The sequence below is a fragment of the Oncorhynchus clarkii genome, chromosome 20, assembly GCF_045791955.1.
Source record: "Oncorhynchus clarkii lewisi isolate Uvic-CL-2024 chromosome 20, UVic_Ocla_1.0, whole genome shotgun sequence".
Lineage (NCBI taxonomy): Eukaryota > Metazoa > Chordata > Actinopteri > Salmoniformes > Salmonidae > Oncorhynchus > Oncorhynchus clarkii.
The window spans coordinates 7,867,196-8,011,374 of NC_092166.1; the positions used below are offsets into that span (position 1 = coordinate 7,867,196).

The following is a 144,179-nucleotide window of genomic DNA, read 5'->3' on the forward strand; positions in this document are numbered from 1 at the left end:
TAGTGGATTCGGCTATATCAAATGTTATTTGTCACATGCCGTTCAAGAATGCAGTTCAAGAAATAGAGTTAAGAAAATATTGACAAAATAAACTAAAACAAAATTAAACACAATAAAATAACTATACAGGCAGTACCGGTACCGAGTCAATGTGCGGGGGTACAGTTTAGACTAAGTAATTTGTACATGTAGGTAGGGGTAAAATGACTATACATAGATGATTAACAGCGATTAGCAGCAGTGTAAAAACAAAGGGGGGGGGGGGGGGGGCGGGGGTTATGAATTTAAATAGTCTGGGTGGCCATTTGATTAATTGTTCAGCAATCTTATGGCTTGGGGGTAGAAGCTGTTAAGGAGCCTTTTGGACCTATACGAAGATAGTTTGTTGACGATGTGGAACCCAAGGAACTTGAAACTCTCGACCCGTTCCACTACCGCCCCATCGATGTGAGTGGGTAATGTTCGGCCCTCCTTTCCCTGTAGTCCACAAACAGCTCCTTTGTCTTGCTCATGTTGTTGTCATGGTACCACATTGCCAGATCTCTGATCTCCTCCCTATAGGCCGTCTTATCGTTGTTGGTGATCAGGCCTACCACTGTTGTGTCGTCACCAGACTTAATGATGGTGTTGGAGTCGTACTTGGCCACGCAGTCGTGGGTGAACAGGGAGTACAGGAGGGGACTAAGCATGCACCCCTGAGGGGCCCATGTGTTGAGGATCGGCGTGGCAGGTGTGTTGTTACCTACCCTTACCACCTGGGGGCAGCCTGTCATGAAGTCCAGAACCGGAAAAAAAATTCTACGTTTGTCCTAGCGCTAACTGAGGAAAGATTGACATGACACAAGTGGTAATATTTTTATAACTCTCGGCTGACATAAGCTACAATATGAATTAGCTAATAGCAATTACTATTATAATGAATCACATCTCGGGTGAGCTCACCATTGATCTAAATAATTTAGTAAAGCACTTTCTAGGAATCGAAAGTAATCCGACGATGGGATGTTTCTGCGCACCGCCATGTTTGTTTTTTCACAGACACCAAAGATAATAAGACGAGACAAGATGAGTTTGGTCTGTTTATAGTATGCATGTTGAAGGGGGTGTGACGTCTACCATCGTTCACATCCCACCATTCACTTTCGGAAGTTCTAGAAAAATGAGTGAACCCTTACTCACTTCATTTTGTTATAACATCTTTGGTCGACAGACAAATACGTGAAACGCAGAATGCATTGTATGTCAACAAACATGGCTCCACACATAGCTGGAATTAGCTTAGCTCATCATAATCAGTACAACCTTCAAAAAAGTATTTTACACACTGTGTCCATTACAATCTACACAAGAATCGGAACGCATGATGTTGAAAACATGTGAATAAAACAGTAAATTTATAAATAATTACCACACAAAACATTTTCTGATAGTGATTTATTGATACAAGTGGCGCGTGCCGGCAGTCAATCACGTCACCTCCCACTCTGAGCCATTCAGTGTTGTTGTTTATGTATGTAGCTAGTGAGCTAAGCTGTAGCATTAACAATGTCTTTCAAAAGGAGACGACTCACAAATGCGGAAATTCTGGAAATTCAATTTTTTTTTCCTGGTTGAACGACGACACAGATAATATACAGTTAGCTGGGTTTTCCGTGCTTCGGCAGGACAGAACAGCTATGTCTGGTAAGACGAGGGCTGGTGGTGTGTGTCTCTATTTGTCAATAACAGCTGGTGTGCGATGTCTAATATTAAGGAAGTCTCGAGGTATTGCTCGCCTGAGGTAGAGTACCTCATGATAAGCTAGACCACACTATCTACCAAGAGTTTTCATCAATATTTTTCATAGCCGTCTATTTACCACCACAAACCAATGCTGGCACTAAGACCGCTCTTAACAAACTGTATAAGGCCAATAAGCAAACAAGAAACTGCTCACCCAGAAGTGGCGCTCCTAGTGGCCCTTAGACTTGAATCTTTTCATACGTGAGTTCAAATATCTCCAACGATCGCCTTATTGGGAGTTTTGTTTTTGCACGTGATGTTTATTTTATATTTTTTTTAATTGAATTTTCAAAACATACAATCGGCAGTGAAGCCGCTCAACAACTACAACACACCAGTCATCCAACAGATTCCCATTCAGTGACACACAGAAGCATCCAGGGTCAATGCCCTGCTCAAGGGGGCATGTTGACCGATCTCCCACCAGGCCAAAAAACGTGAACCCGAACCCTGTAAGATCCCCCCCACAGTTCCCCAATAGCTGTCCCTCAACCATTCGAGACCCCTCCCACAGCCCCCGCACCAAGAATAAAAAATAAAAATACAATTAATTCCATTCCCCACCCCCTAGAACCCCCCAATGCACCAACAACGAATGAACTAAAGAGAGAAAAATACAGAAGAAAACAGCAAACAACCATGCAAAAAATAAATAACTAAACCATAAAAAAATAAAAAAATGTTAACAAAGGACAAAAATCATAACAGCGATGCCAACTGTATATGTTTGTGTGCATGTCTGGCACTATTACATGCATCTGTGTGTTCTTGTATGTGTTTATTTGAATGAGAGTGTGTGTATATATATGCATGTGTACAAACATCAGCCTCAGGCAAACCGGCATTAGCTGTAAAAACACTGCCCCTCTGTCATTCAAACATACTTTGTATTATGTTTTATTTTGACTTAAAAGTTTTAAAAAATTATCTTTGACCATCATTCTATCTCCCACACAGCAACTCCACTCCCATTTATCTCCAATTCCACATCCCAGCCCTCAGCTTCCCTCAGCCCATCCCATCTATCTCTGCTGGTCACCCTCAGCCCATCCCATCTATCTCTGTTGGCCACCCTCAGCCCATCCCATCTATCTGTGCTGGTCACCCTCAGCCCATCCCATCTATCTCTGTTGGCCACCCTCAGCCCATCCCATCTATCTCTGTTGGCCACCCTCAGCCCATCTCATCTATCTCTGCTGGCCACCCTCAGCCCATCCCATCTATCTCTGCTGGTCACCCTCAGCCCATCCCATCTATCTATGTTGGCCCCCCTCAGCCCATCCCATCTATCTCTGCTGGCCACCCTCAGCCCATCCCATCTATCTCTGCTGGCCACCCTCAGCCCATCCCATCTATCTCTGCTGGCCACCCTCAGCCCATCCCATCTATCTCTGCTGGTCACCCTCAGCCCATCCCGTCTATCTCTGTTGGCCACCCTCAGCCCATCCCATCTATCTCTGCTGGTCACCCTCAGCCCATCCCATCTATCTCTGTTGGCCACCCTCAGCCCATCCCATCTATCTCTGCTGGTCACCCTCAGCCCACCCCATCTATCTCTGTTGGCCCCCCTCAGCCCATCCCATCTATCTCTGCTGGTCACCCTCAGCCCATCCCATCTATCTCTGTTGGCCACCCTCAGCCCATCCCATCTATCTCTGTTGGCCACCCTCAGCCCATCCCATCTATCTCTGTTGGCCACCCTCAGCCCATCCCATCTATCTCTGCTGGTCACCCTCAGCCCACCCCATCTATCTCTGTTGGCCCCCCTCAGCTCATCCCATCTATCTCTGCTGGTCACCCTCAGCCCATCCCATCTATCTCTGCTGGTCACCCTCAGCCCATCCCATCTATCTCTGTTGGCCACCCTCAGCCCATCCCATCTATCTCTGCTGGTCACCCTCAGCCCATCCCATCTATCTCTGCTGGTCACCCTCAGCCCATCCCATCTATCTCTGTTGGCCACCCTCTTCGGGTTTCTATGCAACACATATCTTTCAACTATACTGTGATGTTTAATGTACAACTTCAGTCTATCTAATCGAATAGAATCCACAGATTGCGAATTGAAAATAAATACTTTTACTAAGATTATTAGTATATTAGTAATTGACTGACCTGGTCTCTCCAGATCTCCTAACAGTACTATTTCTAGGGTCAATTTTAGATCAATGTTATGCATTTTCAGCCATTCCTGAAAAGAAACAGGCTACCTGAGGGCAACACCAAAATAAATGGTCTATTGATTCTGTATCCTCACAGATTCTGTATCCCTAACAAAATCTGTAGAGCTTCGATGATTTTATGCCCCAAATATTAAACATTTTGTTGGTGGCAAGAATTCTATCTAATAATTGAATCTTGAATCTTGCGTTGTTTAATATATCAACTATATCAATATACCATGGAATCGGTACGTCCAACATCTCTTCCCAACATTTAGGAATACACTCCCTATTCCAAAATGTGATTGTTACGCAACAGGACATTTCATCTGAGCTGCCCTCACACTGAATTCAGCTGCTGAGAGGGGGTGGGCGCTAGACTACCACACTGCAGGGACAGGACAACAAAGCCTCTTGTTCAGGAAAAGGTAAGAGAAGGAGAGGAAGTCACGTAGCAAGGGGTGAAGAGTCGGCAGGTTGTCGTTCTTAACTGTGTGTCTTTAGCCTTCATTCTGGACCTGGTTGGACCTGCTTTCTTTACCTTGACAAACAACTTGTGGAATAAATTCCTGTTTGTTATTTTTAAGTTGTAATTGATTATATATCGACCCCCAGATCCTACATGAAGGGGTTGATTTGAAATTGGGGCATTCCTCTAGTCCCAAGTCTGTAACACTGTGTTGTTGTGTGAATCGTTTTAGAATCGTTTCGCCTAGATTTATTCTTAAACAGACAAAGCCCCAAGCATCATTAAATGGTAGGGAAATCAATGAATCATCGTCATTTTGCCCAAGAATTTGATTTTATTTGTATCACAAGAAAACGCAACAGCAATAATAAGTCGAAGGTCACAGGAGCAGAGGCCACTGCCATGTAGGTGTGTGTGTGTGTGTGTGTGTGTGTGTGTGTGTGTGTGTGTGTGTGTGTGTGTGTGTGTCTGTGTGTGTGTGTGTGTGTGTGTGTCTCTGTGTGTGTGTGTGTGTGTGTGTGTGTGTGTCTCTGTGTGTGTGTGTGTGTCTCTGTGTGTGTGTGTGTGTGTGTGTGTGTGTGTCTGTGTGTGTGTCTCTGTGTGTGTGTGTGTGTGTGTGTGTCTCTGTGTGTGTGTGTGTGTGTGTCTCTGTGTGTGTGTGTGTCTCTGTGTGTGTGTGTGTGTCTCTGTGTGTGTGTCTCTGTGTCTGTGTGTGTGTGTGTGTGTGTCTGTGCCCGCTGTGCAGGGCCAGGAGGGAACAGATTTAGCAGTGGAGGTGGAGAAGGGATGAGAGCATTAAGCCTGATAAGCGGGTTGCGAATAACAGGCCCCAGGAACGGGACTGCACTAGACCGGCCAAAACCGTTAAGAGACAGAGAGAGAGATGGAGAGAGAAAGATAGAGTTAACAACCTCAGTGCTACCGTTATTGAGATCAAATGCTAATGCCTTGGTCAGTACCATCGAGACCATGACTCTATTGTCATGGTTAGATTGTGGACAGAGAATCAGGAGGCCGGCAGATTAAACAGTTTCTGCCTCTCTTGTTCTGTCGTTTATTCGTTCGTTCTCTCTCTCTACTCCCCCTTTCATCCAGATGTCAGCTCAGCTAGCCTCCAGATGGGGGGGGGCATCCCCTCCCATAGCAGAGTGGTGCTTTCTACACACACACACACACACACACACACACACACACACAAACACACGCACACCGCCCAGCGTGGCTGTGTTTTTCTCCCTCCTATATGGCAGGATTAGTGATCCACATTAATGCCTGTCTCCGCCCCTGTCGGCCTCCTGCCACGTCATTGGCTGCTCCTCTCAGGACCACCGCTGATTGTAGATCCCCGTGGCGACGACCGGGGAGGGGGGGTTCCACTCTCGCTGTGGCAATGGGGAGGCGACCACTCATCAAATCGCCGACCAGCTGGAGCAAAATAATAATAATTGGGAGAAAAATAAGCATTGTGATGGAAAGAGACGACAACAACAACAACAACAAGGGATTAACCGTGGGCTCCAACTGAGCAATCAGGAAGTCTGTTTAAAACTGCACCAAAAAACACACACCCAGTTTCTCTCTCCCTCTCCTCAGTGCTAAGCTGCTGGTCAGAGTGGACAGCTGTTCAAAAACTAGGAGGATGGAGATGCATACAAAATGAAAAATAGCCCTCGGGACTCGGGTGAAAGACGCATTCTACATCCTCTTGTTTTTCAATGCCGCCTTCCTGTATTTGTTTTGAAGATGAGGCAATAAGGTAAGCCGGACATAGGGATGCTGTGAAAATAGAACGACTGAGCGAGAAGAGGGAGAACTAGTGCAGCATGCGTCAGCTCTGAGGCATTGACCAATGAACAAGCAGCGTGCGACAGAAAGAGAGAGGGAGACGGACGGTGACAGCCTGTGATGCGAGGAGGAAAGCGAGAGAGCGAAGAGCAGGACTGGAAGGTCATTTAGAAGAGATGGAAATAAACGAGGATCCGCCACCCTTTGACGACACCTGTCTACAAGGCTATCCTCAACACCAATCAACAACATAGCTGGACTCCTGCTACATCCACATATAGGGGAAACCCTCCACAGAACCTGACTCAACCTGCCAACCAGCCAATACATTCCCAGAGGAATGTTCATTGTGAAGAGGACAATCCTACCGCTCCTGTCCTTTTCTTAGTGTACCTAATCAAAAAAACTTGGTCACTTGTTATGGCTGGCTGACCACAACATCCCCTTTTTGAATGAAACCCAAGAACTGTCTACAGAAAAGAAGAAGGGGATATCTTTGACTGCTACGACGAGGAATAGCCTGTCTGTTGTTCGCCAGAACACACACTGGATTGGTGATTCTCAGCCCAAGGTGGACCAGGAAACCACTGGACTGAGGCTATTGGAGAGATGGCTGACTGACGGTGTTGGACTTTGCCATGGGAGAGATGGCTGACTGACTGACTGACTGACTGACTGACTGACTGACTGACTGACGGTGTTGGACTTTGCCATGGGAGAGATGACTGACTGACGGTGTTGGACTTTGCCATGGGAGAGATGGCTGAGTACCAGCGACTGGATGAGACATCGGACTACCAGCGACTGCCCAGCGTTGACGAGGAGGTAGTTCACTTCACACCCACACTGATCATGGAGCGATGGTCACTTTGTTTTCTGACAGCACTGCTGCCTAATTACTCATCAGTAGAGAACATGAGGCCTTCATTATGACATGGCAGGAAGTGTGTGTGTGTTTTCAAGTCCTGTATTCTATTACTTATGAGTCATTATTTGGATTGTAGGTGAAGTATTTCAAGTCGACTGATTTTAAAGAAATGCTTTCAGATCTCTGTTCTTGTGATAGTATCTTGTTGAAGTCTAGTGCTTTTGTATTTAACCCTGAATATAAAGAACACCACCAGGCTAATGTATCGTGTGTGTGTGTGTGTGTGTTCCAGGTACCCATCTGGCAGTATAGTTGTTGTCATCTACCATTCATTCAACAGATGCAGTGATTATGGCTAGGCTAGGCTAGGCTATGCATAGCTATATTTTTGCGTCTATCTGTTATGGTCTGTGTGTCTGCTCAACCCTTCAGATCATGACTGTCACTTTTTCTCTGTCTCGCACACACACACACACACACACACACACACACACAGCCCACGTTATTGAATGCGGAACCATGAGGTCATTGATGAAGTGCTGCTGAATGACTTTTGTGTTGGGACGCACCCACACCCTCCTCTGTCCCCTCTCTCTCCATCCATCCCTCTCTCCTTTTCTTTCCCTCCTTTCTCACTAGTGTGATATGCAGTCATTAGAGGGTTGTCTGTCTCTCTGAGGAGGTAGCCATGTCTCTGTGCTGACAGAGTAGCCTGTTCTGTTAGGTCAGGGGAGGTGGTAGCCATGTCTCTGTGCTGACAGAGTAGCCTGTTCTGTTAGATCAGGGAAGGTGGTAGCCATGTCTCTGTGCTGACAGAGTAGTCTGTTCTGTTAGGTCAGGGGAGGAGGTAGCCATGTCTCTGTGCTGACAGAGTAGCCTGTTCTGTTAGGTCAGGGGAGGAGGTAGCCATGTCTCTGTGCTGACAGAGTAGTCTGTTCTGTTAGGTCAGGGGAGGAGGTAGCCATGTCTCTGTGCTGACAGAGTAGTCTGTTCTGTTAGGTCAGGGGAGGAGGTAGCCATGTCTCTGTGCTGACAGAGTAGCCTGTTCTGTTAGGTCAGGGGAGGAGGTAGCCATGTCTCTGTGCTGACAGAGTAGCCTGTTCTGTTAGGTCAGGGGAGGAGGTAGCCATGTCTCTGTGCTGACAGAGTAGTCTGTTCTGTTAGGTCAGGGGAGGAGGTAGCCATGTCTCTGTGCTGACAGAGTAGTCTGTTCTGTTAGGTCAGGGGAGGAGGTAGCCATGTCTCTGTGCTGACAGAGTAGCCTGTTCTGTTAGGTCAGGGGAGGAGGTAGCCATGTCTCTGTGCTGACAGAGTAGCCTGTTCTGTTAGGTCAGGGAGGAGGTAGCCATGTCTCTGTGCTGACAGAGTCAGGTTTTTCATCTCCTGTACATTACCCAGCGTGTGTTTTGTCTTTATTCTTCTCTTTCTTGTAGGTATGTCCAGTCCTGTAGTGTACAGTCCAGTCCTGTAGTGTACAGTCCAGTCCATTATACTACAGTCCAGTCCAGTCCACTACAGTCCAGTCCACTACACTACACTACAGTCCACTACACTACAGTGCACTACAGTCCAGTCCACTATACTACAGTCCACTACACTACACTACAGTCCACTACAGTCCACTACACTACAGTGCACTACAGTCCAGTCCACTATACTACAGTCTAGTCCACTATACTACAGTCCAGTCCACTATACTACAGTCCACTACACTACAGTGCACTACAGTCCAGTCCACCATACTACAGTCCAGTCCACTATACTACAGTCCAGTCCACTATACTACAGTCCACTACACTACAGTGCACTACAGTCCAGTCCACCATACTACAGTCCAGTCCACTATACTTCAGTCCAGTCCACTATTCTACAGTCCAGTCCACTATACTACAGTCCAGTCCACTATACTACAGTCCAGTCCACTATACTACAGTCCACTACAGTCCAGTCCACTATACTACAGTCCAGTCCACTATACTACAGTCCAGTACACTACACTCCAGTACACTACACTTCAGTCCAGTATACTACACTACAGTCCACTACACTAGGTCCACTACACTACACTACAGTCCACTACACTATATTCCAGTCCATTCCACTACACTACATTCCAGTCCACTACAGTCCAGTCCACTACATTTCAGTCCAGTCCACGACATACTTTGCAAAGAAGCCAGGTGTGTGTGTATGTTCTGTGACCAGTATGTTGGTCCTCTGGTGTGTATGAATGTGTGTGGCCTTGGGTTGACGTTGCAGTTTTCTGAGCAGCGAAGGTGATTCGGGGGATGCAGGGCTGCTCACACAGTTGCAGCTTTCTGCTTTCTGCAGCATTTCTCTCCCCTTACACAGCAGGCTGCTGTTACCTCATGAACTGGAGAGGGAGAGAGGGAGGGAGAGAGGGATGGAGTGGGAGAGAGGGATATAGAGAGAGGGGAGGGTGGAGAGGGGGAGAGAGAGGAGGTTGGGGAGAGAGATGAGGTTGGGGAGAGAGAGAGGGGAAGGTGGGTGGGAAGAGGTAGGGAGGGGAGGGTGGATGGGAAGAGGGAGGGAGGGGAGGGTGGATGGGAAGAGGGAGGGAGGGGAGGGTGGATGGGAAGAGGGAGGGAGGGGAGGGTGGATGGGAAGAGGGAGGGAGGGAGGGAGGGAGGGAGGGAGGGTGGATGATGGGAAGAGGGAGGGAGGGGAGGGTAGATGGGAAGAGGGAGGGAGGGAGGGAGGGTGGGTGAGAAGAGGGAGGGTGGGAAGAGTGAGGGAGAGAGGGGAGGGTGGGAGAGAGAGGGGAGGGTGAGAAGAGGAAGGGAGGGAGGGAGAGAGCGAGGGATGTAGGGAGAGAGCGAGGGATGTAGGGGGAGAGAGGGTGAAGGATGTAGGGTGAGGGAAGGATGGAGAGATGGGAAGGATGGAGAGATGGAGAGAGAGCGATGGAGAGGGAGAGAGAGAGAGGGAAAGAGAGAGATGGAGAGAGAGACATGGAAAGAGAGAGATGGAGAGAGAGAGATGGAAAGACAGCGATGGAGAGAGAGCGATGGAGAGAGAGAGGTGGAGAGAGAGCGATGGAGAGAGAGAGGTGGAGAGAGAGAGAGGGAAAGAGAGAGATGGAGAGAGAGACATGGAAAGAGAGAGATGGAGAGAGAGAGATGGAGAGAGAGACATGGAAAGAGAGAGATGGAGAGAGAGAGATGGAAAGAGAGCGATGGAGAGAGAGAGGTGGAGAGAGAGAGAGAGGGAAAGAGAGAGATGGAGAGAGAGTTGTTTTCTTTTGAACAGGTACTGTATATGAATGAACCTAGCTATAAATAATGAATCACTGAAGCTCTCAGCTTTTCTCCCCCAGGAGGGTTGTGTGGAGATCACTTGGCTGGCTGGTTGACTGGCTGGTTGGCTGGGTATTATTTGCAGCCTACTGTTTTGTCCTCCAAGCCCCAACAACTATGTCTTGTTTACACCAGTGATCCCTCTCTCCAGCATACTGCGCTATGTGCGACATTCGTTTTCCTCTGGCTAAAAAAAACATTGAATTATGGAAAAAATACTGTCAAACTCTCAATACTCTGCAGCACAATTTTTCTCTGACTTTGTTTATGCGAAGGCGGTGATTGATTGGGCTAAGTAACATTTTTGCAACATTGTTTCTTATTGGACAAGGTCAGTTGTTTCACCATTTTTTTATTTCATTTTGTGCCAACTGAACATTACCCAGTTCTCTGCCACAGTGCTGGTCAGGGATGGAAGGACAGGAGGGGGGAGGGGGGGTGATTATGCAGTAAGTCAAGCCCCTTGCTTAAAGTGGCATTGAAAAAGGGGACTCATAGGCGCTGTGATGTGTGGCATTAGGTTGGGAGTCCCACTCTCTGCCAAAGCTCCATCAATCCCCTTGTGCTCTTGTGCCCCCCCCCAGAAAAAATCCTGTGTTTCATGAGCTGAAATAAAAGATCCCAGAAATGATCCATATACACAAACCACTTATTTCTCTCAAATCTTGTGCACAAATGTGTTTACATCCCTTCTTTGCCAAGATAATCCATCCACCTGACAGGTGTGGCATATCAAGAAGTTGATTAAACAGCATGATCATTACACAGGTGCACCTTGTGCTGGGGACAGTAAAAGGCCACAGTTTTGTCACAATACAACACAGGTTTTGAGGGAGCATGCACTTGGCATGCTGACTGCAGGAATGTCCACCAGAGCTGTAGCCAGATAATTGAATGTTGATTTCACTACCATAAGCCGCCTCCAACGTTGTTTTAGAGAATTTGGCAGTACGTCCAACCGGCCTCACAACCACAGACCACTTGAATGGCGTTGTGTGGGCGAGCAGTTTGCTGATGTCAGCGTTATGAACAGGGTGCCCCATGGTGACAGTGGGGTTCTGAAATGGGCAGGCATAAGCTACGGACAATGAACACACAGTAGTGCATGGGTAAAATCACCGGGGAAACCAATCAAAAAATGTTGCTCTACGACCCCCCCACAAGCTTTATGGGACTCGTCTGAATTTGCTACCGCCGATGTGCCAACTTCTGTCTGTAGTGTTTGAACTCGTGATGTGCTCTTCGCAAACTATCCGTTCTTTTTCAAACGACTCATTTTACTAACTCGAGAGTTATGATTCGTTTTTCTGAGTGACTTGTTAATTTTAGTTGTTTGTTTGACCTGCTTGTGCTGGCCGCAATGAGTCCTGCAGCAGGACTAATACACTCTCCTCCGGCTCAGCGGCTCCAGAGAAGTGCTCTGACCACCAACTGTCTGTCATATGTTCCCACCATGCACCAACTGTCTGTCATATGTTCCCACCATGCACCAACTGTCTGTCATATGTTCCCACCATGCACCAACTGTCTGTCATATGTTCCCACCATGCACCAACTGTCTGTCATATGTTCCCACCATGCACCAACCGTCTGTCATATGTTCCCACCATGCACCAACTGTCTGTCATATGTTCCCACCATGCACCAACTGTCTGTCATATGATCCCACCATGCACCAACTGTCTGTCATATGTTCCCACCATGCACCAACTGTCTGTCATATGTTCCCACCATGCACCAACTGTCTGTCATATCTGACATAAGGTAAATAGATCAGGTTCATAGAGAAGAAAACTCCATGTTTAGGACTGATGATTGATCACATGGTGGAAGAATAAATTCAATGAATTGATTATTGAATGTTATGATTAAAAGAGCTTTGTAGAACTAAAACATGCACAGTCTCTGGTCAACAAACTCAAACTGGAGAAAGAATCGTTTGAGACGGTGCAGTTCACGAACGATATTGTGCTTTTCACCCTTACAGCAGTCAAGCACCTCAAATGCCACACCTAGACCTCGTTTCGAATGTATCAAGAAATAATCGTATTTATATGTTTAGCAATTAAACAAAATTTACATTTTTAAAGCACACGTCTACAAGACTGAGTCACAAATGGCAGCTCCAATAAGCCTCCTATGGTGAACAAGAGGCTTGTAGAATCATGACTCTTGAGTTTTCAGTTCATCGCTAGGGGGTCCTGCATGCTCTGGTATTACTGAATCAAATTAATGGAATCAGTCGAAAGATTCGTTCTTTTAACTGAACGAGTCAAAAAAGATCTGAGTCAGTAAAAAGACTTCCCATCACTAGTCAGAAACGGTCTGGCCTACACACTAATATGACCCCACCAGAGTCAAAAAAGATCTGAGTCAGTAAAAAGACTTCCCATCTCTTGTCAGAAACGGTCTGGCCTACAAACTAATATGACCCCACCAGAGTCAAAAAAGATCTGAGTCAGTAAAAAGACTTCCCATCACTAGTCAGAAACGGTCTGGCCTACAAACTAATATGACCCCACCAGAGTCAAAAAGATCTGAGTCAGTAAAAAGACTTCCCATCACTAGTCAGAAACGGTCTGGCCTACAAACTAATATGACCCCACCAGAGTCAAAAAAGATCTGAGTCAGTAAAAAGACTTCCCATCACTAGTCAGAAACGGTCTGGCCTACAAACTAATATGACCCCACCAGAGTCAAAAAGATCTGAGTCAGTAAAAAGACTTCCCATCACTAGTCAGAAACGGTCTGGCCTACAAACTAATATGACCCCACCAGAGTCAAAAAAGATCTGAGTCAGTAAAAAGACTTCCCATCACTAGTCAGAAACGGTCTGGCCTACAAACTAATATGACCCCACCAGAGTCAAAAAAGATCTGAGTCAGTAAAAAGACTTCCCATCACTAGTCGAAACGGTCTGGCCTACAAACTAATATGACCCCACCAGAGTCAAAAAAGATCTGAGTCAGTAAAAAGACTTCCCATCACTAGTCGAAACGGTCTGGCCTACAAACTAATATGACCCCACCAGAGTCAAAAAGATCTGAGTCAGTAAAAAGACTTCCCATCACTAGTCAGAAACGGTCTGGCCTACAAACTAATATGACCCCACCAGAGTCAAAAAGATCTGAGTCAGTAAAAAGACTTCCCATCACTAGTCGAAACGGTCTGGCCTACAAACTAATATGACCCCACCAGAGTCAAAAAAGATCTGAGTCAGTAAAAAGACTTCCCATCACTAGTCAGAAACGGTCTGGCCTACAAACTAATATGACCCCACCAGAGTCAAAAAAGATCTGAGTCAGTAAAAAGACTTCCCATCACTAGTCAGAAACGGTCTGGCCTACAAACTAATATGACCCCACCAGAGTCAAAAAAGATCTGAGTCAGTAAAAAGACTTCCCATCACTAGTCAGAAACGGTCTGGCCTACAAACTAATATGACCCCACCAGAGTCAAAAAGATCTGAGTCAGTAAAAAGACTTCCCATCACTAGTCAGAAACGGTCTGGCCTACAAACTAATATGACCCCACCAGAGTCAAAAAGATCTGAGTCAGTAAAAAGACTTCCCATCACTAGTCAGAAACAATCTGGCCTACAAACTAATATGACCCCACCAGAGTCAAAAAGATCTGAGTCAGTAAAAAGACTTCCCATCACTAGTCAGAAACGGTCTGGCCTACAAACTAATATGACCCCACCAGAGTCAAAAAAGATCTGAGTCAGTAAAAAGACTTCCCATCACTAGTCAGAAACGGTCTGGCCTACAAACTAATATGACCCCACCAGAGTCAAAAAGATCTGAGTCAGTAAAAAGACTTCCCATCACTAGTCAGAAACGGTCTGGCCTACACACTAATATGACCCCACCAGAGTCAAAAAGATCTGAGTCAGTAAAAAGACTTCCCATCACTAGTCAGAAACGGTCTGGCCTACAAACTAATATGACCCCACCATTGGGGAAGGAAAGCTCTCTTTGTCCTGTCATGATGATCAGGAGCCAGATGCAGGACATCCACTCGCTCTCTTACGAGCTGTGAATCCACAACACAAAGAATTCCATCTATTTTAATGAACACAACAAGGACATGTCACTTTCAGTGTGAGTACCAGTTTGGAATGAAAACTTATTGAAAATATATGAGACCAACTAACCAACAAGAACTATCAAGGAAACATCACGGGATGTTTTGGCTCCCCTGTTGTGTTTCTTCGACCCAGAGAAGATGGAGAAAAGTGTAGACGGAGTCTGACCCTCCTCTCCAACGGCTGTCATCACCCCAATGTTCCAGAAACATTGCAAAAACATTCCATTCGCGTTAGCCGAGCAGTATCGCTAAACGGCACCGGCTGGATCCTCCTCGGACATTCCTCCTTTAACTAGTGCTGGTGAAAAAGCAAACAGCCTGCCGTTGAAGGGGAGAAAAGCAGCTGGTTTGGATTTATTTATAGTCTGCACAGATAAACATTTTTGAGGGTTAGCAGGCAGGAAATACAGCCCACATCAAATAAAGAACATACTGTCGGCCCGAAAGCCGTGAGGGAATGGAGAGACTGTAGGGAGGAATGAATGAGAGAGGAAGAGAGAGGCAGAGGAAGAGAGCAGAAGAGAGAGGGAGATGGGTGCTGGGTTAGACAGACAGGGTGTAAATGTGGTGGGGACAGCAAACAAGTGGGGGGAGAGAGGCAAGAGAAGGGCTGACTGAGTCAGAGGGAGAGCGGGGAGGAGAGAGTCATTGAGCGAGTGGGTGAGAGATTCAGTCAGAGAGCTGTAAGAGTTATTAAAGTAGATGGTAACAAGAGAGAGTAGCAGCAGTGTAAAAGACGGGGGGGGGGGGGGGGGGGGGGGCGTGGCAATCCAAATAGTCTGTGTAGCCATTTGATTACATGTTCAGGAGTCTTATGGCTTGGGGATAGAAACTGTTTTAGAAGCCTCTTGGACCTAGACTTGGCGCTCCGGTACCGCTTGCCGTGCAGTAGCAGAGAGAACAGTCTATGACTAGGGTGGCTGGGGTCTTTGACAATTTTTAGGGACTTCCTGATATAGAGGTCCTGGATGGCAGGAGGCTCAGCCCCAGTGATGTACAGGTGCCTAGAGCCTTGCGGTCGGAGGCCAAGCAGTTGCCATACCAGGCAGTGATGGTGCAGCTGTAGAACCTTTTGAGGATCTGAGGACCCATGCCAAATCTTTTCATTCTCCTGAGGGGGAATAGGTTTTGTCGTGCCCTCTTCACGATTGCCTTGGTGTGCTTGGACCATGTTAGTTTGTTGGTGATGTGGACACCAAGGAACTTGAAGCTCTCAACCTGCTCCACTGCAGCCCCGTTGATGGGAATGGAGGTGTGCTCGGTCCTCCTTTTCCTGTAGTCAACAATCATCTCCTTTGTCTTGATCAAGTTGAGGGAGAGGTTGTTGTCATTGCACCACACGGCCAGGCCTCTGACCTCTTCCCTATAGGCTGCCTCATCGTTGTCTGTGATCAGGCCAACCACTGTTGTGTCATCGGCACAATCGTGCCTGGCCGTGTTGGAATCGTGCCTGGCCGTGCAGTCCTGAGTGAACAGGGAGTACAGGAGGGGACTGAGCACGCACCCCTGAGGGGCCCCTGTGTTGAGGACCAGCATAGAGGATGTGTTGTTACCTACCCTTACCACCTGGGGGCGGCCCGTCAGGAAGTCCAGGATCCAGTTGCAGAGGGAGGTGTTTAGTCCCAGGGTCCTTAGCTTATTGATGAGATTTGAGAGCACTATGGTGTTAAACACTGAGCTGTACTCAATGAACAGCATTCTCACATAGGTGTTCCTTTTGTCCAGGTGTGAAAGGGCATTGTGGAGTGCAATAAAGATGACATCATCTGTGGATCTGTTGGGGCAGTATGCAAAATGGGAATGGGTCTAGGGAGGTTACCTTGGTGTTCTTGGGCACAGGCACTATGGTGGTCTGCTTAAAACATGTAGGTATTACAGACTCGGACAGGGAGATGTTGAAAATGTCAGCGAAGACACTTGCCAGTTGGTCCGCTCATGCTCTGAGTACACGTCCTCGTAATCCGTCTGGCCCCGGTTCCTTGTGAATGTTGACCTGTTAATGGAGGTGTGTTCTAGTGGGTCTGGGCAGGTGTGATGTAGTTCATGGAGATGGGGGTGTGTTCTAGTTGGTCTGGGCAGGTGTGATGTAGTTCATGGAGATGGGGGTGTGTTCTAGTTGGTCTGGGCAGGTGTGATGTAGTTCATGGAGATGGGGGTGTGTTCTAGTTGGTCTGGGCAGGTGTGATGTAGTTAATGGAGATGGAGGTGTGTTCTAGTGGGTCTGGGCAGGTGTGATGTAGTTAATGGAGATGGGGGTGTGTTCTAGTGGGTCTGGGCAGGTGTGATGTAGTTAATGGAGATGGAGGTGTGTTCTAGTGGGTCTGGGCAGGTGTGATGTAGTTCATGGAGATGAGCTGTGTTCTAGTGGGTCTGGGCAGGTGTGATGTAGTTAATGGAGATGGGGGTGTGTTCTAGTGGGTCTGGGCAGGTGTGATGTAGTTAATGGAGATGGAGGTGTGTTCTAGTGGGTCTGGGCAGGTGTGATGTAGTTAATGGAGATGGAGGTGTGTTCTAGTGGGTCTGGGCAGGTGTGATGTAGTTAATGGAGATGGAGGTGTGTTCTAGTGGGTCTGGACAGGTGTGATGTAGTTAATGGAGATGGAGGTGTGTTCTAGTGGGTCTGGGCAGGTGTGATGTAGTTAATGGAGATGGAGGTGTGTTCTAGTGGGTCTGGGCAGGTGTGATGTAGTTAATGGAGATGGAGGTGTGTTCTAGTGGGTCTGGGCAGGTGTGATGTAGTTCATGGAGATGGAGGTGTGTTCTAGTGGGTCTGGGCAGGTGTGATGTAGTTCATGGAGATGAGCTGTGTTCTAGTGGGTCTGGGCAGGTGTGATGTAGTTAATGGAGATGGAGGTGTGTTCTAGTGGGTCTGGGCAGGTGTGATGTAGTTAATGGAGATGGGGGTGTGTTCTAGTGGGTCTGGGCAGGTGTGATGTAGTTAATGGAGATGGAGGTGTGTTCTAGTGGGTCTGGGCAGGTGTGATGTAGTTAATGGAGATGGAGGTGTGTTCTAGTGGGTCTGGGCAGGTGTGATGTAGTTAATGGAGATGGAGGTGTGTTCTAGTGGGTCTGGGCAGGTGTGATGTAGTTAATGGAGATGGGGGTGTGTTCTAGTGGGTCTGGGCAGGTGTGATGTAGTTAATGGAGATGGGGGTGTGTTCTAGTGGGTCTGGGCAGGTGTGATGAGTTAATGGAGATGGGGGTGTGTTCTAGTGGGTCTGGGCAGGTGTGATGTAGTTAATGGAGATGGAGGTGTGTTCTAGTGGGTCTGGGCAGGTGTGATGTAGTTAATGGAGATGGGGGTGTGTTCTAGTGGGTCTGGACAGGTGTGATGTAGTTAATGGAGATGGGGGTGTGTTCTAGTGGGTCTGGGCAGGTGTGTTATAGTTGATGTTTGTATGTGTATGTTTTGTATTGTTTATAACATATCAAACTAAATAGAAAGGAATGCAGTATGGTAACATGCTGTACATGACGTCAGACTTTCACAGCACCTTACTGGTTTTGGCTGACAGACGTTCGGTAGTTGCCCTATCCCTCCCTGCCAATTGGGAAAATGTAGAAAATGTTTTTCTGACTAAATGAGGTAAATATAAGTGGACTTTATGTATTTTGATAGATGAGACGTTAAGGATTATGATTTCATACAAGACAGCAAACAACACCCGGGAGTCCAAATGTGCACGTCACATTTCCATATCATTAAACTCCTGTCATTTACATTGCCAATGTTCCTGATCACTATGTTTGATGTACAGTTACAAGATGACATGGCGTCATACCCTGGGTCATTCTACACATAGCAGAATATACTCAGGTCTCCTTTCTATCCGCACCAAAATTACAATCTGTTTCCATTGAATTGTGAAAAACCTAACACTGTAAGATCATATTTTTTTATAACTTAGCTAGTCTTGTTGGCAATAGAAAAAAGCTTTCAAATGATACCCGGCTGACCCAGAGTGTGATTTTATAATGGACTGTTTTTTGGATTGCGTAAACAACAGTAATTGTGTGACGGCGGTGGATGCAGGTTTGTGTTCTTAACTAAACAACTACAAGTGTGCTTGCTCTAGTTCCTTAACTTAGCTAGGAAAGAGCGCTCAAAAAAGCACCTTTATAGTTGAAGACTCTTCTTTGAGTCATAAAAGTGCATTGCACACTTTGGACAGGTGTGTGTGTGTGTGTGTGTGTGTGTGTGTGTGTGGCCACTTGGAGACACCAGTTAGTCCTCTGCCTCAAACCCTTGTCATTCTCTTATGTTGCACCTACAACACATTGTCCAGGAATATTGTCATCATGTTACTCAAAGTATCCAGAGGATTTTCAGATGTCGTTAATGTGGCAGTGAATGTAAAATACAGATCAAATCAACAGTGTTATGTTTGGATTCAGTCTCGTGTAATGTTTGGATTCAGTCTTGTCAGGTGAACTCTTGTCCTCAAATTTGGTCTAATAATTTTCCCATAATTGCCATGTACTTTTCATATTCCTTCTGTAAGAAACATTTCAATGTATCCCTATCCATATAGTTATAGGGCAATTCCCACCAGTTTAACGGGTTGAGATCCTAACATACTGTAAGTAGGGGGTGCACAGGAAACGAGTTCTCCATCCTGCAGTTCAATCTGACCTCAAATCTGAACTCAAATGTTCCTTCAGCCGAATACCATGGAGCCTCTGTCCTCGACACGGAGCACTTCCTTGTCCGTCTTCGAGAGGGAGGGAGGGAGGACAGGGAGAGAACATGGGGTAGAGGGAGGTAGGAAAGGGAGAGAACATGGGGTAGAGGGAGGGAGGACAGGGAGAGAACATGGGGTAGAGGGAGGGAGGACAGGGAGAGAACATGGGGTAGAGGGAGGGAGGACAGGGAGAGAACATGGGGTAGAGGGAGGGAGGTAGGAAAGGGAGAGAACATGGGGTAGAGGGAGGGAGGTAGGAAAGGGAGAGAACATGGGGTAGAGGGAGGGAGGTAGGAAAGGGAGAGAACATGGGGTAGAGGGAGGTAGGAAAGGGAGAGAACATGGGGTAGAGGGAGGGAGGGAGGACAGGGAGAGAACATGGGGTAGAGGGAGGGAGGGAGGTAGGAAAGGGAGAGAACATGGGGTAGAGGGAGGGAGGAAAGGGAGAGAACATGGGGTAGAGGGAGGGAGGGAGGACAGGGAGAGAACATGGGGTAGAGGGAGGGAGGGAGGTAGGAAAGGGAGAGAACATGGGGTAGAGGGAGGGAGGAAAGGGAGAGAACATGGGGTAGAGGGAGGGAGGTAGGACAGGGAGATAACATGGGGTAGAGGGAGGGAGGTAGGAAAGGGAGAGAACATGGGGTAGAGGGAGGGAGGTAGGACAGGGAGAGAACATGGGGTAGAGGGAGGGAGGTAGGACAGGGAGAGAACATGGGGTAGAGGGAGGGAGGACAGGGAGAGAACATGGGGTAGAGGGAGGGAGGTAGGACAGGGAGAGAACATGGGGTAGAGGGAGGGAGGACAGGGAGAGAACATGGGGTAGAGGGAGGGAGGTAGGACAGGGAGAGAACATGGGGTAGAGGGAGGGAGGTAGGAAAGGGAGAGAACATGGGGTAGAGGGAGATGGAAAGGAGAGAAAAAGAGGGTGGAAGAAAAGTGAAACAGGCAGAGAGACTGAAAGGGAGAAAGAAGAACGAGGGTTAAACGAGGCAGAGGGGGAATACCAGGAATCACCAAGCTGACTGAGCCAAGCCATCCAGCAAGTGAGAAAGAGGGGAGGAGAGAGAGGCAGGAGAGAGAGGCAGGAGAGCGAGGCAGGAGAGAGAGAGAGGAGAGAGAGGCAGGAGAGAGAGGGAGGAGAGAGAGCCCGAGACAGAATTATTTGCCAGCTTTGCTCAAAACAGAAGGAATAGATTGTCCTTCCAGTGCACACACTGATGTGCACCACAAGCAAATACACAAACTCACTCACTAAAATACCATACCACACATACAGATACACTCTGTGAGTCATCACGCCGCCGTCCTCCACTTTTCTCTCTGCCCGACCTGGCAGCTCTGAGTGAATCTAGGCGAAAACCAAGTCGCTGCTATTTTTAGCCCCACGATGGTGGGGATGGATAAACGAATGGACAGGAGCTGGGCACACGGAGGAGGGTAGAGAAGAGGGCAGGAACTGGGCAGCATTGGGCTATACCTCAGCCAACTTCGCAAAGCTGCTAGAGAAACTGACACTGTAACAATTCCTCTGGATTTATCCTTCTCACAAATTAACAGTTCCTCTGGATTTATCCTTCTCACAAATTAACAGTTCCTCTGGATTTATCCTTCTCACAAATTAACAGTTCCTCTGGATTTATCCTTCTCACAAATTAACAGTTCCTCTGGATTTATCCTTCTCACAAATTAACAGTTCCTCTGGATTTATCCTTCTCACAAATTAACAGTTCCTCTGGATTTATCCTTCTCACAAATTAACAGTTCCTCTGGATTTATCCTTCTCACAAATTAACAGTTCCTCTGGATTTATCCTTCTCACAAATTAACAGTTCCTCTGGATTTATCCTTCTCACAAATTAACAGTTCCTCTGGATTTATCCTTCTCACAAATTAACAGTTCCTCTGGATTTATCCTTCTCATTTGACCATTTGTTAGGTTTCTTTAGATTGTTCCTGTGTTATGCCCCGTGATGGAATGTAGCCTGGCTACAAGAGCTCTTGGAAGTTTTCCTTTTCCCGGGATTGGGAACGGGATCGTTGGAGCGCTCTCTCAGCGTTCCCTCTCCGGGGAATCTTGTTGCTCTGATACTGTCAAGCCACAGAAGCAGGTGTCTCTGAAGATTTAAAAAAAAATACTCTCTCTCACACAGAATTCGGGATGCGGCGTTTCGACATGCTCATAATGTCGTTCCCTTTCCTGGCACACTTCCATGTGTACAGAGTAAGCCTACTCGTTTCGTCTCGTTGACAAGTTGTTACGGTGATGTCATTGAATGAATAGGTATGATGGTGTCTGGTCTGGCAATAACACCATAAGTAAAGTACTTCTGTCAAGGTGGAGGAATTTCGGTGAAGATTAGGTTCTTCAAATGAAAGACTTGTGGGTCGCCTATGCTTGAATGGATCTATCCTATGTCCAAAGTGTACACATCTCACATGTTGCTCAACCTGTCCACACCCACTAACCTTTTTGATATGTACGATCACTTAACATTTCGAAGACAGATTTCAGTTGCAATCATGTTTTTAGTTCGAAGCCAGACAACCGTTGGTTTCCTCCTGGAATTCGTTCATATTCTGAACGTAGGTTGGTCTCACTGCTCACAGTGTTACGGATAGTAGCTCATGTCCCGCTGAAGGTCTTATTGAGGATACGTTGTTTACATGCAGCGTTGATATCCGGCTCATGAGTATCCCTGTATCCATGAATAAACAGAATATTTAGAATGTAAGTATATGGGTTAAATGGAATAGTTAGTGAAATATGGACACTAAGTGTTGGTCTATATATAACCTCTCACATGTAATATAATACTAACTGTAGGTCTATAACCCCTCACATGTACGATAATATTAATGCCTGCAGAATTATGCATGTCTTGCAGTGAAATTATACAACAAATACAATATTGTCTCGGGAACAGGAGTGGAGAAATATGATTTCTTTCTTTCAGGATCTCTTGAGAAAATATGAATGTGATGTGTTATCTTTGACACTGTTCTGCAAACAGACAGTATTCCAACCACGTAAAATAAATGCCCAAGACATACTAAAGTCTTTTCAGAAACCTGTTTCATTGTTTGTTTTTTATAATATGGCCTACCAGATGTTAGAAATTATAATATGGCCTACCAGATGTCAGACATTATAATATGGCCTACCAGGTGTCAGAAATTAAAATATGGCCTACCAGATGTTAGAAATTATAATATGGCCTACCAGATGTCAGACATTATAATATGGCCTACCAGATGTCAGAAATTAAAATATGGCCTACCAGATGTCAGAAATTAAAATATGGCCTACCAGATGTCAGACATTATAATATGGCCTACCAGATGTTAGAAATTAAAATATGGCCTACCAGATGTCAGAAATTAAAATATGGCCTACCAGATGTCAGACATTATAATATGGCCTACCAGATGTTAGAAATTAAAATATGGCCTACCAGATGTTAGAAATTAAAATATGGCCTACCAGATGTCAGACATTATAATATGGCCTACCAGATGTTAGAAATTAAAATATGGCCTACCAGATGTTAGAAATTAAAATATGGCCTACCAGATGTTAGAAATTAAAATATGGCCTACCAGATGTCAGACATTATAATATGGCCTACCAGATGTCAGACATTATAATATGGCCTACCAGATGTTAGAAATTAAAATATGGCCTACCAGATGTCAGACATTATAATATGGCCTACCAGATGTTAGAAATTAAAATATGGCCTACCAGATGTTAGAAATTATAATATGGCCTACCAGATGTCAGACATTATAATATGGCCTACCAGATGTCAGAAATTAAAATATGGCCTACCAGATGTCAGAAATTAAAATATGGCCTACCAGATGTCAGACATTATAATATGGCCTACCAGATGTTAGAAATTAAAATATGGCCTACCAGATGTCAGAAATTAAAATATGGCCTACCAGATGTCAGACATTATAATATGGCCTACCAGATGTTAGAAATTAAAATATGGCCTACCAGATGTTAGAAATTAAAATATGGCCTACCAGATGTCAGACATTATAATATGGCCTACCAGATGTTAGAAATTAAAATATGGCCTACCAGATGTTAGAAATTAAAATATGGCCTACCAGATGTTAGAAATTAAAATATGGCCTACCAGATGTCAGAAATTAAAATATGGCCTACCAGATGTCAGACATTATAATATGGCCTACCAGATGTCAGACATTATAATATGGCCTACCAGATGTCAGAAATTAAAATATGGCCTACCAGATGTCAGACATTAAAATATGGCCTACCAGATGTTAGAAATTAAAATATGGCCTACCAGATGTCAGAAATTAAAATATGGCCTACCAGATGTCAGACATTATAATATGGCCTACCAGATGTCAGACATTATAATATGGCCTACCAGATGTCAGACATTATAATATGGCCTACCAGATGTCAGAAATTAAAATATGGCCTACCAGATGTTAGAAATTAAAATATGGCCTACCAGGTTTAAAAAGGCTTCTGAAGTTTTTAATTTCCATTTTGAAATAATTTCCACATAAAACATCACATTTCCTGTTGCTGCAGGATTATTTTCCTGCTGTAGAAAACTGGCTCAAATTAAGATCCTACATGTGTACCTTGTAATACTCATCCATTCCATTTCAACAACACAGCTCAGCATCGTGTGGCTTTTCTTCAAACACCTGATTTTAGATAATGAAGGTATCAAGTCAGCTCTTTGCTGAGCTAGGACACCCAGTAGCTTTCTACAACTACACTGTTTTGCATCATGGCTACAATGCAAATTCAGTAGACCTTTTGACCTTTTAAAAAGAGACCTCTGACAGTACGTCATGAGTGGAATTCAGACAAAAAAAAGGCACTTTGGGGTTGTGGTCTTTTGCTTCACAAATTCTCTAGGTTTAATGTTGAGTTTTTTTCCCCCTGAAATGAGACCCATAACCTTTAGACTGAGCATGGGTGAGTCAGTTGAGCCCACTGCGTTCTACTCAAGGGTTCTAGAAGTGGACCAAGCCCAGTTCTACTCAGGGATTCTAGAAGTGGACCAAGCCCAGTTCTACTCAGGGGTTCTAGAAGTATACCAAGCCCAGTTCTCAGGGGTTCTAGAAGTGGACCAAGCCCAGTTCTACTCAGGGGTTCTAGAAGTGGACCAAGCCCAGTTCTACTCAGGGGTTCTAGAAGTATACCAAGCCCAGTTCTACTCAGGGGTTCTAGAAGTGGACCAAGCCCAGTTCTACTCAGGGGTTCTAGAAGTATACCAAGCCCAGTTCTCAGGGGTTCTAGAAGTGGACCAAGCCCAGTTCTACTCAGGGGTTCTAGAAGTGGACCAAGCCCAGTTCTACTCAGGGGTTCTAGAAGTGGACCAAGCCCAGTTCTACTCAGGGGTTCTAGAAGTATACCAAGCCCAGTTCTACTCAGGGGTTCTAGAAGTGGACCAAGCCCAGGTGCCAGACCACTACGAGCTGACAGATTACGAAGTGCTACTCAGGAATATTGAGACAGGAATATTACTGCATTGTGACCTAGATTAATGTGCTTGTGGTGGATTCGAATCAGGATACAAACAGCTGGTGTTACCATTTGGGAGTAGTATACAGTAACTCAATTTGAATCTGAAATTGTGTAATGTTTTATGCCAAATAGAAGTAATCTCTTCTCATGTCATATCATATCATTTGAGTTATAGGCTATGGGTCTATCTTGCTAGTCAGTGGAATGTTTTTGGACTTGTACATGTGTACATGTGTGCAGGTACACACACACAGACATCTGAAGTACTTGTCAAGCGTCTTCCTGTCTCTCTCATATCGGAAGTATTAGTTAAGCGTCTTTCACTCTCTCGCTTTCTATCTATATTGTCTCTCTTTCAGAGGCTCTGTCTTTTTCTCTCTCTCGGAACTAGATAGTTGGATAATTGAAAGCAGCACTCCAAATCCAATAGAGAAGAGGGCAGCCGGACATGTTTGACAGAAGTCAAAAGAAGTCTGTGTCCTGATGGTAGTTGTTTGACGTATAGGCTAAGCTATCAAACAAGACCATACAGCACTTCATACTGCCCTCTACACAGGGTATGGTTGAGAATGAGGAAAAAGGTCTGGATACATTGTTTGAATAGATTGTCTGCTTGAATAGATTGTCTGCTTGAATAGATTGTCTGTTTGAATAGATTGTCTGTTTGAATAGATTGTCTGTTTGAATAGATTGTCTGTTTGAATAGATTGTCTGTGTATCATCTGGATACCAAATGTGCTTTATACTGTCTTCACCTGTGTCCGGCTACGGATGTCTGTCTGTCTACGGATGTTTGGCTACGGATGTCTGTCTGGCTACGGATGTCTGTCTGGCTACGGATGTCTGTCTGGCTGCGGATGTCTGTCCGGCTACGGATGTCTGTCCGGCTACGGCTGTTTGGCTATGGATGTCTGTCTGGCTGCGGATGTCTGTCCGGCTACGGATGTCTGTCTGGCTACGGATGTCTGTCTGGCTACGGATGTCTGTCTGGCTACGGATGTCTGTCTGTCTGGCTACGGATGTCTGTCTGTCTGCGGATGTCTGTCTGACTACGGATGTCTGTCTGGCTACGGATGTCTGTCTGTCTACGGATGTCTGTCTGTCTGCGGATGTCTGTCTGTCTGCGGATGTCTGTCTGGCTATGGATGTCTGTCTGGCTACGGATGTCTGTCTGGCTACGGATGTCTGTCTGGCTACGGATGTCTGTCTGGCTACGGATGTCTGTCCGGCTACGGATGTCTGTCTGGCTACGGATGTCTGTCTGTCTGTCTACGGATGTCTGTCTGTCTGTCTACGGATGTCTGTCTGTCTGTCTACGGATGTCTGTCTGGCTACAGATATCTGTCTGTCTACGGATGTCTGTCTGTCTACGGATGTCTGTCTGTCTGGCTACGGATATCTGTCTGTCTACGGATGTCTGTCTGTCTACTGATGTCTGTCTGTCTACGGATGTCTGTCTGTCTGTCTACGGATGTCTGTCTGGCTAGGGATGTCTGTCTGTCTACGGATGTCTGTCTGTCTACGGATGTCTGTCTGGCTACGGATGTCTGTCTGGCTACGGATGTCTGTCTGTCTACGGATGTCCGTCTGGCTACGGATGTCTGTCTGTCTACGGATGTCTGTCTGTCTGTCTACGGATGTCTGTCTGTCTGGCTACGGATGTCTGTCTGGCTACGGATATCTGTCTGTCTACGGATGTCTGTCTGTCTACGGATGTCTGTCTGGCTACGGATGTCTGTCTGGCTACGGATGTCTGTCTGGCTACGGATGTCTGTCTGGCTACGGATGTCTGTCTGGCTACGGATGTCTGTCTGGCTACGGATGTCTGTCTGTCTACGGATGTCTGTCTGGCTACGGATGTCTGTCTGGCTACGGATGTCTGTCTGGCTACGGATGTCTGTCTGTCTACGGATGTCTGTCTGTCTACGTATGTCTGTCTGTCTACGGATGTCTGTCTGGCTACGGATGTCTGTCTGTCAGGCTATGGATATCTGTCTGGCTACGGATGTCTGTCTGTCTACGGATGTCTGTCTGGCTACGGATGTCTGTCTGGCTTCGGATGTCTGTCTGTCTACGGATGTCTGTCTGTCTGGCTACGGATGTCTGTCTGGCTACGGATATCTGTCTGTCTACAGATGTCTGTCTGGCTACGGATATCTGTCTGTCTACAGATGTCTGTCTGGCTACGGATGTCTGTCTTGCTACGGATGTCTACTTACTGATCTATGACGGTGCCAGTGTATTCTCGGGGGAGGAAAGGGTGTGGTAATTTGCTATGTCTGTGAAGAGGTTGTGCAGTCTTCTGTTCTTCAATATTTAAACCCAGTTTCTCCTTTTTGTATGTGTTATTCAGAAGCTGGGCAGTAGCATGCAGTCTGAGGAGGGCACAGAATGGCTCCTGGAGCTGCTGATGGAGGTGCAGCTGCAGCAGTACCTTTTGCGTATCCGTGACGACCTTAACGTGACGCTCATCTCCCACTTCGACTACGTCAAAAACGAGGACCTGGAGAAGATCGGCATGGGGCGGCCCGGTGAGTTGTTATAGTGGGGATGGTGTGGGGGGTGGGGGGGGGGAATTTTGCAAATCTTTTGACTTTTGGCTGTGCGAGTTACATTTTTCATTGGTCGCATTGGTGAGCTGCACATTCTACCTGGTCACCTCAATTAAAACGTCCTACTTTTTGGGGCCGGATAAAACCATGCATTTGTTACAGAAAAGTGCATTATCCTCATGATTCCTGTAGTAAAAGTGTCAGCCTGTTTTTCTGGGGCCGGCTGCTGTAATGAGGCTCTCTCTCCCTCCTGTGCCCCTCTTATTTCTCAACGATCGTTATTGAGCTCAAAGCACGCTGTTTTATAATCAAGATATCTGATATGGCTTTGAAATACAGAACGCCCAAAATTGCACAATGGCCATCGCGAGTGCACTTGGCCTCAATGCAAAACATTTTTTTTGGGGGGGAGACATTACTTTTACTGTTAGATTAGTACATGGCTAGGTGTTATATTTGAGTGGTTAGCGCTTTGGGCCAGTAACTGAAAGGTTGCTGGATTGAATCCCCGAGCTGTTGTTCTACCCCTGAACAAGGCAGTTAACCCACTGTTCCCCGGGCACTGTGGATGTTCATTAAGGCAGCCCCCCCCCACCTCTCTGATTCAGAGGGGTTGGGTTAAATGAGGAAGACACACCTCTCTGATTCAGAGAAGTTGGGTTAAATGAGGAAGACACATTTCAGTTGAAGACATTCAGCTGTACAACTGACTAGGTGTCTCCCCTTTCCCCCTTTATTCAAGTTAGCGATCTAGCTAATGTGTTTAGAGTTTCCACTTCTTTAGGTGATGAATTGGGGCGGCAGGTAGCCTAGTGTTTAGAGTTAGCGATCTAGCTAATGTATTTAGAGTTTCCACTTCTTTAGGTGATGAATTGGGGCGGCAGGTAGCCTAGTGTTTAGAGTTAGCGATCTAGCTAATGTATTTAGAGTTTCCACTTCTTTAGGTGATGAATTGGGGCGGCAGATAGCCTAGTGTTTAGAACCCAAAGGTTGCTGGATCAACTGACTTGCCTAGTTAAATAAAGGTTAAACAATTAGCACCTATTTAATTAAGCATGTATATAATATAAATGCTCATAAAGATGAAGGAAAATGTGGCTCTAATGAACAAGAAATAATGATTCTGATGCCCAGTTTTGACAGTAAAATCTAACAAAAAATTGTCAATTAGGTTGCATTATATCTAAATATTTGTAATCATGCATTGTTGATTGGACATGTTAGATTTAACATTAGATTTAACAACTTATTTATTGAATACCATCTCAGTAGGTAAATATATTCTATTGTGTAACGCTGCAGATGTTTTTTGTTGTTGCACCCAATCATGGGCTGGTGCTAACTGAAAAAGTTGGTCTGAAGCCCTGTACAGACTACCATAACTAGTCAATCTGAAGACAAAGCCCCCTGATAAAGCTTAATTACTCTCCTATTTTCTCTTTTCACCAGGAGGGAGAGTGAAGGAGGGGGAGTGAAGGAGGGAGAGTGAAGGAGGGAGAGGGAAAGATGGAGGGAGAGGGAAAGATGGAGGGAGAGGGAAAGATGGAGGGAGAGAGAGAGAGAGAAAGAGCGTGAAACGGAGAGCTAGCGAGAGACAGAGATGGAGAGAGAGAGAAACAGAGAGAGAGAGAGAGAGAGAAACAGAGAGCTAACGAGAGACAGAGATGGAGAGAGAGAGAGAAACAGAGAGAGAGAGAGAGAGAGAAACAGAGAGCTAGCGAGAGACAGAGATGGAGAGAGAGAGAGAGATAGAGAGAGATGGAGAGAGAGAGCGAGCGAAACGAAGAGCTAGCGAGAGACAGAGATGGAGAGAGAACCGGACAGAGTGGGAGTAATAATAGAAAAGCGTACTGTAATTTCTCCAAGCAGATCCCATCTGGTCTGGTCAGCATGTAAAGCAGTGGTATTCAAACGTTTTTAGCGGGAACCCCATTTTTTTCTAGCAGAATTTATGGGGACCAGAAGTATTTCTCGTGAGCCAACACCAACTCTAATGACACAACCTTAAAATCGGTAAATGTTGACTTTTTAAGTCAAGAAATAACCTTCAATTCATTGCATTTTCATCTCTTATCAAAATGAAAATAAACCAATAAATACATTTACTCAATAACAATTTTATTTTTCAAATGATCTTTCTCAAAAACATTTGTATACCATTTTTTGAGGTGACCCCTCTGCAGTTCTGCCGCGACCCCGTCTTTGAATACCACTCCCCTGAAGCATGCTTCCTAGTTTAAACAGTTTTCGCAGAATATTATACCCTCGTGTTTTTAACTGTTTTTGTTCATTTGGGTGTTCAGCAGGTTTTTTTGGGGGGGGCTGTTCTCACACACCAAATGTTTTCTTGAGGCAAGTCGAAGGTCGGTAGCCAAAGTCTACGCCCCTTCGTTGGTAATTGGTCAACAGTACTACTCCTAGTAGTGGGAACTATGGACGGGATTCTTCAATGAAGTGTTTGTTGTTATTCAACGAGACATGACTAGTTTTCATGCACATTTTTTTTACTCAAGAAATACTGCACCAAACACCTTAGTTAGATGTAAAATTGTGTGACTAGGAAGAAAGTCAATTCATTACAAACTTTTTGATTTATCTTAGATTAATTATGACTGTTTTGAGGAAGTTTATACTGGCTGTGTGGTTGCTACTGTTAGTGTTCAAATACTGGAGAGTTGAGACCAAATCACGGACGCTGGACAGAGTGGATTTCAGTTGTAACAAAAGACAGTTTTAATGAGTCAGAGATATCTTGTCCCGCAGTTTTACGTGCACGGACCTAGTTCACATAACTCGGCAAGGAGCCAGGTGAAAAAGAGGCCTATACAATGGTTACATACATTTTTATACATAGAATAAAGTAGGTGGAGTCTTGTCGTTTCGGTCTTCTTGACTGGTCGGAGGGTTGGAGGCGGGCCTTGCTCTAGCCAGAGCGGGCCCCATTGGTGCACAGCAAAAGTTCTTTGCTCTTGGGACCGGCCAGTTAGAGGGAGATGAGATGTGTGTTTATATAAGGAAGAGGGGGTCAGTCTTATGGCTGGGTGTATGTGTTCTTACGACGGAATGTCTTTGTTTATATGAGCTATGTGTATGAATATTTATATAACAAATCCCCCTCTTCACATCTATTAGACGTGAAAACTATAGCAGAAAGGTGGCGGTTGCAATCGTGGGTATACATAAGGTGGTGCTCCTAACCTTGTCTGGTTTGCATGGTGGGTCTGTAGGTGTAGTGCTACGTTTGGGACGGGAGTGATTGGAGGGAGTGATATCAGGAAAGGAGTTAGGGACATGTGTAGGGGTTGGTGTATGTGATGTGGCAGGGTGAAATAGTTGTTCAATTAACCATGTGAAAGTCCTAGGGTTACTCCAAATATCAGTAGGAATATCACAAATAAGGGACCAGATATCCCCAGCCTCACCCAGAGAGGGAGAAATTTCCCTCTAACTGGGCGAGGTTCCCTTCTCAGGGGAGGCGGAGTTTGATGCCGCATCACCTGAGGAAGGAGTGTCTTCATTTGGAATTGAATTTAGGCCGCTCAAATCAGCTCTGACTTCAGTCAGTGTTCTAGAAGGAATTGGGGCTGGGGTGCAATGTGTAAGGCGGTGCCAAGGTGCGCCTGATTTACCTTTGACCTGGACTGAGTGTGAAGTAACCTCCTTCACTTCGTACGGTCCAGTCCACCTGGGTTCCAGCCACTTTCTCTTGTGGACTGTAACCCTCACCCCGTCACCAACCTTTACCTTCAGTAGTGGCGTGTCCCCCGGCAGCTCCCCCTCCTGGACCTTGTGAACCTGGGTAGAGAGTGCTGCAGAGAGAACCGTCAGTTTTTTCACATAATTAGACATTACAATTTGTTGTACATCAAGGGCGGGCATATGACCTCCCTCCCTTGGTGGACCATGCATGACTCTACCAGTCATTATCCCAAAGCTATCTTAGCTTTTGGTTTGACGTTCCACCAGATTTTGGGATTGGGGCCTGTACACAGATCCAAATATGTGGGTTATGCCAAATCTTTCTTCCACCTGTCTCAGGTGTTTGTTAAATGTGAGCCATTTGTCAAATTTGATTTGTCTTGGGATGCCATACCTGGGTATTAGTTTGGTTTGTAGCCACTTAAAGACTGACCTAGCATCCTCCCCTTTTGTTATTATTGCCTCTACCCATTTGGAGAACCTATCTACTATGACTAGGAGATAGAGTTTGCCTTTAGATACATTTTCGGGGCCCATGTCGGTGTAGTCTATACTAATATCCTGAAAACATGCATTAGGTATTACGTATGAGCCCATTGGTGTTTGATATGGTGTCTTTGGGTTGTGTCTGTCACAACCATTGCATTCGTCACAAAATAAATCATCGTCATAAAATAAGTCAGTCATATTTTTTATGTGAGGGTGCCACCAGATGTGCGAGGCCTTTTTGGAGGGTCTTTAGTTTGCCTTCGTGTGTGGGGCCATGTGTTTCTCATAAAAGTTCTGGGTCCATCAGTGTGGCCTGCTTCATGGGCATGTGCTGAGTCTGTATAGATATTCAGTCTTTCCTTTTCCTCTGATGAGGACCTGCGTCAATCCGATGACTTCAGCTAATTTGGCCGATGCTGGTTGAGGGATGATGGCTGATTGAAGGGTGACATCACGAGGTGAGCTGTTTTTTCAATAGCTTTTGCTACTGCAGCAACGTATCTGGAGCATGTTGACTGTCCTACCTCAATGTGGTCAAGTTTGAAGAGTAGTACATCAAGACCCTTCTCTCCCCCTCTTGTTTCTGGAATAGGACGGATGAGGTGAATCCTTCCCTTTCAGAAACATCCAAATGGAACTTGTTCTTGTAGTCAGGTGCAGTCAGAGCTGCTGTCGCTGATAGATCTGTTTTCAGGAGTGCTATGGCTGTTGATGCGTCAGCCGTCCAGGCCAGGGGTGCATGGAGGTTCCTTGATCGTAGGATGACCGGTGCTGCCACCCCCTCTGGGCCACACCCAATGGTAAAACACCTGATAGGTGGGGTCAGGTGCATCATGTCTTCGTCCCAGTCTGCAGTGTAGAGGCAGTCATCAGTTTCTGTTGCATTGAGTGTGCAATGGATCTCAGCTTGGGGAGTCTTATATGGGTGCAGAGTGTAGATTTGAGCTTTCAGTTGGTTGAACTTAAACTGGATGTGAGGGGTGGCAGGCCCTGTGGGTAGGCATTTTAGCCAGTACACTTCTTGGGCTTCAGACAGTGTGGTCATCGGCAGGAGTGGCATCCTCATCATTCTTACTGGGTGATCAGGTGTTGAAGTGGGAGGGTTGGTTGTAATCTTGCTGCTCCTGCTGCATGTGGCTAGATTCTGGGTGGTTGTATGCTGGCTGTTGCTGATGCATGGGTGTGGGTCCTGGTTGCTGATGTTGCAGAGGTGGGTTTCCCCCACTTCCTCTTGCTCTCCATTGCTGTTGCTGCGGGGAGAGTGGTTTCATGCAATCTCTGGCAAAATGACCGGTAATTCCGCAGTTAAAACACTGGTAATTTCCCCCTCTGTGTTGTCCAGTGTAGGGACCCCGTCGAGCCCATACTGGGTGTTGTTGTTGCAGGATATACTGCTGTGGGGGAGGGTATTGGGGTGGTTGGGCCCCCCTAGTGGCCGTGAGTGAGGCTGCCTGCTGTTGGATCATCTGAGCGACAGTCTGGGCCACTATTTGGGAGATGTCTGTTTTGGTTCCCGGCTCCTTCGTTTCTTCCGCCACCATCTGTTTCTTAGGTTTTTCTCCTTGTTGTGCTTCCTTCAATTGGAGTTTCAGGAGTTGTACCTGGAGGGACTGCACCTGGCTCTCAGCACCCCCTCTTTCCTTGTTGTGCTGGGTCACATGGTGGTGCACATGCGTATTGAATTGGGTCAGAGGAAGTGCAATCAACCCTACCGTTCCTCTGAGTTTGGTTTTAACATCTCCAGGACACCCGTTGACCACCATTTCCTTCCACATGCTGAGTGTGGTATCAGTGTGATCGAATGGTTCTTCGTGGACCGATCTCCATGTGGTCTTAGCCCTGTCCAGGTATGCTGCAGGTTGCTCACCTGGGTTGATTGTAAAGGAGGATAAGGTGGCATGGTTTCTTTCTGTAGGGTATGCTCTCCGTAGAACTTCCCATAATCTGGTACGGAAGTGGTCTATGGGCAGTGTTGGGGCCCGCCATCCAAGGTCAGCTGCTGTCATGAGGGCCTCCATGGTTCCGTGGTCGGTGGCTCTTGCTAGAAGTGCTTTCATGTCTCCTAGGCAGAGTTGCAGGCCTGACGTAAGTGTCTGCAGTTGAAGTAGCCACGCTGAAGCTCCTCCATGTAGGCTAGGCATCTGTCCCATCAGTGTTGTTAAATCAGTCATTTTCCAGGGCTGGTACTCCACAGTGTGTGCATCACCTGGTGTCGGTCGCAGGGGGTACTGTCCTGCCATCTCCTGCTCTCGCTCTCTTCTATCAGCAATTCTGGAGGACCGACGGAGTGTTTCGGACCCCATTGATTCGGTAACTTTGGTTACTGTTCCTCTCATTATGCCTTCCACACGGTAGGCTCCCTCTCTGTTGTTATCTTGGTTAGCTATTAGCTCCCTGAGTTCCTTAGCTCGAGCTATTGATGATTTCAGCAGCTCCTGCATCTTAGTCACGTTTGGAGCTCCCATCGGAGCTGGGGTGAGCACCATGTCAATTTCTTCTTCGTTTTTGATATCCATGTTCTGATGACAGTCCTCCCTATCCGTCTGATAGAAGTGGTTTGAATCTAATCTTGTTTGTAGGTGTCCTCTGGTTTCAGAGGTGAGAGAGTTCACAGAGGAGCATTGCGGCCTCCGTTCCTGGGGGAGGTCTCCTGCTCCTGGAATCCCAGTTTCGAACTGTTCACATACCATATGGCCAGCCGTTATCCCCAGGGTAATTTCCCCTTTTAACTCCCCTTGGTCTATTCTCAGAACTGGAGCCTGTATTGTGGGAGGTGCCCTGGGCAGGAATGGGTTGTGTGACGGGCTCCGGTGATTTTGTCCCTTTGAGTATGGCGGGGGCTGAACTGCCTCCATTGTCAATTGTGGATATAGTGAGGGAGAAACGGCCACAGGGGGAGCCGTGGGCAAGTTCTCAGGCGGAGCTTTAACATCCCCCGACGCCACAATAGCCACGCACATCATGTCTGGTGTGTTTTTTGGTAGTACCCTCCTACTCTCCTGTATGGCCCATGTACCTATCTTGAGCTCCCCCTCCGCTCTCTCTCTCTCTCTTGTACCTACTTTTTTGAACCTGTGTATCTTGTTTCTCTCCGCCTCACTCGCTTTTGCATGCTCTACTGCGTCCTCTAATTCTGTCTGCATATCTTGGAGTTTCCCCCCTGTAGGTGGTCCTCCGCTAAAATAACCTGCTTGTGTCCATCTTATCCGTAATCCTTTCCACACTTTCTCCACTTTCCCATACTGTTTTTTACCTCCCGCTCTATCAATCATACTCTGATCTAAATATTCATTGAATTTTAGTTTGGGCGTGGTAGCTGCAGACATTTTATCTAGTTCGTCTGATAATGTGTATAATGCGTTATTTAGGTATATTCAATCCTTACTATGTGGTGTTTATTTATATCGTTGTATGCTTAGATATACTGCTGTACTGGCAATGGCTTATCTCTTCTACCCCCACCCTCGCATACAAAGGGGGTTATCAGTATGTGACGCCCTCCACGCCCTCTGTTTCTCCAGTATTTTATTTGAATTTGTTCAGCGATTCGTTTAGGTATTTTCTAGAAATGATTCGGCGATTTCCTTTTGGAACAATATATCAGTGAATATATGCGGTTCTATAACAATTTTCAGAGTAATTCTAGCTCTTTAGGAAATATAGATAGAATTTCTAGACAACTAAGAGTTGTTCAGTGAATTATTTAAATACTTTCTGTAAACTATTCAGTAAATTCCTTTATGAACTTATATCAGTAAATTTGAGCGATTCTATAGCAATTGTCAGAATAATTCTATATATTTAGGAAATATGGATAGAATAGAAAAACCCCAAAATCAGTGTGTAGCTTTTAGCGTCTGTAAAACAAAGTCTGTACTAAGCTCGGCGGCTTATTTAAATACTTTCTAGAAACAATTCAGTAAGTTCCTTTATGAACTTATATCAGTAAATTCCAGCGATTCTATAGCAATTGTCAGAATAATTTTAAACTTTAGGCAATATCAACAGGAATGAAAAAAACGAAAATCAGTATTCCAGCCCGGCTGCTGTCAAAATTGCACGGCCATTCGATACTAAGGTGGCTTTGTCTTTCAGCACGTGTGCCTAATAGCCCAGTTACGTATCCCAACCTACTCCGCGACAAACGTTTCTTTCAATTTAATTTCCCCCATCTCCAAATCATGGAATGTCAACTCTGGTTCATATTATGTTTATTGTTTGATGTGCAATAGCCACATCATTCCCGATCTCTGTCTTGTGGAACGCCAAACTTACATATCCTGTATCTACTCGACTACACCTCTTACAAAACCTATTAAATAATACACAGCTTTTTTAATAGGGCATTTTTCATGCAGATTCATTCAATCCAACCACACCTCCACAAGACCTATTCGATGTTATATGTATCAACAGGAGATTTTACTTGCAGATCCGGTTCATCTATCATTCAACTATAACCACACCTCCACAAGACCTTATTCGATAGTATAGAACGTATCAAAAATAGGACATTTTTACTTGCAGATTCGGTTCATCTATAACCACACCTCCACAAGACCTTATTCGATAGTACAGAACGTATCAAAAATAGGACATTTTTACTTGGAGATTCGGTTCATCTATAACCACACCTCCACAAGACCTTATTCGATAGTACAGAACATTTTTACTTGCAGATTCGGTTCATCTATCATTCATTCATTCGTATGAAATTCTCATTGAATTTCCAACATCCATAATTGTGTCCTTTACGTGTTAAAACACAGCCACTATTTAACGTCACCTCTATACACAACCCAATACATATATAATTAGGACAGTTTTCTATGCAGATTTCAGAACAAATAGGGTCCCTGGAGGAATTTAACACATTGGTCAATCACAATTCACACATTCCTATTAAAATAACTGAGTATAGGCCCATTAATAAGAATATATATATATTTTTTTTTACAAAACAAGATATCTTTAATCAATGTCTTAGGTTCTTATGTAAAAAATTTGGGCACCGATTCATACTCACGCCCAGTACTTTCTGATCAAAATTTGGTTTAGGCTATAATACAATATGCAGATTTCGATATAACGGGCTCTGCTCACCTTTATATAGAGCGCTCCGATCAGATTTCCTGAGGCAAGATGAATGGCTGGGGAAGTCACTCTTCCGTCTGATTTTTTAGCCGTGATCAGTCTCGTCCTCTCACACTAACTTATAATAGATCGAATTCAAGAACAACCAAACTCTGCTACCAATTTTGTTAGTGTTCAAATACTGGAGAGTTGAGACCAAATCACGGACGCTGGACAGAGTGGATTTCAGTTGTAACAAAAGACAGTTTTAATGAGTCAGAGATATCTTGTCCCGCAGTTTTACGTGCACGGACCTAGTTCACATAACTCGGCAAGGAGCCAGGTGAAAAAGAGGCCTATACAATGGTTACATACATTTTTATACATAGAATAAAGTAGGTGGAGTCTTGTCGTTTCGGTCTTCTTGACTGGTCGGAGGGTTGGAGGCGGGCCTTGCTCTAGCCAGAGCGGGCCCCATTGGTGCACAGCAAAAGTTCTTTGCTCTTGGGACCGGCCAGTTAGAGGGAGATGAGATGTGTGTTTATATAAGGAAGAGGGGGTCAGTCTTATGGCTGGGTGTATGTGTTCTTACGACGGAATGTCTTTGTTTATATGAGCTATGTGTATGAATATTTATATAACACTACAGCATCTGAAGAGGGACAAACATAAAAATTGCTGAATTCTGCTAGGAGCAAACCTGAACCTAGTATACGGGCGCCTTAAGCCAGTCTGACAGGCGTGCGACCTTATGCACATTAGTGGGAGAGAAAAAAAGAAACCCTAGTCTATAGCTCTTATTTTCTCTCCCATTTTTCACGCTCTAAGCCCCCCTCTCAACTCCTCTGTCCCTTTCCCACTCACTCTCTCTCCTCTCTCTCCTCTCTCTCCTTTCTCTCTCTTCCTCGAGCACACTCCTTTTTTCTTTATTTCTCGTGAAACAACTAGCAGCTAACTTTATTTTGGAACATTTTACTCACCATGACTGAGAGATGTGGTTGTCCCACCTCACTATGACTGAGAGATGTGGTTGTCCCACCTCACTATGACTGAGAGATGTGGTTGTCCCACCTCACTATGACTGAGAGATGTGGTTGTCCCACCTCACTATGACTGAGAGATGTGGTTGTCCCACCTCACTATGACTGAGAGATGTGGTTGTCCCACCTCACTATGACTGAGAGATGTGGTTGTCCCACCTCACTATGACTGAGAGATGTGGTTGTCTCACCTCACTATGACTGAGAGATGTGGTTGTCCCACCTCGCTATGACTGAGAGATGTGGTTGTCCCACCTCACTATGACTGAGAGATGTGGTTGTCCCACCTCACTATGACTGAGAGATGTGGTTGTCCCACCTCACTATGACTGAGAGATGTGGTTGTCCCACCTAGCTATGACTGAGGGATGTGGTTGTCCCACCTCACTATGACTGAGGGATGTGGTTGTCTCACCTCACTATGACTGAGATATGTGGTTGTCCCACCTAGCTATCTTAAAATAGAAACTTTGGGAGGTTCTCTACTTCCTCAGAGTCAGATAAACTCATGGATACCATATTTATGTCTCTGTGCGCCGTCTGAAGGAAGTCGCAAACTAGCGTTAGCGCAATAGCTAACTAGCGTTAGCGCAATGAATGGAAGTCTAGGGGTATCTGCTAGCACTTCTAGTCATTGTGCTAATGCTAGTTAGCATTGGCTCGCAAAACTACCTCTAACTTCCTTCATACTGGACACCAAGACATACACATTTTATCCACAAGTTCATCTGACTCTGGGGAAGTAGATAAATGGCACCATTGCTAAAATCCCAAAGTATCCTTTTAAGAAGAATACACTAACTGTAAGTCACTCTGGATACGTGTAAATGAATGAAGCTAAATTAATCAAATGCGTAAATGTAAATGCTTTTCTGATGTTTCAAGTCCACCAACTCTCCTCCCAGAGGGCTACCCTACTGGTGGGCAGCGGTGCCCTACTGGTGGGCAGCGGTCCCCTACTGGTGGGCAGCGGTGCCCTACTGGTGGGCAGCGGTGCCCTACTGGTGGGCAGCGGTGCCATACTGGTGGGCAGCGGTGCCCTACTGGTGGGCAGCGGTGCCCTACTGGTGGGCAGCGGTGCCCTACTGGTGGGCAGCGGTGCCATACTGGTGGGTAGCGGTGCCCTACTGGTGGGCAGCGGTGCCCAACTCTCCTCCCAGAGGGCTACCCTTGGTTAGCTGAATCGGATGAGTTGCCAGGACCTTGGTAGCTGATTCAGAGGAGTTGCCAGGACCTTGGTAGCTGAATCGGAGGACTTGCCAGGGCCTTGGTAGTTGAATCGGATGAGTTGCCAGGACCTTGGTAGTTGAATCGGATGAGTTGCCAGGACCTTGGTAGCTGAATCGGATGAGTTGCAGGACCTTGGTAGCTGAATCGGAGGAGTTGCCAGGACCTTGGTAGCTGAATCGGAGGAGTTGCCAGGACCTTGGTAGTTGAATCGGAGGAGTTGCCAGGACCTTGGTAGTTGAATCGGAGGAGTTGCCAGGACCTTGGTAGTTGAATCGGAGGAGTTGCCAGGACCTTGGTAGTTGAATCGGAGGAGTTGCCAGGACCTTGGTAGTTGAATCGGAGGAGTTGCCAGGACCTTGGTAGTTGAATCGGAGGAGTTGCCAGGACCTTGGTAGTTGAATCGGAGGAGTTGCCAGGACCTTGGTAGTTGAATCGGAAGAGTTGCCAGGACCTTGGTAGTTGAATCGGATGAGTTGCCAGGACCTTGGTAGCTGAATCGGATGAGTTGCAGGACCTTGGTAGTTGAATCGGAGGAGTTGCCAGGACCTTGGTAGTTGAATCGGAGGAGTTGCCAGGACCTTGGTAGTTGAATCGGATGACTTATCACATGCCTTAGGGTTTCTCATTCTTGGTCTGCATAGTCAGTGACATTCTCTCCCTCTCGTGTGCTTTCTTTGTGTCTGTCTCTCTCTCTGCTCTCTGTCTCTCGCTGGTGTCGCTGCAGGGCAGAGACGGCTGTGGGAGGCGGTCAAGAGGAGGAAAGCCATGTCCAAGCGCAAGTCCTGGATGAGCAAGGTACAGTACACAAACTCACACATATCCGTACTATGCATACTGATGTATTGGAACCGTTGCATGATTCACTATCTCTTCTAAAATAACTTTTAAAAACTTTAAAATAAAACATTTGGCGTTAACCTGTGTATTTGTTTGAATTACAACTGCACAGGACTCCCCAAAAAAATGTGGCAGAAATTTAGATTTTTATCTTAAAAATGGAATGGACAAAATTATTCCAAAATTCCCCAGACAGTTAGGTGTACAGTTCATGGTTGGTCTACCGTACAGTTCATGGTTGGTCTACCGTACAGTTCATGGTTGGTCTACCGTACAGTTCATGGTTGTGTGATGGTCTACCGTACAGTTCATGGTTGTGTGATGGTCTACCGTACAGTTCATGGTTGGTCTACCGTACAGTTCATGGTTGGTCTACCGTACAGTTCATGGTTGTGTGATGGTCTACCGTACAGTTCATGGTTGTGTGATGGTCTACCGTACAGTTCATGGTTGGTCTACCGTACAGTTCATGGTTGTGTGATGGTCTACCGTACAGTTCATGGTTGGTCTACCGTACAGTTCATGGTTGTGTGATGGTCTACCGTACAGTTCATGGTTGGTCTACCGTACAGTTCATGGTTGTGTGATGGTCTACCGTACAGTTCATGGTTGGTCTACCGTACAGTTCATGGTTGTGTGATGGTCTACCGTACAGTTCATGGTTGTGTGATGGTCAACCGTACAGTTCATGGTTGTGTGATGGTCTACCGTACAGTTCATGGTTGGTCTACCGTACAGTTCATGGTTGTGTGATGGTCTACCGTACAGTTCATGGTTGGTCTACCGTACAATTCATGGTTGTGTGATGGTCTACCGTACAGTTCATGGTTGTGTGATGGTCTACCGTACAGTTCATGGTTGTGTGATGGTCTACCGTACAGTTCATGGTTGTGTGATGGTCTACCGTACAGTTCATGGTTGGTCTACCGTACAGTTCATGGTTGTGTGATGGTCTACCGTACAGTTCATGGTTGTGTGATGGTCTACCGTACAGTTCATGGTTGTGTGATGGTCTACCGTACAGTTCATGGTTGTGTGATGGTCTACCGTACAGTTCATGGTTGTGTGATGGTCTACCGTACAGTTCATGGTTGTGTGATGGTCTACCGTACAGTTCATGGTTGTGTGATGGTCTACCGTACAGTTCATGGTTGTGTGATGGTCTACCGTACAGTTCATGGTTGTGTGATGGTCTACCGTACAGTTCATGGTTGTGTGATGGTCTACCGTACAGTTCATGGTTGTGTGATGGTCTACCGTACAGTTCATGGTTGGTCTACCGTACAGTTCATGGTTGTGTGATGGTCTACTGTCTTCATTGTTTAATGAACCTCCCATACCTTTATTACCAACTCAGACTCAATATAGAGACCTACACAGACTCATTGATACACACCACAGACTGAAGAACAGACTCATTGATACACACCACAGACTGAAGAACAGACTCATTGATACTCACCACAGACTGAAGAACAGACTCATTGATACACACCACAGACTGAAGAACAGACTCATTGATACTCACCACAGACTGAAGAACAGACTCATTGATACACACCACAGACTGAAGAACAGACTCATTGATACACACCACAGACTGAAGAACAGACTCATTGATACACACCACAGACTGAAGAACAGACTCATTGATACACACCACAGACTGAAGAACAGACTCATTGATACTCACCACAGACTGAAGAACAGACTCATTGATACACACCACAGGCTGAAGAACAGGGACATTGATACACACCACAGGCTGAAGAACAGGGACATTGATACACACCACAGGCTGATTAACAGACTCATTGATACACACCACAGACTGAAGAACAGACTCATTGATACACACCACAGACTGAAGAACAGACTCATTGATACACACCACAGACTGAAGAACAGACTCATTGATACTCACCACAGACTGAAGAACAGACTCATTGATACACACCACAGACTGAAGAACAGACTCATTGATACACACCACAGACTGAAGAACAGACTCATTGATACACACCACAGACTGAAGAACAGACTCATTGATACACACCACAGACTGAAGAACAGACTCATTGATACACACCACAGACTGAAGAACAGACTCATTGATACACACCTCAGACTGAAGAACAGACTCATTGATACACACCACAGACTGAAGAACAGACTCATTGATACACACCACAGACTGAAGAACAGACTCATTGATACACACCACAGGCTGAAGAACAGGGACATTGATACACACCACATCACAGACTGAAGAACAGACTCATTGATACACACCACACCACAGACTGAAGAACAGGGACATTGATACACACCACAGACTGAAGAACAGGGACATTGATACACACCACATCACAGACTGAAGAACAGGGACATTGATACACACCACAGACTGAAGAAGAGGGACATTGATACACACCACAGTGCAGAGACATATAACCTGCCTTCACACAGACAACCAATGGTACGGCTATTTTGAATGTACAACTAAGGTCAAAGTCATACAATAGGTTGGTCAAAGTCATACGTTTATTTGGTCCACCTATCTAGTATTAGGTCGGAACCCCCTTTGCCTCCAGAACAGCCTGCATTCTTCAGGGCATGGATTCTATAAGGTGTGGCATTCAAACGTTGCTCAGTTGGTATCAAGGGACCTAACATTTGCCAGGAAAACATTCCCCACACCATTACACCACCGCCAACATCCTGTACCGTCGACACCAGGCAGGATGGAGCCATGGACTAATGCTGCTTACACCAAATCCTGACTCTGCCGTCAGCATGAGGCAACAGGAACCGGGATTTTCCGGACCAGCCAATGTTTTTCCACTCCTCAATTATCCAGTGTCGGTGATGGCATACCCGCTTGAGCATCTTCTTCTTCTTTTTAGCTGGTTAGAGTGGAACCCGGTGTGGTTATCTGCTGCAATAGCCAATCCGTGACAAGGACCGATGAGTTGTGCATTCCGAGATGCCGTTCTGGACACCACTGTTGTCCTGCGCCGTTATTTGCCTGTTTGTGGCCCGCCTGTTAGCTTGCACGATTCTTGCTGTTCTCCTACGACCTCTCATCAACGAGCTGTTTTCACCCACAGGACTGCCGCTGACTGGATGTTTTTTGTTTGTTTCACCGTTCTCTGTAAACCCTAGACACTGTTGTACGTGAAAATCCCAGTAGGATGTCAGTTTCTGAGCTACTGGAACCGACGCCCCTGGTCTCTGAGGATCCTACCACACTCAGTCACTTAGGTCACTCTTTCCACCCATTGTAACGTTCAGTCGAAACAGTAACTGAATGCCTTGATACCTGTCTGCCTGATTTATATAGCAATCCACGGCCACGTGACTCACTGTCTGTAGGAGCGAACCATTTGCGTGAATGGGGTGATGTACTTCATAAAATGGCCGCTGAGTGTATACAGTGGGGAGAACAAGTATTTGATACACTGCCGATTTTGCAGGTTTTCCTACTTACAAAGCATGTAGAAGTCTGTAATTTTTATCATAGGTACACTTCAACTCTGAGAGACGGAATCTAAAACAAAAATCCAGAAAATCACATTGTATGATTTTTAAGTAATTCATTTGCATTTTATTTGTATTCTCACAGCTAGTACTGTTTGTCTATTTCATACAGGTCAGATACCTCCTGCACTACAGCACCCAAAGACTCATTTACATAATGTAGTAAGAGTTTGGTCTTTTCATTCATCTTCTATTAACGACGTCTCTCTTCTCTCGTCTTTCTCCAGGTGTTCAGCGGGAAGCGGACGGACGCTGGGGACTTCCAGCAGGCGGCCCCCACCTCCTCCTTCCGCAAGCTGTCCCCTACGCCGCCCCCCCAGCAGCAGACACTCAGCTGTCTGATCAGTGAGAAGGATCTGGTCCTCTTCCAGAAGCTGGGCGAAGGCTCCTTCGGCGTGGTCAAAAGGGGCGAGTGGTTCATGCCCGCTGGGAAAGTGGTGAGAGGGGGTGGGTTCTGTCTGTGTGTGGGTGTGGCGGGATGGGTTCTGTCTGTGTATGGGGGTGGGGAGGGGGCGTGTGGGTGTGGCGGGATGGGTTCTGTCTGTGTATGGGGGTGGGGAGGGGGCGTGTGGGTGTGGCGGGATGGGTTCTGTCTGTGTATGGGGGTGGGGAGGGGGCGTGTGGGTGTGGCGGGATGGGTTCTGTCTGTGTATGGGGTTGGGGGGCGTGTGGGTGTGGCGGGATGGGTTCTGTCTGTGTATGAGGGGGGGCGGGATGGGTTCTGTCTGTGTATGGGGGGGGGGGGGGGGCGGGATGGGTTCTGCCTGTGTATGGGGGGGGGGATAGGTTCTGTCTGTGTATGGGGGGGGTAGTGTGTATGGGGTGTGGGTGTGGCGGGATGGGTTTTGGTCTAAATCTTACCCCCTATAGGTTCCCGTCTAGAAAACAGGATCCCATCTAGACAACACATCTAATTCAGATGATCAATAATCGTTAACAGGGAAGAGAGAATACCCTCACCTCTCCCCCATTTGTTTTTTTTTACGTCAAATGTTTTAGGACCGTGAGTGAAACAGAGCCACTGTAGGCCTAATTGGTAAAAGGACTTTTATGTACTCTGCGCCATCGTCTTGGAACACCTTAAAAAATACTTTTAAACTGGAAGAACTTGTCCCGATTGGTGTTTTTAAATCACTAATGAAGGATTTTGAGGCTGATTCCCTGACCTGTCAATGTTTTTAATTTGCTGTTTTATACTCTTGTGAATTGAATGGTTTTTACTAGATGACTTGTAGTTTTTCATGTTATATGTCTGTAATTTTTTTGTAATGACTTGGTGCTGCCTATCTTGGCCAGGGCGCTCTTGAAAAAGAGATTTTAATCTCAATGACCCCTTCCTGGTTGAATGAAGGTTAAATAAAATAAATCAATCAATCAATGAGAGGTGTTACTCCGGCCGCACAGGCAGCACTTATTTTTACGCTTCAGTTGTTTCACACATGCTTATTGAACGTTTGTGGTAAAGTTTCACAGTAAAGTGTTAGAATAGATAGAGGAACAGAGGGAGGGGGCTTGCGGTATAGTTTCACAGTAAGGTGTCAGAATAGAAAGAGGAACAGACAGAGGAGGAGGGAGTTCCTTGTGATCACATGGGGAACAGTATCAGTGGCTTCAAAGTTCAAGCCATGACAACATGGAAAAATGACCAAAAGCACTCTCTCTCCAACATCTGTTTTGGTCAAACCCTTGACCACTAGCCCCTATAGACTTGACCTCGAGGAAGTGATGGAGAAAGAGAGAATCTTGTCCAAACACTCTCCAGAAGTGGCCGGGTGACCACACACACACACACACACACACACGCACAAAGACACAGTACACACATACAGTGACCCCAACATGGCCAGATGGGACCAAAGGAATAGTTTACAGAACATGTGACACAAGGTTTACAGAGCCCATAAAACAGGGCTGTTCAAGTATTACCCTATGACATGGATGGGTAACTCAGTCCTCGGACCCCAGCCTCCGCCTCAGCCCCCAGCCCCAGATAACACACCTCACTCCAATAATCAACTAATCATGATCTTCAGTTTAGAATGCAATTAGTTTAATCGCCTGTGTTCGCTAGGGAAAGGGGGAAAGTGTGACACCACTCTGGACTGGAGTTGACCATCCTGGCCCTACGAGGTCTGGGGTTGCCCATCCTGGCCCTACGAGGTCTGGAGTTGCCCATCCTGGCCCTACGAGGTCTGGGGTTGCCCATCCTGGCCCTACGAGGTCTGGAGTTGCCCATCCTGGCCCTACGAGGTCTGGAGTTGCCCATCCTGGCCCTACGAGGTCTGGAGTTGCCCATCCTGGCCCTACGAGGTCTGGAGTTGCCCATCCTGGCCCTACGAGGTCTGGGGTTGCCCACCCTGGCCCTATCTGGTGTCGTCTCAGGTCTAAATCAGTCCCTGAATAGAGGGGAATAATGAAAAAAAAACACTGTGGAACTGTCTTCAATGTCCAGAGTTGAGTTTGAGGGCCACAGAATATCTAGTCCAGTGTCTGAGCACAAAACATCTAGTTCAGTTGTTCAGGAAGCTCAATCATCAAATCAAAATCAAATGTATTTATATAGCCCTTCTTCCATCAGCTGATATCTCAAAGTGCTGTACAGAAACCCAGCCTAAATCCCCAAACAGCAAGCAATTCAGGTGTAGAAGCACGGTGGCTAGGGAAAGCTCCCTAGAAAGGCCAAAACCTAGAAAGAAACCTAGAGAGGAACCAGGCTATGAGGGGTGGCCAGTCCTCTTCTGGCTGTGCCGGGTGGAGATTATAACAGAACATGGCCAAGATGTTCAAATGTTCATAAATGACCAGCATGGTCAAAAATAATAATCACAGTAGTTGTCGAGGGTGCAACAAGTCAGCACCTCAGGAGTAAATGTCAGTTGGCTTTTCATAGCCGATCATTAACCGTATCTCTACCGTTCCTGCTGTCTCTAGAGATCTGAAAACAGCAGGTCTGGGACAGGTAGCACAACCGGTGAACAGGTCAGGGTTCCATAGCCGCAGGCAGAACAGTTGAAACTGGAGCGGCAGCACAGCCAGGTGGACTGGAGACAGCAAGGAGTCATCATGCCAGGTAGTCCTGAGGCATGGTCCTAGGGCTCAGGTCCTCTGAAAGAGAGAAAGCGAGAATTAGAGAGATATACTCCAGATATAACAGACTGACCCTAGCACCCCGACACATAAACTACTGCAGCATAAATACTGGAGGCTGAGACAGGAGGGGTCAGGAGACACTGTGGCCCCATCCGATGATACCCCCAAACAGGGCCAAACAGGCAGGATATAACCCCACCCACTTTGCCAAAGCACAGCCCCCACACCACTAGAGGGATATCTTCAACCACCAACTTACCATCCTGAGACAAGGCAGAGTATAGCCCACAAAGATCTCCACCACGGCACAACCCAAGCGGTGCGCCAACCCAGACAGGAAGATCACGTCAGTGACTCAACCCACTCAAGTGACGCACCCCTCCTAGGGACGGCATGGAAGAGCACGAATAAGCCAGAGAATCCCAGTGGAGAGAGGGGAACCAGCCAGGCAGAGACAGCAAGGGCGGTTTGTTGATCCAGAGCCTTTCCGTTCACTTTCACACTCCTGGGCCAGACTACACTCAATCATATGACCCACTGAAGAGATGAGTCTTCAGTAAAGACTTAAAGGTTGAGACCGAGTCTGCGTCTCTCACATGGGTAGGCAGACCATTCCATAAAAATGGAGCTCTATAGGAGAAAGCCCTGCCTCCAGCTGTTTGCTGGACAATTAGGAGGCCTGCATCTTGTGACCGTAGCGTACGTGTAGGTATGTACGGCAGGACCAAATCGGAAAGATAGGTAGGAGCAAGCCCATGTAATGCTTTCTAGGTTAGCAGTAAAACCTTGAAATCAGCCCTTGCCTTAACAGGAAGACAGTGTAGGGAGGCTAGCACTGGAGTAATATGATCAAATTTTTTGGTTCTAGTCAGGATTCTAGCAGCCATATTTAGCACTAACTGAAGTTTATTTAGTGCTTTATCCGGGTGTATTCACTAGGAACCAAACAGCACCAAATCCGGGATGTACTCCCTAGGATCCAAACAGAACCAATCTGGGGTGTACTCATAAGGAACCAAACAGAACCAATCTTGTGTGTACTCATAAGGAACCAAACAGAACCAATCTTGGGTGTACTCAGAAGGAACCAAACAGAACAAATCTTGGGTGTATTCACTTGGAACCAAATAGAACCAATCTTGGGTGTACTCACAAGGAACCAAACAGAACCAATCTGGGGTGTGTTCACTAGGAACCAAATGGAAGCTAACAGAACCAAACGGAAGCTAACAGAACCAAACGGAAGCTAACAGAAGCTAACTGGTTGGATGAATACACCCCCGGTGTTCTATTGTCTCCTAGTTTTAGATTGTTCCAAGGCCACCACACTGTTAGTAAGCACAACTGTAGTCACTCAAAATAAACATTTTGCTAGCTAATCATCAATAATTTTCACTATGGATTTAGCATTACGCTAACCCCCCCTACCCCCTTCTCTTCTCCAGTTGGAGGTAGCAGTAAAGTGTTTAAAGACAGACGTTCTGAGTCAGCCGGACGCTCTGGACGACTTCATCTGCGAGGTGAACGCCATGCACTCCCTGGATCACCAGAACCTCATCAGGCTGTACGGGGTGGTGCTCACACGCCCCATGAAGATGGTACGGACACACACATCATGGCAACAGGAGGCTGCTGAGGGGAGGACGGCTCATAATAATGTCTGGAACGGCGCTAATGGAATGACATCAAAAACATGGAAACCCTTTGTTTGATGTATTTGATACCATTCTACGTATTCAGCTCCAGCCATTACAACGAGCCCATCCTCCCCAATTAAGGTGCCACCAACCTCCTGTGGTACATACATGCACACACACACGCACACCGGACACACATAAACACACGCACACATTGGACACACATAAACACACACACACCGGACACACATACCGGACACACATAAACACACACACACCGGACACACATACCGGACACACACACTGGACACACATAAACACACACACACACTGGACACACATACCAGACTATCATAAACACACACACCAGACACACACACCAGACACACATAAACACAGAGAGCTAAGTAAACACACTGCTCAGACTGCTTCCTGTCCCCATTTAAATCATGTCAGCGTCAGAAATGTCAAGGCCGGCAGGAGGAGAGGAGTGATTGATTGAGACAGAGGACTAAAATGAAGGCTGACCTTTCCTCCTTGTTCTATTCATCTGTGTCATATCCCCCCCCCAGGTGACTGAACTAGCCCCGCTGGGCTCCCTGCTGGACCATCTGCGCTGCGTTCCGACGCAGGGCCCCGTCCTCATCCACACACTGTGCCAGTACGCCGTGCAGGTGGCGTGTGGCATGGCCTACCTGGAGCACCGACGCTTCATCCACCGCGACCTGGCCGCCCGCAACATCCTGCTGGCGTCGACCGAGACGGTGAAGATCGGCGACTTCGGCCTGATGCGAGCGCTACCCAACAACCACGAGCACTACGTGATGCAGGAGCACCGCAAGGTGCCGTTCGCCTGGTGAGAGGGGGGACAGGGGGGGGTTGTGTTTCCGTGTGTCGTCGTGGTCAGGGGCCACATTCAGTAAGCAGACGTCTGACGTTGCAGATAGAAATGTCATGAATAGATCAGACATGATCTTGTAATTGTACATCTGATCTGTTTATTCTACGTGTCTAAAGGCATGTTTGTTGAACATGTTTGTATCTGAATATTCCACAACATTGTGCCCCTGACGTGGCCGTAGTGTTTTTTTTTTCCTCTGTTCTCATCACCTTTTTGATCCAGTTGTCTAACGTGTGTGTGTCCGTACATTTGCTGTGTGTGTGTGTGTGTGTGTGTGTGTGTGTGTGTGTGTGTGTGTGTGTGTGTGTGTGTGTGTGTGTGTGTGTGTGTGTGTGTTCGTACATTTGCTGTGAGTGTGTGTGTTTGTCCGTACATTTGCTCTATGTGAATTTGCTGTGTGTGTGTGTGTGTGTCCGTACATTGCTGTGTGTGAATTTGCTGTGTGGGTGTGTGTGTGTGTGTGTGTTTGTCCGTACATTGCTGTGTGTGAATTTGCTGTGTGTGTGTGTGTGTGTGTGTGTGTGTGTGTGTGTGTGTGTTCGTACATTTGCTGTGTGTGTGTGTGTGTGTGTGTGGGTGTCCCCGTATATTTGCTGTGTGTGAATTAGCTGTGTGTGTGTGTGTGTGTGTGTCCGTACATTAGCTGTGTGTGAATTAGCTGTGTGTGTGTGTTCTCCCTCCAGGTGTGCCCCTGAGAGCCTGAAGACACGGACGTTCTCCCACGCTACAGACACCTGGATGTTCGGGGTGACGCTGTGGGAGATGTGTACCCACGGACAGGAGCCCTGGCTGGGTCTCAACGGCAGCCAGGTACACACACACACACACACAGCAGACGTGTGAAAAAAGTATTTGTCCCTTTTGTACATCACGATTTCATTCTAGGTTTAATTTCAGTATTTCAATCTGTGTTTCAGATCTTACACAAGATAGACAAGGAGGGTGAGCGTCTGCCCAAGCCAGAGGACTGTCCCCAGGACCTCTACAACGTCATGCTGCACTGCTGGGCCCAGAAACCTGATGACAGGCCCACTTTCCTCGCCCTCAGGGAGTTCCTGCTCGAGGTACACACACACAAGAATAGTAAACAAACAACAAGTTGACCAACTGGGGACATTTTATAGGGGGGGTTGGATGTGTGTGTGTGGGGGGTGGGGGTTGGATGTGTGTGTGGGGGTTGGATGTGTGTGTAGAGGGGTGGGGGGGGTGGATGTGTGTGTAGAGGGGAGGGGGTTGGACGTGTGTAGAGTGGTGGGGGAGGGGGTTGGATGTGTGTGTGTAGAGGGATGGGGGTTGAATGGGTGTTTAGAGTGGTGGGGGGAGGGGGTTGGATGTGTGTTTAGAGTGGTGGGGGGAGGGGGTGGATGTGTGTGTAGAGGGGTGGGGAGGGGGTTGGATGGGTGTGTAGAATGGTGGGGGGAGGGGGGGGATGTGTTTGTAGAGTGGTGGGGGGAGGGGGTTGGATGTGTGTGTAGAGGGGTGGGGGGAGGGGGGGCGGATGTGTGTGTAGAGTGGTGGGGGGAGTGGGGTGGATGTGTGTTTACATTAGTATTTGCATTACGTGTGTGTTTGTATTTAAATGTCTGAGTATATTTTGAATGTGTACCTACCTTCAAGGTTGTATACAAGACCTTCATGAGCGACAATTGTATATTCTGACGTCAAGTTTAGTGGATCAATTTGCTTACAACCTGAGATGTCCGTTCTAAATACTTAACTTGTTTACACAATTTGTGTAAAATGTCATATCATTTGAAATATTTACATGCATTATTGAATGACAAGATGAAGTCTTGACTGTGGGAGCTCTTAATATGTTACCTGGACCTCTAGCGCCACCTAGTGAATCTACTACGGTACTGTATGGGCCAGGGGCACAGTGAATGGGTCAGGGGCACACTGTATGGGCCAGGGGCACAGTGAATGGGTCAGGGGCACACTGTATGGGCCAGGGGCACAGTGAATGGGCCAGGGGCACAGTGAATGGGCCAGGGGCACAGTGAATAGGTTAGGGGCACACTGTATGGGCCAGGGGCACAGTGAATGGGTCAGGGGCACATTGTATGGGCCAGGGGCACAGTGAATGGGCCAGGGGCACAGTGAATGGGTCAGGGGCACACTGTATGGGTCATGGGGCACATTATGGCCTCACCAACTGAGGAATCCTAACTTGATGTGTACTTAACTGAGATTTGTGGAGGAAGAACTCACACTCTGATTTCATATTTAGGTTTTGGGCCCAAATGACTATGTTGGGGTGCCTAGTGTGTGTTTTAAGGTAATCACACTTGGTTTTTATGCGTGTGTGTGTGTGTGTGTGTGTGTGTGTCTCCGTTCCAGACCATGCCAACAGACATGTGTGCCCTGCAGGACTTTGATGAGGCTGACAAGCTTCAGATTCAGGTTGACGACATCATCACCATCATCGAGGGCAGGTGTGTGTGATCAACTAATGAACTGTAAATCAATATTCTGTCAGCATTGGGTTTTCTATCTATGTTTTGTGTCTGTCAGAGTGTATCTGTGTGCATGGGTATATGTGTGTGTGTGTGTGTGTATGCTATGCATTTGCATCGGCACCTACCTGTGTATGTGTGTGTACCTGTCTGTGTGTGTTATGTCTTTATATACCTGTATGGGTTGTCTTTATATACAGTTGAAGTCGGAAGTTTACATACACCTTAGCCAACTACATTTAAACTCAGTTTTTCACAATTCCTGATATTTAATCTTAGTAAAAATGCCCTGTCTTAGGTCAGTTAGGATCACCACTTTAATTTAAGAATGTGAAATGTCAGAATAATAGTAGAGAATGATTTTATTTCAGCTTTTATTTCTTTCATCACATTCCCAGTGGGTCAGAAGTTCACATACACTGAATTCATATTTGGTAGCATTGCCTTTAAATTGTTTAACTTGGGTCAAACGTTTCTGGTAGCCTTCCACAAGCTTCCCACAATAAGTTGGGTGAATCTTGGCCCATTCCTCCTGACAGAGCTGGTGTAACTGAGTCAGGTTTGTAGGCCTCCTTGCTCGCACAAGTTTTTTCAGTTCTACCCACACATTTTCCATAGGATTGAGGTCAAGGCTTTGTGATGGCCACTCCAATACCGTTGACTTTGTTGCCCTTAAGCCATTTTGCCACAACTTTGGAAGTATGCTTGGGGTCATTGTCCATTTGGAAGAACCATTTGCGACGAAGCTTTAACTTCCTGACTGATGTCTTGAGATGTTGCTTCAATATATCCATATAATTTTCGTACCTCGTGATGCCTTCTATTTTGTGAAGTGCACCAGTCCCTCCGCAGAAAAGCACCCCCACAACATGATGCTTACATGATTCTCCGGCTTGCAAGCCTCACCCTTTTTCCTGCAAACAATAACGATGGTCATTATGAACAAACAGTTCTATTTTTGTTTCATCAGACCAGAGGACATTTTTCCAAAAAGTAAAATATTTTTTATGCCGGTTTTGAGGCAGTGGCTTCTTCCTTGCTGAGCGGCCTATCAGGTTATGTCGATATAGGACCCGTTTTACTGTGGACATAGATACTTATGTACCGGTTTCCTCCAGCATCTTCACAAGGTCCTTTGCTGTTGTTCTGGGATTGATTTGCACTTTTCGCACCAAGTACGTTTATCTGTAGGAGACAGAACGCGTCTCCTTCCTGAGCGGTATCATGGCTGCGTGGTCCCACAGTGTTTATACTTGCATACTATTGTTTGTACAAATGAATGTGCTACCTTCAGGTGTTTAGAAATTGCTCCCAAGGATGAACCCGACTTGTGGAGGCCCCCCCAAAAAAATTCTTAGGTCTTGGCTGATTTCTTTAGATTTTCCCATTATTTCAAGCAAAGATGCACTGAGTTTGAAGGTAGGCCTTTACATACAGTGCCTTGCGAAAGTATTCGGCCCCCTTGAACTTTGCGACCTTTTGCCACATTTCAGGCTTCAAACATAAAGATATAAAACTGTATTTTTTGTGTGAAGAATCAACAACAAGTGGGACACAATCATGAAGTGGAACGACATTTATTGGATATTTCAAACTTTTTTAACAAATCAAAAACTGAAAAATTGGGCGTGCAAAAATATTCAGCCCCCTTAAGTTAATACTTTGTAGCGCCACCTTTTGCTACGATTACAGCTGTAAGTCGCTTGGGGTATGTCTCTATCAGTTTTGCACATCGAGAGACTGACATTTTTTCCCATTCCTCCTTGCAAAACAGCTCGAGCTCAGTGAGGTTGGATGGAGAGCATTTGTGAACAGCAGTTTTCAGTTCTTTCCACAGATTCTCGATTGGATTCAGGTCTGGACTTTGACTTGGCCATTCTAACACCTGGATATGTTTATTTTTGAACCATTCCATTGTAGATTTTGCTTTATGTTTTGGATCATTGTCTTGTTGGAAGACACATCTCCGTCCCAGTCTCAGGTCTTTTGCAGACTCCATCAGGTTTTCTTCCAGAATGGTCCTGTATTTGGCTCCATCCATCTTCCCATCAATTTTAACCATCTTCCCTGTCCCTGCTGAAGAAAAGCAGGCCCAAACCATGATGCTGCCACCACCATGTTTGACAGTGGGGATGGTGTGTTCAGCTGTGTTGCTTTTACGCCAAACATAACGTTTTGCATTGTTGCCAAAAAGTTCAATTTTGGTTTCATCTGACCAGAGCACCTTCTTCCACATGTTTGGTGTGTCTCCCAGGTGGCTTGTGGCAAACTTTAAACAACACTTTTTATGGATATCTTTAAGAAATGGCTTTCTTCTTGCCACTCTTCCATAAAGGCCAGATTTGTGCAATATACGACTGATTGTTGTCCTATGGACAGAGTCTCCCACCTCAGCTGTAGATCTCTGCAGTTCATCCAGAGTGATCATGGGCCTCTTGGCTGCATCTCTGATCAGTCTTCTCCTTGTATGAGCTGAAAGTTTAGAGGGACGGCCAGGTCTTGGTAGATTTGCAGTGGTCTGATACTCCTTCCATTTCAATATTATCGCTTGCACAGTGCTCCTTGGGATGTTTAAAGCTTGGGAAATCTTTTTGTATCCAAATCCGGCTTTAAACTTCTTCACAACAGTATCTCGGACCTGCCTGGTGTGTTCCTTGTTCTTCATGATGCTCTCTGCGCTTTTAACGGACCTCTGAGACTATCACAGTACAGGTGCATTTATACGGAGACTTGATTACACACAGGTGGATTGTATTTATCATCATTAGTCATTTAGGTCAACATTGGATCATTTAGAGATCCTCATTGAACTTCTGGAGAGAGTTTGCTGCACTGAAAGTAAAGGGGCTGAATAATTTTGCACGCCCAATTTTTCAGTTTTTGATTTGTTAAAAAAGTTTGAAATATCCAATAAATGTCGTTCCACTTCATGATTGTGTCCCACTTGTTGTTGATTCTTCACAAAAAAAATACAGTTTTATATCTTTATGTTTGGGGCCTGAAATGTGGCAAAAGGTCGCAAAGTTCAAGGGGGCCGAATACTTTCGCAAGGCACTGTACATCCACAGGTATACCTCCAATTTACTCAAATTATGTAAATTAGCCTAACAGAAGCTTCTAAAGCCATGACATCCTTTTCTGGAATTTTCCAATTTGTATAAAGGCACAGTCAACTAAGTGTATGTAAACTTCTGACCCACTGGAATTGTGATACAGTGAATTATAAGTGAAATAATCTGTCTGTAAACAATTGTTGGAAAAATTACTTGTCATGCACAAAATAGATGTCCTAACCAACTTGACAAAACTATAGTTGGTTAACAAGACATTTGTGGAGTGGTTGAAAAACGAGTTTTAATGACTCCAACCTAAGTGTATGTAAACGTCTGACTTCAACTGTACCTGTATGTGTTATGTGTTTATATACCTGTATGTGTTATGTGTTTATATACCTGTATGTGTTAGATCTTTATATACCTGAATGTGTTAGATCTTTATATACCTGTATGTGTTATGTCTTTATATACCTGTATGTGTTATGTGTTTATATACCTGTATGTGTTATGTGTTTATATACCTGTATGTGTTATGTGTTTATATACCTGTATGTGTTAGATCTTTATATACCTGAATGTGTTAGATCTTTATATACCTGTATGTGTTATGTCTTTATATACCTGTATGTGTTATGTCTTTATATACCTGTATGTGTTATGTCTTTATATACCTGTATGTGTTTATATACCTGTATGTGTTTATATACCTGTATGTGTTATGTCTTTATATACCTGTATGTGTTATGTCTTTATATACCTGTATGTGTTATGTCTTTATATACCTGTATGTGTTTATATACCTGTATGTGTTTATATACCTGTATGTGTTATGTCTTTATATACCTGTATGTGTCATGTCTTTATATACCTGTATGTGTTTATATACCTGTATGTGTTATGTCTTTATATACCTGTATGTGTTATGTCTTTATGTACCTGTATGTGTTATGTCTTTATATACCTGTATGTGTTATGTCTTTATATACCTGTATGTGTTTATATACCTGTATGTGTTTATATACCTGTATGTGTTATGTCTTTATATACCTGTATGTGTTATGTCTTTATATACCTGTATGTGTTTATATACCTGTATGTGTTTATATACCTGTATGTGTTTATATACCTGTATGTGTTTATATACCTGTATGTGTTATGTCTTTATGTACCTGTATGTGTTACGTCTTTATATACCTGTATGTGTTATGTGTTTATATACCTGTATGTGTTATGTGTTTATATACCTGTATGTGTTATGTGTTTATATACCTGTATGTGTTATGTGTTTATATACCTGTATGTGTTTATATACCTGTATGTGTTATGTGTTTATATACCTGTATGTGTTATGTGTTTATATACCTGTATGTGTTATGTGTTTATATATCTGTATGTGTTATGTGTTTATATACCTGTATGTGTTATGTGTTTATATACCTGTATGTGTTATGTGTTTATATACCTGTATGTGTTAGGTCTTTATATACCTGTATGTGTTATGTGTTTATATACCTGTATGTGTTAGGTCTTTATATACCTGTATGTGTTAGGTCTTTATGTAGATGTGTTGCATGCATGGGCAAACAAGCCCATGCATGCATGGATGCTGTGCATCCATCCATCTGTCTGTCTGTCTGTCTGTCTGTCTGTCTGTCTGTCTGTCTGTCTGTCTGTCTGTCTGCACTGTGTCTGTGTCTGTCTGTCTGTCTGTCTGTCTGTCTGCACTGTGTCTGTCTGTCTGTCTGCACTGTGTCTGTCTGTCTGTCTGCACTCTGTCTGTCTGTCTGTCTGTCTGTCTGTCTGCTTTTTCTCACGTTCACCTGTACGTCTATTTACAACCCTCTTTGTCAGAGCGGAGAACTACTGGTGGCGGGGCCAGAACAAACGCACGCTGAAGGTGGGCCAGTTCCCCAGGAACGTGTTGACCTCCGTTGCGGGCCTGTCGGCCCACGACATCAGCAGGCCCCTTGAACACAGCTTCATCCACACTGGCCATGGAGACTCCGACCCACACCGCTGCTGGGGCTTCCCAGACCGCATTGACGAGTAAGACATAACTAATCCTAACCTGAAATCATCAATGAGTAAAGACATGTCCTCATAACTAACCTGAACCGTATTAAAGACATGTCCTCATAACTAACCTGAACCATATTAAAGACATATCCTCATAACTAACCTGGACCATATTAAAGATTAAAGACATGTCCTCATAACTAACCTGAACCATATTAAAGACATGTCCTCATAACTAACCTGAACCATATTAAAGACATATCCTCATAACTAACCTGGACCATATTAAAGACATGTCCTCATAACTAACCTGAACCATATTAATGATTAAAGACATGTCCTCATAACTAACATGGACCATATTAAAGACATGTCCTCATAACTAACCTGAACCATATTAATGATTAAAGACATGTCCTCATAACTAACCTGGACCATATTAAAGACATGTCCTCATAACTAACCTGGACCATATTAAAGACATGTCCTCATAACTAACCTGGACCATATTAAAGATTAAAGACATGTCCTCATAACTAACCTGAACCATATTAAAGACATGTCCTCATAACTAACCTGGACCATATTAAAGATGAAAGACATGTCCTCATAACTAACCTGGACCATATTAAAGACATATCCTCATAACTAACCTGAACCATATTAAAGACATGTCCTCATAACTAACCTGGACCATATTAAAGACATGTCCTCATAACTAACATGAACCATATTAAAGACATGTCCTCATAACTAACCTGGACCATATTAAAGATTAAAGACATGTCCTCATAACTAACCTGAACCATATTAAAGACATGTCCTCATAACTAACCTGGACCATATTAAAGACATATCCTCATAACTAACCTGAACCATATTAAAGATTAAAGACATATCCTCATAACTAACCTGGACCATATTAAAGACATGTCCTCATAACTAACCTGAACCATATTAAAGACATGTCCTCATAACTAACCTGGACGATATTAAAGACATGTCCTCATAACTAACCTGGACCATATTAAAGACATGTCCTCATAACTAACCTGAACCATATTAACGATTAAAGACATGTCCTCATAACTAACCTGAACCATATTAAAGACATGTCCTCATAACTAACCTGAACCATATTAAAGACATGTCCTCATAACTAACCTGGACCATATTAAAGACATGTCCTCATAACTAACCTGAACCATATTAAAGACATGTCCTCATAACTAACATGAACCATATTAAAGACATGTCCTCATAACTAACCTGGACCATATTAAAGATTAAAGACATGCCCTCATAACTAACCTGAACCATATTAAAGACATGTCCTCATAACTAACCTGGACCATATTAAAGACATGTCCTCATAACTAAACTGGACCATATTAAAGACATGTCCTCATAACTAACCTGGACCATATTAAAGACATGTCCTCATAACTAACCTGAACCATATTAATGATTAAAGACATGTCCTCATAACTAACCTGGACCATATTAAAGACATGTCCTCATAACTAACCTGAACCATATTAAAGACATGTCCTCATAACTAACCTGGACCATATTAAAGACATGTCCTCATAACTAACCTGGACCATATTAAAGACATGTCCTCATAACTAACCTGGACCATATTAAAGACATGTCCTCATAACTAACCTGGACCATATTAAAGACATGTCCTCATAACTAACCTGGACCATATTAAAGACATGTCCTCATAACTAACGTGAACCATATTAACGATTAAAGACATGTCCTCATAACTAACCTGAACCATATTAAAGACATGTCCTCATAACTAACCTGGACCATATTAAAGACATGTCCTCATAACTAACCTGGACCATATTAAAGACATGTCCTCATAACTAACCTGAACCATATTAATGATTAAAGACATGTCCTCATAACTAACCTGGACCATATTAAAGACATGTCCTCATAACTAACCTGAACCATATTAAAGACATGTCCTCATAACTAACCTGAACCATATTAAAGACATGTCCTCATAACTAACCTGGACCATATTAAAGACATGTCCTCATAACTAACCTGAACCATATTAAAGACATGTCCTCATAACTAACCTGAACCATATTAAAGACATGTCCTCATAACTAACCTGAACCATATTAACGATTAAAGACATGTCCTCATAACTAACCTGAACCATATTAAAGACATGTCCTCATAACTAACCTGAACCATATTAAAGACATGTCCTCATAACTAACCTGAACCATATTAAAGACATGTCCTCCTAACTAACCTGAACCATATTAAAGACATGTCCTCATAACTAACCTGAACCATATTAAAGACATGTCCTCATAACTAACCTGAACCATATTAAAGACATGTCCTCATAACTAACCTGAACCATATTAATGATTAAAGACATGTCCTCATAACTAACCTGGACCATATTAAAGACATGTCCTCATAACTAACCTGGACCATATTAAAGACATGTCCTCATAACTAACCTGAACCATATTAAAGACATGTCCTCATAACTAACCTGGACCATATTAAAGACATGTCCTCATAACTAACCTGAACCATATTAACGATTAAAGACATGTCCTCATAACTAACCTGAACCATATTAAAGACATGTCCTCATAACTAACCTGAACCATATTAAAGACATGTCCTCATAACTAACCTGGACCATATTAAAGACATGTCCTCATAACTAACCTGGACCATATTAAAGACATGTCCTCATAACTAACCTGAACCATATTAAAGACATGTCCTCATAACTAACCTGAACCATATTAAAGACATATCCTCATAACTAACCTGGACCATATTAAAGACATGTCCTCATAACTAACCTGGACCATATTAAAGATTAAAGACATGTCCTCATAACTAACCTGAACCATATTAAAGACATGTCCTCATAACTAACCTGAACCATATTAAAGACATATCCTCATAACTAACCTGGACCATATTAAAGACATGTCCTCATAACTAACCTGAACCATATTAATGATTAAAGACATGTCCTCATAACTAACATGGACCATATTAAAGACATGTCCTCATAACTAACCTGAACCATATTAATGATTAAAGACATGTCCTCATAACTAACCTGGACCATATTAAAGACATGTCCTCATAACTAACCTGGACCATATTAAAGACATGTCCTCATAACTAACCTGGACCATATTAAAGATTAAAGACATGTCCTCATAACTAACCTGAACCATATTAAAGACATGTCCTCATAACTAACCTGGACCATATTAAAGATGAAAGACATGTCCTCATAACTAACCTGGACCATATTAAAGACATATCCTCATAACTAACCTGAACCATATTAAAGACATGTCCTCATAACTAACCTGGACCATATTAAAGACATGTCCTCATAACTAACATGTACCATATTAAAGACATGTCCTCATAACTAACCTGGACCATATTAAAGATTAAAGACATGTCCTCATAACTAACCTGAACCATATTAAAGACATGTCCTCATAACTAACCTGGACCATATTAAAGACATATCCTCATAACTAACCTGAACCATATTAAAGATTAAAGACATATCCTCATAACTAACCTGGACCATATTAAAGACATGTCCTCGTAACTAACCTGAACCATATTAAAGACATGTCCTCATAACTAACCTGGACCATATTAAAGACATGTCCTCATAACTAACCTGGACCATATTAAAGACATGTCCTCATAACTAACCTGAACCATATTAACGATTAAAGACATGTCCTCATAACTAACCTGAACCATATTAAAGACATGTCCTCATAACTAACCTGAACCATATTAAAGACATGTCCTCATAACTAACCTGGACCATATTAAAGACATGTCCTCATAACTAACCTGAACCATATTAAAGACATGTCCTCATAACTAACATGAACCATATTAAAGACATGTCCTCATAACTAACCTGGACCATATTAAAGATTAAAGACATGTCCTCATAACTAACCTGAACCATATTAAAGACATGTCCTCATAACTAACCTGGACCATATTAAAGACATGTCCTCATAACTAAACTGGACCATATTAAAGACATGTCCTCATAACTAACCTGGACCATATTAAAGACATGTCCTCATAACTAACCTGAACCATATTAATGATTAAAGACATGTCCTCATAACTAACCTGGACCATATTAAAGACATGTCCTCATAACTAACCTGAACCATATTAAAGACATGTCCTCATAACTAACCTGGACCATATTAAAGACATGTCCTCATAACTAACCTGGACCATATTAAAGACATGTCCTCATAACTAACCTGGACCATATTAAAGACATGTCCTCATAACTAACCTGGACCATATTAAAGACATGTCCTCATAACTAACCTGGACCATATTAAAGACATGTCCTCATAACTAACCTGAACCATATTAACGATTAAAGACATGTCCTCATAACTAACCTGAACCATATTAAAGACATGTCCTCATAACTAACCTGGACCATATTAAAGACATGTCCTCATAACTAACCTGGACCATATTAAAGACATGTCCTCATAACTAACCTGAACCATATTAATGATTAAAGACATGTCCTCATAACTAACCTGGACCATATTAAAGACATGTCCTCATAACTAACCTGAACCATATTAAAGACATGTCCTCATAACTAACCTGAACCATATTAAAGACATGTCCTCATAACTAACCTGGACCATATTAAAGACATGTCCTCATAACTAACCTGAACCATATTAAAGACATGTCCTCATAACTAACCTGAACCATATTAAAGACATGTCCTCATAACTAACCTGAACCATATTAACGATTAAAGACATGTCCTCATAACTAACCTGAACCATATTAAAGACATGTCCTCATAACTAACCTGAACCATATTAAAGACATGTCCTCATAACTAACCTGAACCATATTAAAGACATGTCCTCCTAACTAACCTGAACCATATTAAAGACATGTCCTCATAACTAACCTGAACCATATTAAAGACATGTCCTCATAACTAACCTGAACCATATTAAAGACATGTCCTCATAACTAACCTGGACCATATTAAAGACATGTCCTCATAACTAACCTGAACCATATTAATGATTAAAGACATGTCCTCATAACTAACCTGGACCATATTAAAGACATGTCCTCATAACTAACCTGGACCATATTAAAGACATGTCCTCATAACTAACCTGAACCATATTAAAGACATGTCCTCATAACTAACCTGGACCATATTAAAGACATGTCCTCATAACTAACCTGAACCATATTAACGATTAAAGACATGTCCTCATAACTAACCTGAACCATATTAAAGACATGTCCTCATAACTAACCTGAACCATATTAAAGACATGTCCTCATAACTAACCTGAACCATATTAAAGACATGTCCTCATAACTAACCTGGACCATATTAAAGACATGTCCTCATAACTAACCTGAACCATATTAACGATTAAAGACATGTCCTCATAACTAACCTGAACCATATTAAAGACATGTCCTCATAACTAACCTGGACCATATTAAAGACATGTCCTCATAACTAACCTGGACCATATTAAAGACATGTCCTCATAACTAACCTGAACCATATTAATGATTAAAGACATGTCCTCATAACTAACCTGGACCATATTAAAGACATGTCCTCATAACTAACCTGAACCATATTAAAGACATGTCCTCATAACTAACCTGAACCATATTAAAGACATGTCCTCATAACTAACCTGGACCATATTAAAGACATGTCCTCATAACTAACCTGGACCATATTAAAGACATGTCCTCATAACTAACCTGAACCATATTAAAGACATGTCCTCATAACTAACCTGAACCATATTAAAGACATGTCCTCATAACTAACCTGAACCATATTAACGATTAAAGACATGTCCTCATAACTAACCTGAACCATATTAAAGACATGTCCTCATAACTAACCTGAACCATATTAAAGACATGTCCTCATAACTAACCTGAACCATATTAAAGACATGTCCTCATAACTAACCTGAACCATATTAAAGACATGTCCTCATAACTAACCTGGACCATATTAAAGACATGTCCTCATAACTAACCTGAACCATATTAATGATTAAAGACATGTCCTCATAACTAACCTGGACCATATTAAAGACATGTCCTCATAACTAACCTGGACCATATTAAAGACATGTCCTCATAACTAACCTGAACCATATTAAAGACATGTCCTCATAACTAACCTGAACCATATTAAAGACATGTCCTCATAACTAACCTGGACCATATTAAAGACATGTCCTCATAACTAACCTGAACCATATTAAAGACATGTCCTCATAACTAACCTGAACCATATTAAAGACATGTCCTCATAACTAACCTGGACCATATTAAAGACATGTCCTCATAACTAACCTGGACCATATTAAAGACATGTCCTCATAACTAACCTGGACCATATTAAAGACATGTCCTCATAACTAACCTGAACCATATTAAAGACATGTCCTCATAACTAACCTGGACCATATTAAAGACATGTCCTCATAACTAACCTGGACCATATTAAAGACATGTCCTCATAACTAACCTGAACCATATTAACGATTAAAGACATGTCCTCATAACTAACCTGAACCATATTAAAGACATGTCCTCATAACTAACCTGAACCATATTAAAGACATGTCCTCATAAATAACCTGGACCATATTAAAGACATGTCCTCATAACTAACCTGGACCATATTAAAGACATGTCCTCATAACTAACCTGAACCATATTAAAGACATGTCCTCATAACTAACATGAACCATATTAAAGACATGTCCTCATAACTAACATGAACCATATTAAAGACATGTCCTCATAACTAACCTGGACCATATTAAAGATTAAAGACATGTCCTCATAACTAACCTGGACCATATTAAAGACATGTCCTCATAACTAACCTGGACCATATTAAAGACATGTCCTCATAACTAACCTGGACCATATTAAAGACATGTCCTCATAACTAACCTGAACCATATTAATGATTAAAGACATGTCCTCATAACTAACCTGGACCATATTAAAGACATGTCCTCATAACTAACCTGAACCATATTAAAGACATGTCCTCATAACTAACCTGGACCATATTAAAGACATGTCCTCATAACTAACCTGGACCATATTAAAGACATGTCCTCATACTTAACCTGGACCATATTAAAGACATGTCCTCATAACTAACCTGGACCATATTAAAGACATGTCCTCATAACTAACCTGAACCATATTAACGATTAAAGACATGTCCTCATAACTAACCTGAACCATATTAAAGACATGTCCTCATAACTAACCTGGACCATATTAAAGACATGTCCTCATAACTAACCTGGACCATATTAAAGACATGTCCTCATAACTAACCTGAACCATATTAATGATTAAAGACATGACCTCATAACTAACCTGGACCATATTAAAGACATGTCCTCATAACTAACCTGAACCATATTAAAGACATGTCCTCATAACTAACCTGAACCATATTAAAGACATGTCCTCATAACTAACCTGGACCATATTAAAGACATGTCCTCATGACTAACCTGGACCATATTAAAGACATGTCCTCATAACTAACCTGAACCATATTAAAGACATGTCCTCATAACTAACCTGAACCATATTAAAGACATGTCCTCATAACTAACCTGAACCATATTAACGATTAAAGACATGTCCTCATAACTAACCTGAACCATATTAAAGACATGTCCTCATAACTAACCTGAACCATATTAAAGACATGTCCTCATAACTAACCTGAACCATATTAAAGACATGTCCTCATAACTAACCTGAACCATATTAACGATTAAAGACATGTCCTCATAACTAACCTGAACCATATTAAAGACATGTCCTCATAACTAACCTGGACCATATTAAAGACATGTCCTCATAACTAACCTGAACCATATTAATGATTAAAGACATGTCCTCATAACTAACCTGGACCATATTAAAGACATGTCCTCATAACTAACCTGGACCATATTAAAGACATGTCCTCATAACTAACCTGAACCATATTAAAGACATGTCCTCATAACTAACCTGAACCATATTAAAGACATGTCCTCATAACTAACCTGGACCATATTAAAGACATGTCCTCATAACTAACCTGAACCATATTAAAGACATGTCCTCATAACTAACCTGAACCATATTAAAGACATGTCCTCATAACTAACCTGGACCATATTAAAGACATGTCCTCATAACTAACCTGGACCATATTAAAGACATGTCCTCATAACTAACCTGAACCATATTAAAGACATGTCCTCATAACTAACCTGGACCATATTAAAGACATGTCCTCATAACTAACCTGGACCATATTAAAGACATGTCTTCATAACTAACCTGGACCATATTAAAGACATGTCCTCATAACTAACCTGAACCATATTAAAGACATGTCCTCATAACTAACCTGAACCATATTAAAGACATGTCCTCATAACTAACCTGGACCATATTAAAGACATGTCCTCATAACTAACCTGAACCATATTAAAGACATGTCCTCATAACTAACCTGGACCATATTAAAGACATGTCCTCATAACTAACCTGGACCATATTAAAGACATGTCCTCATAACTAACCTGAACCATATTAAAGACATGTCCTCATAACTAACCTGGACCATATTAAAGACATGTCCTCATAACTAACCTGAACCATATTAAAGACATGTCCTCATAACTAACCTGGACCATATTAAAGACATGTCCTCATAACTAACCTGAACCATATTAAAGACATGTCCTCATAACTAACCTGAACCATATTAAAGACATGTCCTCATAACTAACCTGAACCATATTAAAGACATGTCCTCATAAATAACCTGGACCATATTAAAGACATGTCCTCATAACTAACCTGGACCATATTAAAGACATGTCCTCATAACTAACCTGAACCATATTAAAGACATGTCCTCATAACTAACATGAACCATATTAAAGACATGTCCTCATAACTAACATGAACCATATTAAAGACATGTCCTCATAACTAACCTGGACCATATTAAAGATTAAAGACATGTCCTCATAACTAACCTGGACCATATTAAAGACATGTCCTCATAACTAACCTGGACCATATTAAAGACATGTCCTCATAACTAACCTGGACCATATTAAAGACATGTCCTCATAACTAACCTGAACCATATTAATGATTAAAGACATGTCCTCATAACTAACCTGGACCATATTAAAGACATGTCCTCATAACTAACCTGAACCATATTAAAGACATGTCCTCATAACTAACCTGGACCATATTAAAGACATGTCCTCATAACTAACCTGGACCATATTAAAGACATGTCCTCATACTTAACCTGGACCATATTAAAGACATGTCCTCATAACTAACCTGGACCATATTAAAGACATGTCCTCATAACTAACCTGAACCATATTAACGATTAAAGACATGTCCTCATAACTAACCTGAACCATATTAAAGACATGTCCTCATAACTAACCTGGACCATATTAAAGACATGTCCTCATAACTAACCTGGACCATATTAAAGACATGTCCTCATAACTAACCTGAACCATATTAATGATTAAAGACATGACCTCATAACTAACCTGGACCATATTAAAGACATGTCCTCATAACTAACCTGAACCATATTAAAGACATGTCCTCATAACTAACCTGAACCATATTAAAGACATGTCCTCATAACTAACCTGGACCATATTAAAGACATGTCCTCATGACTAACCTGGACCATATTAAAGACATGTCCTCATAACTAACCTGAACCATATTAAAGACATGTCCTCATAACTAACCTGAACCATATTAAAGACATGTCCTCATAACTAACCTGAACCATATTAACGATTAAAGACATGTCCTCATAACTAACCTGAACCATATTAAAGACATGTCCTCATAACTAACCTGAACCATATTAAAGACATGTCCTCATAACTAACCTGAACCATATTAAAGACATGTCCTCATAACTAACCTGAACCATATTAACGATTAAAGACATGTCCTCATAACTAACCTGAACCATATTAAAGACATGTCCTCATAACTAACCTGGACCATATTAAAGACATGTCCTCATAACTAACCTGAACCATATTAATGATTAAAGACATGTCCTCATAACTAACCTGGACCATATTAAAGACATGTCCTCATAACTAACCTGGACCATATTAAAGACATGTCCTCATAACTAACCTGAACCATATTAAAGACATGTCCTCATAACTAACCTGAACCATATTAAAGACATGTCCTCATAACTAACCTGGACCATATTAAAGACATGTCCTCATAACTAACCTGAACCATATTAAAGACATGTCCTCATAACTAACCTGAACCATATTAAAGACATGTCCTCATAACTAACCTGGACCATATTAAAGACATGTCCTCATAACTAACCTGGACCATATTAAAGACATGTCCTCATAACTAACCTGAACCATATTAAAGACATGTCCTCATAACTAACCTGGACCATATTAAAGACATGTCCTCATAACTAACCTGAACCATATTAAAGACATGTCTTCATAACTAACCTGGACCATATTAAAGACATGTCCTCATAACTAACCTGAACCATATTAAAGACATGTCCTCATAACTAACCTGAACCATATTAAAGACATGTCCTCATAACTAACCTGGACCATATTAAAGACATGTCCTCATAACTAACCTGAACCATATTAAAGACATGTCCTCATAACTAACCTGGACCATATTAAAGACATGTCCTCATAACTAACCTGGACCATATTAAAGACATGTCCTCATAACTAACCTGAACCATATTAAAGACATGTCCTCATAACTAACCTGGACCATATTAAAGACATGTCCTCATAACTAACCTGAACCATATTAAAGACATGTCCTCATAACTAACCTGGACCATATTAAAGACATGTCCTCATAACTAACCTGAACCATATTAAAGACATGTCCTCATAACTAACCTGAACCATATTAAAGACATGTCCTCATAACTAACCTGGACCATATTAAAGACATTTCCTCATAACTAACCTGAACCATATTAAAGACATGTCTTCATAACTAACCTGGACCATATTAAAGACATGTCCTCATAACTAACCTGAACCATATTAAAGACATGTCTTCATAACTAACCTGAACCATATTAATGATTAAAGACATGTCCTCATCTTTCTCCATCTAACTGTACCATCCGTGTAAAATCTGATCACATTTGATAAAATGTATAACATTCTGACAGTTCAGTGAGGATTTAATTTGTAAATGGAATTGAACCCTCAACCTTGGCTTTGCCAGTTCCATCATCTTAATAACTGAGTCATACAGGAACAACAAAATGTTAGAGAATCAAACAGTATCTTCACTTGAGTCTTTGTTGCCAAAAAAGTAAATTGGTTTTCTGACCAGTAGAGCGCAGTAGAGTATAGTTAATTTGACTTTAGTCAGGTGAAGCGCAGTTGAAATGACACCATCAGGCCAGGGGCACCTTCAGCAGGACGCAAGGTTTTTCAAATATAAATATTCTACTCTGTAGAACACACATTGCAGTCTGACAACATTCGACAATGTTTAGCAACTAGCTGAACGTGGCCCAGGGTTGGTTAAGCAGATGTGAATCCTGGGGGAGCCACTGTACACCTGATTTATGGCTAGCCCAGACTAAAGAACCTCTTGGTATGGAAAGTCAATAAATTATCTCACTCTCTCTCTCTGTGTCTCTCTCTCTCACTCGCTCTCTCTGTGTCTCTCTCTCTCACTCGCTCTCTCTGTGTTTCTCTCTCTCACTCGCTCTCTCTGTGTCTCTCTCTCTCACTCGCTCTCTCTGTGTCTCTCTCGCTCTCTCTCTGTCTCTTTCTCTCTGTATCTCTCTCTCTCCATCTCTCTCTCTCTCTCTGTATCTCTCTCTTTCTCTCTGTATCTCTCTCTCTCTTTCTCTCTGTATCTCTCTCTCTCTTGCTCTCTGTATCTCTCTCTCTCTTGCTCTCTGTATCTCTCTTTCTCTCTGTATCTCTCTCTCTCTCTCTCCCTCTTTCTCTCTCTCTCTCTGTATCTGTCTCTTTCTCTCTGTATCTCTCTCTCTCTCCCTCTTTCTCTCTCTCTCTCTCTCTCTCTGTATCTCTGTCTCTTTCTATCTGTATCTCTCTCTCTCCCTCTTTCTCTCTCTCTGTATCTCTCTCTTTATCTCTGTATCTCTCTCTCCCTCTTTCTCTCTGTATCACTCTCTCTCTCTCTCTCTCCCCCTCTCTCTCTGTATCTCTGTCTCTTTCTCTCTGTATCTCTCTCTCTCTCTCCCCCCCCCCTCTCTCTCTCGGTATCTCTCTCTCTTCCCCTCTCTCTCTTTGTATCTCTGTCTCTTTCAATCTGCATCTCTCTCTCTCTCTCCCCCTCTCTCTCTGTATCTCTGTATCTCTGTATCTCTCCCCCCCTCTCTCTCCCCCCTCTCTCTGTATCTCTGTCTCTTTCTCTCTGTCTCTCTCTCTCCCCTCTCTCTCTGTATCTCTGTCTCTGTATCTCTGTATCTCCCCCCCCTCTCTCCCCCCCCCCTCTCTCTCTCTGTATCTCTGTCTCTTTCTCTCTGTATCTCTCTCTCTCTTCCCCCCCTCTCTCTCTGTATCTCTCTCTCTCTCTCTCTCTGTATCTCTGTATCTCTTTCTCTAGTCTGTACTTAGGAAACCCCATGGACCCACCAGATGTCTTGGGGTTGGCCCTCAATGCTGCCCGGCCCACTCAGCTACTGGGACGAGCAAAAAGTGAGTGGCCGGGTTCCTAAACAACCTACTGCCCCTGTCCCATAACACTATTTATTTGGACAACTATTGTCAGTGACTCTAGGAAGTATGTTTCTCTCGCTGGTTGGTGTTTCTTCTCGGTGGTTGGTGTTTCTTCTCGCTGGTTGGTGTTTCTTCTCGGTGGTTGGTGTTTCTTCTCGGTGGTTGGTGTGTGAATGTGTCCAATCTGACTTGACTGTTGCCACAATGTGTCCATTCTGACTTGACTGTTGCCACAATGTGTCCAATCTGACTTGACTGTTGCCACAATGTCAGACAGCCAGTCTGGTCTCTCTCCCCAGCCAGCCAGTCTGGTCTCTCTCCCCAGCCAGCCAGTCTGGTCTCTCTCCGCAGCCAGCCAGTCTGGTCTCTCCCCACAGCCAGCCAGTCTGGTCTCTCTCCCCAGCCAGCCAGTCTGGTCTCTCTCCACAGCCAACCAGTCTAGTCTCTCTCCACAGCCAGCCAGTCTGGTCTCTCTCCCCAGCCAGCCAGTCTGGTCTCTCTCCCCAGCCAGCCAGTCTGGTCTCTCCCCACAGCCAGCCAGTCTGGTCTCTCTCCACAGCCAGCTAGTCTGGTCTCTCTCCCCACAGCCAGCCAGTCTGGTCTCTCTCCCCAGCCAGCCAGTCTGGTCTCTCTCCCCAGCCAGCCAGTCTGGTCTCTCTCCCCAGCCAGCCAGTCTGGTCTCTCTCCCCAGCCAGCCAGTCTGGTCTCTCTCCACAGCCAGCCAGTCTGGTCTCTCTCCACAGCCAGCCAGTCTGGTCTCTCTCCCCAGAGCCAGCCAGTCAGTCTGGTGTCTCTCCCCACAGCCAGCCAGTCTGGTGTCTCTCCCCAGCCAGCCAGTCTGGTCTCTCTCCCCAGCCAGCCAGTCTGGTCTCTCTCCCCAGCCAGCCAGTCTGGTCTCTCTCCCCAGCCAGCCAGTCTGGTCTCTCTCCCCAGCCAGCCAGTCTGGTCTCTCTCCCCAGCCAGCCAGTCTGGTCTCTCTCCACAGCCAGCCAGTCTGGTCTCTCTCCACAGCCAGCCAGTCTGGTCTCTCTCCCCAGAGCCAGCCAGTCAGTCTGGTGTCTCTCCCCACAGCCAGCCAGTCTGGTGTCTCTCCCCAGCCAGCCAGTCTGGTCTCTCTCCCCAGCCAGCCAGTCTGGTCTCTCTCCACAGCCAGCCAGTCTGGTCTCTCTCCACAACCAGCCAGTCTGGTCTCTCTCCCCAGCCAGCCATTCTGCTGTCTCTCCCCAGAGCCAGCCAGTCAGTCTGGTGTCTCTCCCCACAGCCAGCCAGTCTGGTGTCTCTCCCCAGCCAGCCAGTCTGGTCTCTCTCCCTAGCCAGCCAGTCTGGTCTCTCTCCCCAGCCAGCCAGTCTGGTGTCTCTCCTCAGCCAGCCAGTCTGGTGTCTCTCCTCAGCCAGCCAGTCTGGTGTCTCTCCCCAGCCAGCCAGTCAGTCTGATTTCTCTCCCCACAGCCAGCCAGTCTGGTGTCTCTCCCCAGCCAGCCAGTCTGGTGTCTCTCCCCACAGCCAGTCAGTCAGTCTGGTGCCTCTCCCCAGCCAGCCAGTCTGGTCTCTCTCCCCAGCCAGCCAGTCTGGTCTCTCTCCCCAGCCAGCCAGTCTGGTGTCTCTCTCCCCAGCCAGCCAGTCTGGTGTCTCTCCCCAGCCAGCCAGTCTGGTGTCTCTCCCCAGCCAGCCAGTCTGGTCTCTCCCCACAGCCAGCCAGTCTGGTGTCTCTCCCCAGCCAGCCAGTCTGGTGTCTCTCCCCACAGCCAGTCAGTCAGTCTGGTGTCTCTCCCCAGCCAGCCAGTCTGGTCTCTCTCCCCAGCCAGCCAGTCTGGTCTCTCTCCCCAGCCAGCCAGTCTGGTGTCTCTCTCCCCAGCCAGCCAGTCTGGTGTCTCTCCCCAGCCAGCCAGTCTGGTCTCTCTCCCCAGCCAGCCAATCTGGTGTCTCTCCCAGTAATATTGGTCTCTCCCTCCAGCCAGCCAGTTTGGTCTCTTCCCCCAGCCAGTGGTGTCTCTGCCCACAGCCAGCCAGTCTGGTCTCTCCCCCAGTAATATTGGTCTCTCCCTCCAGCCAGACAGTTTGGTCTCTCCCCCCAGCCAGTGTTGTCTCTCCCTCTAGCCAGCCAGTGTTGTCTCTCCCTCTAGCCAGCCAGTGTAGTCTCTCCCCCCAGCTCCCGCCTTCTTCTCTGCTCTTTCCTAGCTCCAGTCCTCTCCTCTTATCTCTCTTTCTCTTCTCAGTGTCTCCATTTCTCTTCTTCCTCCTTGTTGTTACTCTCCCTCTCTCCCACAAACGGGGCAGTCTGGGTTGCTGTGCATTGAGTGGGTTAAAAGACAAGTTGTTACTGTAGTTTTTAATGGTTATGATTACAGTTGTTTTTAATGTTTATGATTACGGTTGTTTTTAATGTTTATGATTACGGTACTTTTTAATGTTTTCATGAGTTTAATGTTTATCATTACGGTGCTTTTTAATGTTTATGATTTCCTCCTAAACATCTTTAAAGAGCTAATGTTCTCTGTAGGATTGTATTTGTTTCCATTCATACACAGTGTATGAATATCCACACATTACAGATGGACACACTGAGGAATATTACCTACTCATTTCAGGGACATTATGCGCATAAATAAACCTTACATCAAAGGCAGCACTCAAGGTTGAGCACTCAATGTAGACAGCTGGGACCTTGGGGATGGACTACACTGCTACATGAGTAATGAGAGGTTACAGAGTTGGGTTAGGGTATTGTTGCCAAAGTCATTAAGTTGTGTTTGTTTGTCTGTTTATTTGTCCAGAGCCATGCTACGACTCAGTGACTGAGGACGAGGAGCTGACCGCCTCAGGCCTCAAGAGGCTGTCGCTACGGAAAGCAAGTTCCATCCTCAAGCTCAAACCCGCCGCCTGGGTCTCCGCCTCCAAACAGGGGGATCGGACTACGGGTTCAGGCCACACCCCCAGCAAGGTGTCGCTCATCGACTTTGAGCAGGAGTTTCCCCCGGCCACACCCTCTCCCTCCCCAGTGGCAGAGCTACAGTTGCCCTCATTGGTCAAGCTGGCCCTGGAGGCGGAGTCTATTCTGGACAGGACTCCTCCTCAGAGCCCATGGTGCTCGCTGCCTTGCCCTTTACACCCCACGCCAGTGGTGGACTGGGACGCCCGCCCCTTACCTCCACCTCCTGCGTACGATGAGGTGGCGCAGGACGAGGAGGACATGGAGGTGAGCTCCATCAACAGCTTGGAGCAGCGACAGCAGAGGGGGATGGGTGAGAGCCACAGCCCCACGGAGGCCATCCCGGCTGGGGAGGAGGGGAAACCCCTGGGGGACAACCTCTTCTTACCCTCCCAGCAGGACCAGGCCTACACATCCTTCTCCCAGTCAGCAGAGATCTTTCAGGAGCTCCAGCAGGAGTGCATGAGGAGGCTCAATGTGCCCACAAGAGGAGTTCCCCAGCCCCCCTCTCCGTCACCGAGCTCAGGCCTCCAGTCCATAGACGTGCACCGCCATATCGTCCTGTCCTTCTCCGAGGACAAGCCCCAGATCCCTCCCCGCATTCCCATCCCACCTCGCCCCGTCAAACGAGGGGACTACACCCGCTGGTCCGGTGACCTCTCCCTGTCCCCGACTCCACCTTCAGAGGAAGTCCAGGACCGGCCCCCTCAGATCCCCCCACGGAACCCCCTGTCCCAGCCAGGCTCACGCACCCCCAGTCCCATGGGGCTCCAGGTGGGCTCCCCCCAGCAGAGGACAATGGTTTGCCCCAGCGCCCCTCCTCCGGCCACATACGGATCCTACCTCTCCACGTCCCCGGGGATGATCATGCCCACTACGCACAGCTTTGCCTCGGACCCAAAATACGCCGCGCTCAAGGTCATCCAAGCACAAGCCCAGGGTAAGGACCTGGCCAAGGGGCCATGCATCCTGCCCATTGTCCACGATGGCCGCAAAGTCAGCAACACGCATTACTACCTCCTGCCTGAGAGGCCGCCTTACCTGGACCGCTACGACCGCTTCTTCAGGGAAGCAGGAAACGTGCCGACCGGTGGCGGCGGTGGGATCTGTGAGGAGAGGCAGCAGGCCAACACGGCCACGGTCAGGCCCATGGTGGTGAACCAGCAGCAGCAGAGCAAAGGAGGAGATATCAAGGCCAACTTCTCCAACAACAACAGCAGTCTGGGCTGCCGGCCGGGCATTAAGGCCTCCATCAGCCTGCCTAGGGTCAGCTCTGAGGGGTCAGCCAGCAGGGCAGCGGGTGGAATCACAACAGACCAGGTCAAGATGGTGTGTAGTACCGAAAGCGCCAGTCAGATTTGCTTTTTATAATCCGTAATCAGTTGATAACTGGAAAGGACTTAGTCTACTAGACAAAAACACACAGGCCTACCAAAACAGAAACACACAGGTCTACCAAAACAGAAACACACAGGTTTACCAAAACAGAAACACACAGGTCTACCAAAACAGAAACACACAGGCCTACCAAAACAGAAACACACAGGTCTACCAAAACAGAAACACACAGGTCTACCAAAACAGAAACACACAGGTCTACCAAAACAGAAGCACATAGGCCTACCAAAACAGAAACACATAGACCTACCAAAACAGAAACACATAGACCTACCAAAACAGAAACACCTAGACCTACCAAAACAGAAACACACAGGCCTACCAAAACAGAAACACACAGGTTTACCAAAACAGAAACACACAGGTCTACCAAAACAGAAACACACAGGCCTACCAAAACAGAAACACACAGGTCTACCAAAACAGAAACACACAGGTCTACCAAAACAGAAACACACAGGTCTACCAAAACAGAAGCACATAGGCCTACCAAAACAGAAACACATAGACCTACCAAAACAGAAACACCTAGACCTACCAAAACAGAAACACACAGGCCTACCAAAACAGAAACACACAGGCCTACCAAAACAGAAACACACAGGTCTACCAAAACAGAAACACACAGGTCTACCAAAACAGAAACACACAGGTCTACCAAAACAGAAACACACAGGTCTACCAAAACAGAAACACATAGACCTACCAAAACAGAAACACACAGGCCTACCAAAACAGAAACACACAGGCCTACCAAAACAGAAACACACAGGCCTACCAAAACAGAAACACACAGGCCTACCAGAACAGAAACACATAGACCTACCAAAACAGAAACACCTAGACCTACCAAAACAGAAACACCTAGACCTACCAAAACAGAAACACACAGGCCTACCAAAACAGAAACACACAGGCCTACCAAAACAGAAACACACAGGCCTACCAAAACAGAAACACACAGGCCTACCAAAACAGAAACACATAGACCTACCAAAACAGAAACACATAGGTCTACCAAACAGAAACACACAGGCCTACCAAAACAGAAACACACAGGCCTACCAAAACAGAAATGAGGTATGAGTAATGAGGTATGGGTAATGAGTTATGAGTAATGAGGTATGGGTAATGAGTTATGAGTAATGAGGTATGAGTAATGAGGTATGAGTGATGAGGTATGAGTAATGAGGTATGAGTAATGAAGTATGAGGTATGAGTGATGAGTTATGAAGTATGAGTAATGAAGTATGAGTGATGAGTTATGAGTAATGAAGTATGAGTAATGATGCTACAGTATGGCATTACAGTATGTTGGATATGGAGACAAAGAGCACAACTACTGATTCAGAAAACAAGAAAAATGATACAAAAAGTATTAAAAGAAACTAGAAATCGAGTTACAATAAATCAACTTTGGCGGAGTTAGAGGATACACCCACCAGTTTTTCTTTACCTTGTTCGTTTATCATTTTGCTGCCAAATCAAACTTCCCAAGTGAAGTACTGGGATTCGGTCCACAGACAACCCTGCGCAAAACTATCTAACCAATCGATCTAAATCAACACTCTCTCAACCAATCAAGTATCCATCAAAGATCTATTTTATAAGTAATATTTTATTACATTGCACTGTGGAATGAAATTAGAGTTGTATAATATAGTAAATTGTTGTCCCAACCCATGTCATTGGAGTTGTATAATATAGTAAAGTGTTGTCCCAACCCATGTCATTGGAGTTGTATAATATAGTAAATTGTTGTCCCAACCCATGTCATTGGAGTTGTATAATATAGTAAAGTGTTGTCCCAACCCATGTCATTGGAGTTGTATAATATAGTAAAGTGTTGTCCCAACCCATGTCATTGGAGTTGTATAATATAGTAAAGTGTTGCCCCAACCCATGTCATTGGAGTTGTCTTAACATAAGCTATGGGCATAACACTTCTAAATATTGGTCTGTGGGATCAGATGCAATCAACACCTAGATTGAACTGGAAGCTGACTTGTTGGGGGACCAGTCCAATATTCCCTATATAGTGCGCTACTTTTAACCAGAGCCCCATAGGCTGTAGTTAAAAGTAGTGCCCTATATAGGGAATATGGTAGGATTCCCCAACTGGTGGCCAGTGGTTTTATTTGTATCGCCAAGTTTTCTGAGCAAAATGATGATTATAATTTGAATTTATTTTCATAATTTTCATTGTTGGACATAACAGACTAAAAACACCAGGAAATCTGTTCCCAAGTATTCCCACGCATAGTAGATGTGATTGTATACAAAATGTAAGCAAGGTTTGAAATTATTATGTTTTAGTCAAATATTATATCTGTTTGTGCTTCTTGTGGTAAATTTGTGCTCTACAAATGATTTGTAATTATGTTCCGGTCCGCCGACCAGACGCTCAAGACATATTTGCTCCGCAGCTGAATGTCGTTGATGATCCTTGGAATAAGGTTTTGTTTTGCTTTGGAGACAGTGTTTTGGTGTTTCACGCGCCATCATTGAACAGGAGGGGGCAACAGAGGGCAATTCCTGACCAGTCTTTCCATAACATCAACTCCTGCCGAGGAACTGTTTGTCTGCTCTTCTCCTTACTGGTGGATTGATAACTTCCTAACTAAATCCAAATTCACTGTTTCAAACTGTAACCAATTCTATTTGATGTATAACAACCTAATGTAATTTGTGCACCGAGAGCACTTGGGAAGATGGATGGACTGAGAAAAGGGTCTTGGAAAAGGTTCAATAAGGAGTCTGCATTAAAGCAGGCAGTCAGACAGACAGTCAGTCACTCAGAAGTCAGTCACTCAATCACTCATTAAAGCACTCACACGCTCGCTCATTAAAGCACTCACTCACTCATTAAAGCACTCACTCACTCATTAAAGCACTCACACGCTCGCTCATTAAAGCACTCACTCACTCATTAAAGCACTCACTCATTAAAGCACTCACACGCTCGCTCATTAAGCACTCACTCACTCATTAAAGCACTCACTCATTAAAGCACTCACAAGCTCGCTCATTAAGCACTCACTCACTCATTAAAGCACTCATTCATTAAAGCACTCACAAGCTCGCTCATTAAAGCACTCACTCACTCATTAAATCACTCACACGCTCGCTGCATTTAAATTCTGTACCCTTTTTGAAAAGTGTTCACTCATTCACTCCTCTATGCATTTAAAAGCATTGGATTGGTGCAAGGACGGCTGCAGGGAGTGTCCACCATATTGCTCAGACCAGTCCATTCCTTTCAAATCCATGAGGTAGAGTGTACGAGTGCAGAGAATACAATTTGAAGCCACTCACTCACTCAAAAAGACTGATAGTCACTCAACACCTATTATTTTCCACAATGTATTAGACTTGTAGGACAAACATAAGGAGCATGCCACTAAAGTGTTAGTGTCTGAGTATAGTTGAATATTTTTTTTTTTTTAAGTGTTGTGTATGTGGTTTTGATTGACAGTAGAGGACTGCCGTGCTGATTGGTCAGTGTAGCAGCGGTATTGGCCTGATTGGTTGATTTTGTAGAGGACTGCAGAGCTGATTGGTTAGTGTAGCAGAAGCGTTGATATAATTGGTTGTTTGTGTGGCATCCACAGGTGCAGGAGGCGGTACATGGCGTGACTGTAGAGGAGTGTCAGACAGCCCTCCAGAACCACAACTGGAACGTGCAGAAAGCTGTGCACTACCTCAAGGTAGGGGCCCTTGATGGTAGTGCACTATTACCTTGTCACACTATGGAGCCAATCAGAGCTGTACTACGTTGTCCTGGTTACTCATCCACCATAGTTGCTGGAACCTACAATTACAACATTTCTAATCACAGCACTATATAAACTCCCCATGATGTACAGTTAAAGTCAAAGATTACATACACCTTAGCCAAATACATTTAAACTCAGTTTTTCACAATTCCTGACATTTAATCCAAGTAAAAATTCCCTGTTTTAGGTCAGTTAGGATCACCATTTTATTTTAAGAATGTGAAATTTCAGAATAATCTTAAAGAGAGTAATTTATTTCAGCTTTTATTTATTTCTTCATATTCCCAGTGGGTCAGAGTTTACATACACTCAATTAGTATTTGGTAGCATTGCCTTTAAATTGTTTAACTTAGGTCAAATGTTTTGGGTAGCCTTCCACAAGCTTCCCGGTTCACGGTTGGGATGGTGTTCTTCAGCTTGCAAGCATCCCCCTTTTTCCTCCAAACATAACGATGGTCATTATGGCCAAACAGTTCTATTTTTGTTTCATCAGATTAGAGGACATTTCTCCAAAAAGTATGATCTTTGTCCCCATGTGCAGTTGCAAACTGTAGTCTGGCTTTTTTATGGCAGTTTTGGAGCAGTGGCTTCTTCCTTGCTGAGCGGCCTTTCAGGTTATGTCGATATAGGACTCGTTTTACTGTGGATATAGATACTTTTGTACCTGTTTCCTCCAGCATCTTCACAAGGTCCTTTGCTGTTGTTCTGGGATTGATTTGCATTTGTCGCACCAAAGTACATTCATCTCTAGGAGAAAGAATGCGTCTCCTTCCTGAGCGGTATGACGGCTGTGCTGTCCCATGGTGTTTATACTTGCGTACTATTGTTTGTACAGATAAACGTGGTACCTTTTAGGTGTTTTGGAAATTGCTCCCAAGGATGAACCAGATTTATGGAGGTCTACAATTTTTTTTCTGAGGTCTTGGCTGATTTCTTTTCCCATGATGTCAAGCAAAGAGGCACTGAGTTTGAAGGTAGGCCTTGAAATACATTCACAGGTACACCTCCAATTAACTCAAATGATGTCAATTAGCCTATCAGAAGCTTCTAAAGCCATGGCATAATTTTCTGAAATTTTTCCAAGCTGTTTAAAGGCACAGTCAACTTAGTGTATGTAAACTTCTGACCCACTGGAATTGTGATACAGTGAAATAATCTGTCTGTAAACAATTGTTGGAAAAATTACTTGTGTCATGCACAAAGTAGATGTCCTAATCACAAAAATTCATTTGTGGAGTGGTTGGAGTGGTTGAAAAACTAGTTTTAATGACTCCTACGTGTATGTTAACTTCCGACTTCAACTGTATAAACTCCCAGTGATCTATAATCATTGGTAGCATAAGGTGTGCGACTTTCTTTATTTTTCCTTCGGAAGTTGTGGAAATAAAACCTTTCTAGCTTACAAACAGGGATAAGTCCTTTTTACAGAAGTCAACCCATCAAAACATTTGCTGATTTTGAAATATCTGATGACGGATACATGAATAATACAATGTTTTCAGAGATGATGAGTAGTAAGGGGTGAGTTGTAACTGATCCTGTTGTTGTCTAGGTTGAGCAGCTGTTCTGTCTTGGCCTGAAGACCAGGCTGGAGTGTCTCAAGATGCTGGAGATGTACAACTGGAACCTGGAAGTGGCCAGCACTCAGCTCCTGGACTCCTACAGCTCTGTCACGCAAAGGTAACATAGAATTCTGGAGAACTTAAAGGGATAGTTTGAGATTTTGGCAACAAAGCCCTTTATATACGTGTTAGCTGGGGCAGCAGCGTAGCCTAGTGGTTAGGGTGTTGGACTAGTAACTGCAAGGTTGCAAGATCAAATCCCCGAGCTGACAAGGTACAAATCTGTCGTTCTGCCCCTGAACAAGGCAGTTAACCCACTGTTCCTAGGGCCGTCATTGAAAATAAGAATTTTCTTCCAGCGTTTGGGCTAATACTAGATAGCATTTGTTTTGCCAAACTACCTGTAACTTCCTTCATACTGGATGCAACAACATAAAAATGGGTCCATGACTTAAATAAAAAAAATACAAAATAGATGCACTCCCTTCAGGAAGTATTCACACCCTTTTACTTTTTCCACATTTTGTTGTGTTACGGCCAGAATTTAGATTTTATGTCAATGATCTACACACAATACCCCGTCATTTAAAAGTGGAATTTTGTTTATAGAATGTTTTTTTAAATTAGAAAAATCAGAAGAAGAAGAAGAAGAAGAAGAAGTATTCACCAACTTTGTTATGTCAAGCCTAAATACGTTCAGGAGTAAAAATATAACAAATCACATAGTAAGTTCTGTGTTCAATAAGAGTGGTTAACATGGTTTTTGAATGATTACCCCATCTCTGTACCCCACACATAAAATTATCTGTAATCAAGTAGTGAATTTCAAGCACAGATTCAACCACAAAGACCAGAGAGGTTTTTAAATGCCTTGTAAAGAAGGGCACTGATTGGCAGATGTGTAAAAAAAATAATCTATAAAAGTAGATGCTGAATGTCCCTTTGAGCATGGTGAAGTTATTAATTAGGCTTGAGATGGTGTATCAATATGGCCAGTCATTACAAAGATACAGGCATCCTTCTTAACTCAGTTGCCAGAGAGGAAGGAAACTGCTCAGGGATTTCACCAATGGAGCCCAATAGTGATTTTAAAACAGTTACAGAGTTTAATGGTTGTGTTATGAGAGAACTTGAGGATGGATCAACAACATTGTAGTCATTCCACAATACTAACCTAAATGACAGAGTCCCAGGTTCGATCCCGGGCTGTATCACAACCAGCTGTGATCGGGAGTCCCATAGGGTGGCGCACAATTGGCACAGCATCGTCCAGGTTAGGGGAGGGTTTGGCCGGGGTAGACCGTCATTGTAAAATAATAATTTTTCTTAACTGACTTGCCTAGTTAAATAAAGATTGTTTTAAGAAGGAAGCCTACACAGAATAATATTTTTCCAAAATAAATAAATGAACTTTTTGCCCTGCGTTATGTTTGGGGCAAATCCAACACATTGCATTGAATACCACTCTTCAAGCATGGTGGTGGCTGCATCATGTTATGGGTATTTTTTTTATACTAAGCAAGTCAGTTAAGAACAAATTCTTAGGAACAGTGGGTTAACTGCCTGTTCAGGGGCAGAATGACATATTTGTACCTTGTCAGCTTGGGGATATGAACTTGCAACCTTTCGGTTACTAGTCCAACGCTCTGACCACTAGGCTACCTTGCCGCCCCAAGTATTAGGCAAGGATTAGGGAGGTTTTTTTGTGGGATAAAAAGAAAAGTTATACAGCAAAATCCTAGAAGAAAACCTGGTTCAGTATGCTTTCCAGCAGGCACTGGGAGATAAATTCACCTTTCAGCAGGACAATAACCTAAAACACAAGGACAAATCTACCAAGATGACATTGAATGTTCCTGAGTGGCCTAGTTACAGTTTTGACTTAAATCTGCTTGAAAATATATGGCTTGGAAATGGTTTTTCAGCAATGTTCACGAATAAACTTGACAGATTTAAGAATTGTATATAATATTGTATAATCCAGGGGGACAAATCTCTTAGAGACTTACCCAGAAAGACTCACAGCTGTAATCGCCACCAAGGGTGATTCTACAAAGTATTGACTCAGGCGTGTAATAGTTCTGTATTTCATTATCAATACATTTATAAAAAAAAGCATGTTTTCACTTTGTCGCTATTGTGGTATTGTGTGGAGATGGGTGAGAAAATGTTTTGATTTAATCTATTTTCAATTCCGGATGTAATTTCCAACAACTATGCAAACCTGTATATGGGACAATTTGAAGAAGCATTCCTTTTTAAAACAGACACACACCCCTTACTTTCTAAAATACTTCTATGGAAGAGATACAGATTATGTCTTTGTGCTCTGGGAAGGAAGTCAGCAGGAACTAAATGAATTCCAAACTCTACTAAACAAGAGCTCTGAATACCTCCAATTCACCATGCAGACTGATGAGAGAAAAATACACTACCTGGACTGATGGATCATCGAAGAGAATGATGCATTACACACAGACTTATACACAAAGCCCACAGATCGCAATACCCTGCTATGTGCGGATAGTATGCATCCCCTTCCCCTCAACAATGGTCTACCATATAGCCAGTTATGTATTGTTAAATTAATCTGTGGCCACCAGTCAGATTTTGACAGCAATGCTAAATAAAATGACAGATAAATTCAAAATGAGAGGCTACAAGGACAAAACTTGATAATCTTGATGCTGCAATGATGAAAATATCAAAAAAAAACAAGAGAGGAATTACTAAAAACTAAAACCAAAGAAGAAAAACAACACAACTGTCTTTTGCACTAAAACACCAAGGGTTCAGAGAAAATGACAGAAATCCTGAAAAATCACTGGCATATTCTGCAATCAGACAAAAAAAAAATGCACACCTCTTCAAGGAACCCCCACTGGTGGTCTATAAGCGTGGTCGCGATATTGGAAATAGTTTGGTGAGATCTGACCTGCCCCCCTGCGCCCACTCAGACACTCTTGACACCTATCCCAAATGGGAACTACAAATGTGGCTCATGCACACAGTGTAATTGCACCAACAACAAAAAAGTATTTCTTCAGACGCCCACATACAGGTCGAAAGATCCCTGTGAGAGGTATCATCTCATGCAAAACCAAGGGAGTAATCCATCTCATCACCTGTTCATGTGGAAAAGCCCACAGGACAAACGAAAAGACAATTAAAACAACGCATAGCTGAACACCGCAGCTCAATCAGGTGTGAGAACATTGACTATCCGGAGGCAGCTCACTTTGTTGAAGCTAACCATCCCATCTCCTCCCTCAAATACACAGGTATTGAGCATGTTGCTCTACCAAGGAGAGGAGGTAACATCGAGATCCTACTACTACAAAGAGAGGCTTACTGGAGATCCTCTCTAAAAGCATTGACCCCTAGTGGTCTGAATATTGACTTTGATCCCAGGCCCTTACGAACACATTTTCATTATTTATTTATTAAAATTATTTTTACATCTTATTAGCGTACACCTAATATGTTCCCTCTATTGATGATGATCATTATATATTAAGGTTGAACCATTATTACATGTAACAAAAATGAAACATGAAATGATGTGAAATTAAATGAAACAATCATGTATATTGATGCTAATATTATGTACAATGGTCCATGATGTTTCTATATGATGACAATAGCGTAATATATTTAATATGCCACATACCATTTTTTGAACAGTTTTCACAAATTAATTTTAATGAACTTAATCATTATGACACACCCCTCACTACTGTCATTGGTTACACTAATTGCACTGTTTGTCTACATAACCTGGTTCACGTATTCATGACATTACCCTGAGGAAGGCACAGTGATGAGGAAGGCACAGTGATGAGGAAGGCACAGTGATGAGGAAGGCACAGTGATGAGGAAGGCACAGTGATGAGGAAGGCACAGTGATGAGGAAGGCACAGTGATGAGGAAGGCACAGTGATGAGGAAGGCACAGTGATGAGGAAGGCACAGTGATGAGGAAGGCACAGTGATGAGGAAGGCACAGTGATGAGGAAGGCACAGTGATGAGGAAGGTACAGTGATGAGGAAGGCACAGTGATGAGGAAGGCACAGTGATGAGGAAGGCACAGTGATGAGGAAGGCACAGTGATGAGGAAGGCACAGTGATGAGGAAGGCACAGTGATGAGGAAGGCACAGTGATGAGGAAGGCACAGTGATGAGGAAGGCACAGTGATGAGGAAGGCACAGTGATGAGGAAGGCACAGTGATGAGGAAGGCACAGTGATGAGGAAGGCACAGTGATGAGGAAGGCACAGTGATGAGGAAGGCACAGTGATGCCGAAACGTTGGTAAATACCCATTAAATTACTGTGAGTTTATACATGGGGTGTGCAACTTTATTTTTGATAGTTTATAGTTTATTCGCTGTTAGTCAGCACCTCCACACAAACTATTATTCTGGGTATGTGTTTTCTAAATGTTTGTTTTTAATTCCTGATGTAACACAACACAATGTGAAATAAGTCAAGGGGTGTGAATACTTTCTGAAAGCACTGTTGTGCCCACATGCCAAACTATCCCTTTAAAAGGAGAACTCAGGAGAATTTAGGGCAAACTAACCCTACTGGTGCTGATGCCGATGCTGGATTTTGCTCCAGACAAACAGCCAAACACATGGGTCATGTTCATTAGGGCACACTGTAACTAAACGTTTTGAATAGGAAACGTTTTGAATAGGTTTCAGTATGATTTCTTCTGTTTGGTGCCTAATGAACAAGTCACTGATTCTACTAATTAAGAATCAATTCTGTGTGTTGCTGCTTGGTCCAGCCCAATAACCTAATATACTCGTGTCTATCCACAATTTAAACTGTATCAAATTACGTTCATCTAGCACCAAGTAAAATAGATGGAATTGTGAATGTACTTGGATTTGTTTTGAAATAATGGAACATCAAAATAAATCTCTCATCCCATTGCAGGCGGTGACCGATGCTAGGAGCAACAGCAGAAGTTTTTTTATTTGTCATCTGTCTTTGAGGGGACGGAGTCTGCTACCATCCCTCTTTTCTGACTTGCCAGACACGCCCCTTAAGAAGACGGGGATTTGAGTGTGAACCTGGGGTACATTTGACTGTGTGATGGGCCATGGCTGCAGTCTTGCCTACTGTACACTGAGACCTGGATAGGTGGATTCCATGTGGTTGATACCATTCCATTGACTCCATTCCAGACATTATTATGAGCCGTCCTCCCCTCAGCAGTCTCCACTGAGGACCAGGGGGTTAGCCTCCACACTGAGGGCCAGGAGGCTAGTCTCCACACTGAGGCCCAGGGGTTAGCCTCCACACTGAGGCCCAGGGGGCTAGCCTCCACACTGAGGCCCAGGGGGATAGCCTCCACACTGAGGACCAGGGGACTAGCCTCCACACTGAGGCCCAGGGGGCTAGCCTTCACTGAGGACCAGGGGGCTAGCCTCCACACTGAGGCCCAGGGGGCTAGCCTCCACACTGAGGCCCAGGGGGCTAGCCTCCACACTGAGGCCCAGGGGGCTAGCCTCCACACTGAGGACCAGGAGGCTAGCCTCCACACTGAGGACCAGGGGGCTAGCCTCCACACTGAGGACCAGGAGGCCAGCCTCCACACTGAGGACCAGGAGGCTAGCCTCCACACTGTGGACCTGGAGGCTAGCCTCCACATTGTGGACCTGGAAGCTAGCCTCCACATTGTGGACCTGGAAGCTAGCCTCCACTGAGGACCTGGAAGCTAGCCTCCACTGAGGACCTAGAGGCTAGCCTCCACTGAGGAGCCTCCCGTTCTACCACCGAATATGAGTAGAAGTCGACTTAGAATACAGGAAGTGGAACCATACTCTTAAAGGGACCATGGTGTCTGCTGGTTCCTACCCTATACCCAACACTGAAGGAAAAACATCCTCTTTTTCACTGCTGGTCTCCCCGATTCAGTTATATCACTGCCACAATACACCATTGACCAACTAGGCTGACCTCTTTTGTGTTATTACTGACATATGAATCAGGGGAGCACTCCCCTACTGTATGTGATCTTTGCTAAGCTCCTCGGATTGGACAGGGGCTTGTTTTAGCGAGGTCAGCATCTTTCTGCTGTGCCGCCCGCCCTCCCAGGCTCTACTGTGTTTTAGCAGAGGACAAAGTTCACAAAGCCCATAGAGAGAACGAATACAAGAGAGGGGAAGGAGAAAAAAAATGCAGCTGGTCTACTTTTAAGTCGACTCCTTTTTTTATTTTCTATTTTAGAGATTTCTACTTGATTTATATTATTAAGGAGAGGAGTTAACAGATTTTTTTTAATGCACACAAACAGTTACATACATGAATAGTTCAGTTCATATATTTGCAGCGAATATGTGCTAGAAGTTGGTATTTTTAGTTTTTAGTGTTCTGTTTTTAATATATTTTGGGTTTTGAACCGGTTGTTTGAAAAGGGGGACATATGGAAAACATTCAATTCTTGAGATTTTAAAAAATATATATTTTGTTAGTTATTAAAGCCATGTATGTTATGCTTTCCCTGAATCGAGTTCACTTATGTTTGTCAGTGACATCAACTGGACGTTAGTCTCAGACAATAAAGTGTATAACCTAGAGCAAACTGTATAATAATGATATGTGATAGTTTTCGATTTATTTTCTATACTGTCTTATCCTGATGCTTTTCCGTGTGTTATGATTCAAATGATGTTTTTTGGCGAACTGAACATTAATATACTGTACACTGAACAAAAATATAAAACGCAACATGTAAAGTGTTGGTAACGTGAGCTGAAATAAAAGATCACAGAAATGTTCCATACGCACAAAAAGCTTACCGTAAGCCGCCTCCAACATTGTTTTGGAGAATTTGGCAGTACGTCCAACCGGCCTCCCAACCGCAGACCATGTGAATGGCGTGGTGTGGGCGAGCGGTTTGCTGATGTCAACGTTGTGAACAGAGTGCCCCATGGTGGTGGTGGGGTTATGGTAAGGGCAGGCATGAGTTACAGACAATGAACACAATTGCATTTTATCGATGGTGATTTGAATGCACAGAAATACCGTAACGAGATCCTGAGGCTCGTTGTAAGGCCCATATTTTATTTTAAGGTATCTGTGACCAACAGATCAAATACCATCTGTATTCTCAGTCATGTGAAGTCCATAGATTAGGGCCTAATGAATTTATTTCAATTGACTGATTTCCTCATATGAACTGTAACTAAAATCTTTGAAATTGTAGCGTTTTAGACTTTTGTTCACTATATAATCATAATATATGCCATTTAAGTAGACACTTTTATCCAAAGCAACTTACAGTATGTATGGGTGGTCCAGGCAATCGAACCCACTATCCTGCTGCTGCAAATGCCATGCTCTACCAACTGAGCTACATCAGACCACAATAAACCCAGTAACTTTTTATAGTTGATTTTAATCTTAAAATGAATCTTACATTAGAAGGCTTAATCTGACTTCAAATGAGTTGAAATTTAAGCACAGACCAACACGGTAAAACTATCAGACAACTAGCAGACCACTCCTACCATGTAGTGGGCTTGCAGGCTGATCTTTATTCAGTCTTTGCACTGTAGCAATTTGGACTTGTGTGACTGTGTTTATTTGTTTGTGTCTTTATGTCTAAAACTCAAGAGAGAATGTTATGTCAAGTAGTTGTGATCGGTGTCTTGATAAGAACACCGTGTCTTGATTAGAACACCGTGTCTTGATAAGAACACTGTGTCTTGATAAGAACACCGTGTCTTGATTAGAACACAGTGTCTTGATTAGAACACCGTGTCTTGATAAGAACACCGTGTCTTGATAAGAACACCGTGTCTTGATAAGAACACCGTGTCTTGATTAGAACACAGTGTCTTGATTAGAACACAGTGTCTTGATTAGAACACAGTGTCTTGATTAGAACACTGTGTCTTGATTAGAACACCGTGTCTTGATTAGAACACAGTGTCTTGATTAGAACACTGTGTCTTGATTAGAACACAGTGTCTTGATTAGAACACAGTGTCTTGATTAGAACACTGTGTCTTGATTAGAACACAGTGTCTTGATTAGAACACCGTGTCTTGATTAGAACACCGTGTCTTGATTAGAACACCGTGTCTTGATTAGAACACAACACAGTGTCTGTCTGTGAACCGTCCCGTAGACACTTTGGCCATGTTCCAAACTCAAACGTTGTCTCCTTGCCTCTTAGTCATTTACCATCACAGATAAGGAAGGTCTGGATAGGTGAAACCAAAAAACTTGCAAGGTTTAATGCAGTGGAACTATCAGTCCTACCTTTCCTCCCCTTAAGATTCACCCAGGCCAGTCCTCAAAGGGCAGAGGTAAAGTGTCCATGTTTATGGTTTGGAACACTGCCTTAGTTGAGCATTTCCTGTATGCAATAATAAGGCACCTGTAACTTCTTCCAACAGTCAAGGCCATCCAGCCATGACAAAAAAAAGAGTGCTTCCACTGCTGTGAACTCCTTGATGCACAGAAAAATGCTTAGTGGCACAGTCTGATGATGTCACGATAAGTCAACCCAGTCCCTATGTCTTACATGATACCAAGCTGCTGTAGTTAGAAGGACTGACGCAACATTACGGCAATATTACCCAAACCAATGTTCTCCTGTTCATGTTGTTTTTAAGTTGATCGCTGTATTACCTCGGTGTTGGTTTGTTGTTCGTTCATCCTGATGTACTTGTCCTAGAGGTCTTCACAGGTACAAAAAAGTTGGACCCGTTTCCGAAATTTAGCTGGGGCTTTCCCACCCGGACCCGATATGCATAAGTTATTTATTATTTCAAAAGAGAGAAAGGTGCCACTCTAGCAGGTCGAGGAGGGGCCGTAATGTGAACGACATGGAGAGAGGGGAAAGAGAACCTAGTCAGTTGCACAACCGCATTCAACTGACATGTCTTCCACATTTTAACCCAACCCCTCTGAATCAGAGAGGTGCGGGGGGCTGCTTTGCCGACATACATGTCATCGGCACCTGGGGAGTGGGTGTTGTTGGGGGGTTTAACTGTCTTGCCCAAGGGCAGAACGGCATATTTGTTTACCTTGACAGCTCAGGGATTCAATCCAGCAAACCTGTTGTTTACTGGCCCAATGCCTTTAACTGCTAGGTGACACGGGGAGCAGGGAGGGAGAGAAGAGAGACAGCAACCAACCAAGCCAACTCACGCGATAGTAGACTAATAGCTGCCATAGCTAGGTTATTTATCATCAAATATTATTATGTAGTACCTGTCTTGGACTGCATCAAGCATGGAAGAGCACCTTGATGTAGCAGCCTACCCTTATGTAGCAGCCTACCCTGATGTAGCAGCCTAACTGATGTAGCAGCCTACCTGATGTAGCAGCCTACCCTGATGTAGTAGCCTACCTGATGTAGCAGCCTACCTGATGTAGCAGCCTACCCTGTTGTAGCAGCCTACCCTGATGTAGCAGCCTACCCTGTTGTAGCAGCCTACCTGATGTAGCAGCCTACGCTGATGTAGCAGCCTACCTGATGTAGCAGCCTACCCTGATGTAGCAGCCTACCCTGATGTAGCAGCCTACCTGATGTAGCAGCCTACCCTGATGTAGCAGTCTACCTGATGTAGCAGCCTACCTGATGTAGCAGCCTACCCTGTTGTAGCAGCCTACCTGATGTAGCAGCCTACGCTGATGTAGCAGCCTACGCTGATGTAGCAGCCTACCTGATGTAGCAGCCTACCTGATGTAGCAGGCTACCCTGATGTAGCAGCCTACCTGAACCTGATGTAGCAGCCTACCCTGATGTAGCAGCCTACCTGATGTAGCAGCCTATCCTGATGTAGCAGCCTACCCTGTTGTAGCAGCCTACGCTGATGTAGCAGCCTACCTGATGTAGCAGCCTACGCTGATGTAGCAGCCTACCTGATGTAGCAGCCTACCTGATGTAGCAGCCTACCCTGATGTAGCAGCCTACCTGATGTAGCAGCCTACCCTGTTGTAGCAGCCTACCTGATGTAGCAGCCTACCCTGTTGTAGCAGCCTACCCTGATGTAGCAGCCTACCTGATGTAGCAGCCTACCTGATGTAGCAGCCTACCCTGATGTAGCAGCCTACCCTGATGTAGCAGCCTACCTGATGTAGCAGCCTACCTTGGCTCTTGGTTGTTGTAGCCTATCCTTCTCCTTTAACTTTTAATTCCGTCATTTTCATTCCATCTTCCACTGATGAGATATCTTCTAACTTTTGCTACATGCCTTATGATTGGCCAACAACAAGCGCCACTCTGGTGAAAAGCAAGAGCAGCAGCTTAAAAAACTACAATTTCTCTCTCTCGCTCTACTGTAGCAGTTGCATTCGGATCTGTGCATTCCCTTCCGGGCAAATCAGTTAAAATTACACGTACCAGAGACCCGTGACAATCATATCAGATTCGAACCCGATCCGTGATATTATTTAGAATTCTGGTTGTGGACCCACTCGGGTGCCAGATGGGGTGTTGGGTATTCAGGTACATGCGGATCCATTATGACCTCTAACCTGTACCAATGTACTTTCCCCAAAAGTGTATTATTTCCCCATGGTTGTATGGTTGATCCCCCCCCCCCCCCCACCCCCCCACCCTTTCCCTGGGTGTTTGGAATTGTGCAAGAGTACAAATGCAAATGCTGCCAATCTCAAATGTATAAAATGTATTTTTATTTTAAAAAATAACTTTTTTTTACCTTGCTCTCGTTACGTCTGATTATTGAGACATCTTGATGAGTGGCGCAGCGGTTTAAAGCACTGCATCTCGAATCCAGGCTGTATCACAACTGGCCGTGATTGGGAGTCCCATAGGGTGGCGCACAATTGGCCCAGCATCGCCCGGGTTTGGCCCGGGGTAGGCCGTCATTGTAAATAAGAATTTGTTCTTAACTGACTTACCTAGTTAAATAAAGGTTAAATTAAATATTTAACGTGCAGCGAGGAAAGTGACAGTTTTTACATAACACTTAGAAGAATGGGCAGCTAATTGCCAATTACTCAGTTAGAGTTATTTAGCGATAAAGAGACCGGCAACTCTGAACACTGCCCTGAATGCTCATCAATTAGTTGAAAGAGAAGAAAAAAAATATATCTCCATATTTTGCATTTACTGTAGCCTCAAATGAAAAGGGCTTAGATACTTTTTGGATAGCTAGCTATGGGGCATTTTACTTAAGGGTTAGCACAAGGGTTAAGGGTTAACACAAGGGATAAGGGTTAGCACAAGGGTTAAGGGTTAGCACAATGGTTAAGGGTTAACACAAGGGTTAAGGGTTAACACAAGGGATAAGGGTTAGCACAAGGGTTAAGGGTTAGCACAAGGGTTAGCACAAGGGTTAAGGGTTAACACAAGGGTTAAGGGTTAGCACAAGGATTAAGGGTTAGCACAAGGGTTAAGGGTTAGCACAAGGGTTAAGGGTTAACACAAGGGATAAGTGTTAACACAAGGGTTAAGGGTTAGCACAAGGGTTAAGGGTTAGCACAAGGGTTAAGGGTTAACACAAGGGTTAGGGTTAGCAGAATGGTTAACACAAGGGTTAAGGGTTAACACAAGGGTTAAGGGTTAACACAAGGGTTAAGGGTTAGCACAAGGATTAAGGGTTAGCACAAGGGTTAAGGGTTAGCACAAGGGTTAAGGGTTAACACAAGGGATAAGTGTTAACACAAGGGTTAAGGGTTAACACAAGGGTTAACACAAGGGTTAAGGGTTAACACAAGGGTTAGGGTTAGCAGAATGGTTAACACAAGGGTTAAGGGTTAACACAAGGGTTAAGGGTTAACACAAGGGTTAAGGGTTAACACAAGGGTTAAGGGTTAACACAAGGGTTAACACAATGGTTAAGGGTTAACACAAGGATAAAGTGTTAACACAAGGGTTAAGGGTTAACACAAGGGTTAAGTCCCCTATTACATGTGCTTCTTTTGTTTGCTCGTGAAGGAAAGACAAACCTCTGACAAATGGCCAAATCACTGTTTACGGCTTCATTTCAGTAAATGTGCATGAAACGTGTGTAGATTATTTTCCAGGTTTCTGTGTATGCCTTGTGTGTATCCACCCTTTCATGGCCTTGGTGTGTGAGGGATTAATCTGAATCCATTATGTGGGTTTCTTGTGAGGATTGACTCAACCTTTTGACAAATGGCCTTGCTTGCTCTCTACAAGGACGCATACCTTGTATCCAGTATATATTGAGTATATGTGACCGACCGGCTCGATTCGGTCTTATGCTAGAACATAGTATATCACACACTACAGTTGAGGAACAATGGGAAAGTAAATCTGTTTTGAAAGTTGATTAAACTTGTAACTCCACTTTTGAGAAAAATGGCCCTTGAATGTTTTGGTTCACCTACTGGAGAACTCTTCTTTGTCTTTGGGGCTCCCAAGTGGCGCAGCAGTCTAACGCATTGCATCTCAGTTATAGAGGCGTCACTACACCGTCTTAAGCCTTAGCCCCACCCATCTGTTTAAGGATTCACATGCATGAAATCAGCAGCATGACATCAGCAGCCTGGTGGTCCAAAATAGCGTAACTGGTGTATTCTAACACCAATAAACTCATCAGTTTAAAAAATGAATTTAGTGTATTTCAATCTACCAAACCAGGCAACTATAAAAGCAACTTTCTAAACAATGTTTTGGTTAGTTTCTAGCTTGTTAGCTACAGTACGTTAGCTACAGTACAGTACAGTAACGTTACGTTAGCTACAGTACAGTAACGTTACGTTAGCTACAGTACGTTAGCTACAGTACAGTAACATTACGTTAGCTACAGTACGTTAGCTACAGTACAGTAACATTACGTTAGCTACAGTACAATAACGTTACGTTAGCTACAGTACGTTAGCTACAGTACAGTACAGTAACGTTACGTTAGCTGGCTAGCCAGTTCAAATAATGACCACATCATATAGCTGACAATGTCTTAACCTTTTTAGCTAATTTGTATTCATTATTACAGGACAATAAACTCACAACAAGATCATTTATTTACAAGTTAATGACCAGTTAATTACAGAAAATAACTTACGGTTGTGAATGTGAGGAGAATTTTAGAACTTGGACACGTCTCGTTGGCCTAACGTTATATCCTAATTTGACTTTAGTGCAGGTCATGTTGTTCTTCACATTACAGTCTCTGGTAAACACACTATATCAGATAAATCAAGGTTTATTTGTCACATTGTACAGGATACAGAAGGTGTAAACGTTACAGTGAAATGGTTACTGGCACAGTGGAGTCTTTTGTTTAGACATGTAGCTAGCTAAACAAAAACCGTAATCCCAACTCGTAAACGCTACTACCCTGCATGAATCTGCAGGTAGCTAACCAACTTGATTCAATGTTAGCTAGTTAACATAACTAGCAATGCAAATGGCTCTGAGATATGAATAATATTACTATACTACACAGATCATACACATAACGGTAGCTAGCAATCCAGCCAGCCAACGGTGGCTATTTAGCTAACAGTGCTCTTTAACTTGCAATGAAAGAAACTTATAATATCTGAAAATGTAGCTAGCTAGACTCTCATCTGTATACATGGATGAACGCTTCTCCCTCTCTGTCATGGATGCCATGGTTACCCTTAGATGTAATCCGGAGACGGGTGTTTTATACAACAGCCAGTGTGTTCTCTTTACGACTTCCTCCGTGCAATCAAACGCCAGAATCTCCTTAGCTATCATACTTTGCGTCTCCCGGGCATTCCACGGATTTCAAAACTCTGTCTTCCAGAAAGTGGAGAGCAACACTTGTGCAGTTATTCGTGATAACTAGGCTCGTAATTTTACAATTGTATTTGTATTTACAGATGGCATACAAGTTTGTTATTAAGGCACATAAAAATTCACATGTTCCAGAAGGCATTTCTGACAAAAAACGCATTTTGATCAACAAAAAAAATGATGTTACGTTCAAATGGCTCTCCCGTGAAGTAGTGACCTGCGACATACACCTAGTTTCCTGAAACGAGGCACATATGGATACTAGTTTGTCATTATGAATTAGCCTTGTTATAAAACAATGTCACTTCTCACTGGGCACAGACATCAATTCAACGTCCATTCCAGATTGGTTCAAGGTCCTGACCTGGAAACAACATTGATTCAACCAGGTTGTGCTCAGTGGGTTGTGTTTCAGAGTACATTAAGTGTTTGTCCTTTATACAACTGGTATGAAAATATCCCATTTGTGTTTTATGATTGTGGAATTCCTAATGATGTTTTTAAAACAGCTCGCAGTCGAGGAAGATTAAACTTCATTACACAATAAATATGTTGAAGCTCTGCAGCTATGGAGTCACTTGTTATAAATAGTTACAAAGAGGTTGGCATTTCCAAGGTAGAGGCCCTGGACATATTATTTCCCTTACTCATGTACTGTCTACACCCACACACACACTCCATTTGGGCTGCTGAACTTTTGCTTACTAATGAGAAGAGTGGGTCCTCCAATCATCTTTGAGATGTGTGTGCACAGTATTGTTACCGTTCCTGATCATTATGGTATAAAAGAAGCGTTGGGTTCAGAACATTCCCCCAGAGAAATTATTTAGGTTTTCGCAAATAAAAAAGTGGGGAAGGTAAAGTAGAGGGAGACAAAGAAAGAGTAGAGATAACTGAGAATCTTCTGCCGTCTGGGGAAGTGTGCGTGTAGAGGAGAATTAGGCATACCTGATGCTAATGCCCTGCTTGACTCAGTTTAAACTTGGCTAAAGCCTTAAATGGTAACAAAATAAATCTCTCAAATTGTATTATCTTCTTTCCTCTCTGTGGTAGTACTGTACTGGGGGCTGGTCTAATGGTAGTACAGTACTGGGGACTGGTCTAGTGGTAGTAGTGTACTGGGAGCTGGTCTAGTGGTAGTACTGTACTGGTGGCTAGTCTAGTGGTAGTACTGTACTGGGAGCTGGTCTAGTGGTAGTACTGTACTGGGGACTGGTCTAGTGGTAGTAGTGTACTGGGGACTGGTCTAGTGGTAGTAGTGTACTGGGGGCTGGTCTAGTGGTAGTAGTGTACTGGGGACTGGTCTAGTGGTAGTAGTGTACTGGGGGCAAGTCTAGTGGTAGTACTGTACTGGGAGCTGGTCTAGTGGTAGTACTGTACTGGGGGCTGGTCTAGTGGTAGTACTGTACTGGGGGCTGGTCTAGTGGTAGTACTGTACTGGGGGCTGGTCTAGTGGTAGTAGTGTACTGGGGACTGGTCTAGTGGTAGTACTGTACTGGGGGCTAGTCTAGTGGTAGTACTGTACTGGGAGCTGGTCTAGTGGTAGTACTGTACTGGGGGCTAGTCTAGTGGTAGTACTGTACTGGGAGCTGGTCTAGTGGTAGTACTGTACTGGGGGCTGGTCTAGTGGTAGTACTGTACTGGGGGCTGGTCTAGTGGTAGTACTGTACTGGGGACTGGTCTAGTGGTAGTACTGTACTGGGGGCTGGTCTAGTGGTAGTACTGTACTGGGGGCTGGTCTAGTGGTAGTACTGTACTGGGGGCTGGTCTAGTGGTAGTACTGTACTGGGGGCTGGTCTAGTGGTAGTAGTGTACTGGGGGCTGGTCTAGTGGTAGTACTGTACTGGGGGCTGGTCTAGTGGTAGTACTGTACTGGGGACTGGTCTAGTGGTAGTACTGTACTGGGGGCTGGTCTAGTGGTAGTACTGTACTGGGGACTGGTCTAGTGGTAGTACTGTACTGGGGGCTGGTCTAGTGGTAGTAGTGTACTGGGGGCTGGTCTAGTGGTAGTACTGTACTGGGGGCTGGTCTAGTGGTAGTACTGTACTGGGGGCTGGTCTAGTGGTAGTACTGTACTGGGGGCTGGTCTAGTGGTAGTAGTGTACTGGGGGCTGGTCTAGTGGTAGTACTGTACTGGGGGCTGGTCTAGTGGTAGTACTGTACTGGGGGCTGGTCTAGTGGTAGTAGTGTACTGAGGGCTGGTCTAGTGGTAGTACTGTACTGGGGGCTAGTCTAGTGGTAGTACTGTACTGGGGGCTGGTCTAGTGGTAGTAGTGTACTGAGGGCTGGTCTAGTGGTAGTACTGTACTGGGGGCTAGTCTAGTGGTAGTACTGTACTGGGGGCTGGTCTAGTGGTAGTAGTGTACTGAGGGCTGGTCTAGTGGTAGTACTGTACTGGGGGCTGGTCTAGTGGTAGTACTGTACTGGGGGCTGGTCTAGTGGTAGTACTGTACTGGGGGCTAGTCTAGTGGTAGTACTGTACTGGGGGCTGGTCTAGTGGTAGTAGTGTACTGAGGGCTGGTCTAGTGGTAGTACTGTACTGGGGGCTAGTCTAGTGGTAGTACTGTACTGGGGGCTGGTCTAGTGGTAGTAGTGTACTGAGGGCTGGTCTAGTGGTAGTACTGTACTGGGGGCTGGTCTAGTGGTAGTACTGTACTGGGGGCTGGTCTAGTGGTAGTACTGTACTGGGGGCTAGTCTAGTGGTAGTACTGTACTGGGGGCTGGTCTAGTATGTCTTGCCCCCCTGTTTATCTGCTCTCTCTCTCTCCCTCACTAGCTATCAATTCAATTTAAATGCTTTATTGGCATGGGTAAAATATGTTAACATTGCCAAAGCAAGTGAAATAGATAATAAACAAAAGTGAAATAAATAATAAATTAACAGTAAACATTGCAAATGTCATTATGTGCAAATAGTTAAAGTACAAAAGGGAAAATAAATAAACATAAATGTGGGTTATATTTACAATGGTGTTTGTTCTTCGCTGGTTGCCCTTTTCTTGTGGCAACAGGTCACAAGTATTGCTGCTGTGGTATTTCACCTAATAGATGTGTGAGTTTATCAAAATTGGGTTTGTTTTTGAATTCTTTGTGGGTCTGTGTAATCTGAGGGAAATATGTGTCTCTATGGTCATACATTTGGCAGGAAGTTAGGAAATTTGTAGGAAGTTAGGAAGTGCAGCTCAGTTCCCACCTCATTTTGTGGGCAGTGTGCACATAGCCTGTATTCTCTTGATAGCCAGATCTGCCTACCGCTGCCTTTCTCAATTGCAAGGCTATGCTCACTGAGTCTGTACATAGTCAAAGCTTTCCTTAAGTTTGGGTCAGTCACAGTGGGCAGGTATTCTGCCACTGTATACTCGCTGTTTAGGGACAAATAGCACTCTAGTTTGCTGTTGTTTTGTTAATTCCAATGTGTCAAGTAATTATCTTTTTGTTTTCTCATGATTTGGTTGGGTCTAATTGTATTGCTGTTCTGGGGCTCTGTGGGGTCTGTTTGTGTTTGTGAACAGAGCCCCAGGACCAGCTTGCTTAGGGGACTCTTCTCCAGGTGCATTTCTCTGTAGGTGATGGTTTTGTTATGCAAGGTTTGGGAATCACTTCCTTTTAGGTGGTTGTAGAATTTAGAGGCTCTTTTCTGGATTTTGATAATTAGCGGGTATCGGACTAATTCTGCTCTGCATGCATTATTTTGTGTTTTACGTTGTAAACTGAGGATATTTTTTGCAGAATTCTGCATGCAGTCTCAATCTGGTGTTTGTTCCATTTTGTGAATTCTTGTTCGGTGACCTCACAACCATAAAGGCCAATGGGCTCTATAACTGATTGAAGTATTTTTAGCCAGATCCTAATTGGTATGTCGAATTTCATATTCCTTTTGACGATATAGAAGGCCCTTCTTGCCTTGTCTCTCAAATCGTTCACAGCTTTGTGGAAGTTGCCTGTGGTGCTGATATTTAGGACGAGGTAGGTATAGTTTTTGTTGTGTGCTCTAGGGCAACGGTGTCTAGATGGTATTTGTATTCCCGGTCTTGGGAACTGGACCTTTTTGGAACACAATTATTTTTGTCTTACAGAGATTTACTGTCAGGGCCCAGGTCTGACAGAATCTGTGCAGAAGATCTAGGTGCTGCTGTAGACCCTCCTTGGTTTGGGACAGAAGCACCAGAACATCAGCAAACAGTAGACATTTGACTTCAGATTAGGGTGAGGCCGGGTTCTGCATAATGTTTGTTCTAGTGCCCCTGCCAATTCGTATTTGTATGTCGCGGGTCACTACTTCACAGGAGAGACGCTTAAACGTAAACTTTTTTGGTTTTGTTGTTGTCAAAATATAAAATAAATCGCCCCAAAAACGTAATACTTCCAGGTCAGTTGTAATAATAATAGCATTGTAAAGCACAATTTATCCCCTTTCCAGCCAAATCAATGACGAGACCTTCATGCTGCCCGTCTAGGCATGATTGAAGAATGCAAATGAGCTCCGTCGGGTCTTTTTGTGGGGAAGCAAAACCTACTGCGTGATAGGGAAAGGGGGAGATATGTTGTGGGGAAACTGCTTTTTCACCCGATATGTCCAACTTATCACTTCTAAAATGTAAATAAAACACTATAAAGAGTTTATATAGTGTATCACTACATACCAATTTGAAGGTTTGTGTCGAATTTGAATCGGGCTTTTAGGGCGCCTCTAAAGTTATCTTCAGAAGTAAACAGCGGCTGTCGCAGCTTTTGAGAGTCTTGTTGGCTTGCAGTGATGACGCAAAAAATTAATGCATTCAGTTGTATAATTGACTGGGTATCCCCCCTTACCCCCTTATCCCTTTCTTGTTTTTAGTCTGCGAGAGAAGCGCTTACACCTGGTGGAGAGAGGCTGTATGACACAGAATGAGTTGGTTTATGCTGTACGTTACGTCATGACAAGTCACAATTTAACGTAGTGTCAGGGGGGTCCGTGTTTTCAACTTTTCTCCAATACTATTGGGCCATTACCATGTCAATCAACACTTGAATAGAAACGTTGTTCACACCCTAGATTTTGATGCCGACACAGTCGCTAAAGTCCCATTCGTTTTCATTGCAGCCTCGTTTGAATGCCGCGGTTTTGCAAATTTGTACAGAATGGGGTTAGTCAACAGTAGTGTAGTAAAACTGCATAAGTGTTGCTCTCCACTTTCTGGAGGACCGAGTTTTGAAATCAGTGGAATTCGAGAATGATAGCTAAGGAGAAAATAAGGAGAAAATATCTGTCTCTTGGTTACATCTTCAAACTAAAGGCAACCATGGCATCCGACAGGAGATGCGTCCATCCATGAATGATATATACGGGTAAGATTGTCTAGCTAGCTGCATTTTTCAAGTGTACTGGCTAGCTAATGTTAGCTGGCTGGCTCGGTAGCTAATGTTACGTGTATGATCTTATTATTTGTATCTTAGAGCTATTTGCTTGGCTAGCTATAGCCTAATGTTAGCTAGCTAACATTGAACCTGGTTTGTTAGCTACCTGTAGATTCATGCAGGTTAGTAGCTTCATGAGTTGGGATTATGGTTAATTGTTTACCTAGCTAGCTAACTTTAGCTGGCTGGCTCGTTAGCTAACATTAATAGTATGATCTTATTATTCGTTTCTCAGAGCCATTTGCTCTGAGATAAGTCCCTCTGGAAAGAAATGTGTGTGTTTTTGGCACCATTTTAACCTCACACTTGTTGTCTGTGTACATGGATTTTATAATGTCGTATGTTTTTCCCCCCAACATCACTTTCCATCAATTTGTACAGCAGCCCCTTGTGCCAAATTGAGTTGAACGCTTTTTTGAAATTAACAAAGCATGAGAAGACTTTGCCTTTGTTTTGGTTTGTTTGTTTGCCAATTAGGGTGTGCAGGGTGAATACGTGGTCTGTCGGACGGTAATTTAGTAGAAAGACAATTTGACATTTGCTCAGTACATTGTTTTCACTGAGGAAATGTATGAGTATGCTGTTAATGATAATGCAGAGGATTTTCCCAAGGTTACTCTTGACTCATATCCCCCGGTAGTTATTGGGGTCAAATTGGTCTCCACTTTTGTGGACTTTGTGGATTGGGGCGATCAGTCCTCTCTCTCTCTCTCTCTCTGTCGTTATTACTCCGTCGCTCTCTCTATGTCTCTCTCTCTCTGTTTCTCTCTTTGTCGCTCTCTCTCCCTCACAGGCTATCTCTCTCTTTCCCCCTCTCTGTCTCGCTCTTTCTCAATTCAATTTAAATTTAAATTTAAGGGATTTATTGGCATGGGAAACATATGTTAACATGGCCAAAGCAAGTGAAGTAGATCATTAACAATAGTGAACTAAACAATGACAATTAACAGTAAACATTACTCACAGAAGTTCCAAAAGAATAAAGACATTTCAAATGTGATTTTATGTCCATATACAGTGTTGTAACGATGTACAAAAGGGAAAATAAATAAACATAAATACGTGTTGTATTTACAATGGTGTTTGTTCTTCACTGGTTGCCCTTTTCTTTTGGCAGCAGGTCTCTCTCTCTCTCCCTCCCTCTCTCTCTCTCTCTCCCTCATTCGCAAGCTCTTAAGTATAGAGTGTGTCGTTCCCAAGTCAATAATAAGATTCAGTGTTACCATGGTGAAATACTGTAAACACTTGCATAACGTAGAATACTTTGTGGATGTGTGTCTGGCTGATTGGGGTGTCTTCAGAACGGTGGATGGGAGTCCTCTTAAAACCCTCTCCATGCTCTGAGGAAGAGACAGCGGAGCAGCCGTTGAGTGGATTGGAGTGCCTGGGGAGCCAATCAAGAAGCGCTCCACCTTGCACCAGAGGGACCTAGCTATGAGGAGAGATATTCGTAGGGTTATGTGTTGTCAAACTAAGGTCACCATTGCTGGTTTATTTATCAGGCACATAGCCGAGCAGCCCACCGACCACCACTGACGTATAGAGTCCTGCATTGATAATGAACCTATGCGAGGGAAAGTATAAAAGATTCACATGAAAAAGAGAGTATCTGTATATCGTATGTGTTTCTGTAATCAATCATTGACTTGTTGTTGTTACCTTGTGTACATTTACAGGTCTTTACATAAAAATACTAATCTTAGGTTTCAAAAGGTGAAAATTAATTGATGGCTTACTGACTGCCGAGCCATCATGGAACCTTACTAACTGCCGAGCCATTATGGAACCTTACTGACTGCCGAGCCATCATGGAACCATACTGACTGCCGAGCCATCATGGAACCTTACTGACTGCCGAGCCATCATGGAACCTTACTGACTGCCGATCCATCATGGAACCATACTGACTGCCGAGCCATCATGGAACCTTACTGACTGCCGAGCCATCATAGAACCTTACTGACTGCCGAGCCATCATGGAACCTTACTGACTGCCGAGCCATCATAGGAACTTACTGACTGCCGAGCCATCATGGAACCTTACTGACTGCCGAGCCATCATGGAACCTTACTGACTGCCGAGCCATCATGGAAACTTACAGGCCTAAATCACAAGCATAAAATACTTACTCCTTTATTCATGCTTTATTAAGCATTAATGACATGTTTCTGAAGAGCTAATAAACCTCATAGCCCTTCCAGTAGCATGGACTCCCTCCACCTATCCTATATGCTCAGCAATCCCATCACCTGCTATTTTATATGAGCCATATCATTCCTTTCTATGCGTAATAAGACAGGAATGGCTCACGCGATATGGATAATACCTCATGCGTGTTATTGGCAAGGACGTTTCTTCTACAGTACCTCGCTTCTCTCATGTATGTAATTGGATTCCTGCATACCGATTGACATTTGTTGATTTGTGGCATGGATGTTTTCATTTAAAAATGTATTGGCTGGAAATTGTGACACACACACATACAGGTGCAATTACTATGATAGATGTTTTTCATAGAATTGATTTCCATTTATGACTGAGACAAGAGTCTAGATATTGGAGTGTTCCTCTATTAGCGATTTGTGGCCAATATTGTAGTTGAAAGGTCGATGGAGATTGTGTACCTTGTGGAAAGCCACCAAGGCTGAAAACAAACAAATGATGCAGTCCTCGGCTCCCAGAGCAATGACCTTCGTTACAACAAAGGCAGAGCATCAAAAACCTATTGTTTCTAAAAATTCTCTGCTATCTGTTCCATTCTACCCTGGTATTTGTTTGTCTGCCACGGAACAGAACACATCAAACCCAAAAAGCCCAAAGTGAGCAGATCAGGCCAACAGAGAACATGACAGAATGTACAGAGACAGGAAGCAGATTTTGTCGGTGTTCTGTAACAGTAGCACCCATACAGTGTGACCATGCATTAATGCTACTGAACCGATGGACATGACTCGGTGGTGTTAGGCTGTGGCCATGTAGAGATTTACCCTACGAAAATGATGGTTTGGACCAATGGTTTTTCAATAGGAGTCATAAGTTGACTGATGATTGACAACGGAGATGAACACAAATGTCCACCTTTTCATGTATCAAGATGTATGAACGTCTGAAAATAGTTTTCTTACAGTACCAGTCAGAAGCTTGAACCCACCTATTCATTCCAGGGTTATTCTTTACTATTTTCTACATTGTAGAATAATAGTGAAGACATCAAAACTAGGAAATAACACATATGGAATCATGTAGTAACCAAAAACCGTGTTAAACAAATCAAAATGTTAGATTTTCGGCAGTCGGTTAGATTCTTCAAAGTAGCTGTCACACCCTGACCTTAGAGGTCCTTATTATTCTCTGTGTTTGGTTAGGTCAGAGTGTGACTCGGGTGGGAAATTCTATGTTTTCTGTTTCTTTGTTTTTGGCCGAGTGTGGTTCCCAATCAGAGGCAGCTGTCTATCGTTGTCTCTGATTGGGGATCATACTTAGGCAGCCCTTTTTCCCACCATTAGGTTGTGGGATCTTGTTTTCTGTTTCGTTACTGTTGCCTGACAGAACCGTGCACTTTCGTTTTCGATTTGTTATTTTGTTTGAGTGTTTCTTGAATTAAAATCATGAACATTTTCCACGCTGTGCCTTGGTCTACTTTTTCTACCACCAACGAGAGCTGTTACAGTAGCCCACTTTGCCTCGATGACAGCTTTGCACAGTCTTGGCATAAGTTTAACCCTTGCAAGACAGACATGGACAATTTATGTTCATCCGTCTTCAAGCCTTTGTGTAGCCGTAGCCTTATGCTGACAGCATGATGATGATGATGATATGACTACTGAATTTGACACATTTTATACAGAAGTGAAGAGGGGAAGGCTATCTGGGGGAATAAGGGGAAGAAATTCACTTTTGGCAGGAATTGTGACAGCTATTTGTGTGATATGTCGTCCCGGTGTATTCAAGCCTTTGAAGCTTCCCCATCTCACATCACACCAATGTCAACATAGCCGCAGCACCCCCATCCCCAAACTACTTTCCGCGGCTATGAATGTCAACATTATCACTGAAATCTTGTGCAGTTTGAGATTGGCTGGTTCAAGGGGATATTGCTAACAGAGTACAGACTACATTCTTAGAAGAAAATATGCTATCTAGAACCTAAAATGGTTATTTGGCTGTCCCCATAGGAGAACCCTTTGAATAACACTTTTTGGTTCCAGGTAGAACCCTTTTGGTTCCTGGTAGAACTCTTTTGGGTTCCATGTAGGACCCTTTCTACAGAATTCTAAATTGAACCCAAAAAGTGTTCTACGTGGGACCAAAAGGGTTCTCCTATGGGGACAGCCGAAGAACCCTTTTTTGTAAGCGTGAACATGAGAAAGGTTGAAGCAAAGATTTTTTTGAAACTTCCCCCACTTGAAAAATAATCATTCTTATTTGTGATTTGACCATGTTAAATGTGACTACTTCTTAATTTAAAAAAATGTTTTTTACAAGTTAGCTCACAGAATGAAGAGGTTGTTTAGAAGAGAGAAAGAGAGGGGTTATTGCTCAGTTATCCTTACAAGCCTTGCACAATGTTTTCCCTCTTCACAAACCTCTGAGCACCAGGTCAAACCAAAGGCATTTGGGGGGGGGGGGGGGGGGGGGGGGGGGGGGGGGGGGTCTAATCATAAAATTAGGAATTGAGTAGTACTATGTAGTTTAAAGCCACAGAAAGCCAGTAGCTACTCTGAGAAAATACTTTTCAATCCATCAAATTCATGGTAGAATATTGAGGGGGTCAAAATTGGCCTGTCTCTAATATTGAGGAGGGGGAGTCCAATCTCAAATGTACTAAATATCAAGGTCAGAGGTCAATTCCTTGGTCATTAGGCATTTGTATTTGAGGCATTCTTCCAGCCATTACCCCCTTAGTGCCAATGCAATGCCCGATTTAGCCCTGGTATCGATTGCTCTCTCCTCTCTCCTCTCCTTCCTCTGGCCCACTCTGTCCTCGCTCTCCCTTCCTCCCACTCTCTCCCTCTCTCCTCTCCTTCCTCTGGCCCACTCTGTTCTCGCTCTCCCTTCCTCTCTCTCCCTTCCTCCCTCTTTCTCCCTCTCTCCTCTCCTTCCTCTAGCCAACTCGGTCCTCTCTCACTTCTCTTTTTCTACACCCCATTAAGGTTCTGAATGGCCAACAGGGTGGCCCTAGGGTGGGAGCTGAACCGAAGAACTCACTGACAGAGAGAGAGGGGGGGGGGGGGGGAGAGGGGAGAGAGGGTGGAGAGAGGGGGGAGAGAGAGAGGAGGGGGGAGAAAAGAGAGGCGAAAAGAGAGAGGGATGGGGGATCAAGAGGGGGGGTAGAGAGGGGGGATAAAATAAGAGGAGGAAAGGGAATTTGACGGGCTTCAATATGCGCTCAAAGGAACAGCTTTTCTCAATCCACACAGACAGATTGACAGACAGATAGTGAGACACACATACATGCACAAATGCAGACAAACACACACACACATACACATACAGACACATACAGACACACACAGTTTTTCGGTCAATGCTAACAGCGATTTCTCATCAATTTGGACGACAGTCAAATGGTCCAGTCAAATCAATCGTCGTCTTTGCTTCCTTATAATCAGGTTGCATTGTCTCAGTATCTTTTTCTTGTCTTTCTTCATCTCCACCTTTTTCTAGCTCCCTTTTCTGTCTCTTTCTTTCATCTCTACATTCTTTCTCTCCCCTGACAGTCTCTCTCTCCCCTGACAGTCTCTCTCTCCCCTGACAGTCTCTCTCTCCCCTGACAGTCTCTCTCTCCCCTGACAGTCTTTCTCTCCCCTGACAGTCTCTCTCTCCCCTGACAGTCTCTCTCTTCCCTGACAGTCTCTCTCTCCCCTGACAGTCTCTCTCTCCCCTGACAGTCTCTCTCTCCCCTGACAGTCTTTCTCTCCCCTGACAGTCTCTCTCTCCCCTGACAGTCTCTCTCTCCCCTGACAGTCTCTCTCTCCCCTGACAGTCTCTTTCTCCCCTGACAGTCTTTCTCTCACCTGACAGTCTCTCTCTCCCCTGACAGTCTCTCTCTCCCCTGACAGTCTCTCTCTCCCCTGACAGTCTCTCTCTCCCCTGACAGTCTCTCTCTCCCCTGACAGTCTTTCTCTCCCCTGACAGTCTCTCTCTCCCCTGACAGTCTCTCTCTCCCCTGACAGTCTCTCTCTCCCCTGACAGTCTCTCTCTCCCCTGACAGTCTCTCTCTCCCCTGACAGTCTCTCTCTCCCCTGACAGTCTTTCTCTCCCCTGACAGTCTCTCTCTCCCCTGACAGTCTCTCTCTCCCCTGACAGTCTTTCTCTCCCCTGACAGTCTCTCTCTCCCCTGACAGTCTCTCTCTCCCCTTGACAGTCTCTCTCTCCCCTGACAGTCTCTCTCTCCCCTGACAGTCTCTCTCTCCCTTGACAGTCTCTCTCTCCCTTGACAGTCTCTCTCTCCCCTGACAGTCTCTCTCTCCCTTGACAGTCTCTCTCTCCCCTGACAGTCTCTCTCTCCCCTGACAGTCTCTCTCTCCCTTGACAGTCTCTCTCTCCCCTGACAGTCTCTCTCTCCCTTGACAGTCTCTCTCTCCCTTGACAGTCTCTCTCTCCCCTGACAGTCTCTCTCTCCCCTGACAGTCTCTCTCTCCCTTGACAGTCTCTCTCTCCCCTGACAGTCTCTCTCTCCCTTGACAGTCTCTCTCTCCCTTGACAGTCTCTCTCTCCCCTGACAGTCTCTCTCTCCCCTGACAGTCTCTCTCTCCCCTGACAGTCTCTCTCTCCCTTGACAGTCTCTCTCTCCCCTGACAGTCTCTCTCTCCCCTGACAGTCTCTCTCTCCCCTGACAGTCTCTCTCTCCCCTGACAGTCTCTCTCTCCCCTGACAGTCTCTCTCTCCCTTGACAGTCTCTCTCTCCCTTGACTATAAGGAAGATGACGACTGATCGGAATGGACATTTTCACTGCAGTTCTTTTACATTTGTTCTGTCTTCCAAATAGAGGAGAAATCATTGTTTAGCATTGTGTGTGTTTGTGTTTGTTTGTTTGTGTGTCTCTTCCATCTCTCTTATTTCTATTATTTTCTCTCCTCATCTCCTCCCATACTGCACTTTACACCTCCTTCCCATCCCTCATGTTTTCTCTACCTCCCCTCCCTCTGTCTTTCTGCTCAGACAAACAAATCAATGCTTCCTTCACCCCCTTTGTACAGATGTGGCCCTCACCGGGGCTGCGTTCCAAGTGACACCATATTCCACTATATAGTGCTCTACGTTTCACCAGGGGCCCATAGGGAATAAGGCTCTGGTCAACAGTAGTGCCATGTATAAAGGGTATTGGGTGCCATTTGGAACACAACTCTGGCATCAGGCTCCTGGTTCTTTTCTTCTGGGCAGAGAGAGAGAACACAACTCTGGTGTCAGGCTCCTTGTTCTTTTCTTCTGGGCGAAGAGAGAGAACACAACTCTGGCGTCAGGCTCCTGGTTCTTTTCTTCTGGGCGGAGAGAGAGAACACAACTCTGGCATCAGGCTCCTGGTTCTTTTCTTCTGGGCGGAGAGAGAGAACACAACTCTGGTGTCAGGCTTCTGGTTCTTTTCTTCTGGGCGGAAAGAGAGAACACAAATCTGGCATCAGGCTCCTGGTTCTTTTCTTCTGGGCGGAGAGAGAGAACACAACTCTGGTGTCAGGCTCCTGGTTCTTTTCCTTTGGACAGAGAGAGAGAGAGAGAGAGAGAGAGAGAGAGAGAGAGAGAGAGAGAGAGAGAGAGAGAGAGAGAGAGAGAGAGAGAGAGAGAGAGAGAGAGAGAGAGAGAGAGAGAGAGAGAGAGAGAGAGAGAGAGAGAGAGAGAGAGAGAGAGAGAGAGAGAGAGAGAGAGAGAGAGAGAGAGAGAGAGAGAGAGAGAGAGAGAGAGAGAGAGAGAGAGAGAGAGAGAGAGAGAGAGAGAGAGAGAGAGAGAGAGAGAGAGAGAGAGAGAGAGAGAGAGAGAGAGAGAGAGAACATTGTCTCCCCATTAGCTCAGCCTGTGCAGAGCAGAGGAGGGCATTCCCATCGGGGGAATAGAGAGGGTACAGCAGAGCGCCATTAGTCCACTAATGATAGATTATTTCGGCTGTTTCATGTCTGTGCGTTGTTCGTGTTTCTTGTTTAGTATTATGTTCCGTTTTATTTTATTAAAACACTCACTCCCTGAACTTGCTTCCGCACATCGTTACAGAATAACACCTCACCTAAGGGAAGCATCAGGGAGTGTTTATATACATTTTTATGTGTCAGAGTAATGACGTTGGGTCCGGGAACTGCTACAGCCTCTCATGCCTCAACCAGATCACCAGGCTTCCCTGCCTCAGCCGGCTCGTCAGGCTCTCATGTCTCCGCCGGATCGCCAGGCTCCCCTGCTTCCACCGGCTCGACAGGTTCCCGTGCCTCAGCTGGCGTGACAGGTTCTCGCGCATCAGCAGGGGTGACCGGTCCGCTCCTGATGCCCGGGTTCGTCCCCTTTGAGGGGGGGGGGGGGGGGGGGTACTCTCACGTATACTCCCTCTCCAGCCTCTAGGTCATCAGGCTTCTGATTATCCCGCACACCTGTCACCATCGTCTCGCGTACCTGCGCCTCATGACACTCACCTGGACTCCATCACCTCCTTGATTACCTTCCCTATATATGTCACTCCCCTTGGTTCTCTCTTCAGGTGTTATTGACTCTGTTTTAATGTCCGTGCTTTTCTGTTTCGTGTTCATTGTTTATTTTATTTATTAAAACACTCACTCCCTGAACTTGCTCCCCGACTCTCAGCGCACTCGATTCAGATCCACAGCGGACGACATTTTAAGAATCTCAGAATGCGTTTTAAAAGATTTGAACTAAACAGTTTTTTCCCTTGCTGTGTTTTTTGACACAGAGAAGGCATTTGATCAAATGTGGCACCAAGGTATTCTCTACAGGCTCCAGGACAATAAACTCAAAACAAACAATAACACATCTAAACTGCCACTCACACTGAAACTGTATAGACAACATCTGAAAATTTGAGAACGCAACACAATTCCTGGGTGTCACTTTCCAGCATGACATAAAGTGGACAACCCACATTGCAAACTGAAACAGAGGGAGAAACAATAATCAACCACCTAAAAGCCCTGTGTGGGAGGTGTACCGAGCAACGCCAACAAATGTGATGAAAGTATACCAAAGCCACATCAGGCCTGTTTTCGAGTTCTCCTCCTCAGCCTTGACGTCTGCATCAACACTACAGAAACACGAGCTACAAATAATCCAGAACACAGCAATAAGAGCAGCCTACCGCCTCCCTAAATACATCCCTGTCACCAACCTTCATCTCCGGGCTGAAAACAATCAACAAGGACCTGGACCCTGTTGGGACAGAAATACACTCACAAAGCAAAAGACAATCCATCACTTAAGAAAACAATAGAACAAGCAATACACTACCAAGACACACTTCTCTCCATCACACTGAGCTCTACCTAACCCAAACCCCCTTACCCCTAAACTGGAGCTGTATCCAAACCCCAACCCTACTGTACATCCATGCAACTCACAAGATAAGCCACGGAACAAATCCTAACCTTCAACCCGAACCCACTGGGCTGTGGTCAGTAAACAGGTATTACAACAACAACCACATATTTTATACTTCTTATAGATTTTACTGTCTTTTACACCGTGCTACTAAAAAGATACCCTGCCCACTTCCTCCTCCTCCTCCGCAACGGCGACCAACCAAGCCAATCAAGCCAAAATCAATAGATGGAAAAGAGCAGACGCTCTGAACTTTCCAACCAGTGCCAGTGCCACCATCAACAAAACACCAAACAATCAAATTTCTTGTGGAAGACTGGTGTCGCATCCCTCCAATAGAGTTCCAGACACTTGTAGAATCTAATATGCCAAGGAGCATTGAAGTTGTTCAGGCTCGTGGTGGCCCAACAACCCTTTATGTTGGTGTTTCCTTCTGTTGTGTTCTGCCAGCCAAATATGTGTCCACCTGTCACAACCTGAGGGACAGCCAGTGAAAATATAGTGTGATTATTAATATTTTTTATAACAAACCGATTTTGTACGGACTACCGTAAGGTAAACAGTGTCACAAAGCCAGATTCATTTCCTCTTCCTCGGATGAAGGACTGTGTTGATCAAGTCGGTGCAGCTAAGTTTGTGAGCAAATTTGACCTGTTAAAAGGCTATTGGCAGGTGCCACTGACAGCTAGGGCACGTGAAATCTCTGCCTTTATTACACCCTCTGATCTGTACTCTTATTCAGTTATGAGTTTCGGCCTGCGTAATGCACCTGCCACTTTTCTGCGACTTATGAACAGGGATGTCGCAGGTCTGACCGGGTGCGCTGTTTATCTGGACGATGTAGTGATATATGCAGATACTTGGGAAGAACATCTGTCCCGTATTCAAGCCATGTTCGAACGTCTGGCTGCGGGTCGCAGTTACATACCTTGGGAAAGTGGTTGGGCAGGGTGAAGTACGTCCTGTTCGGGCTAAAGTGGTGGCTATTGATGCTTTTCCACCACCAACTACTAAAAAGGAACTGATGCGTTTCTTGGGCATGATTGGTTATTACCGTAGTTTTTGTAATAACTTCTCTACTGTGGTCGCTCCCTTGACAGATATGCTGAAAGCTAAGGCTGTTTACGTTTGGTCTACTCGTTGTCAACACGCTTTTGAAGATGCAAAGAGGTTGCTTACCTCAACTCCGGTGCTGGCTGCTCCTTGCATGGATTTGTCATTTACCTTGCAGGTGGATGCTAGTCATGTGGGGGCAGGTGCAGTTTTGCTGCAAGCAGATGTGTATGGGGTTGAGAGGCCTGTTAGTTTCTTTTCCAAAAAGTTTAACGATTATCAGTTGAACTATTCGGTTATTGAAAAGGAAGCGCTAGCACTCATTGGGGCGCTACAACACTTCGAAGTGTATGTCTGGTCGGGGGTAGTACCTATTGTGGTCTACACCGACCATAATCCCCTCACTTTTTTGAGGTCCATGATGTGTCCAAACCAGAGGATACTGCGATGGTGTTTATTTTTACAATCATTCCATCTCGATGTGCGGCACATCCGGGGGACTGAAAACCTGATTGCTGATGCGCTCTCTCGTGCGCCCTGTTCCTAAATGTTTACGTGTCTGACCATTGTTTCGTATTGTCATGTTCTCTCTGTCCTGTCTGCTCCCTCTTGGTCTTGTTTTCTTCTTTCCTCGTAAATGTTGCTTCCTGTGCGAAGGTTGCTGAGGTCTGTGGAGGAGGTTGGCTGGGCAAATTTGTGGCGCAGAAGCTGTGTCAATTTGGAACTCAGATGGTGGTATTTTGTTCCGGGGTCCTTGTTGGTCTCCGGTTTTATGGGGGGGGATGTGACGACCCTCCCACTCTGTCTGCCGTATTCTCTCTTTGTTGTTTCCTTATTAAGATGCTAGTGGGCGGAGTTGGGAGGGTCGTCAGCTACATGGGAAACACCTGGGCCCGGTGTCTCCCAGGATAAATATACCACTTCCCCATTCATGGGAGAGACTCTCTCCATGCAGACACTTTGATAGTTTTTGCATGCAAAACACTCACTTACACTACTGATTACTGATTACACACACCATTGTATATTTTCCTTAGTTGCTTTAGTTAATAAATATATATTTTGTTAGAGACCACCTCTCCACGTTGTCTCCCTTTTGTTACGGGCTTTGAGCCGGTTCGTGACAGTCAATACTAACCATACCATTACTAGTTATTACTAGCTATACCATTACTAGTCATTACTAGCCATACCATTACTAGCTATACCCTTACTAGTCAATACTAACTATACCATTACTAGTTATTACTAGCTATACCATTACTAGTCATTACTCACTATACCATTTCTAGTTATTACTAGCTATACCATTACTAGTAATTACTAGCCATACCATTACTAGCTATACCATTACTAGTCAATACTAACTATACCATTACTAGTTATTACTAGCTATACCATTACTAGTCATTACTAGCTATACCATTACTAGTCATTACTAGCCATACCATTACTAGTCATTACTAGCTATACCATTATTAGTCATTACTAGCTATACCATTACTAGTCATTACTAGCTATACCGTTATTAGCTATGCCATTACTAGTCATTACTAGTCAATACTAACTATACCATTACTAGTCATTACTAGTCAATACTAACTATACCATTACTAGTCATTACTAGCTATACCATTACTAACTATACCATTACTAGTCATTACTAGCTATACCATTACTAGTCATTACTAGCTATACCATTGCTAACTATACCATTACTAGTCATTACTAGCTATACCATTATTAGCTATACCATTACTAGTCATTACTAGCTATACCATTACTAACTATACCATTACTAGTCATTACTAGCTATACCATTATTAGCTATACCATTACTAGTCATTACTAGCTATACCATTACTAGCTATACCATTACTAGTCATTACTAGCTATACCATTACTAACTATACCATTACTAGTCATTACTAGCTATACCATTACTAACTATACCATTACTAGTCATTACTAGCTATACCATTATTAGCTATACCATTACTAGTCATTACTAGCTATACCATTACTAACTATACCATTACTAGTCATTACTAGCTATACCATTATTAGCTATGCCATTAATAGCCATTACTTTTTCTTTTAATTTTCTTTTTTAGACGGAGGATCAGCTTAATATTGCGGAAAGAATGTTGCTTCCAATGTAATTGTCTGCATTACTAGTCAATACTAACTATACCATTACTAGTCAATACTAACTATACCATTACCAGTCATTACTAACTATACCATTACTAGTCAATACTAACTATACCATTACTAGTCATTACTAGCCATACCATTACTAGTCATTACATTATTGTTATTATTGGTGTAGTTGCTGTTGATATTATTTCCCCTATTAACATCATTATTATTATTTTTGATTATTTACTTTGGCAATTTAAGTTTTTTATTTTCCGTGTCAACAAATGATGTGAGAGAGAGGGAGAGGCAGTAGGGAGGGTGGGCGGAGAACCAAAAGAGAGATTTGGTAAGGGCATTGATGGGTAAACTGATTGAAGCAAACTCATTTTGACTTGTCCTTGCTTCTGAAAGTATCGATTTAATCAAACTTCAGAGGGAGGAAAAGGCTGTCATTCCCTGGGGTCCCCTGGGAAAATAATGGCGCACAAAAAACAGACATCTGGTTCTTTTAAAATACGTTTGATTTTATCTTAAGAGTGCAACATTTCAAAATACTCACCTCAGCAAAAATACTCACCTCAGACAACAACATTTATTCGATATGAAACTCACAAACACCATAACCTAAACTACCTGTGTGTGTGTGTGTGTGTGTCTCTGTGTATATACTTGTCTGTCTTTGCTTCACAATCAGCATATCCTGCCTTTCACTTCAAGATAATAATCCTTGCGTGTTTTTGATTTCACGCTTCAAACAGAAGTCGTTTTTGCCATGCAGGTGCTGCTTTCATGTGTTGACTTTGAAAGCAAAAAAAATGATCTGAATATTTGGCTGACAGTTCACTCCCTTAGCATTGCCCTTTCCTTTCTTTAAAGACCACGCAGTCCCAGTTATATTACTGCATTAAAGAGATATCTCACCTTTCCACCATCAAAGAGTTCAACCTGCAGCAGGGATGGTTGACTTACCTACACCTTGGTCTATGAGAGACACCTAGTCAGTCGACCTTTAGGGCTTGAAAAGATCCAGCTAGTGGGAAAAAAAATATGAATCAGTACTTTAGGTTAACAGTATACCAATTTACTCCAGATCTTAAGTTTCCCCAAAGCCTTCGTAGCTACTGTGCCAGAACATTTCTCTTACCGCACAGCAGAGAGAGAGAGTAATGATTCTAAAATCAATGTTTAACGGTCAATCTTCTGTTCGTGAAGGAGCAAATGTGATGGGCCCAAAGCATATGACGGGCAACTGTAATGCAACAACTGTCAAAATTCATGAAACAGACGGCACGAGGAAAACATGTAAAATAATTCTGCAGCAACAGAATGTGAAAGTTTAGTCCATAATGTTGCTTGATTCAGGTGGTTGGGCTATTAGCTGGCCAAAAGTAGGCTACATGAAAAGTGCAATATTGTTAATATAATTGTGCGTCCGTGTGGGTTTCCAGTGAATTTATGTAAATCACGAAGCTCACCTGCATTTCCTGCAGTGCAGGAAAATTCTCAGCAACAACAAAAGTGATCAAATTAAGATCCTACATCTGTACCACATCCAACCTCATTCAAAGACAATCCTCCAAGTCCTCTTGCAGACAGAGGATTTTCATTATCATTGGAATCATAGCGCATCTACTTACTATTATTACTATTATTATCTTTACGAGTCAGCTCTTCTGAAATATATTTCGGTTCACTTTTTTATTGGTCCAAAAACACATTTCCATTTGAGAAAGCCTACAGTATGTTCTTGGAAAAAGGGGAGTCGTGCCATAAATATGATACATTTCAGTCGTAATAGGCAATGCAGTCGGTTGGATTTTCATCAAGACCAGAAAGGTTTACTATGCAGGAAGCTACTCGGCAAGCCAGCTTCAGTTAGCAATACTGGAGGAAGGTAGCCTACATATTGATAATCAGAGATAGTGTTGTACTGTATGTGGTAATCAGAGATAGTGTTGTACTGTATGTGTTAATCAGAGATAGTGTTGTACTGTATGTGTTAATCAGAGATAGTGTTGTACTGTATGTGTTAATCAGAGATAGTGTTGTACTGTATGTGGTAATCAGAGATAGTGTTGTACTGTATGTGTTAATCAGAGATAGTGTTGTACTGTATGTGTGATAATCAGAGATAGTGTTGTACTGTATGTGATAATCAGAGATAGTGTTGTACTGTATGTGTGATAATCAGTGATAGTGTTGTACTGTATGTGTTAATCAGAGATAGTGTTGTACTGTATGTGATAATCAGAGATAGTGTTGTACTGTATGTGATAATCAGAGATAGTGTTGTACTGTATGTGTTAATCAGAGATAGTGTTGTACTGTATGTGATAATCAGAGATAGTGTTGTACTGTATGTGTTAATCAGAGATAGTGTTGTACTGTATGTGTTAATCAGAGATAGTGTTGTACTGTATGTGTTAATCAGAGATAGTGTTGTACTGTGTGTGAATCAGAGATAGTGTTGTACTGTATGTGTTAATCAGAGATAGTGTTGTACTGTATGTGTTAATCAGAGATAGTGTTGTACTGTATGTGTTAATCAGATATAGTGTTGTACTGTATGTGGTAATCAGAGATAGTGTTGTACTGTATGTGTGATAATCAGAGATAGTGTTGTACTGTATGTGTTAATCAGAGATAGTGTTGTACTGTATGTGTTAATCAGAGATAGTGTTGTACTGTATGTGTTAATCAGAGATAGTGTTGTACTGTATGTGATAATCAGAGATAGTGTTGTACTGTATGTGATAATCAGAGATAGTGTTGTACTGTATGTGATAATCAGAGATAGTGTTGTACTGTATGTGTGATAATCAGAGATAGTGTTGTACTGTATGTGATAATCAGAGATAGTGTTGTACTGTATGTGTGATAATCAGAGATAGTGTTGTACTGTATGTGTTAATCAGAGATAGTGTTGTACTGTATGTGATAATCAGAGATAGTGTTGTACTGTATGTGATAATCAGAGATAGTGTTGTACTGTATGTGTTAATCAGAGATAGTGCTGTACTGTATGCGATAATCAGAGATAGTGTTGTACTGTATGTGTTAATCAGAGATAGTGTTGTACTGTATGTGTTAATCAGAGATAGTGTTGTACTGTATGTGTTAATCAGAGATAGTGTTGTACTGTGTGTGAATCAGAGATAGTGTTGTACTGTATGTGTTAATCAGAGATAGTGTTGTACTGTATGTGTTCATCAGAGATAGTGTTGTACTGTATGTGTTAATCAGAGATAGTGTTGTACTGCATGTGTTAATCAGAGATAGTGTTGTACTGTATGTGGTAATCAGAGATAGTGTTGTACTGTATGTGATAATCAGAGATAGTGTTGTACTGTATGTGTTAATCAGAGATAGTGTTGTACTGTATGTGTTAATCAGATCTAGTGTTGTACTGTATGTGTTAATCAGAGATAGTGTTGTACTGTATGTGTTAATCAGAGATAGTGTTGTACTGTATGTGTTAATCAGAGATAGTGTTGTACTGTATGTGTTAATCAGAGATAGTGTTGTACTGTATGTGTTAATCAGAGATAGTGTTATACTGTATGTGTTAATCAGAGATAGTGTTGTACTGTATGTGATAATCAGAGATAGTGTTGTACTGTATGTGTTAATCAAATCTAATTTATTGGTCACATACAACTGGTTATCAGATGTTATTGTGAGTGTAGCGAAATGCTTGTAATCAGTGTGTTAGTTTTATGAATTGGTGTTGGCCAGTTTTTTGACGACGAATACAAATGTCTGCTGCTCCGTCATTCAATAAACACGTTTGTCAGGAGGCTGCAAGGTTACAGAACATTCAGATAGAAACATATTGCGTAGAACAGATACCATGTCTGCCATGTGCTGGAGTCTGGTTGAGCAGTACCGTATTCTCATCTCCGGACCACACATATCTATCTCTATGCCTTTCTTCATGACCAATCTCCCAGTCTCCTATATGCCTAACTGTCCTGGCTATCAGACAATAATACAACACACATTAAAAAGAGGTATCATGTTCTTTTCATTACTTTTCTATCTGCGACTAATGTTCCACCTCACTGAAGACACCCCAGGTGGTGTTTTGAGTTCAGCAGCTGTATTTGGTGCGTAATCATGACGGAGCACACTCATCCTTCAAACCTTGCATTTGAAGTACATCTACCCTGGTGCTCCAGAGACCTATACTTCCAATCCTGTTTGAGGAGTTGCCGAGGTGACTTTAGGTCAACTCAGTTCAACTCGAGGTATAACCACTACCACGAAAGTGGCACACCTTTTAGCCAGGTAAATTTCTATGGCAAATGTCTGAGCTGCGAGTTGGAGACAAATGAAATCAGATTCCCTCCCTCTCTAAAAGATTGCGTCATCATCCCCATCATTTGAGGAAGATGTTTGATGTTTTATTTATTACAATATTTTGGTGTTAAAATACTAATCATATTACACATTTAGTAATGATATAATGTTTTTGAAACTTCATGCACAGTTGGAGTCTGGCACAGTATACATTTTGAAATTTGTTTATTTTGGTCCATTAATAAAATGTTGAAAACTTGATGAAAATGTATATTTTCTTAAGTTTATCATATAACAGTATATCAACATTTTAATACATTTGAATCACTTTAAAATGGACATACGTCAATGATTTCAACACTCACTTCATTAAATTACACATCATTGAAAAGCACATTTCATAGAGAATTTTACAAACGGGACTATATTTAGTTCATTTACTTTGAAGAGATGGTGATTGGGTCTAAATGGGCGTTTGGCGTTTAGTACTCTTAATTCAGTGTACTTGTCTTTAACTGCCATTTCCCAAAAGTCAGACTCCTCCCACAAGCCAACAAAATTTTCTCAGCAAATGTTGTGTAGTTATCCTTAAGAGATTTTCTCCAGACTTGCCCAGAGGTAATTGTTGATATGTTGTCAATTTTATTTTCTAGATAACATTTTCTTTGGAAAAGTATGCCAAAAAATGCATTTTATGTACATATTTTTTTGTATTTTACTGATAGAAAGGTGAAAAAAAAGTTATTATCCACAATGTGCTCTGGACAAATCTGGTCCTGGAGTGTCTTAAAACGTCTTCGGGATTGGTGTCCCTTCCACGGGACGGTTGAGATAACGTAGGCTAATGCGATTAGCATGAGGTTGTAAGTAACAAGAACATTTCCCAGGACATAGACTTATATGATATGGGCAGAGAGCTTAAATTATTTCTAATCTAATTGCACTGTCCAATTTACAGTAGCTATTACAGTGAAATAATACCATGCTATTGTTTGAGGAGAGTGAACAATTTTGAACAGGAAAACTTATTAATCAAGAAATTAGTCACATTTGGGCATTCTTGATACAAAATTTTGAACAGAAAGACAATGGTTTATTGGATGAGTCAAAAAAATACAAAAGAACGGGTTTTTTTTTCTTATTTTTTCTTATTCTTATTATCGTATTTTTTTTTTACCAGATCTATTGTGTTATATTCTCCAACATTCCTTTCACATTTCCACAAACTAAAAGGTATTTCCTTTCAAAGGGTACCAAGAATATGCATATCCTTGCTTCAGGGCCTGAGCTACAGGCAGTTAAAAAGGGGCGGATCCTTATACAGTATAACACTATCTCTGATTAACACATACAGTATAACACTATCTCTGATTAACACATACAGTATAACACTATCTCTGATTAACACATACAGTACAGCATTATCTCTGATTAACACATACAGTACAGCACTATCTCTGATTAACACATACAGTATAACACTATCTCTGATTAACACATACAGTACAGCACTATCTCTGATTAACACATACAGTACAACATTATCTCTGATTAACACATACAGTACAACACTATCTCTGATTAACACATACAGTATAACACTATCTCTGATTAACACATACAGTACAACACTATCTCTGATTAACACATACAGTACAACACTATCTCTGATTAACACATACAGTACAACACTATCTCTGATTAACACATGCAGTACAACATTATCTCTGATTAACACATACAGTACAACATTATCTCTGATTAACACATACAGTACAACACTATCTCTGATTAACACATACAGTACAACACTATCTCTGATTAACACATACAGTATAACACTATCTCTGATTACCACATACAGTACAACACTATCTCTGATTAACACATACAGTACAACACTATCTCTGATTAACACATACAGTACAACATTATCTCTGATTAACACATACAGTACAACACTATCTCTGATTAACACATACAGTACAGCACTACAACACAATCTCTACAATCTCTTCTGTTCATAAATGCTGCAAGGCCAATGCAGATGACGGATTGACCACGCAGCGCCTTTTATTGTGTGGATTACAATTATAATTATTTTTTTTTGTAGAGGTTGACACATTTTTAGTTAGGACAAATCCAGTCTGACATTGTGGAATTAAAGTGGAAATTACAAACGTGTCAAGCCTTTTTAAATCTCAAATACACAACAAGTTTGCAATGTCCTGCAACAACAGGGTGATCCAATTAACCCCTGACTATCCATTTCTATTGATCAGCTCAGAAAATCTAATTAGTCAGGCAAGTTAAAGCAAATATTGAAGGCTTGACACAGGGGAGCTAGGCTTGATGTATGTGTGTTTTATTCCCATTTCCATTTCAAATCTAGGAGCTTTTGTGAGCTGAACGTGTTTTTGAGGGGTTTGAGAAGGGGTGTACTGAACACGCACATAGGTACCAGGGAGCGCCTTGTACAACCAAATTAAATATGAAGGGGAATGAAACCCATTACCCACTGTCACTGACAAAATTACAGATAGATCCCCATCAATAACGTTACACGGCTATACAGTTGAAGTCGGAAGTTTACTTACACCTTAGCCAAATACATTTAAACTCAGTTTTTCACAATTCCTGACATTTAATCCTCGTAAAAATGCCCTGTTTTAGGTCAGTTAGGATCACCACTTTATTTTAAGAATGTGAAATGTCAGAATAATAGTAGAGAATTATTTATTTCAGCTTTTATTTCTTTCATCTCATTCCCTGTGGGTCAGAAGTTTATGTACACTGAATTCATATTTGGTAGCATTGCCTTTAAATTGATTAACTTGGGTCAAACGTTTCAGGTAGCCTTCCACAAGCTTCCCACAATAAGTTGGGTGAATCTTGGCCCATTCCTCCTGACAGAGCTGGTGTAACTGAGTCAGGTTTGTAGGCCTCCTTGCTCGCACACGTTATTTCAGTTCTGCCCACAAATTTTCTATAGGATTGAGGTCCGGTCTTTCTGATGGCCACTCCAATACCTTGACTTTGTTGTCCTTAAGCCATTTTGCCACAACTTTGGAATTATGCTTGGGATCATTGATTTGGATCATTGTCCATTTGGAAGACCCATTTGTGACCAAGCTTTAACTTAACTTTAACAATATATTCATATATTTATATCTTCAATATATTCCTCCAAACATAACGATAGTCATTAAGGCCAAACAGTTCTATTTTTGTTTCATCAGACCAAAGGACATTTCTCCAAAGAGTATGATCTTTGTCCCCATGTGCAGTTGCAAACCGTAGTCTGGCTTTTTTATGGCGGTTTTGGAGCAGTGGTGTCTTCCTTGCTGAGCGGCCTTTCAGGTTATGTCAATATAGGACTCGTTTTACTGTGGATATAGATACGTTTGTACCTGTTTCCTCCAGCATCTTCACAAGGTCCTTTGCTGTTGTTCTGGGATTGATTTTTTGCTTTTCGCACCAAGGTACGTTCATCTCTAGGAGACAGAACGCATCTCTTTCCTGAGCGGTATGACGGCTGTGTTTGTCGAATGGTTTTTATACTTGCGTACTATTGTTTGTACAGATGAATGTGGTACCTTCAGGCGTTTTGAAATTGCTCCCAAGGATGAACCAGACTTGTGGAGGTCTACAATTTTTTTCTGAGGTCTTGGCTGATTTCTTTTGATTTTCCCATGATGTCAAGCAAAGAGGCACTGAGTTTTAAAGTAGGCTTTGAAATACATCCACAGGTACACCTCCATTTGACTCAAATGATGTCAATTATGTAAATCTGAAGCTTCTAAAGCCATGACATCATTTTCTGGAATTCTCCAAGCTGTTTAAAGGCACAGTCAACTTAGTGTATGTAAACTTCTGACCCACTGGAATTGTGATACAGTGAAATAATCTGTCTGTAAACAATTGTTGGAAAATGTACTTGTGTCATGCACAAAGTAGATGTCCTACCTGACTTGCCAAAACTATAGTTTGTTAACAAGACATTTGTGGAGTGGTTGAAAAACAAGTTTTAATGACTCCAACCTAAGTGTATGTAAACTTCCGACTTCAACTGTATGTGCATGTTCTGTCTACCCATTGTCAACCCCCCCCCCCCCCCCCCCCCAAAAAAAACACGTTCAGCTCACAAAAGATTTGAAATGGAAATGCGAACAAAACACACATACATCAAGCCTAGCTCCCTAGTGTCAAGCCTTCACTTGACATTTCCTGCTGTGAGAAAGTGGTCATATTAAGATCCTACACTTGTACATATGGGTCATTTGTTGCCCAACCTGTGATTATGTGATCTGTACAAATGGATTATATGGACACCTCTATGACTAATGTAAATTGTAACAGCTTGATTAATCTTTCGTGACCAGCTGTGGTTTGCAATGCTGGCCCTTGGTCACATTTGGTTTCCTGATTTCTACCTCAACACATTTTCACATTTGCTATCAACACCCTTTATTTGGGAGGCTTACCCAATATGCATGATTTTGCCAGAAGACGCAAACACAAGCTGTGTGTCATGATGAAGCCATCAACAATTTGTAATTTCCTGATTGAACAAGTGGTTAAAAAGCAAGCAGGAATAACCAATAATAAACACTATTTTAGATTCAGTATAATTTTAAAAGTTGATTCTGAGAATGAAAAGCCATATCATTAACTCCTATCCAGACTCGATTATGTTGACTCCATCATGGTAAACACACTGCCCCTGAGTTGACCATTCTCCACGACCCTTGTCTTGTGTAGCTGAGAAAACATTACAGTTTGACAAAGTGCAGGGACCAAATACAGAATGGTTTCATGTATTAAAGAAACACACACACAACAAGACACAACGCGTTAAATAGAAAGCCTGGCCCTCATACAAGATGACAGACGTCAGAACGGAGGATGTCAGTTTGCCCAGGAAGAGTGTCTCACCAGGAAGGATGTCATCATCAGTCACTCTACAGAATATGCCCACCTCCACAGAATATGCCATTGTGAATTTGAGTGAGGAAGGTCATCTATTAATATTTCAGCATCCATTTTTCATGGTCTGCTTTTTACCCTCTACTCTCTCACCCTTTTCAATCTGTCAACAGCAGGGATGGTTGAAAAGGTGCCCCCTCCACCCACCATCTATGCCAGGGATGATCTACTGGATCCAGCCGCGGGCTGATTGTTTTCTTGAGTGGAGGTTTGGGGGGCCGGAACATACTTACAAATCCTTAGTAGACTGTAAATTGACCAACAGATGTAATGTATGACCAAAACATAATCATTTCCAACCTTGCTTACATTTGTACACGATCGTGTCTCTCTATTATGCGTGGGAATGCTTTGGAACAATTTCTTATATTAAAATCACAGCTGATTTCCTGGTGTTTTTACAGTCTTGTATGCCACCCCTCACCCCCATCCCCCTAAAAAAAAAAAAGGCTATCCTCCTATCCTTCCATGGAGTATGTCTGGGATATTGCTGGTCTATGGCCTGGTATGGTGACACTATCGTGCTTAGATAGGATTCACATTGTTTACTGCTTTGTTGTAATACATTGCTGGAATCACCCTTCATGGACTTTTCTTCTGCACTGCATACAAAACAGCACATTGGTTGGTAGCCTAACCAACACAGTGCCAAAGCTTTTTAGCGAGAGGTTCTCACATCCTTCCCTTGTTTGGTTAATATTGCGGTTGTGAAACTCATGTCTTTTAAGTGATTGATTGATTGCCCCCTTGAACTTTGCGACCTTTTGCCACATTTCAGGCTTCAAACATAAAGATATAAAACTGTATTTTTTTGTGAAGAATCAACATCAAGTGGGACACAATCATGAAGTCGAACGACATTTATTGGATATTTCAAACTTTTTTAACAAATCAAAAACTGAAAAATTGGGCGTACAAAATTATTCAGCCCCTTTACTTTCAGTGCAGCAAACTCTCTCCAGAAGTTCAGTGAGGATCTCTGAATGATCCAATGTTGACCTAAATGACTAATGATGATAAATACAATCCACCTGTGTGTAATCAAGTCTCCGTATAAATGCACCTGCACTGTGATAGTCTCAGAGGTCCGTTAAAAGCGCAGAGAGCATCATGAAGAACAAGGAACACACCAGGCAGGTCCGAGATACTGTTGTGAAGAAGTTTAAAGCCGGATTTGGATACAAAAATATGTCCCAAGCTTTAAACATCCCAAGGAGCACTGTGCAAGCGATAATATTGAAATGGAAGGAGTATCAGACCACTGCAAATCTACCAAGACCTGGCCGTCCCTCTAAACTTTCAGCTCATACAAGGAGAAGACTGATCAGAGATGCAGCCAAGAGGCCCATGATCACTCTGGATGAACTGCAGAGATCTACAGCTGAGGTGGGAGACTCTGTCCATAGGACAACAATCAGTCCGTATGTTGCACAAATCTGGCCTTTATGGAAGAGTGGCAAGAAGAAAGCCATTTCTTAAAGATATCCATAAAAAGTGTTGTTTAAGCCACAAGCCACCTGGGAGACACACCAAACATGTGGAAGAAGGTGCTCTGGTCAGATGAAACCAAAATTGAACTTTTTGGCAACAATGCAAAACGTTATGTTTGCCGTAAAAGCAACACAGCTGAACACACCATCCCCACTGTCAAACATGGTGGTGGCAGCATCATGGTTTGAGCCTGCTTTTCTTCAGCAGGGACAGGGAAGATGGTTAAAATTGATGGGAAAATGGATGGAGCCAAATACAGGACCATTCTGGAAGAAAACCTGATGGAGTCTGCAAAAGACCTGAGACTGGGACGGAGATTTGTCTTTGACAATTTGACAATGATCCAAAACATAAAGCAAAGTCTACAATGGAATGGTTCAAAAATAAACATATCCAGGTGTTAGAATGGCCAAGTCAAAGTCCAGACCTGAATCCAATCGAGAATCTGTGGAAAGAACTGAAAACTGCTGTTCACAAATATTCTCCATCCAACCTCACTGCGCTCAAGCTGTTTTGCAAGGAGGAATGGGAAAAAATGTCAGTCTCTCGATGTGCAAAACTGATAGAGACATACCCCAAGCGACTTACAGCTGTAATCGCAGCAAAAGGTGGCGCTACAAAGTATTAACTTAAGGGGGCTGAATAATTTTGCACGCCCAATTTTTCAGTTTTTGATTTGTTAAAAAAGTTTGAAATATCCAATAAATGTCGTTCCACTTTATGATTGTGTCCCACTTGTTGTTGATTCTTCACAAAAAAATACAGTTTTATATATTTATGTTTGAAGCCTGAAATGTGGCAAAAGGTCGCAACGTTCAAGAGGGCCGAATACTTTCGCAAGGCACTGTAGGATAGTTTGATGCCTTATGAGTTTTGAACAAACGGTACACAAGAGAGCTTGTTTACAGGGGGGCAACTTTTACTGGAGACGGTGGGGGGAGTCGGGGAGGGGCAGTTAAATAAAGGTAAATTAAAATAACATAAATGAATAAAAGGACCATGCTGACTCCTCAGAGCGGTCGGGTAGACTGCTGGATTTAGGACCGTGTGAACACCACACAGCATACGGACAGGCTGTGTGAAAGCCAATTTATTCTTGATCCAAAAATGTGCTCGGAGGTTCCGTAGGGAGGGTGTGATGCAATTGCAGAGCCTCCGGAGGCATGCAGAGGCCAAATTGAGCTCCGTACCGCATCGCTGTGTCCCTCCAAAAATGTAACAATGCAGAGGGCTCCGTATAGCTCCATATAGCTCCACATTGATATTATTGGTTGACAGTGGGGATGGGAGGTCCTGTATAAATACAAACTCACTTCCTTGACAACTTCATTCACAACAGCTCTACTCAACAGCTCTGCTCTGCTCTGCTCCACGAAGCGCAAGAAGTATGTATGCCCTGACTTTTGCAGAGGCCTTAATACCGTAAATGCTGCATGTCCAATGCAGATGTCAGATTGACCATGCAGCGCCTTTGAAAGCAAAGCTTCTGAAAGGCTGGCTTATAGGACCAGTATGGCAGAGACGAACAGAGGCAGCTGCTGTCTGACTGTGTTGTGCTTTTTCTCAGAGTTGTAAAAGCAAGCAGAGCAGAAACTGGCTACTCTTTATTATGACTAATGTACCGAAGTTCTGTCCGATGAACTAGCTACCTAGCTAGTAGCTACCACAGTCAGTTCAGCTCTAGCCTCTACAGCTATCTGTCAGGTAGCAGTATCTAACAGCTGTTGTGTGTAGGGAAATGTGTTGTAGCCTTTGTTTTGTCCCATTTCAACAGAAGTAAATTAACTTGGCCAGTTTTTGTTCGATATTGTATCATTAGAGCTCTTATTTTTGCTTCAATCATACTAGACCAGCAGCAAAACGATTGAAAAGCAATATTCTGCCTCCCGGGTGGCGCAGTGGTTAAGGGCGCTGTACTGCAGCGCCAGCTGTGCCATCAGAGTCCCTGGGTTCGCGCTCTGTCGTAACCGGCCGCGACCGGGAGGTCCGTGGGGCGGTGCACAATTGGCCTAGCGTCTCCTTGTCTCATCGCGCACCAGCGACTGCTGTGGCGGGCCGGGCGCAGTGCGCGCTAACCAAGGTTGCCAGGTGCACGGTGTAGCCTCCGACACATTGGTGCGGCTGGCTTCCGGGTTGGATGCGCGCTGTGTTAAGAAGCAGTACGGCTGGTTGGGTTGTGTATCGGAGGACGCATGACATTCAGCCTTCGTCTCTCCCGAGCCCGTACAGGAGTTGTAGCGATGAGACAAGATAGTAGCTACTACAACAATTGGATACCACGAAATTGGGGAGAAAAAAGGGGTGAAAAAAAAAAGAAAAAGAAAAGCAATATTCTTTTCACAATCGCCTGGAGTGGTGGGTGCAGAGTAAAATGCAGAGAGCAGAGGATACTGGGAAAACCGATTTTATTTGGATTCCCAAACGAACGCCCAACACAACAGGCGTAAAATCGACAGAAAAATAGTCCGACCCAACACAGGGCACAAACGGACAGGAACACAAACACGCACATCCTGACTAACAGAAAACAATCCCGCACAAAAATAGGCGGGCCTAACAGGCTTAAATAGACATGAATCAAGAAACAAAATAAGAGCGCCGCCCGAACAGGCAGGGGAGCCACCTTCGGTGGGAGTCGTCACAATTCTGATGTTTTTTGACAGCGCAAAGTGAGTTTTTATTAGACTCGGTATAGCAATGTAATGTTATTGATCTGTCAGTTTCCCTAACTAATTCCCTACTTTTCACACTGACATGGTATCAACAGCTCTACAGACTTCACTGTTCACTGTCAAAATGTTATAGCCCTAAAATTGCCTACCTTTGAAGCCTGTGTTTCAGACATTAGGAAGTGGATGGCGGAAAATGTTTTACTTTTAAACTCGGACAAAACAGAGATGCTAGTTCTCTGTCCCAAGAAGCAAAGAGATCTGCGGTTTGATCTGACAATTAGTCTTGATGGTTTTACAGTCGTCTCAAATAAAACTGTGAAGGACCTGTGCATTACTTTGGACCCTGCATTACTTTTGACGAACATATCAAGAATATTTCAAGGGCAGCTTTTTTCCATCTTCATTGCATTGCAAAAATCTGAAAAATTATGCAGAAAAGCTAATCCATGCTTTTGTCATTTCTAGATTAGACTACTGCAATGCATTTTTTCTCCGGATACCCGTGGGCTATACTCATCCTTGTTCATATCCTTCTAGTGGGGGGGCTGCTGTGCTTTAGAAAAGTGGGTGGGGTTATGTCCTACCTGGTTGGCCCTGTCCGGGGGTATCGTCAGACAGGGCCACAGTGTCCCCCGTCTCAGCCTCCAGTATCTATGTTGCAATAGACTATGTGCCGGTGGGGTAGTGTCAGTCTGTTATATCTGGTCTAATTCTCTTCACTTATCTGGTGTCCTGTGTGAGTTTAATTCTCTCTCTCTGTCTCCCTCCTCTCCTGGAGGACCTGAGCCCTAGGACCATGCCTCAGGACTACCTGGCCTGATGACGCCTGGCTGTCCCCATTCCACCTGTTCGTGCTGCTGCTCCAGTTTCAACTATTCTGCCTGGAACCCTGACCATGTACACAGGACGTGGTACCTTATCCCGGACCTGCTGTTTTTTGACTCTCCCTCTTTTTCTCTTTCTCTCTCTATCGCACCTGCTGTCTCGACCTCTGAATGCTCTGCTATGAAATGCCAACTGACATTTACTTCTGAGGTGCTGATCTGTTGCACCCTCTACAACCAATGTGATTATTATTTGACTGTGCTGGTCATCTATGAATGTTTGAACATCTTGAAGAACAATCTTGAATTAATTAAAGGCCATGTACTCTTATAATCTCCAACGTGCCAGAAGAGGACTGGCCACCCCTCAGAGCCTGGTTCCTCTCCACCCGGCACAGCCAGAAGAGGACTGGCCACCCCTCAGAGCCTGGTTCCTCCCCACCCGGCACAGCCAGAAGAGGACTGGCCACCCCTCAGAGCCTGGTTTCTCTCCACCCGGCACAGCCAGAAGAGGACGGGCCACCCCTCAGAGCCTGGTTTCTCTCCACCCGGCACAGCCAGAAGAGGACTGGCCACCCCTCAGAGCCTGGTTTCTCTCCACCCGGCACAGCCAGAAGAGGACGGGCCACCCCTCAGAGCCTGGTTCCTCCCCACCCGGCACAGCCAGAAGAGGACGGGCCACCCCTCAGAGCCTGGTTTCTCTCCACCCGGCACAGCCAGAAGAGGACGGGCCACCCCTCAGAGCCTGGTTCCTCCCCACCCGGCACAGCCAGAAGAGGACGGGCCACCCCTCAGAGCCTGGTTCCTCTCTGGGTTTTGTCGTAGGTTCCTCACTTTCTAGGGAGTTTTTCCTAGCCACCGTGCTTCTACACCTGCATTGCTTGCTGTTTGGAGTTTTAGGCTGGGTTTCTGTATAAACACTGTGATATCTGCTGATGTAAAAATGGCTTTATAAATACATTTGACTGATTGAAGTGGATTTAACAAGTGACATCAATAAGAGATCATAGCTTTCACCTGGTCAGTCTACAGTATGTCATGGAAAGAGCAGGTGTTATTCATGTTTATTTAATAAATCAAATAAACATGAAAAAATAAATTATGTTTATTTTATAAATCAAATGTATTTATAAGAGGGGTTGGCGCCCCCCCTTGGGTTGTGCCGTGGCGGAGATCTTTGTGGGCTATACTCAGCCTTGTCTCAGGATGGTAAGTTGGTGGTTGAAGATATCCCTCTAGTGGTGTGGGAGCTGTGCTTTGGCAAAGTGGGTGGGGTTATATCCTTCCTGTTTGGCCCTGTCCGGGGATATCATCAGATGGGGCCACAGTGTCTCCTGACCCCTCCTGTCTCAGCCTCCATTATTTATGCTGCAGTAGTTTATGGGGGGCTAGGGTCAGTCTGTTATATCTGGAGTACTTCTCCTGTCTTATCCGGTGTCCTGTGTGAATTTAAGTATGCTCTCTCTAATTCTCTCTTTCTCTCTTTCTTTCTCTCTCTCGGAGGACCTGAGCCCAAGGACCATGCCTCAGGACTACCTGGCATGATGGCTCCTTGTTGTCCCCAGTCCACCTGGCCATGCTGCTGCTCCAATTTCAACTGTTCTGCCTGCGTCTATGGAATCCTGACCTGTTCACCGGACATGCTACCTGTCCCAGACCTGCTGTTTTCAAATCTCCAGAGACAGCAGGAGTGGTAGAGATACTCTTAATGATCGGCTATGGAAAGCCAACTGACATTTACTCCTGAGGTGCTGACTTGTTGCACCCTCGAAAACTACTGTGATTATTATTATTTGACCATGCTGGTCATTTATGAACATTTGAACATCTTGGCCATGTTCTGTTATAATCTCCACCCGGCACAGCCAGAAGAGGACTGGCCACCCCACATAGTCTGGTTCCTCTCTAGGTTTCTTCCTAGGTTTTGGCCTTTCTAGGGAGTTTTTCCTAGCCACCGTGCTTCTACACCTGCATTGCTTGCTGTTTGGGGTTTTAAGCTGGGTTTCTGTACAGCACTTTGAGATATCAGCTGATGTACGAAGGGCTATATCAATACATTTGATTTGATTTGATGATCCCTGTGTTTCCTGTCTTTCTGGGCCAGTGTATTTATCCCTGTGTTTCCTGTCTCTCTGGGCCAGTTCATCTTGTATGTCAGTCAAGTCAACCAGCATGTTTTTTCCCGTACATCTTTTGCTATTCTCTATTTTATAGTCTTCCCGGTCTTGACCCCTGCCTGACTCTGGACTACTTTCCCTCCTGCCTGATCATCCTGCCTGATCATCCTGCCTGCCCTGACCTTGATTCTGCCTGTCATTCGGTACCGTTTGGACTTTTTGACCCTTTTGTCTGTTCACGACCATTCTCTTGCCTAACCCTTTGGATTAATAAATATTGTAAGACTCCAACCATCTGCCTCCTGTGTCTGCATCTGGGTCTTGCCTTGTGTCATGATTGTTCCAAGTCATTTCAGCAAGCCATGACACCCACCAACTCAGAATGTTCTGGAATCATTTGTGTAGTTTGAAACAAACCACTCCATATTACTTGTCAGACATACTGTAGAGAACTTAGACTCTGTACTCGTTGTTGGTTTGGGGTTGACGTGGGATGTGGGATGTCCATGAGTGGCTTTTGACTATTTCTTTGGATTCATCATGTCTCATTGTTCAAAAAAAAAAGTTTTGTCCAAAATTTGATGTTAGATAGTATATTTATTGAATAAAAAAAGGAATCCTATAAATAAAAAATGGCCAATTAGGATGCAATTAATTACCTCAATTTCTCAAAGATCAAATTATATTTTATATTTCAACTAAATAATGTTGCAGGAATTCTAATCTTATCTGTTTCTAAGAACATAAACTATTTCAGAACAATCTGTGTTGAGGTGGAACATGTGCTCTTTATGACAGCATGTTAAAATAAGGTGAAGTAAAACCGTTTCCCTCACCCAGTTACACTACTCAAAAGGCACCTAATTGTTGGATAAACCCATTACACCTAAGACCAAGAGAATGCTATGTCAAAAACTTTCCGGTGCCTTAACTGTCTCGACAATGTTTTAATGTGGGCTTTAATTTGGCTTTGGGTGTTGGTGAGAGAGGAAGGGTGAGAGGGAGGGTGGTTTATGAACTAAGCTTGATGAAAAAGATAATTTCACATCATTTCCCTCTCTGTCTTTGCGGACTTTGTCACAGTCAGTGAAGTTCTGTCTCACATTGGGCCCCACAAAACAAATCTTCTGCTGACTGGAATTAATTTCTCCCAAAGGTACAGATCTCATCTCCTGTGAGTGGGGCCCTGTTCCATATGCATGGCCAATGTTCTGCGGCGTCTGTGGCTTTGTCAGCACCTTTGCGACATCACTGTGCCCGTGTCCTCGCTAATAATGTAGCACTACCTTATTTCCTGTTGAAATGCCCCCCCTTACAAACACACACACCCCAAAGAGATGCATGAGTCTCGTCTGAGCCGGTCATTGTGGAGCTAGTGCGTTAGTGGGGGAGGTAATTACACAATTTCATCCTGGGTCCGGTCCTGCACCACGTTGTGAAGGAGCGTCATGAATCCCGAGGTTATTAGCCCCCCTGGTTGACGCATTGGAGAGCATGGACGAGTGGAGGCCCGGTGTGGGCGGAAAGACACGCGTGCGTGGGTGGTCTTGTTCGAAAGACAACAGAGAGGTAATCCATAAAGTCTATCTCTCTCTGTGTCTAAAAAAATGTTTTCTTCATATTCTCTCTCCCCTTCTTCCTCTCTCTTGCCCTGGTGCCCCTGTCCCTTGGTGATGAGGAATGGTTTTCGTTGCAGTCATATCGGAGCTTACTTCATGGGCCAATGGACCATTACATTCCCTCTAGCACTCCGGCTAAAGCTAGTGTCAATGGAAAAGAAAATGGTTTAGTACCTACTGTTCAGTCAGTAGTGTGTGTGTGTGTTCAGTTGCTGTGTGTGAGAACTGTTACTTAACCACTCTCTCTCAGCCGTGAACGATAGGAAATCAACCGTGCAGTAGTACTCCCAGTTGCACTTTGGCTAGTGTTCATGCCAATGGACCATGTGTTCCCTGTAACATTTGGGCTAACTCCTTTAGGAAGGTCTGTAGACGCATTCGGCTGTGAGTTAAGAAGTCTGACACATTCTGTAACAGCTGTTAAAAGCTCTCTAATAACACATTTCCCAATGTCTGTGTTCAACTTCACTAGTATTTCATAATCACGGATGTGCTCAAACATTTTCCTGGGCAAATCAAACTCGTTTTCTGTCCAATATTAAATATTGTATTGTCTACACTGAGCAAAAATATAGAAATGCAACATGTAAAGTGTTTGTCCCATGTTTCATGAGGTGAAATATAAGATCCCAGAAAAGTTTCATACGCACAAAAATATTATTTCTCTCATTATTTCTCTCCACCTGAGCTGTTGCCAGAGAATTTATGTAAATTTTCTCTACCATAAGCCACCTATAATGTTGTTTTAAAGAATTTGGCAGTGCGTCCGATCCGGCCTCTCGACCACGTGTAACCACGCCAGCCCAGGACCTCCACATCCGGCTTCTTTATCTGCTGGATTTACTAATGATGAATCATTTTGCTCACAATGTTATTTCCCTAATAAATTGACTAACATCAAGTGACACTTTGGATTTAGACACACCAAATGATCAATTAAATCCTCAAATGTAACATACTAAAAGGGTTTAGCTAATAATCCTTGTACAGTATATCGTTAATGAGTGATTTTCAAGGCAGTAACACCAGTGACATAAAACTGAGGGACACACATTATACTAGTAAGAAAATTAGGATTATTAAATAGAATAGCAGCCAGCGGCACTTGCACAGGTAGCCTCTTCGTGGGTGCTTTTTCGAAGCCTATGTCAGATACTCCAATAAATTGCTCCATTTAGTATAATTTGCTCACAATTATTATTATTTTTTACCTTTATTTAATGAGGCAAGTCAGTTAAGGACCAATTCTTATTTACAATGACAATCTACCAAATCCCTACCATTAGGAGCTGAGAAATCATTATTCATTAGAAATAAAATAGTCTCCTCTTTTCTACTGTAGGTATGTAAATCAAAATCCGTTTATTCTGTTAATGCTAGCGATATTTGTAAAAACATTGAAAAAAATAAATTATTCTTTCCACTCTTTCCAATTTTTGGGGGGTTGGACTCACTGCAGTACCTCTGCGGACTACTAGGGGGCCACGGACCCCAGGTTGAAAACCCCTGTGCTAAATACTTTAAACCAGGCACATGCACAGCACAGGATAATGTACTCCTACTAATGACTGGAGCAGAATTAGTGGAATGGTAACAAATACATCAAACACTTGGTTTCCATGTGTTTGATGCCGCTCCATTGCTCCGTCCCGGACATTACTTAGAGTCTTTCTCCCCTCAGCAGCCTCCTGTGGGGTACAGATAGGGGTGTACCTGATCACCCGCCTCTTTGACCTCCAGCAACCTGCCCTTTTGGGTGGCGGTATGTATATACAGTGCCTTGCGAAAGTATTCGGCCCCCTTGAACTTTGCGACCTTTTGCCACATTTCAGGCTTCAAACATAAAGATATAAAACTGTATTTTTTTGTGAAGAATCAACAACAAGTGGGACACAATCATGAAGTGGAACGACATTTATTGGATAATTCAAACTTTTTTAACAAATCAAAAACTGAAAAATTGGGCGTGCAAAATTATTCAGCCCCTTTACTTTCAGTGCAGCAAACTCTCTCCAGAAGTTCAGTGAGGATCTCTGAATGATCCAATGTTGACCTAAATGACTAATGATGATAGATACAATCCACCTGTGTGTAATCAAGTCTCCGTATAAATGCACCTGCACTGTGATAGTCTCAGAGGTCCGTCAAAAGCGCAGAGAGCATCATGAAGAACAAGGAACACACCAGGCAGGCCCGAGATACTGTTGTGAAGAAGTTTAAAGCCGGATTTGGATACAAAAAGATTTCCCACGCTTTAAACATCCCAAGGAGCACTGTGCAAGCGATAATATTGAAATGGAAGGAGTATCAGACCACTGCAAATCTACCAAGACCTGGCCGTCCCTCTAAACTTTCAGCTCATACAAGGAGAAGACTGATCAGAGATGCAGCCAAGAGGCCCATGATCACTCTGGATGAACTGCAGAGATCTACAGCTGAGGTGGGAGACTCTGTCCATAGGACAACAATCAGTCGTATATTGCACAAATCTGGCCTTTATGGAAGAGTGGCAAGAAGAAAGCCATTTCTTAAAGATATCCATAAAAAGTGTTGTTTAAAGTTTGCCACAAGCCACCTGGGAGACACACCAAACATGTGGAAGAAGGTGCTCTGGTCAGATGAAACCAAAATTGAACTTTTTGGCTACAATGCAAAACGTTATGTTTGGCGTAAAAGCAACACAGCTGAACACACCATCTCCACTGTCAAACATGGTGGTGGCAGCATCATGGTTTGGGCCTGCTTTTCTTCAGCAGGGACAGGGAAGATGGTTAAAATTGATGGGAAGATGAATGGAGCCAAATACAGGACCATTCTGGAAGAAAACCTGATGGAGTCTGCAAAAGACCTGAGACTGGGACGGAGATTTGTCTTCCAACAAGACAATGATCCAAAACATAAAGCAAAATCTACAATGGAATGGTTCAAAAATAAACATATCCAGGTGTTAGAATGGCCAAGTCAAAGTCCAGACCTGAATCCAATCGAGAATCTGTGGAAAGAACTGAAAACTGCTGTTCACAAATGCTCTCTATCCAACCTCACTGAGCTTGAGCTGTTTTGCAAGGAGGAATGGGAAAAAATGTCAGTCTCTCGATGTGCAAAACTGATAGAGACATACCCCAAGCGACTTACAGCTGTAATCGCAGCAAAAGGTGGCGCTACAAAGTATTAACTTAAGGGGGCTGAATAATTTTGCACGCCCAATTTTTCAGTTTCAGTTGATTTGTTAAAAAAGTTTGAAATATCCAATAAATGTCGTTCCACTTCATGATTGTGTCCCACTTGTTGTTGATTCTTCACAAAAAAATACAGTTTTATGTTTGAAGCCTGAAATGTGGCAAAAGGTCGCAAAGTTCAAGGGGGCCGAATACTTTCGCAAGGCACTGTATATTTTTACATGTCGTTTCTGTCATGGATGTTCTGAACCAACTCAAGTTTGCCACACTACCACCCCCACTTCCCCCCAAATCCGTTGGTTGATTGCGCCTGTTGGCCTGCCCTGTACGGAGTTCGCACCGGCTTTGCACCTGTTACGCATTCTGCCTTGTATGGAGATTGCATACACCTGGTATCTAAACATGCACGGCTTGAGATGCGTTCACAGGTCCAGTCAGTGTAGCAAGCTACCTAGTTTAAATATCGACAGTCCTGCCACAGCAGCCGCATCACAACATTTTATTAACCACTTGATAACACTTGAGTTTCATTATCATCAATATTCGGTCTGGCAGCAGAGATACACAGAGAGGAGCAGCTGAATCTAATACCCTCGGACCCAACTCCATCCCTTCTTGAGTCGGGAGTTTCACATTTTTGTCAGGGCAGCAACAACACAGGTAGTCTAGACTCTAGATAACCACCAGCCAGCCAATAATCACAGGTAGTCTAGACTCTAGATAACCACCAGCCAGCCAATAATCACAGGTAGTCTAGACTCTAGGTAACCACCAGCCACCCAATAATCACAGACAGTCTACTCTAGATAACCACCAGCCAGCCAATAATCACAGGTAGTCTAGACTCTAGGTAACCACCAGCCAGCCAATAATCACAGGTAGTCTAGACTCTAGATAACCACCAGCCAGCCAATAATCACAGGTAGTCTAGACTCTAGGTAACCACCAGCCAGCCAATAATCACAGGTAGTCTAGACTCTAGATAACCACCAGCCAGCCAATAGAGTTAAAGGATTATGAATGTTATATTATGAAATTATTATTATTAAAGAGCGTTGAAGATAGATTCAGAAAGTATTCAGACCCCTTTGACTTTTTCAATATTATAAAATGGATGGAAAAAAAATAATCCTCATCAATCTACATACAATGCCCCATAATGACAAAGCAAAAAATAGTTTTTTAGAAATGTTTGTAAATGTATATAAAAAACAAACAGAAATACCTTATTTACATAAGCATTCAGACCCTATGAGATTCGAAATTGAGCTCAGGTGCATCCATTGATCATCCTTGTGATGTTTTCTACAACTTGATTGCAGTCCACCTGTGGTGAATTCAATTGATTAGACATGATTTGGAAAGACACACACCTGTTTATATAAGGTCCCACAATGAAACGATGGTCACTGAAAGAGCTCCGGAGTTCCTCTGTGGAGATGGGAGAAACTTCCAGAAGGACAACCATCTCTGCAGCACTCTACCAATCAGGGCTTTATGACAGCCCGCTTGGAGTTTGCCAAAAGACACCTAAAGACTCAGACCATGAGAAACACAATTCTCTGGTCTGATGAAACCAAGATTGAACTCTTTGGCATGAATGCCAAGTGTCACGTCTGGAGGAAACCTGGCACCATCCCTAAGGTGAAGCATGGTGGTGGCAGCATCATGCTGTGGGGATGTTCTTCAGCGGCAGGGACTGGGAGACAAGTCAGGATTGAGGGAAAGATGAACGGAGCAAAGTACAGAGAGATTCTTGATGAAAACCTGCTCCCGAGCGCTCAGGATTTCAGACTGGGGCGAAGGTTCACCTTCAGCCAGAGCCCGGACTTGAACTCGATCAAACATCTCTGGAGAGACCTGAAAATAGCTGTGCAGCAACGCTCCCCATCCAACCTGACAGAGCTTGAGACGATCTGCAGAGAAGAATGGGAGATACTCCCCAAATACAGGTGTGCCAAGCTTGTAGCGTCATACCCAAGAAGACTCTAGGCTGTAATCGCTGCCAAAGGTGCTTCAACAAAGTACTGAGTAAAGGGTCTGAATACTTATGTAAATGTGATATTTAAGTTTTTTAACTGACTTGCCTGGTTAAATAAAGGTTACACATGTGTAACTCTACATAATTTCAACGTGTTTTAAATGGTTGCAAAGGCAAGGGATGCAAATGACACCGCAACTCAAGAACAAATCTTTTGATGACCTTAGCATGCACAACAGCAGCTTTTAGAACCGTTTGAGGTGATTTCCTAGACACAGATTAAGCCTGGACTAAAATCCTATTTCAATTCAGAATTTCCATTGAGCATGCATTTTAGTCCATTAGTAGTTTTACTTTCCAAGAGAAACTGACCTTTGGCGCTATCTGGACCTTCCAAAGGAACCCATTACACCATACTGTGGTGCTGGGGCTCCAATGAGCTGGTGGAGATGAGGTGCTGGGGCTCCAAGGAGCTGGTGGTGATGAGGTGCCGAGGCTCCAAGAAGCTGGTGGAGATGAGGTGCTGGGCCTCCAAGGTGCTGGCGGTGATGAGGTGCTGGGCCTCCAAGGAGCTGGTGGAGATGAGGTGCTGGGCCTCCAAGGTGCTGGCGGTGATGAGGTGCTGGGGATCCAAGGAGCTGGTGGAGATGAGGTGCCGAGGCTCCAAGGAGCTGGTGGAGATGAGGTGCTGGGCCTCCAAGGTGCTGGAAGTGATGAGGTGCGGGGCTCCAAGGAGCTGGTGGAGATGAGGTGCCGAGGCTCCAAGGAGCTGGTGGAGATGAGGTGCCGAGGCTCCAAGGAGCTGGTGGAGATGAGGTGCTGGGCCTCCAAGGTGCTGGCGGTGATGAGGTGCTGGGGCTCCAAGGAGCTGGTGGAGATGAGGTGCCGAGGCTCCAAGGAGCTGGTGGAGATGAGGTGCTGGGCCTCCAAGGTGCTGGCAGTGATGAGGTGCTGGGGCTCCAAGGAGCTGGGGCTCCAAGGAGCTGGTGGAGATGAGGTGCCGAGGCTCCAAGAAGCTGGTGGAGATGAGGTGCCTAAGCTCCAAGAAGCTGGTGGAGATGAGATGCCGAGGCTCCAAGGAGCTGGTGGAGATGAGGTGCCGGGGCTCCAAGGAGCTGGTGGAGATGAGGTGCTGTGGCTCCAAGGAGCTGGTGGAGATGAGGTGCTGGGCCTCCAAGGAGCTGGTGGAGATGAGGTGCTGGGCCTCCAAGGTGCTGGCGGTGATGAGGTGCTGGGGCTCCAAGGAGCTGGTGGAGATGAGATGCCGAGGCTCCAAGAAGCTGGTGGAGATGAGGTGCCGAGGCTCCAAGGAGCTGGTGGAGATGAGGTGCCGAGGCTCCAAGGAGCTGGTGGAGATGAGGTGCCGAGGCTCCAAGGAGCTGGTGGAGATGAGGTGCCGAGGCTCCAAAGAGCTGGTGGAGATGAGGTGCCGAGGCTCCAAGAAGCTGGTGGAGATGAGGTGCCTAGGCTACAAGAAGCTGGTGGAGATGAGGTGCCGAGGCTCCAAGGAGCTGGTGGAGATGAGGTGCCGGGGCTCCAAGGAGCTGGTGAAGATGAGGTGCCGAGGCTCCAAGGAGCTGGTGGAGATGGGTGATTGAGAGTTTCTCAGGCCCCCCATTGAGAGTTTTTTTCCAAAAAACTCAAAGTAAATACGGATGAATCATTTTAAAGTGCAATCATTCAATCGTTGTATCTAATCTTCCCATCTACTGTCTTTGATCTGTAGTCATGCTAAACCATTTCTGAGTCATAATCTCCGGTCTGTTAAAGCTGGTCCTTATTTGCATTGCGATTAAACAGCTATTTAGATCACGTAGCCCTCTTGGTGCTGTCTGGCTGTTTTCGAGGCTCAGAGTTTGTATTCAGCAAATCACAATCGATTCACTGCCTTTTGTTTTCCCTCAATCTAAATTCCTCTTTTGGTTAACGTTTGTAAATGACAAAGACGACGAGACATGGCTAATGTCTTTGAGCCCCAAGATTAATTGGCGGTGAACAACGTTGCATAAAAAAAAAACCTCATCCATATTGGAACTGAATTAATAACACAGCAGCTGTCATAAAAATAATTATCCAAAACATCACATCAAATCAAATTGTACTAGTCACATGCGCTGAATACAGCAGGTGTAGACCTTACAGTGAAATGTTTACTTACGAGCCCCTAACCGACAGTGCAATTTAAAAAAATTAGGATAAGAATAAGAGATAAAAGTAACAAGTAATTAAAGAGGAGCAGTAAAAAATAACAATATATACAGGGGGGTGTGGAGGCTATATACAGGGTATTACGGTACATAGTCAATGTGGAGGCTATATACAGGGGGGAGCCAGTACAGAGTCAATGTGGAGGCTATATACAGGGTATTACGGTACAGAGTCAATGTGGAGGCTATATACAGGGGGGGGCCGGTACAGAGTCAATGTGGAGGCTATATACAGGGTATTACGGTACAGAGTCAATGTGGAGACTATATACAGGGGGGAGCCGGTACAGAGTCAATGTGGAGGCTATATACAGGGTATTACGGTACAGAGTCAATATGGAGACTATATACAGGGGGGAGCCGGTACAGAGTCAATATGGAGACTATATACAGGGGGGAGCCGGTACAGAGTCAATATGAAGACTATATACAGGGGGGTGTGGAGGCTATATACAGGGGGGAGCCGGTACAGAGTCAATATGGAGACTATATACAGGGGGGAGCCGGTACAGAGTCAATATGGAGACTATATACAGGGGGGAGCCGGTACAGAGTCAATATGGAGACTATATACAGGGGGAGCCGGTACAGAGTCAATATGGAGACTATATACAGGGGGGAGCCGGTACAGAGTCAATATGGAGACTATATACAGGGGGAGCTGGTACAGAGTCAATATGGAGACTATATACAGGGGGGAGCCGGTACAGAGTCAATGTGCGGGGGCACCGGTTAGTTGAGGGCCGTTATTGACATGAGTGGGCCTTACATGACAAGGCCGTTATTAATCCTCAAAAATCCCACGGGGTCCATTAGTATTGAAAGCGTCCGAGGGCCAATAGATTATGATTCATCCCTTTGCCCATAGATAAAAACCCATGTTGTGTTTCCTCGTGTTCCTCATTAGACGCAGTTAACTGCCGATTCACTATCTGTTCCTGGTCTAGCAGGGTGTCAGCGTCACGTCTACCAATGGTCTTTCCGCAGAGTAATGGAAGCCCAGACACTTTCGATGGCTAGGGGTGAATTTACATATGGTAAGAGAGTACCAGAGACTTTGATGAATGGCTGTGTGGTAGTATGATGACTTTGGTAGATGTCTGCGCCACTTGTTCTGGCCCTATTATATTTAAAGCAGAATAGAAGTATGTCTGCGCCACTTGTTCTGGCCCTATTATATTTAAAGCAGAGTAGAAGTATGTCTGCGCCACTTGTTCTGGCCCTATTATATTTAAAGCAGAATAGAAGTATGTCTGCGCCACTTGTTCTGGCCCTATTATATTTAAAGCAGAGTAGAAGTATGTCTGGGTTCAGGATACACCCAGGAGATACAGCGCAAGTGCCCACTCTAAGTCAAGGAAATTCTCTTTGCTCATTCAGATAATGACGTGTTTTTTCCCCTGAAAATGTGTGTCCACAGTCTACACACATGTCCTATGTATCGTACTTGAAATAAAATGTATTTGAATATGTCTTTAGATTGAACATGCACGATGAGTGATACTGTCTGCAATTCCAGTGTATGTTGGTTTTCCCTTCTCCTTACTTCATAACCAATCATTTATTTTATCATTACTCATCAACATTAGAATTATAATTCCTAAAACCAGGTCACAAGCATGGATTACACTTGAGGCCCGTGCGATTTCCACAGAGTTGGGGATGGCTGTCTATTCCTGTTACGCTCCTTGCCTATGGAATAAGCCTGCAGACTAAACTTAAACATGAGACTCTTGTCCCCCAGTCGCCCATTTTAAACATTTATTGGAGGATTTGTATTTTTGTATGGCTTGTAACTGTTTCGGGTAATGCAAGTTCTTGTGCTGTTAGGGGAATAACCTGTTAGTGGGAATAACCTGTTAGGGGAATAACCTGTTAGGGGAATAACCTGTTAGGGGAATAACCTGTTAGGGGAATGACCTGTTAGGGGAATAACCTGTGTGTAAACGTAACAATCTGCTGCTGTATTTGTTTGTGTTATCTGTGATCGTTTAGTTTGTCTTGTGTAGTTTCTTAATCATTGTACCTAAACTGTATGTGTAAACATGTATAAGCAGGGCCCAGCTGTACAAGAGACCTCCTGCGGGGACGGGGGATGGGATTAAAAATAAACAAATTAAAAATATATAAATAGAGGACAAAACACACGTCACGACAAGAGAGACAACACTACATAAAGAGAGACCTAAGACAACAACATAGCAAGGCAGCATCATGACAACACAGCATGGTAGCAACACAACATGACAACACAGCATGGTAGCAACACAACATGACAACACAGCATGGTAGCAACACAACATAACAACAAAATTATAGAAACACCTCATGGCAGCAGCACAACATGGCAGCAGCACAAATCAGGGTACAAACATTATTGGGCCCAGACAACAGCACAAAGGGCAAGAAGGTAGAGACAACAATACATCACGCAAAGCAGCCACAACTGTCAAATCAAATCAAAATAAAATCAAATTTATTTGTCACATACACATGGTTAGCAGAAGTTATTGCGAGTGTAGCGAAATGCTTGTGCTTCTAGTTCTGACAATGCAGTAATAACCAACAAGTAATCTAACCTAACAATTCCAACTGCTACCTTATACACACAAGTGTGAAGGGATAAAGAATATGTACATAAAGATATATGAATGAGTGATGGTACAGAACGGCATAGGCAAGATGGAGTAGATGGTATCGAGTACAGTATATACATATGACATGAGTAATGTAGGGTATGTAAACAAAGTGGCATAGTTTAAAGTGGCTAGTGATACATGTATTACATAAAAATGCAGTAGATGATATAGAGTACAGTATATACATATACATATGAGATGAGTAATGTAGGGTATGTAAACATTATATTAAGTAGCATTGTTTAAAGTGGCTAGTGATATATTTTACATCAATTTCTATCAATTCCCATTACTAAAGTGGCTGGAGTTGAGTCAGTGTGTTGGCAGCAGCCACTCAATGTTAGTGGTGGCTGTTTAACAGTCTTATGGCTTTGAGAGAGAAGCTGTTTTTCAGTCTCTCGGGTCCCAGCTTTGATGCACCTGTACTGACCTCGCCTTCTGGATGATAGCGGGGTGAACAGGCAGTGACTCGGGTGGTTGTTGTCCTTGATGATCTTTTTGGCCTTCATGTGACATCGGGTGCTGTAGGTATCCTGGAGGGCAGGTAGTGTTCCCCAAGTGATGCGTTGGGAAGACCGCACCACCCTTTGGAGAGCCCATGGATGAATGAATTCCACACTTTCTGCCCATAACAGAGGCAGTGGATGGCCCAGCTCGACTGACACAGCTCCGGAAGGTCACGCTCCACCACATCAAGTTGTCACTCCCTGACCTTAGATCTTATCTCTGTTTTCTATATATTTTAGTTAGTTCAGGGTGTAACTAGGGTCCTAGGGTACTCTAGGTTTTTGTATGTCTAGGCTTTTTTGTATGTCTAGGGGTTTTGTATGTCTATGTTGGCCTGATATGGTTCCCAATCAGAGACAGCTGTTTATCGTTGTCTCTGATTGGGGATCATATTTAGGCAGGCCTTTTTCCCACTTTCTGGTGTGGGATCTTGTCTATGTGTAGTTGCCCGTCAGCACTATATTGTACAGCGTTTCGTTTGTTAATTTGTTAGTTTGTTCGGTGTTCATTCTTTTAATAAAGACAATGTACGTATACCACGCTGCGCCTTGGTCTCCTTCATACGACGTGACGTGACACAAGTTTTTGATAGCACCTTTGAAGATGGGATGGACTTCAAGATTTTTTTGAAGTAGCAGCATGACAGTAGTCGTTTGAATGACTAATTATGAAATGTACGTTATTCCTGTTTACGTCTTGAATGTATGTCATTCGGGAACAACAGCAGCTGTTATGTGGTTGCTAGACATGGTCTCAGGTATATGTCTAAATACATGGCTCTGGTTTCAGTGTCAACTCTGGCATTCATTTTCTCATCTTGTCTCATTTGTTCACATTCTGTCTGGCTTGATAACTGATTACAACATGGCGGAGGTGGGTACAGGCTTGATAACTGATTGCAACAAGGCGGGGGCTGGCAGAGGCCAAAGGATATTATCGCTGGCTATGATTGTTAAGACGGTTACTATGGGAACTCTTTGGAGAACAGTTTGTCAGGCCCACTCATTAAGATTTTTTTTTTTTTGGGGGGGTTAGCCCTTATTTTACCAGGTAAGTTGATTGAGAACACATTCTCATTTACAGCAACAACCTGGGGAATAGTTACAGGGGAGAGGAGATGAATGAGCCAATTGAAAGCTGGGGATGATTAGCTGACCGTGATGATATGAGGGCCAGAATGGGAATTTAGCCAAGACACCGGGGTTAACACCCCTACTTTTACGATAAGTGACATGGGATCTTTAGTGACCACAGAGAGTCAGGACACCCGTTTAACGTCCCATCCAAAAGACAGAACCCTACACAGGGCAAGGTCCCCAATCACTGCCCTGGGGCATTGGGATATTTTTTTATACCAGATGAAAAAGTGCCTCCTACTGGCCCTCTAACACCACTTCCAGCAGGATCTGGTCTCCCATCCAGGGACCACCCAGGACCAACCCTGCTTAGCTTCAGACAGAAGCCAGCAGTGGGATGCAGGGCCACTCATTCAGAAAACTCCCACTTACCCAAAAGTATAATTCAGAAACTCAGCATTACAGAGGCACACCATTCATAGACTCCCAGACATAACACTGTCTGACATTCACAAAGTAGACGCTATGGAACAGTAGTGTAACTTTGCCATTGACCCCCCGGAAACACAAATGTACCATTCCGATGAATAGCCAAACTATCAGCTTCACCTATTCATGGGCTCCTATTAAAGTTATTTAAGTTTCTTCACAAACTTCGCTTAACTAACTAAACCTTTTCACTTCCTATTGGCTGTTATACCCTTATGTATCAGATAAGTAGATGAGCTGTTGCGTTAACGTCTGCTGTCTGCCATAAGATAATTCACCTCATGCTCAAAGTAGGAAGCATAATGAACGCACCCATGTCTTACTCTTTTCCCTTCCTTTCCTTAGGAGAAAACGCAGAGGCGTAATGTAGATGTAAACGAGGTCGACAGAAGAGGTCACGCCCGCTCTCAATCACAAGCCTCCACCGCACCTTCCGGACTCCTCAAATCAAATCAAAATGTATTTGTCACATGCGCCGAATACAACAGGTGTTTCACCTTACAGTGAAATGCTTACTTAGTTTTAAAAAATACAGATAAGAATAAGAGATAAAAGTATCAAGTAATTAAAGAGGAGCAGTAAAAAATAACAATATAAACAGGGGGGTGTGGAGGCTATATACAGGGTATTACGGTACAGAGTCAATGTGGAAGCTATATACAGGGTATTACGGTACAGAGTCAATGTGGAGGCTATATACAGGGTATTACGGTACAGAGTCAATGTGGAGGCTATATACAGGGTATTACTGTACAGAGTCAATGTGGAGGCTATATACAGGGTATTACGGTACAGAGTCAATGTGGAGGCTATATACAGGATATTACGGTACAGAGACAATGTGGAGGCTATATACAGGGTATTACGGTACAGAGTCAATGTGGAGGCTATATACAGGATATTACGGTACAGAGACAATGTGGAGGCTATATACAGGGGGGAGCCGGTACAGAGTCAATGTGCCCACCGGTTAGTTGTGGTAGTTTTTTTTAACTGTGAGGGTAGTACGAACGGCCCAGTACACCACTGGGGCCAAGCTTCCTGCCATCCAGAACCTCTATATCAGGCGGTGTCAGAAGAAGGCCCTAAAAATTGACTGGAGAGCCAAGTCTAGGTCGAAGACGCTTCTAAACAGCTTCTACCCCCAAGCCATAAGACTCCTGAACATCTAGTCAAAAGGCTACCCAGACTATTCACATTGCCCCCCTCCCCCTCTCCACACCACTCTGCCATCACGCAACTGATAGCGCAAGTTTATTTGTGTCTTTCCTTCATTGATCATGGTGAAAAAGATAACGTCATACTCCGTAACTGACAAAGGTTGTGCCAACGTATCGTCAAAACCTCATCTGGCATTGAATGCTAGGGCTCGTTCAGCGCTGGAAGAGGAGCTGTCTTTATGTCGTTTCTACACTGTGTAGGATAGTAGACCCTTTGATAGCAACAAGCTGGGTCGTTATCTTGTTGCTTTAGAGATAAAATCTTGAGTCTTGAGAACAGAATACCTTTTTTTTCAAAAAGGGAATTTCAGGGTATATGCTTTGACCTAACTCAAACATTAGTGTGAATCATGCATTTGTTGCGGAGGTAGTTCATAGACAGCTAAATAGGGTAAGGTAATAAATAACAGCTAATAAATAACAGCTAATAAATAACAGCTAATAAATAACAGCTAATTGATAACCGCTAATAAATAACAGCTAATAAATAACAGCTAATAAATAACAGCTAATAAATAACCGCTAATAAATAACAGCTAATAAATAACAGCTAATAAATAACAGCTAATAAATAACAGCTAATAAATACCAGCTAATAAATAACCTCTAATAAATAACAGCTAATAAATAACAGCTAATAAATAACCACTAATAAATAACAGCTAATAAATAACAGCTAATAAATAACAGCTAATAAATAACAGCTAATAAATAACAGCTAATAAATAACCACTAATAAATAACCACTAATAAATAACCACTAATAAATAACCACTAATAAATAGCAGCTAAATAAAAACACAACAAGATTTTACATGGTGCCAAAGTCAAGGGACAGCATTTACCGCTTCAATTCAAGAATGACTCAGAGGTCCTTTATATACAGAGCGGCCTTGTGCAGTGGCATCCCATGAACAAATTCCTAGTTGTTTTCAGTGAAAGCGTATTCATGGGGTGAGTGCAGAGTGCAAGTAGATGAATGTGGTTGAATCCTTTCTTTGGTTGGGCTTTCACTGACAATAGAAGACTTTCACAAAAGTGTATTTAAGGTGCTTATTTTTCAAGTCATAATTTGGCCTCCAAGTGCGTTTGATTGACTTTGTTGAGTATAAGACTGGACACTGCTACCATGCTATATATTGTCCAAAGTTAGGTGACAATCGGAAACCCTTAGAACCAGTCAAACACTCCAGCTTGTGAAAATCACATTCTAAAGGTTTACAAAAGCTGTGATGCATACAGTATGTCCTGTTACCCTAGCTAACAAAACGTCCTGTTACCCTAGCTAACAAAACGTCCTGTTACCCTAGCTAACAAAATGACGTCCTGTTACCCTAGCTAACAAAATGACGTCCTGTTACCCTAGCTAACAAAATGACGTCCTGTTACCCTAGCTAACAAAATGCCGTCCTGTTACCCTAGCTAACAAAATGCCGTCCTGTTACCTTAGCTAACAAAATGCCGTCCTGTTACCCTAGCTAACAAAATGCCGTCCTGTTACCCTAGCTAACAAAATGACGTCCTGTTACCCTAGCTAACAAAATGACGTCCTGTTACCCTAGCTAACAAAATGCTGTCCTGTTACCCTAGCTAACAAAATGACGTCCTGTTACCTTAGCTAACAAAATGACGTCCTGTTACCTTAGCTAACAAAATGATGTCCTGTTACCTTAGCTAACAAAATGACGTCCTGTTACCTTAGCTAACAAAATGACGTCCTGTTACCTTAGCTAACAAAATGATGTCCTGTTACCTTAGCTAACAAAATGACGTCCTGTTACCTTAGTTAACAAAATGACGTCCTGTTACCCTAGCTAACAAAATGCCGTCCTGTTACCCTAGCTAACAAAATGATGTCCTGTTACCTTAGCTAACAAAATGACGTCCTGTTACCCTAGCTAACAAAATGATGTCCTGTTACCTTAGCTAACAAAATGACGTCCTGTTACCTTAGCTAACAAAATTACGTCCACTTACCCTAGCTAATAAAATGTATTAACCGGAATGTTCTATATGCTGTTTAGGTTTGTCACTGACTGTTGACCTAATAGGGTGGTTCCCTCTCTCTGTTTTACTATCTGTCTGTTATTCCCTTTCTTTTTTGTCTCCCTCATTCCCTCCCTCTGTCCCTGAGGACG

General features: G+C 43.8%; 1 protein-coding gene across 1 annotated transcript; it reads left to right on the plus strand.

Annotated features, from left to right (window-relative positions):
- Positions 1-6,920: 6,920 nt before the first annotated feature.
- On the plus strand, positions 6,921-84,282 carry LOC139375826 (activated CDC42 kinase 1-like). Its single transcript, XM_071117723.1, has 15 exons — positions 6,921-7,023; positions 27,035-27,212; positions 39,489-39,559; positions 43,369-43,578; positions 47,677-47,829; positions 48,441-48,724; positions 49,453-49,579; positions 49,687-49,833; positions 51,110-51,204; positions 56,133-56,327; positions 69,108-69,199; positions 71,995-73,478; positions 77,159-77,254; positions 78,876-79,003; positions 83,829-84,282. The coding sequence occupies exons 1-15, from the start codon at positions 6,949-6,951 to the stop codon at positions 83,833-83,835; spliced, it is 3,342 nt and encodes a 1,113-aa protein (XP_070973824.1). The 5' UTR covers positions 6,921-6,948; the 3' UTR covers positions 83,836-84,282.
- The last annotated feature ends 59,897 nt before the right edge of the window (positions 84,283-144,179 follow it).

Bases quoted from the DNA above. Each gene is read 5' to 3' on its own strand.
- LOC139375826 (XM_071117723.1), top strand. From the start codon at position 6,949: ATGGGAGAGATGGCTGAGTACCAGCGACTGGATGAGACATCGGACTAC. The intron at 47,830-48,440 runs GTACGGACACAC...TCCCCCCCCCAG, and splicing joins TCACACGCCCCATGAAGATG to GTGACTGAACTAGCCCCGCT. The intron at 49,580-49,686 runs GTACACACACAC...TCTGTGTTTCAG, and splicing joins TGGGTCTCAACGGCAGCCAG to ATCTTACACAAGATAGACAA.